General features: G+C 39.5%; 3 protein-coding genes and 1 pseudogene across 13 annotated transcripts; 2 read left to right on the top strand and 2 right to left on the bottom strand.

Moving 5' to 3' along the window:
• Positions 1-39,209: 39,209 nt before the first annotated feature.
• On the top strand, positions 39,210-42,717 carry LOC136793412 (ferritin light chain pseudogene; annotated as a pseudogene).
• Positions 42,718-43,432: 715 nt separating this feature from the next.
• On the bottom strand, positions 43,433-93,533 carry UCHL5 (ubiquitin C-terminal hydrolase L5). 6 transcript variants are annotated; one of them, XR_010839334.1, is made up of 12 exons: positions 93,185-93,518; positions 84,654-84,717; positions 82,855-82,960; positions 69,750-69,875; positions 69,606-69,667; positions 69,403-69,533; positions 67,947-68,010; positions 60,520-60,622; positions 59,556-59,669; positions 51,282-51,454; positions 49,204-49,302; positions 43,433-44,388 (listed from the first exon to the last, which is right to left on the bottom strand). XR_010839334.1 is itself a non-coding variant. In XM_059041577.2 (11 exons), exons 1-11 carry the CDS (start codon positions 93,258-93,260, stop codon positions 44,344-44,346), a joined length of 990 nt encoding a protein of 329 aa, XP_058897560.1. In that variant the 5' UTR covers positions 93,261-93,533; the 3' UTR covers positions 43,433-44,343. The 6 variants fall into 6 exon arrangements, 4 of the variants coding, with proteins under 4 accessions (XP_058897560.1, XP_058897566.1, XP_066883649.1 ...); XR_010839336.1 differs by having other exon boundaries at positions 59,556-59,666; XM_059041577.2 differs by lacking the exon at positions 51,282-51,454 and having other exon boundaries at positions 93,185-93,533.
• RO60 (Ro60, Y RNA binding protein) lies at positions 92,609-122,412 on the top strand. 3 transcript variants are annotated; one of them, XM_059041456.2, is made up of 9 exons: positions 92,609-92,882; positions 102,872-103,471; positions 107,892-108,112; positions 108,945-109,091; positions 109,345-109,482; positions 113,047-113,163; positions 113,859-113,972; positions 114,252-114,398; positions 115,836-122,412. In XM_059041456.2, the coding sequence occupies exons 1-9, from the start codon at positions 92,849-92,851 to the stop codon at positions 115,986-115,988; spliced, it is 1,671 nt and encodes a 556-aa protein (XP_058897439.1). In that variant the 5' UTR covers positions 92,609-92,848; the 3' UTR covers positions 115,989-122,412. The 3 variants fall into 3 exon arrangements, with proteins under 3 accessions (XP_058897439.1, XP_058897449.1, XP_066883645.1); XM_059041466.2 differs by lacking the exon at positions 92,609-92,882 and adding an exon at positions 93,422-93,759; XM_067027544.1 differs by lacking the exons at positions 92,609-92,882; positions 102,872-103,471 and adding an exon at positions 104,158-104,283 and having other exon boundaries at positions 115,836-118,553.
• Positions 114,160-132,356, bottom strand: GLRX2 (glutaredoxin 2). 4 transcript variants are annotated; one of them, XM_059041610.2, is made up of 5 exons: positions 132,102-132,314; positions 130,582-130,645; positions 127,355-127,531; positions 126,170-126,281; positions 114,160-114,380 (listed from the first exon to the last, which is right to left on the bottom strand). In XM_059041610.2, exons 1-5 carry the CDS (start codon positions 132,287-132,289, stop codon positions 114,334-114,336), a joined length of 588 nt encoding a protein of 195 aa, XP_058897593.1. In that variant the 5' UTR covers positions 132,290-132,314; the 3' UTR covers positions 114,160-114,333. The 4 variants fall into 4 exon arrangements, with proteins under 4 accessions (XP_058897593.1, XP_066883664.1, XP_066883661.1 ...); XM_067027563.1 differs by lacking the exon at positions 114,160-114,380 and adding an exon at positions 125,314-125,350 and having other exon boundaries at positions 132,102-132,313; XM_067027560.1 differs by lacking the exon at positions 114,160-114,380 and adding an exon at positions 125,754-125,802.
• Positions 132,357-144,179: the final 11,823 nt, after the last annotated feature.

The following is a 144,179-nucleotide window of genomic DNA, read 5'->3' as shown; positions in this document are numbered from 1 at the left end:
CCCAAGACCCCACTGGGCCAGTCAGCGTCCTCCGCGTGACTGCTATGTTAGTTCAAATAAGGTGCAATTCTTCTATGCCTCTGGAGTCACAGTTTTGGGAAAATTTAAATTTAAGGCTGCTTACTGGCCGTCTCTCTGAGTCACAGGGAGGAAACCCCTCTACATGACAACAGAAAGAGGCCAATGTGCTAACATGAACAGAAACAAACAGAGATAAGAAACCGAGAGAAACCTCTAGTATCACGTAAGCCCTTGTACCCAACTCTACCCAAAGTCAGCTGTATCTCAGATGTCCCAGGTATGCGAGCAGATATTTCTTTTTGATAAAGTTGACTTGAGAAGAGCTTTCTGTTACTTGCAGCCATGTCTCCTGATTCATCCATCTTCCCAACCAGCTAACATGTCTAGTACTTGAAAGCACAAGTCCTTGAAGAGACCCATTTCAAGACCTAAAGATAACTTAAAGGTGACTGGTTTGTCTCAGGCGTACAGTGAGCTTACACACAGTGTATGAAAACAGAAAATCTTACCCTAATCATAAAATCATACCAGGCCAACCAAAGGCGGGGAAAGTGAACTATCCCTGAGGAAGGAAGCAGAAAGGAAGAAACTGACCCTGTCCAGAGCAGCTTCTGTCCCCCTGCCCTGGTGTTACAGGTGAGGCTCCTGGGGAAATACCACCTGTGCTAAAGAGAATTCCACGCGATCAGGCCTGGCTTCCTCACGAGAAGTGTGACGACAGGGGCTGCTCTTTGTTTCAACCTCAGTCTGGGTTTTCACTGTTTTAAACTTTGAGAACAGATAAGCCTAAAATCACCTTGTAACAGTTGAAATTTCACATCTGTTTGTGTGATGGAACTAGCTTGGGAGTTAGACACCAAGGTCTTTATCTTTATTTTTTTCCACAGAGTTCCTCAGTGCCTTAGGAGAAGAGGGCAAAACAATACAGAGAACAAAGGACTTAAATGAGCTTCTAAATAGATTTTTTTTTAACTCATCTCATAAGCAATGGTTTGAAGGCTAAGTGTGGGCTCATCTACAAGTGTGGGCTTTTTGACATAGAATTCTATGTTTTTTAGTATTTTTCATTCCAAGAGCTTGGCCTTCCGAAGAGAAAAGGACTCAGGTCACATTAATTGTTAACATTTGGAGAACACTTACTACAAGGCAGGTGCTGCTTCTGGTTGGACATAATTTTAGCCTTTTAAATGATCGTATTGTCTTCATATGGCTGATGAGAAATTACAGAGTTTAGATTACTTGTGCAAATTCACACAGCCATGTAACCACAGGCTGTCTCTAATACTGCCCACTCCTCTACCTTTTCCAGAACCTCCACACGGCCCACCAGTCCTGGCTCTCTCTAGGCAGCTTTTCCTGCTCCTCTGTACGTCAGCAATTTTAAATCCTTATTACTCGGCATGAAATCTCTACCCTATGCTTAGCCATTTGTTCTACTCTCTGGGAGATTCCTCAACTGTATCTTCCATTTCTTTTATAGCATTTTCTAAAATTTTAATAAACATTTTTCATTTTCAAAAGCTCTCTTTTGTTCTGTGAATTTCCTTTTTCCCATAGCATCCTCAATCCCTCCCGTGAGGATACTTATTAGAAGGTATTTTTGTTTCTCTTTTGTTCCTTGCACTATATGCATTCCTTCGGGGACATTTTATTTTCCACTGGTGTTGGAGTGTTACCTCGGATACGCAGTGATCCCTTACGGCTTATGTTTGAATATAAGTGGAGCTGGAGATGGAAGGGGAAGAGGATTTGAGGGACGGTTGCTGGATGGAAACCTGAGAATGGATATAAAACACCCTCCTTTCTGACCCTAATGTACCAGCACGGGAGGACTTTTAAAAAGATGCAGTTGTACTGAGATATGTACAAAGTAATGTTGTCCCCGACGCTACTTACCAAGGTACCGGTGGTTACCATGAAGCAGTCTGGATGCGGGAACTGATTCTGGGCTCTGAGACCTTCCTTTGTTTGCATCAAGCTGTTCTGTCAAGATTTTGTGCAACTTACTGTCCTCTTTCCTCGAGGCCGTACCCAGGTGGGTCTTCGCTTCTCAACCCTGGTTGTGACCGTGCAACGCCCCGTGTAACTGGAATGATCTTGATCATGACCTGTGCTCTCTTGAGTAACTGCCTTCTTGAGGCACAATTAGCGCTCTTCGGTCTGACCACTGTGTACTCTTGTTTGTTATGACCACGGGAAACGTTTTAAAGCTTCTCTGGCCAAAACAGACTGTTTCTGCCTGGCGTCCGAAATGCAAATATATCTGACCGTCGTGTGGGGCTCTTAAATGTCCTCCGGTCACGGATGCTGTAGAGCGTCACTTCGGTGCTGGGGTCCCGCAGGACCAAGGCACTGTTTCCCATGGCTCCAGGTGGTGAGGTCTGCTCATGCTTCACAGCGGAGAGCCTTGCCAGGACCCGCCCTCGGCTGAGGAAGCTGCCTTGACGAAGTTCTTGCCACCCCCGTCCCCACCGGATCAGCCTGCATCCAATGACTGTCAACATAGGTATGTGCAGGTCTGACCCCCTTGCCTTCGTTTGGGAGACTCCGAAGGCCACCCCGGCTCCAGAACCCCTACAGCACGGGCTGAGATGTCGGTGGCAGTCACGTGACGGACCAGCTTCTCCCTCGGACCTAAAGCTGCCTTCCTTTCTCCCTTTCTTACAAACCTTCTGCGAGTAGCCACGCCTCTGAGTCTGTTCCAGGGAACCCAAACTAATAACTAACATCATTAAGGTTTAATGATCACTTCATTTCCAGTATCTTATGGGTTGCATTAGATCTATTCAAGTGTGGAAACAGACATGAATCATCGATTCTGCCACGAAGAGACAACTGTCTAATTCACAATTATTTAAATCTTCCTCCAAAGTACTGGCCATTTTACATTTAGTAATTTGTATTTACTGATGCATAGCTCTTTTAATAATGAGTTTATAGGGAAACTAGGAGTTAGATGAAAAAAGTACACTACCTGATTCAAGTTTTATTCAGTTGTGATTATTTCCTTTGTTCTAATTTTAGGACAAAGCATTTCTAGATAATTTGAAAAATGCTGTCCGTAACTCATGTTTGCTTTTAGTTTCAAAACTTTAGGTTTGGGCTTCCCTGGTGGCGCAGTGGTTGAGAGTCCGCCTGCCGATGCGGGGGACGCGGGTTCGCGCCCCGGTCCGGGAAGATCCCACGTGCCGCGGAGCGGCTGGGCCCGTGAGCCGTGGCCGCTGAGCCTGCGTGTCCCGGAGCCTGCGCTCCGCAACGGGAGAGGCCACGGCGGTGAGAGGCCCGAGTACCGCAAAAATAATAAATAAATAAAAATTTAAAAAAGAAGGAAGCAAGGCTGGAAAATGATATAAGTTGAGTCCCTGGTTGCAGTCAGGGGGTCCAGCCTGCCCTTTGGACCTCCCACGTATATGAGCCAATAAATTCTAATTTACATGATAGTGTGGGTCGGGTTTCTGTCACTCAAAAAGACACCCAACGCAAAGTTTTACATCACCATCTTACACTCCAAATCATCCCTCTGAGGAGATTAAGAGGTACAAAACTTCCCGATGCAAAAGAAATGCGTCACTGGTATGAAATGTACAGTGTAGGGAATATAGTCAATAACGATGTCATATCTTCGTGACAGATGGTAACTAGACTTATCGTGCTGATCTGTCTGAAATGCATAAAAACATCGAATCACTACGATGTGTACCAGGAACTAACACAGTTAGTTGTGGGTCAATTTTACTTCAAAAACAAACAAAACAAACTCATAAAAAAAAAGAGATCAGATCTGTGGTCACCAGAGGAGGGAGGGGAGGGGAGGGGAGGGGAATTGCATGAAGGTGGTCAAAAGGTACAAACTTCCAGTTACAAGATACGTAAGTACTAGGGAGGTAACATACAGCATGATAAATGTAGTGAACACAGCTGTATGCTATATGTTAAAGTTGCTAGGAAAGTGAAGTCTAAGAGTTCTCATTACGCGGAAAAATTTTTTTCTATTCCTTTAATTTTGCATGTATACGTACGAGATGATGATGGATGTTCGCTAAACTTACGATAATCATTTCATTATGTGTTCATATCAAATCATTATGCTGTGCACCTTAAATTTATCCAGTGCTCTATGTCAATTATATCTCAATAAAGCTGGAAGAGAAGATTTTTTTTTCTAATTAAAAATCAAATCATCCCTCTAGAGACTCAATTTCCAGCATCTTTTTTCAAAGGCTACTGTATTCCACATGCAATTAAACTTTAAATGCAATCATTTTCCCATCCTCCTCTAGCTGTTTTCCTTATGTGGCCAAAGCACCTGATATTTTTAGTCAGCCAGTGGTCATATTTATTCATAAAGCACTACTTTATAATTTTGCAGCAAATATTTCCCACTTTCTGAAATAGAACAGTTTCTATTTAAGGGACCTAAGTCCTGGTGTGCTACATTTTCTTTGACAGTAATTTGTCTGTGTGAAGACGAGTTTGAGGATCGTGAAGCTGCAACCAAAGCACCACGGTTTCCCTGATGGCAATTTTCTCAAACTGCTGACATATTGCTTAGGAGAAAATAGCCCCTGTAGTGCTACATTTGCAAACCTAAATCTGTTGAGGCAGCAAATATCACATGCTTCGTTAAAATAGTGAAGCCAGTCATGGGACAATTAACTGTGGAAACCTGCCACTCAAATGCCTAATAAAGAAGCATCCCAAAGACTCTACAGGGCTGGCTTTTTATGCCACCTTGAATACATTCCAAGAATCACAGTGACAAGATTAGCTCATCAACAAATGATTTTTGCAGCTCTAGAGTAAAACTGTTCTGCACATGAAAAGCCCATGACTTGGGTTATGAGTTTAAGTTGATGTTCAACCCGTTTGTTAATTGCTGACATTTTCACAGGTGCTCAAGTGGCGTGAACATAGAAGCTAAAATAGAACCCCAAGCTGAACACACACAGTCGGTACCTCTTTGGTCACTAGGGAAGCTTTACAGCTTATATAAAGCATGATTTGTACCCTATTTGCATAAGCAATTCTCGGTCTCAGGATCACAGGATGTTAGAATCAGGAAGCACATAACAGATCATCGAGTGTAATTCCTTGAAATTGAGGCTCCCGGGAGATAAAACGATTCACCTAAGATTTCACAGCTAGTGGCTGACACAGCCGAGAGCAGAATCCAATTTCCTTGCAATCAGTCTGGAGTCACCTCCTTACTTCCCTCCTGTAAACTGTTCCCTCCCCATAACCCATAGGTTTGCTCCAACCTCTAGCTGTGGCTTGGTGGCAAAAGCACTAGATTTAGGGTTACAGGCCGCAGACTTAAGTCCTGGCCTCGACACTGTCAAGATTTGTGATCTTGGTCAAATCACGTAACCTCTCTGGACTCCATCTTTTGCATCTTCACCTTTTCGTCTATCTCACGGGGCTGTTATTAGAACTAACTAAGTGACACATGAAGCACTTGGAAAATTATAAATCAGTTTGCAGATGCCAAGTATAATGGTTATAACCACATTGTAATAGTGGTTAAAAGAAAAACACAGATAATAGTGATCATTGGCAACTATTCAGTACCTTTCTCAGCAGAGAACTGGGCTCATTTTTCTCCAGGGTTTCCTCCTAGAGAGAGAATGCGTATCTACAAGTGGCTGACATTCCAAAGAACAACAAGAGAACAAACAGATTTCTGGAGGTTACGTCGTTAAGTCAGAGTATTTTGCCTATTAAACAAAGATGCGGTAAATTTGGGAGACTGTGTTATTTAGGGTGCCTTGAACCTCGAGGGCCAAGAAGGCCTGACTCAGAGCAACAGTGGAAGTCGGGTAACCCGAGCTGTGGTTTGTATGAGTCCCAGCTCAGCTTCTCTGCAGTTCCGTCGGTTCCACCCTTCTCCACACATTGGCTTCTTTAGCTAGTATAGCTACAGCCTTTCTGGCCATCACAGCCCGGCAGCGTAAAGCTCAGAGGTTAAGGACCTCTGCATCTCCAGTGTCTCTTACTTAAAACTGAAGAAATCTTGCCAGAAGATCCCAGCAGCCCTCTCCTCATACATCTTTGGCCTGTAATGGCTACCATGGAACTACTGAGAATGGTTTAAGATAATCAGGATACATTTGCCTGAGTTGGGGACGGAGCCAGACTTTTCTAATGCTTAGGTTTTACGGTGGAGGGGTGAAAGCTTGAGGAAAATTAAGAAGGGGAGACTCAGAGGATCCTGATGCCATAGCTTTCTCACTGTTCTGTGTCTTTGTCACTAGCCTTGCCTCCCAGGAGCAGCGATCAATAGAGGTGATGGCCCTGGGGGAGGTAGAGAGGAAGCTGTTTATCGATACCAGTTCAGTCTCCAGCTTATCAATTCTAGAGCAGCGGGGAGGACCTACAAATGAAAGCTGCTGGAGTTCTGTCAGCATTCTGTTTCTCGGTTACCTTCTGTTGTGCTATTCCAGTGAGAAGCCAAGCTGGGAAACAGAAGGGCAAGTCATACATAGTTTGGACAAACTGAATGGAGAAAACCGATTTCAGGAATCTAGAAAGAAAAGCATCAGTTTGGAAGACTGAGGAGAATAATTACCTGAGAGAGAGAGAGAAACTGGTATCAGATGGACCCCAAAGGACATAGGAAACGGGGCTGAACACAGGGAGAAGGTCAAGCAAAAAATGGGCAAAGAGCAAGGATGGCAGGACAGTCCAACTGGAGAATGAAATACATTCACGTTCAAAACAAGTTTAAACAAGTTTAAAGAAACACCCCTGAGAGCCAGATTTGGCCCTTGGGCTGCAATCTGTGACTATTAACAGAGTAGCTGAGGAGAATCACTGGAGGCTATCTAATTTCTAGTCAAATGGAGTCAAATGGAGAGACATTTGCAGAAGTTTAACCTTCATTGCAGCACTATTTACTGTAGCCAGGGCATGGAAACAATCTAAATGTCCATCGACAGATGAATGGATAAAGAGGGTGTGGTACATATATACAGTGGAATATTACTCAGCCATAAAAAGGAACAACACTGGGTCATTTCTAGAGACGTGGATGGACATAGAGAGCGTCATACAGAGTGAAGTAAGTGAGAAAGAGAAAAACACATATATATTATATATTAACACATATATGGGGAATCTAGAAAAATGGTACAGATGATCTTATCTGCGAAGCAGAACTAGAGACACAGACATAGAGAACAAACGTATGGATACCAAGGTGGAAAGGGGGGTGGGATGAACTGGGAGATGGGGATTGACACACATACACTATTGATACTATGTATAAAATAGGTAACTAATGAGACCCTACTGTACAGCACAGGGAACTCTACTCAGCACTCTGTGGTGACCTAAATGGGAAAGAAATGCAAAAAAGAGGGGACATATGTATACGTATAGCTGATTCACTTTGCTGTACACCTGCAACTAACACAACATTGCAAAGCAACTATGCTCCAATAAAAATTTTTTTAAATATAAAGTTTAATCATTTTTTTCTGAAGATTCTTTACTTTAAAAAAGAAAATATAATAAAATTTTCCATATATTTAAAATGAATTCTACTTGGTTCTATTTCATTTGTATGGATCATTCCACATATCATATCAAACCTAAAAAGCTTCCCTAAACTATTATCCCCCAAAGTTTTATGCTTTCAAGACTGATTCTCAATATAAATAAAACAGCCCATGTTCCTCGATGGTAAGATTCTTACATGCCCAGGAGATTCAATCATACATTGTTTATTTCTACCCGAGTGGCAGGGGAGCTGGCAAAAATTTAATATGCTTTTTTTTCCTATCCAATGTATCAAAAATGGCTGCTTTCTATTGCTCCTTCAAGTGCTCTGAACTCCGTGTGCCAACCATATCCAAACAAAGAGGTGTGAGTGATTTCCTATGCTGCTTTATGGAGCGTTTTGTTTTACAGCCACGGTGCTAATGGTCGTCCTGCAGTTGGGCTTTGCAATCTTGTTTCTTCTAACCCCAACTTGAATTACCGTAAAAGACAAATGAAGTCACTTTCTCAGCCATGTCAGGAGACCAGAGAGATGACTGCGTAAATGTCAACATAATTCAGCGTCCATAAATGCATGGAGACGGGGCAAATGTACCTGAATCTATTTTTGGCTGGTGAACACTCACCATTTTTGGCGGACTGGACAGTCACGTGCATGCAATCTCGGCTCAGTGCAAACACCCGCAATAGCTTTGATTTGTTTCTATGGTTTCAGAATCACTGCAGACGACACCTGTGATGCAGCTTCCAGTTATGCCTCCTGCGAGAACTCTGGTTACAACACCGTACTTATCCAGCTCCCTTCAGGAAATCCTATCTCAAAACCAGCAATTCTGATTTCCTGAGCTTTTACATCACTACTTGAAAAAGAAAACCCCTCAAGTGTTTGATATTTCTTTGATGATGGTCTAAAAGAGTGTGGGTTGGAGTAATGAAGTATCTACATGCCAAAGAGGAGAAATGTGAGTTCTGAGTTTTCAGAATAAAGCACTAGGCCTCCTCCTCCATTATCCAGCTGATTCTCTTGATGCAGTACTTATCAGCACTGATATTTAATGAGATCCCAATAAGCCTGCTCCAATCTTCTGTTTGGATGGTATTTTGCTAGGTAATCATTCACTTTGGTCAGTTGAAAATATTTAAATGGCACACTGGATATGTTAAATAAATTAGGCTGCACCTAAGAAATTTAAGGAGTGATCATCAAAGTTAGATGTATTCATTACCATAAGCATAGCAAGAAAGAAAAGAATTTCTGAGTTCTAGACCCAGCAGTTCCTGACACAGTAAATTCGTGGGACACATTTGCTGAGTGGATACACTGCAAAAATATACGCTGTATTCTATAGGGCTTTGACGAGAAACTCCTTCTGTGGTGGGTTGAATAATGTCCCCATAAAACTCATGTCCCCCCAGAACCTATGGCAGTGTCAATAAAGAGAAGTAGATGGACTGATGTGATGTTAAAAAAGACATATTTTTCAGAAAGACGGGGTCATAAGGGAAATGGAAGAATTGAGTTTCACTCCCTAATTCTGATCTGGGATCCTGGGTAAATGGCAGTACCACTCACTGATATGAGAAAAGGTGAGCAGTAAGGTGAAGGATGAGAGAGATGAGATGACCTAAGTTCAGGATACCCCGAGTGTCACAATTAGGACTGCATTCAACCAAGTACAAGGAGCTCTACTGTAGTGGCTAATTCTTATTTACTCACACAATAAAAACCTGGGGGCAGACAGTACAGGCTGGATTCTGTGTCTAAACAATGCCATCAGGGACCCACTTCCTTCTGCCTTCCTGTTCTCCACCCTTCCCGCATGGTTTTCATTCCCTGTGATCCCAAATGACTTCTGTGCCTTCAGAGTTCTAGGCAGGGGAAAGAAGTGAGGAGGAGAAGTGGAACCAGGAGACTCCCAAATATGCGACACTTGTAGAACTTTTAACGTGGCCACCCTTAACTGTAAAGGAGGCTTGAAAACTGAGTTTTAAATCTCTTACAATCAATATAGAAGAAACAGGAATGAGTGTTAAATGGACAAACTGCAGTCTCTTTTTTTTTTTTTTGCGGTACGCGGGCCTCTCACTGTTGTGGCCTCTCCCGTTGCGGAGCACAGGCTCCGGACGCGCAGGCTCAGTGGCCATGGCTCACGGGCCCAGCCGCTCCGCGGCATGTGGGATCTTCCCGGACCGGGGCACGAACCCGTGTCTCCTGCATCGGCAGGCGTACTCTCAACCACTGCACCACCAGGGAAGCCCAAACTGCAGTCTCTTGACACACTGAGATTGGAATGTCTATGCAACATCCATTTGGAGATCAAGAGTCTGAAGAGCTGAATATATAGATGGCAATCAAACCCTTAGGAGTGAATGAGACAGATCACTCATGAAAAGTGGGTATAGTGAAGACCAGGACAGAACTGTGGAGAAAGGAACATAGACGCACACAAGAAAAAGAAGACGCTGTGAAAGCAACTGAGGAGGAGAAAATAAAGGTAAGAGAAAATAGGAAAGTTGATACCAAGGAAAATAAATAGGCATCAATCAGCATGGCATTATATGGGGAAATAGAAGTGGTTCAGTATTGCTGGAATGTAAATAACAGAGGGTCTTATGGGACTACAGTGCTGTCAAAGGAGACAGGGCAGATCATTATAAGTCTCATAATGTCTGCTACCCCAGAAATACAAAGGATCACAATAGAATACTATGAACAATTATATGCCAACAAACTGGGCAACTGGAAGAAATGGATACATTCCTAGAAACTTTCTGTGAAAACTGAACCATGAAGAAATAAAAAATCTGAACAGACACATTATTAGTAAGGAGATTGAATCAGTAATCAAAAACCTCCCAACAAACAAAAGTCCAGAACCAGAAGACTTCACTGGTGAATTCTGTCAAACATTCAAAGAGGAATTAATATCAATCCTTGTCAAACTCTTACAAAATACAGAAGAGGAGGGAACACTTCCGAACTCATTTTATGAGGCAAACATTACCAAAACAAGACAAGGACGCTACAAAAGAAGAAAATTACAGGCCAATATTCCTGATGAACATAGATGCAAAAATCCTCAATCGTACATTAGCAAACTGAATTCAACAATACATTAAAAGGATCATACACCATGATCAAGTGGAATTTATTCCAGGGATGTAAGGATGGCTCAACATCCACAAATCAATCAATGTGCTACGCCACTATAAAAAAGTGAAGAATAAATATCATATGATCATCTCAATAGATGCAGAAGAAGCATTCGATAAAATCAGCAACCATTTATGATTTTGAAAAAACTCAACAAAGTGGGTATAGAGGGAATGTACCTCAACATAATGGGCCATATATGACAAGCCCAGAGCTAACATCATACTTAACAGTGAAAAGCTTTTCCTCTAAGAGCTTTTCCTCTAAGAACAGGAACCAGAGAAAGATGCCCACTCTCATCATTTTTATTCAACATAGTACTGGGAGTCCTAGCAGAGCATTAAAGCAAGAAAAAGAAAAAAAAGGCATCCAAATTGAAAAGGAAGAAGTAAAACTGTCATTATTTGCAGATGACATGATGTTATATGTAGAAAACCCTAATGACTCCACCAAAAGAAAAAAAAAAAGACAAAACTGTTAAAACTAATGAAAAAATTTAGTAAAGTTGCAGGATTCAAAATCAGTATACAGAAATCTCTTACATTTATATACACTAACAATGAACTATCATAGAGAGAAATTAAGAAAATAATCCCATTTACAATTGCATCTAAAATAATAAAATACCTAGGAGTAAAGTTAACCAAGGAGATGAAAGACCTACGCTGAATACTATGAGACATTCATGAAAGAAACTGAAGAAGACACAAATAAATGGAAAGATATTCCATGCTCATGGATCAGAAGAATTAATATTGTTAAAATGTCCATACTGGGCTTCCCTAGTGGCACAGTGGTTGAGAGTCCGCCTGCCGACGCAGGGGATACGGGTTCGTGCCCCGGTCTGGGAGGATCCCACATGCCGCAGAGCGGCTGGGCCCATGAGCCATGGCCACTGAGCCTGCGCATCCAGAGCCTGTGCTCCACAACGGGAGAGGCCACAGTGGTGAGAGGCCCGCGTACCACAAAAAAAAAAAAAAAAAAAAAAAAAAAAAAAAAATTGTCCATACTATCCAAAGCCATCTACAGATTCAATACAATCCCTATCAAAATTCCAATGGCATTTTCCACAATCCTAAAATTTGTTTGGAAACACAAAAGATCCCAAATAGCCAAAGCAATTTTGAGAAAGAAGAACAAAGCTGGAGGCATCATACTCTCTGATTTCAAACTATATTTACAAAGCTACAGTAATCAAAACAGTATGTTATTAGCATAAAAACAGACACATAGATTAGAGGGACAGATTACAGAGCCCAGAAAAACACCCACATATATATAGTCAATTAATTTATGACAAAGGAACCAAGAATATACAATGGTGCAAGGGCAGTCTCTTCAATAAATGTCATTGGGAAAAACTGGACACCCACATACAAAAGAAGGAAACTAGAGCACTACCTTTGGGTTCATACACAAAAATGAACACAAAATGGATTAAAGACTTGAATGTAAGATCTGAAACCACAAAACTCCTAGAAGAAAAAATAAGCAGTAAGCTCTTTGACCACAGTCTTGGTGATAATTTTTTGGATTTGACCCCAAAAGCAAAGGCAACAAACACAAAAATAAACAAGTGGAACTACCTTATACTAAAAATCTTCTCCACAGAAAAGAAAACCATCAACAAAATGAAAAGGCCACCTACTCAATGGGAGAAAATATTTTCATATGATATGTCTGATAAGGGTTAATATCCAAAATATTCAAGAACTCATAAAACTCAACAGTAAAAAAAAAAAAAAAAAAAAATCTGATTTAAAAATGGGCCGAGGAACTAAAGAGACATTTCTCCAAAGACATAAAGATGACAAACAGGTATGTGAAAAGATACTCAACATCACTAATCATCAAGGGAATGCAAATCAAAACCACAGTGACAATTTATCTCACACCTGTCAGAATGGCTATTATCAAAAAGACAAGAAATAACAAGTCGTGGTGAGAATGTAGAGAAAAGAGAACCCTTGCCACTGTTGGTGGGATTGTAAATTGGTGCTACCACTATGGAAAACAGTATGGAGATCCCTCAAAAAACTAAAAACAGAACTACCATTTGATCCAGCAATTCCACTTCTGGCTATTTATCCAAAGGAAACGAAATCACTATCTTGAAAAGATTCTTACACCTCCATGCTTATTGCAGCATTATTTACCATAGTGAAGACACGGAAGCAACCTAAGTGTCCATAGATGGATGAATGGATAAAGAAAATGTGGGATATGTGCAATGGAATATTATTCAGTTATAAAAAAGAAAGAAATCTGGCCAATTGCCATATTCATGGGCCTAGAGAATTCTATGCTAAGTGAAATAAAGTCAAACACAGAAAGATGAATACCATATGATTTCACTTAGATGAGGGACCTTAGAAAACTGAATTTACAGACACAGAAAATAAATTGGTGATCATCAGAGGCAGGGAGTGGGGGATGAGCAAAATGGGTGATGGTGTTCAAAAGGTACAAACTTCCAATTATAAGATAAATTAATCATGAGGCTGTAATGTACAGCATGGTGACCATAGTTAACAATGCTTAATTTTAGGGACTTCCCTGGTGGTGCAGTGGTTAAGAATCCTCCTGCCAATGCAGAGGACACGGGTTCGAGCCCTGGTCTAGGAAGATCCCACATGCTGTGGAGCAGCTAAGCCCATGCTCCACAACTACCGAGCCTGTGCTCTCGAGCCCACGAGCCAGAGCTACTGAGCCCGCGTGCCACAGCTACTGAAGCCCACGCACCTAGAGCCCATGCTCTGCAACAAGAGAAGCCACCGCAATGAGAAGCCCGCGCACCGCAACGAAGAGTAGCCCCCACTCCCCACAACTAGAGAAAGCCTGCGCACAGCAACGAAGACCCAACGCAGCCAAAAATAAATAAATAAATTTTAAAAACAAACAAAAAAACCCAAATACTCTATTTTATATTTGAAAGGTGCTACAAGAGTAGATCTTAAGAGTTCTCATCACAAGAAAATAAAACTTGTAATTATATGTGGTGATGGATGTTAACTAAATTTACTGTGGTAATCATTTCACAATACATACACATATCAAATAATTAAATAGTATGCTTAAAACCAATACAATGTTATATATCAATGATATCTCAGTTTTTTTTAACTAGGAAAAAAGTAAAAATAAGTGAATTTAGAGATCATTAGTTAACAAATTTTTTTGTACAGGTGGGGGACTCAAGTCCCAGAGTGTTAAGGCAGTGGTCCAATTCCACTCTGCTATTGGTGGCAGAGCCAACAGTAGACATTCAGGTATGTAAGTTTGACCTTATGGCTCTTTCCATCAAACTGCATTGGACAATATAATCCCTGTTCTGAAGGAGCATGTCTGCTAGGCAGACCAGATAAATTCACAGTCCTTAAATAATTAGAGACCAATTCTAAGGATATATATAATTAAATCAAGGGCATGGATCACCCTCAGACTAGTTAATTGGTACTTGAGTAGCTAGTTGAATTATTAAATTCTGATGGTAACAGTTACTGATTCTTCTGAATCTAACTGAATAATTGAATAAAATAATGGTGAGTCTTCTTGTTACAGATTATACTACAAATTATCCCTAATTTGTTTCTAAATCATGTAATCATGAAACTGCATCCCCCTAGGGGTAGCAAAGTTGAACCAAAGGTTAAAGACATGCTCTTGAGTCAGTAGAAATCTGAACCTGGCCTGTGATATTATATTTGCTCTGCTCAATCCCAGTGGCTTAAATATCCTAAGTCTTGTTTATATTACATTAATCAAATAAATGGGAGAAAAAAACCAAGATATATTATTTGGCCTTAGTCCAAAAAAAAAAAAAAGGCTACTTATCAAATTCACAGAAAAGTGAAGTTCTTTTTTCTAAATATTATAAAGAAAATGTCAACTTGAGATAAAACTTTATTTTCAAGACTTCTCTAAATGCAAGTGCCATAATTAATCCTCCATTTCAAAATGTTTTAAGTTATCTCATGTTACTGGAGAAGCAGCAGTAAATTAAGTTTGTGGCTTAAAAACCTCTCAGACAGGGCTTCCCTGGTGGCGCAGCGGTTGAGAGTCCGCCTGCCGATGCAGGGGACGCGGGTTCGTGCCCCGGTCCGGGAGGATCCCACGTGCCGCGCAGCGGCTGGGCAAGTGCGTCCGGGGCCGGCGCTCTGCGACGGGAGAGGCCATGGCAGTGAGAGGCCCGCATACGGACAAACAAACAAAACAACAACTCTCAGATTTGTATACAGGTTTCCAAATGCTTTCTAATTACTTATAGTCAATTGGCTTCATTGCATTTAATTCATTTTTACAAACACTGTGTGAAACCTGACGGGTCACAAATATGAATAAGACAGGGGCTTCACCCTCATGTTTTAATCAGGAAGTCAAACATTATTTAAAAAGAAATAACATTGACTTAGAACCTTCTGAGTACCTTTCAGGCACTACCATATAATTTCATAATATTCTTTCAACATATTTGACAGAGGAAGGAAAATGAAGCCCAGAGAGATGAACACGGCTGTGTAGAGGCACAGAGGTGGCAGCAGTAGGGCTGAGATTTTTTTTTTTCCTGACAAATCTTTTATTATAAATACACACACACATGCATATACCAATATACAGACACACATGGTATATTTAGTGGAAGAAAAGTAACCAGAACACCATTCATTAGTACAGGCAAATTTTTTAAATGTTGGGCTTCTGAGAAGGCTTTCAAGGAAAAATCTAACTTGAGAAGGAGGATGGAAGGCTTTATAAGGTTTACCAAGAGAGGATCAGGTGAAGTTCAGCTAACTTCAGAGGAAAGTTAGTCAAGGATGGTTCTCAGAAAAGGCAAGAATTTTTCTTGAGGAGAAAGACTTAGGGATTAACATTGTGTGTGAAAGGAAGTGGGCAAGGACATCTACAGGGATGAGGGCATACAAACTCCACCATGGAGAAGTCCCTGAGTCCTTCACGGTTTCTCAGTTTCAAAAAAAAGAATAATAAAAATAAAGGAATAGTAGGGCTGAGATTTGGAATCTGTTTTCCTTTTTCCAGGTTCAGTTACTCTTTAAACCACACTTACCTTCAAGGAAGAATGAGAGAGAGAGAGAGAGAGAGAGAGAGAGAGAGAGAGAGAGAGAGAGAGGGAGGGAGGGAGGGAGGGAGGGAGGGAGGGAGGGAGGGAGGGAGGGAGGGAGGGAGGGAGGGAGTCAGCTTTGTAGACTGTGAGAAGGAAGAATATAAATTAGGCCCAGAGAATAAAGTGTTAACTGGAAATTCCACCTGGCAGAGCTCCTGTGGGAAACAAGCAAAAGGCGCAGCATTTGCCATCTCAGGCCAGGTATCCTCGTGGGAAAGGGAGGAGAGTGTGAGATAGAATTCCTGCCAACCTGGAGAATCCAGGGTGTGACTTTAACAGTGGTGCGGCGGGGGGTGGGGGTGGGGGTGCAGGTAGGAAGAAAGGATTCCATGTGAAATGGGATTTACAGAGAACCTGTCTGTGAATGAGACCTGAGGATTAGGATAATTTTGGTTAAGTAAAGAAGGGAAGAAAGGGAATTGGAGATGGATCCCAGGAACATACCTTTTTAAACAAACTTTCCCCAGTAAATCTAGTGTACACTAAAATCTGAGAACTATTCATTTAGATATTTGGCAAATATATCACTGTAATAAATTACAACATCTAATTTGATGGGAAAAGATCATTAAAAAATTTCAGAGGTTTGCAATATATATATATATATATATATATATATATATATATATATATATATTTGCATATATATATATACATACATCTAGAGAGAGGACATTTTAGTTAGGACTGAAGTTTTGATATAAGTACTTCAGTTGCTGGTCCCAACTGAAATTTATTTATAGAATATCTGATCCTAAAAGGACTGTGTTAAAAGACTGACAATGATAAATTAGGTGTTTTCTCTGTTATTAAATATGTCATGATCTATTAAGAGAGAAAGACATGTAAGCAATGGTTGGCTTGCAGGGTGATAAGTGCTATACATGTGATCCATGTACAGTGTGGAACAATGGAACTAGAATCAGCTCTTCTTAGTTCATGGTGGGGAAGGGACAGGATTCAAGAAAGATGTCCTCGGAAGACAGACTTGAGCTGTGCTTTGAATGATGAGAAGGCATTTATCAATACCAAGCAAATAAGGGTGGGAGTTTATAACTTCAAAAACCAACAGAAGGAGAAAATGAATAAATAATAAATGACTAAAAAAATTAAAAACCAACAAATGAAAAGAAGGCAGGAAAAGAAAGACAAAGAAATATATCAAACAGATAGGACAGGTAGAAAACACAAAGTAAAATGGTAGATTTAAGATCCATCATATCAGCAATTATATTAAATGTAAATGTATTAAATGCTCCAAGTAGAAGTCAAATACTGAGACCCTAGATTTAACTTTTGCTATGTGTTGCTAATAAGAGATTTCCAAAACATAAGTGTACAGAGGATTGAAAATTTAAAAGTGGGAAAAATTCAGATAATAACTAAAATAATGTTGTAATAATTATACCAAAAGCAAGATAAATACATTAGTGAAGATAAAGAGGATTTCCTCATTATGATAAAAAGATTTAAAACACTGAAGATTAACAATTCTAAATTTATATGTGCTTAATAACATGCTTCAAGAGAATATATACAGATGAATGGATAAAGAAGATGTGGCACATATATACAATGGAATATTACTCAGCCATAAAAAGAAATGAAACTGAGTTATTTGTAATGAGGTGGATGGACCTGGAGTCTGTCAGTGGACCTGGAGTGAAGTAAGTCAGAAGGAAAAGAACAAATACCACATGCTAACACATATATATGGAATCTAAGAAAAAAAATGTTATGAAGAGATTAGTGGTAGGACGGGAATAAAACACAGACCTACTAGAGCATGGACTTGAGGATATGGGGAGGGGAAAGGGTAAGCGGTGACGAAGTGAGAGAGTGGCATGGACATATATACACTACCAAATGTAAAATAGATAGCTAGTGGGAAGCAGTCACATAGCACAGGGAGATGAGCTCGGTGCTTTGTGACCATCTAGAGGGGTGGGATAGGGAGGGTGGGAGGGAGGGAGACTCAAGAGGGAAGAGATATGGGGACATATGTATATGTATAACTGATTCACTTTGTTGTAAAGCAGAAACTAACACACCATTGTAAAATAGTTATACTCCAATAAAGATGTTAAAAAAAAGAGAGAGAATATATACAGTATTATTCTATTTACATAGAGTTAAAATGGGCAACATTGTACTATATTCTTTAAAGATGCGTACATAGTTTGTAAAACTATGTTGAACAAAGCAAGAAAGAATATCCAAGAATCTTCAGCAGGGCTGGGAAAGTTCTATCTTTTGATGGGGTGTGTTTCCAGAGGTGTCTGCTTTTTAATTGTTCACTATGCTGTACATTTATGATTTGCGCACTTTCCTGGAATATTATATTTAACATACTTTAATTTAAAAACTTTTTTTAAAGACCTGGAATTGTCCCATAGGTATTTAATATACAAATGAGAGCTTCAGAGGGGAAGTTTGGGTTGGAGAAGCCAATACAGGGGTTGTCTTCTGAAGGCAGCAGCAGAGCCGTGAGTGTGAGATTTCACAGAGAACATATGGAGTGGAAGTGAGCTCTCCAGACAGAGGCTTAGGGAACACAAACATTTACAAAACAGAAACAGACTCACAGACTTAGAGAACAAATTTATGGTTACCAGAGGGGAAGGGTGGGGAGAAGGAATAGTTTGGAAGTTTGGGATCGGTATGTACACACTGCTATATTTAAAATGGATAACCAACAAGGACCTACTGTAGAGCACAGGGAACTCTCCTCAAAGTTATGTGGCAGCCCGGATGGGAGGGGAGTTTGGGGGAGAATGGATATATGTATATGTATGGCTGAGTTGCTTTGCCATGCACCTGAAACTAACACAACATTGTGAATTGGCTATACTCCAACATAAAAAGTTAAAGCTCAAAAAAATAAATAAATAAATATTTAAAAAATAAAGAATAGGTAAGTGGCTTTTAAAAGGAGCAATTGCTACAAAGGAGCAATCTCAGGGGTTGCAGAAGAGCAAAGAGAAAGCTAATGATTCAGAAACAAAAGGAGTAGGATGTTTCCTGATGAGGAAATAGCACCGACAAATTCACCAGCAGCATGAAGTAAGAAAAGAAATGGCAAGTAATCATGGACAAGGCATTCAAAAGTCAATTAACTTAGTAAGAATAGTTTTAGTTTCTATCAAAACCATAACATGGAAATCAATTTATTTTCAGGAATTATAGATAAACTTTACATGTCCTAAAAACTCATGGGTTTTATCATGAGTCATGTGTTATCTTGAATCTAAATAGCTGAGAATACTGATTCACTGTTTGAAAAACCCAGCCCTTAATATTTTGAGCTACTAGTAATGAAAGTGTTAGTAATCCAGCAGTTTAATCACAAAATGTGATAGAGATTGCCAATATCTTCTCCCTATTCTTTCTCCCTTCCCTTTATAATGAAAGCACTCCATTCTTTACATATTTTGCCACCCAACCCAAAGACTACATTTCCCAGCCTCTACTACAGGTAGGAGGGGCTGATGACTAAGTTCTGGCCACTGACCTGTGGAGTAGAGATTGCCAACTGTACCCCAGTATCCATTCTCCTTTTTCTTTTCTTTTTTGAATTTATGAATTTTATTTATTTTTTTATAAACCATGATCAAGTGGGGTTTATCTGAGGAATGCAAGGATTCTTCAATATACGCAAATCAATCAATGTGATATATCATATTAACAAATTGAGGGATAAAAACCATATGATAATCTCAATAGATGCAGAAAAAGCTTCTGACAAAATTCAACACCCATTTATGATAAAAACTCTCCAGAAAGTGGGCACAGAGGGAAACTAAATCAACATAATAAAGGCCATATACAACAAACCCACAGCCAACATCATTCTCAATGGTGAAAAACTGAAAGCATTTCCTCTAAGATCAGGAAAAAGAAAAGGATGTCCACTCTCGCCACTATTATTCAACACTGTTTTGGAAGTCCTAGCCACGGCAGTCAGAGAAGAAAAAGAAATAAAAGGAATACAAATTGGAAAAGAAGAAGTAAAATAGTCACTGTTTGCAGATGATTCTCTATACATAAAGAATCCTAGAGATGCCACCAGAAAACTACTAGAGCTAATCAATGCATTTGGTAAAGTTGCAGGATACAAAATCAATGCACGGAAATTTCTTGCACTGCTCTACACTAACAATGAAAGATCAGAAAGAGAAATTAAGGAAAAATCCCATTCACCATTGCAACGAAAATAATAAAATACCTAGGAATAAACCTACCTAAGGAGGTAAAAGACCTGTACTCAGAAAACACTAACAATGAAAGATCAGAAAGAGATATTAAGGAAAAATCCCATTCACCATTGCAACGAAAATAATAAAATACCTAGGAATAAACCTACCTAAGGAGGTAAAAGACCTGTACTCAGAAAACTATAAGACACTGATGAAAGAAATCAAAGATGACACAAACAGATGGAGAGATATACCATGTTCTTGGATTAGAATAATCAATATTGTGAAAATGACTATACTACCCAAAGCAATCTACAGATTCAATGTAATTCCTATCAAATTACCAATGGCATTTTTTACAGAACTAGAACAAAAAATCTTAAAATTTTTATGGAGACACAAAAGACCCCGAATAGTCAAAGCAATCTTGAGGAAAAAAAAACGGAGCTGGAGGAATCAGACTCCCTGACTTCAGACTATACTACAAAGCTACAGTAATCAAGACAATATGGTACTGGCACAAAAACAGAAATATAGATCAATGGAACAGGATAGAAAGCCCAGAGAGAAACCCATGCACCTACAGTCAACTAATCAATGACAAAGGAGGCAAGGATATACAATGGAGAAAAGACAGCCCCTTCAATAAGTGGTGCTGGGAAAACTGAACAGCTCCATGTAAAAGAATGGAATGAGAACACTCCCTAACACTGTATACAAAAATAGACACAAAACGGATTAAAGACCTAAATATAAGACTGGACACTATAAAACTCTTAGAGGAAAACACAGGAAGAACACTCTTTGACATAAATCACAGCAAAATCTTTTTTGACCCACCTCCTAGAGTAACGGAAACAAAAACAAAAATAAACATATGGGACCTAATGAAACTTAAAAGCTTCTGCACAGCAAAGGAAACTATAAACAAGATGAAAAGACAACTCTCAGAATGGGATAAAATATTTGCAAACGAATCAACGGTCAAAGGATTAATCTCCAAAATATATAAACAGCTCATACAGCTCAATATTAAAAAAACAAAGAACCCAGTGAAAAAATGAGCAGAAGACCTAAATAGACATTTCTCCAAAGAAGACATACAGATGGACAAGAGGCACATGAGAAGTTGCTGAACATCACTTATTATTAGAGAATGCAAATCAAAAACTACAATGAGGTATCACCTCACACCGGTCAGAATGGCCATCATCAAAAAATCTACAAACAACAAATGCTGGAGAGGGTGTGGAGAAAAGGGAACCCTCTTGCACTGTTGGTGGGAATGTAAATTGATACAGCCACTATGGAGAACAGTATGGAGGTTCCTTAAAAAACTGAAACTAGAACTGCCATATGACCCAGCAATCCCACTACTGGGCATATACCCAGAGAAAACCATAATTCACAAAGACATATGCACCCCAATGTTCACTGCAGCACTATTTACAATAGCCAGGACATGGAAGCAACCTGAATGTCCATCGATAGATGAATGGATTAAGAAGATGTGGTACATATATACAATGGAATAGTACTCAGCCATAAAAAGGTATGAAACTGGGTCATTTGTAGAGATGTGGATGGACCTAGAGACTGTCATACAGAGTGAAGTAAGTGAGAAAGAGAAAAACAATTATCCTATATTAATGCATATATGTGGAATCTAGAAAACTGGTACAGATGAACTGGTTTGCAAGGCAGAAATAGAGACACAGCTGTAGAGAACAAACATATGGACACCAAGTGGGGAAAGCAGGGGGTAGGGGGGTGGGATGAATTGGGAGATTGGGATTGACATGTATACATTAACATGTATAAAATAGATAACTGATAAGAACCTACTGTATTAAAAACTAAAGTAAAGGGCTTCCCTGGTGGCGCAGTGGTTGAGAGTCCGCCTGCCGATGCGGGGGACACGGGTTCGTGCCCCGGTCCGGGAAGATCCCGCGTGCCGCAGAGCGGCTGGGCCCGTGAGCCATGGCCGCTGGGCCTGCGCGTCCGGAGCCTGTGCTCCGCAACGGGAGGGGCCACAACAGTGAGAGGCCCGCCTAGCACACACACACACACACACACACAAAAAAAAAAACTAAAGTAAAATAAAATTCAAAAAAAATAAAATAAAAATAAAAATAAAAAATGTTCTGACTCACCCTAGATTCAATGGGGCCTTTTTTAAACCTCAGGTTACAATACTTTTAAGAAATAAATAATTTTACAAATTTATTAGAACAGAATTTTGTAGTTCCCAGAAGAGTTTCTTAGTTTGTTTCCCTGAATCAATGTGCAGAAAGATCCTATTACATCTAACATATTGCTTCTTATTTTCATTCTGGAACAAAAGTGCCTGTTCAAACGTTGAGGGTCGGAGGGGAGAACAACCACATGGGCCATTAAATTAGCTCTAATGTCATTGTTTTTGTGATTTCGTATTTCACTTGGAATTTATCATTTTTGAGTGTTCTTGGAAGGCCCTGAATGTTATCTGCTTTTGTTACTTAAAAAAGGAAAAGACTTGGGAGTGGTCTCTGTAAGTTCCATACCTCGTATGAGTATTAAAACAGGGCAAGACATTCCCAGTCTTTGCAGTGAAGTCATGTAAATTAGCACATGATTATTTACTTTTGATCAAAATGAATACCTGTTTTTAGTAATTAGTACCCCTAGGTAAGGTGTATAAGCTTTCTCAACCCTTAGCTTTCTAATCTTAGAAATTATCTAGTTAATTTCAAAAAACTCTTTAATTTTTAAATATACAGAATAACCAAAATATTAACAGTAGTCTTTAGGAGCTGGGACAATGGCAAAACACTTTCTTATATTTTCTACATTTCTAAACTTTTTCTACTAGGCAAATATTACTTTTATAACAGGGGCAATCTGCCTTTATTTACATCCCATAGTAGTGATTCTAAAGTCAGAAATTTTCCCCCACTCCAAGGGTGTACCTTAACATTATTGATTATTTTTCCAAAGTATCAAAGATTCCAAATTTATTTACACTTTTTGAAAAACTGTAAGAAAACCAAAATACTTGGTGCTGGTCTGGATATTTTATTTTTTAGTTTATATACCGGAGGTTTATTTGACCATTAGGATCCTTTGTCAAATTTGAAAGCCTCTTTGCTGGGACAAAAGCCTTCAGTGGACACAGACCGTTAACACCTCACTGCCCTAATACTCATGCATATGGCTGTAGAGTTTCACAAACTCATTGTCTTACATATAAACAATTCATTGATCTTACACAAGTACTAAAAATGCTACAAGTTTTGGAGCTAGATTGGCGTAGGTAAAATTCTAATTTTACCACTTTCTAGGTATATGATCCACTTAACCAGATTCACTTCATGTCCTCAAGTGTAAAATGAAAATTATAATACTGACCTCATATACTGTTGGAAGGAATGAAATCAGACAAATGTGTACAATTTCTACACAGGGCCTGGAACAGGAGTACCCAGTAAACGTAAGTTCCTCCTACATAACTCTTATAATGAAAAGTTAACTTCCTATCAGCAAACAGCTAGAAGAGCTAGCTTGGGTTATACCTATATATGATGCCAAGCATAGACAAAAACGAATCAACTCATTCGATCATTCCAAAGAACAAGTTCATATTTCCAAAGAACAAGTTTCAATTGCCGACATTCACTGAGCACTTTCTACGTGCCATTACCTCTAGTCCTCCCAATGCCTGTACTGGAAGGTTATTTTTATCTGTTCTACAGATGGGGAAACTGAGGCTCACAGGGATTAAGGGACTTGCTCAAGGACACACAACAATTAAAAAGTCATGATTCAGGGCTTCCCTGGTGGCGCAGTGGTTGAGAGTCCGCCTGCCGATGCAGGGGACACAGGTTCGTGCCCCGGTCTGGGAAGATCCCACATGCCGCGGAGCCATGGCCGCTGAGCCAGGGCGTCCGGAGCCTGTGCTCCGCAACGGGAGAGGCCCCAACAGTGAGAGGCCCCAAAAAAAGTCATGATTCAAATCCAGATTTATTTCTCTCCAAAGCCTATGATCTTAGTACTCCACCATTCAGTTTTATTTTCAACAGTGATTAATAGCGATTAAAATTCAGAGAGATGGAAAATCCAGTTACCTTCCCCAACTACCTGTCCAGCAGTGGCTGCTGGAACACCGCTGAGAAGGATGCTTCAGATGAACAAGGAATTTGCAGCCAAGACTTCCCCATCTTCCCGGACTGTGTGCAACAGCAGGTATGCGTGCTACGCGCCACAGGTTTGCCGTGCTCGCTCACTGCCTTGTGGCAGTGACGTAGCTTGTGTTCAGTAAATACTTGTTGACTGACTGACAGAAGTACTACTTTCCAGTTTCCTTTGTCGTTCTCAGGGTCAGACAATTGTAGTATTAACATTTGTAATATGGGAGTAGCTAAAATATACTTTTACTTTTGCTACGATGTTATAATTTGTTTACGCAATTTAAGTTTTTAAAATGACCACGATGGTGTTACACAAAAAGTATTGAAGTCCTCTTTGACTCTGATGAGTTGAGAGGGGAAGTGTCACCTGTTTTATTTTCTGCAGTAGTAAGTGGAAGTTATTGACTCCACTGAAATAACCTAAAATCCAAAAATGTTTAAGAAATAGATAGAATGGACTCTGCTTTACACGTCTTTGCATAACCTTGAGAAAGTGGTGTAAGTGTGCCTTTCTGTTTTCTCCATTCATAAAGTGTGTTGAAAAAACGATTATTCTCCCATCTCACAAGTCAAAGAGAGACTTCAAAAATATTTAAAATGATAAAAATGGGATGATTTTGGAAAACCTACTGAATTCCTCAGAGATAAGCACAGTACATCTATACGTGTACATGCTATAAACAATGTTGCTAATTACCAGGAGACTTTAGTTAACACTTAGCAGCTGGTTTGCTACAGAAACACTCCCACTCTCCCCCAAATCCACTTTCTTCTCTCCAGCAAGGAGAGGGACTCTCATTCTCCCTAAAGAGATGGGCTCTGGAAGTTGTTCCACCACGGACAGGTCCCAGGTTCACAGATTCTCACCCAGCCCTGGGTGGTGGGAGGAGGGGTAGTTCGAGAGTTGGGGCAGCTCTGTAATTGTTGGCAAAGAGATTCGAGTGTTAAACAGAAACAGAGAGGAAAAGAAGAGAAAAATGTATTATAGGACAGATGAAAAACTACTCTCCACTTATCATTTTTGGTTTTAAAAAAAAAAAAGGAATAGAAGGAAAGTGGTAAGGGGAACCCAAGGATCAGTTCTGGGCTGCTTGATAAAATGGAAATGAATTTCACTCACAACCCCTAATCTGCTGGGTGCTGGCAAGCCTCTCCTGAGGAAGGAATTCAATACTTTTATAAATGTAGAAGCAGCGGCCCCGTAATCTGAAATTGGACAGCATGTGGGAAGAGAAGAGTCTGGTTAGCAGAATTTAAAATAGGTGGGAAGAAATGGAAAGCCTAAATCAGAGTTCAAGTTTAGAAAAAGTTAGAACCCAGCTTCATTTGCATTCCAACAAATATCTGGGACACCTCTGGTTTTGAGTCTTGGTAAACTTATAAACTTCCTTTGTTCTTTTGATCACCATCCAACCATCTACCACTTGTTGCTAGCAGGGCATGGAATTTTTTTAATTTTTTTTTTTGCGGTTCGCGGGCCTCTCACTGTTGTGGCCTCTCCCGTTGCGGAGCACAGGCTCCGGACGCGCAGGCTCAGCGGCCACGGCTCACGGGCCCAGCCGCTCCGCGGCATGTGGGATCTTCCCGGACCGGGGCACGAACCCGCGTCCCCTGCATCGGCAGACGGACTCTCAACCACTGCGCCATCAGGGAAGCCCCAAAGACATGGAATTTTTTAAGAGTTTCTTTTGCTTGTTTGATCCAAAGACTACAGTTCTCATCCACCTCGGTTTGTAAGTAGTATGAGGGGCCTGCATCGTACAGAATCTTGGATGGGAGAGCAGACCTCGGACGTGGAAATGTCTTATGCACATATGTGGTTGTCATTCATTAGCACCTGTATGCAGACAAGAGGCCAGCCCAGTAATTCAACATTGGAGTTATAGCATCCTGTAAAGTGGGCACTCCCTTTGTTAATAATCACCATAAAAAATAAAGGGGGGAAAGAAGACATGTCTTGTTTATAATTTTCAAAGACAGAGAGGCAGACATCTGATCAAATATACATTACAAACAGACATACAAAGGAAAAGGCCAGCTTTAGAGAAAATGAGGAACACGAACCTCTCTGATTGGACTGAGGATAAGAAAGCAGGTGTAGACTCATTTGCATCAGTGTATACCGGAGCCCACAGTGGATCACTGGCTTGACAGGGACCAGGCCAGATCTTTAGATCCTGGAACAATGGCAAGTTTACGGTGCCTTCCCCACACCCCAGCAACACCCCATCATAAGACACATGTAAAGAAATCTCACAATGCTCTGATTTTCCACTCAACGTTATTTCTTCATGTTCTTCTCAATTTATGATGCCCTCTTTGGCAAGACTTAGGTTGCCTGATGGATTCTCTAGTATTGGTAAGACTTGGTCGTTGGCCCACAGTCAGGGAGCAGGTCCTTTCGAGCCCGAGGAAAAAGAATACTATCCAGTCCCAGCAAAAGTGGACAGTCTGAGTGGACGTCAAAGATGAATAAAGATCTGGGCTACCGTGTCTGTGCCAGCCACTCACTCCCAAGGCTACTGAACTCGTTCACTTTGGGTTCCCTTTTCAAACTGGGGGAGGAGTGCTCATTGGCGGGTGATCGCCGAGATCTCTTCCAGTTAGTTTTAAATAGTCAAGAATCTACAGGGTTCACGGGAGGAGAACAAGAGGGAAAGGGAAGGAAAAAGAAGGGGCCCTGCATGTGGCTCCACCCTCCTCCTTCCCTTCAAATACCATTCTTTACCATAACCTCTGGGTTCCTCCCACCCTCGGATCCTTTCTGCCCCTTCACTCTGGAGTTTGGCCCCAGGGCAGAGGTATCAACACTAGTTTATTGGAAGAGGGGGTGTCTCCACTTCTCCTGTATCAAGGCTGGGGGATGAGAAAAGTCTCCTATTGGAAATCTGAATTCATTTCCCTACCGAAACATTATTATGCACCCTGGGTTAGCTTTGTATGTCTTTATCATTTTAGGGATCTAATAGGCTTTTGAGAGCACAACTTCTATTTAGAAGATTCCTTCAAAAGGAAGGTGCATTCTGAGTTCCAAATGACTGACCAGAACTAATTAGGAAGACTGCCTATACAGAGGTAATGCTAGGGACTCTCTTTGTATATAAACAGCAATGCATCTAAGAAAATACTATGTGTGCCTATCAGTAGAGCAATAACATGTGTTGAGAATCTGGCCTACGCTTTTGAAGAAAAGTCATGTATAAACTCTGATACGACGTAAAATGTCCCCACTGCCCAAAGAGAGACCTCAAGTATTCTATGGGATCTGAGGAGAGCATGAGCTTCTCTGATTCTGTCTGTTTGCTCGTTCTTGAAGGGAAGGAATTGATGAAGAAGAAAATATCTGACATGCACTCTGAAAAATAACTAGAATTTTAATAAGAAATACAGGGGGGAGAAGGGATATTAGTCAGAGAAGGGATTCCAGTCAGGGGGAATCTGCGTAAGCAAAGCTGAAAGGAAGAATAAAAAGGGGTGCATTTGGGAACTAGTGGGTCCAACTTGACTGGAATATGAGGTACAGGAAGTAGAGGGGGAAATGGTTTAAAAGGTGGACTCTGCCCAAGCTGTTAAGATGCCACACAGCACAGGAACAGTCTGGAGAGTTTATTTCCTTGGTACATGAGAGAGAGAGAGCATTTCAATTTTCCTGAGGCGAAAAGAGTCATCACTGGGGAAGATTAATTTAAAGAAGAGAAGAAGCAAATCAAAGGGAAATATATGCAGTAATAGAATCAAAAAGCAAAATATTCGTATTTGTCTGGGTATGCTGAACTCTTTTCACTAACAATAAACTCAGGACAACAGTAAAGGTGAGGTAGCAAGACAAGAAAAAGTGAACCCTCAGTGAGTACTTACCGAATTTTGCATTTATCCACTCTAGTAAATTACTTTTAAAATTTCAACATGCAAGTTAAGCCTCGTGTGTTAGGGTCTGTCATAGCTTTAAATTTGAGTAAGGTCCAGGGAGGAGGGAATCTTAAAGCTTTAAAGATGGCCCTGCCAGTGTCAGGGTGGTGGCAGGGAAATGCAAAGCGGTGCTGATGAGTCATTACAGAGGTGAGCTAGCTCCACAAGACCACCACGGCAGCGTGTAGGAGGAGACGGTAAAGGGAACTCAAAGATGACTCCTGCATTTCATTTTGGGTGTCTAGTTACCAATAAAGGAACAGGTAAGTCAGGAAGGAAGATGCGAGTGTATTTTCAGCCATGATGGCTTCAGGATTACAGAAGAATGTCTAGATGGAGAAGTTCAGCAGGTGGCTGAACAGGCACCTGGGAGAGAACCTAGACCTTGGGAGTCATGCATACACAGATCTCTGCGCTGACCCTGTGAGAATGGAGGAGTCTGACAAAGAAAATAGAAGAGCGTGAGAGGAGAAGCAATGTTATTTTCCTTAAGAGTCGTAGACTCTTCTTTTCCCATCTCATCCTAACAGAGTGGAAGCCTGGCTACCTGCTTATGATGCGTGTGGGAGGGACCCGGGTGGAGATGCTGATGCAGTGAGGATGTGTGAGTAGGAGGTGGGGAGGCAGAGGAAGGGTACCGGAACACTGCATCCATCGTTTGCCCAATGGCTCATGCAGGAACCTGGACTTTTCCTGGATACCACTAAGGGCTCCTGTGGCTGGTAGGAAGTGTGCTCCCAGACTCCACAGGAAATAGGGTAACCTGTTTCCGAACAGCGCCCACCCTTCTGTGGGGGCAGAATGTGGTAACTGTAGGAAAAACAGGGAATCTGAAAGCCAAGAGTCGGAAGACACCTTGGTCGTAACTCAGCCACGGCGGGGAGGGGTCACCAAAGAGAAACAGACGGAGACATAAGAAGCCAACCTGATGACCACATCGTTCTCCTGCTTAAATCCCTCTAATGGCTTCTATTCACCTGCGTCTGAAGACCAAACTCCTTGGTGTAACTCACAAAGATCCGCACAATTACTACTGCTAGCTCACCAAACTCAACACACGCATTTGCTCTGTGGCTCCAGGCATAGTTCAACATTTCTCAACCTTTCCCAACTCTGTCCTATCTCACAGCCTTCCTACTTCCTTCTGCCTGGGATACCTGCCTCTGCACACAACCCCCAGGTTGGTCTACTTGACGCCCTCTTCTTCAGATTTCAGCTCAAACGCCCCCTCTCCCCCCACCACAGGTCGGGTCTCCTGTGATCTATTATGAGCTCACAGGAATCTTTACTCTCATAGCACTTACACTGGTTCCTAATCATACATCTGTGGCTAGCTGGTTCATGTTCCTCAACCTCACTAGAGAGTAAACTTCCTGAAGACAAAGGTCATGTCGGTTGCTTTCACCATCACATAGCCAGAACCTCATTAAGTACCTCACACTGACTATGGTCAGTAAATATTTGTTAAACTACTTGATCCAGAAGACACTGTCTCCAGCACTATAATGAGACAAATATCATTAGCCTTAAGCCATCCACACCAATATTCCTCCTTTTTATTGATGGAATGGCCTGATGGTGGCGAAGCTCTAGAAATAAGATTTCAGCTTTCTTTAAAACTAACATTTCTTAATATCTAAAAAGCTATTACAAATTAATAACATTAACTTTTTTTTGGTGGGGGGGGCCGTGCCCTGCGGCACGCGGAATGTTAGTTCCCTGACCAGGTGGCAAACCCGTGCCCCCTGCGATGGAAGCACCAAGTCCCAACCACTGGACCGCCAGGGAAGTCCCACAAATTAATAACATTAACTTTAAAACTATTAACACATCAATAGAAAAAAATGGACTAAATACCCGACGGGTGCATACTTCACTGGCTAAGAAATACAAACGGTCATTAAACACACACAACATAAACTCCACTAGTAATCAAAGAACACAGGAAAGATAAGAACTACATATATTCTTATTTATTTATTCAATTTCTTTTAATAATTAAGAACTACTAGTCAGAATCTTAAAAACAAAACAAACAAACAAAACCAAACAGAAAAAGACTCACAGAGACAGAGAACAAACTGTTGTTCACGATTGGGGAGGGTGTCGGGGGTGGACAAAACAGGTGAAGGGGATTAAGGGGCACAAACTTCCAATTATAATTAAGTCACAGGGATGCAATATACAAAACAGGTAATATCGTCAATAATATTAAAGGGTGACAGATAACTAGTCTTAGCACGGTGATCATCTCGTAATGGATGTAAATGTCGAATCACTACCTTGTACACCTGAAACTAATATAATGTTGTATGTCAATTATATTTAAATTTTAAAATAAGAACTCTACAAGTAACCCTTGACAGTTTTTACATGTAGAAATGAACAGAGAAGGAACTCCATTATCTAGTAATGCCGTCCTGGTAGTGACTAAATCTCCCGCTTACAACTTTAAACAAAAAACGACGGATGAAATGATCAAAGTACCAAGAAGGTAGTAAGGAATTACTACACCGAAGAAAAGAGAAAAGAACAACTCAAGAGAGGAAAGAGCCCCTGAAAGATGCTTTTGCTCTTTAAACATCTGTCAGGCTCTGAAAATTTTAACTTTCATTTTTATGGCCTCCCAGGTCAACAGGAATAGAGATCAAAGTCCTGTCTTCCAGAAACTAAGAATTCATTTGGAAATGCTTCCCACAAAAAACATTTGGCCTCCGAAGGATTACACATACTTGAAATCAGCCCTTGCACAGTCTCACAGTGCAGAACTAACTTCAAAAACAATGAGCTAAGGAACACACACGTGTGTGCATGCGAACACACACACACACACATATGCACACACAAAACTTGAGCAAGAACTAACAGAAACCACAAAATGAAAAACAGATCCACTAAGACTTGAGAAATTACAATAATCAGACTCATTATGTGGCAGCAAAACCTTATCATCCAAATCCAAGCAAAGTCGTTTGAGAAACGTAAAATGAAGGCCAATATTACTCAGACACAGAGGCAAAAATCCCAAACAAAATATTTGCAAACAGAATCTAGTAATACATAAAACCACATACTATAGCAGCATCAAATTAGGTTTATCCAAAAAATGTAAGGTGGGTTTAACATTGGAAATATCTGAGCACTGAGATCAGAAATACCCAGGCATTTAATGGGTAAGACTCTTCCTCTGGACGCACTTCAACGGATACTATGACTCTATTACATTTGCAGGTCTACAGCTGGCCATCCCTCTTTTACTAACTCCTTCTGGCTTTAGCTATGTTCATAAAGTATTAATATATTCAATTATGTTATAGCAGAGGTTGTAAAGTGGAGACTTTGGGTCAAATTCAGCCCACAGTTGGTTTTTGTTTGGCCTGTGGTGTTTTAAAGAAAGTGAAGCCAACATTTACAAATCGAGAAATTTCAATAAATCCTGGTTTGGGGACTTCTTTCAAAAAACAGGACTATCTGGCAATAATGGCCCCCGTGTTTACCTGGAAACAATCAGCTACAGCTGAGGAATAGCTGCTCCTGTTGGATAAGGCGTGTATTCTCCTGTTCACTGAGAACGCTGCCAGTACGGCCACGGGTCACTTGTCATTCATCTGTATGTGTTCTTTTTTTCTCCCTCTTAGAGTAAACTCGAGAGAAAAATAAAATATGTGTTGTTCTATCTTGCCGATGAGAGAAAAAAGGAAACTGGACAAAGAGGGCTCTATATGTCAAAGAAAAGTAAAGGAAAGCACATATTTTTGTGAAAGTGAAGACTATCACTTCATGTTTAGTATGTTAAACCTGGTCAGCTTCACTCCTTTATATGACCTGCCTGGATCTGCAGGTATAACTTTGTGACCTTTGGGTTATATAGTCACGTCCAAATGGCACGGAAACAGTCTGCCTCATTCTAGGGACTGTCTACTTTTTTTTTTTTGCGGTACGCGGGCCTCTCACCGCCGTGGCCTCTCCCGTTGCAGAGCACAGGCTCCGGACGCGCAGGCGCAGCAGCCACGGCTCATGAGCCCAGCCGCTCCGCGGCACGTGGGATCTTCCCGGACCGGGGCGCGAACCCGCGTCCCCTGCATCGGCAGGCGGACTCTCAACCACTGCGCCACCAGGGAAGCCCGGGACTGTCTACTTTTATACTCTGTTATGGGTTGACTTTACAATTTGACTTTCAGAATGCAGTCTTATTTCCCTAATTGCCTAGTTCCTGAGATGCACGTCTCTAGCCCCCAAACGCTGCTGGTACTTACAAGTCACCATCGTTACTTATCCTTTATCTTGAACTCAGACTGAAAAGCAGCTAACACCTCCGTTCTCTTTTCTCCCCTTGTTTCCCCCCCACACCCCAAAATAAGTTGTTACTGAATCTGAAAAAGGAAAAATGTCGACAGGAATGTTTACACAGTGACCAGAATATATAAGAGTAAGTTGGTATCTCAAGTGGGAGTTGATTCTCATAAACGTTTGTTCAAAATACATAAATATGATTATGGCATGTGAGGCCGTAACTAGACTTATTTTAGACTGTTTTGTCTAATGGGCGGGTAACGGTTACTTATTGTAATGTTGTCCCTGCTCTTCAGGGAAGTTATCACCAGTGACTATTACGATCTCACAGTATTAAAACCCAGCCCAAGTCTACAAAGCAAGACCATGTCTCTTCATCCATGTTTTTCCAATAAAGCAGTGAACCTCAGATTGAATGAGCCGCTGAATGGACAAAGCAGATGGTAAAGCCTGTTTCCAGTCCTGCTTCTTCTATTATAATACCATCATGTGGTATTTATAACAGGGCTTCTGTCCTGACATTTACTGATGCTGAAATACAGACTTCAAAATTTTTTAAATGGTATTTCTATCCAAGGCCCCAGAATTGTCTGCATTTATTTAAAGACATATCCAGAAAGCAGTTGATTTTCCTTTCAGTGAATACATTTGGAAATAAGCTATAAAGATGGTATATACAAACGACTAGACGTCAAACTGGAGATGCTGTGTCAGAATACATGGTTTATATAGCTTATACTCATGGGCTTGATCTCTTATGTTTAGACTCAACCATGAGAGAGAGAGCAAGAGAGGGCCAGAAGCGTTTGTGTCTAATACAAAGAAGCTTTAATAGAGCAACATTTGTTTTAAGTGTTAGTTGTATAAACAGATGTGAAAGCCATCTGTTTGCCCCGTAAGTGCTACTTAAAATTTATAACAAAGGACAAAGTACATGTCAGCAGACAACAGAATACAGGTCAAGATCACACAATAGTTAGTAGAATAGCAGGACTAGAATCCTAGGTGTCCCAAGTCCAAGTCCAAATCCAGTAGCCTGTAACATTCTGCACCAGGGGGTTAGAATCTGAGAACAAAATTGTATGCGGAAAGGTCAGTGTCTTAACTGTGAAGTTGTGTTTACCAGCTTTAAGAAAGGTAGCAATTATGCACAGTTCTTAGAATGGCAGGAGAGGCTAGAGTGAACCAGTGACTCACAGAAGATATAAAGAGGTTACTAAGTGGACACACCAGTGCTTTTGACTGCAAATACTAATTCAAGCAAATTTTGCCCTAAAGTCTGAAAAAGTAGCTGCATCACCCAAGATGTTCACGGTATTAACAAAACAACTTCTCCAATAACAGTCCTGCGTGCTCTGAGAGAAAAACTTTCCACCTCATAGTAAGTGTGCAGAGCATTCCAAATGTGTAAATTACATATAGACTATTTCACGAACGTGATATTAAGAAAGGTCATGTTGGGGACTTCCCTGGTGGTCCAAGGGTTAAGAATCCGTCTTGCAATGCAGGCCAGGGGAACTAAGATCCCACGTACCGCGGGGCAACTAAGCCTGTGTGCCGCAACTACTGAGTCCGCACGTTACAACTAGAGAGAAGCCTGCATGCTGCAACGAAAGATCCCGCATGCTGCAACTAAGACCCGACACAGCCAAAAAATAAATATTAAAAAAAACTCATTGAGCTGTACACTTAAGATTTGTATACTTTAATTACTTCATTATATGTATGTTCTAATTCAATAAAAAAGACAAAAAAGGGGCGAACAGACACACAAAATGAAAGGTCATGTTGGCAAAATTAGAATAGAAACACTGATTCCTCGCACTTGGAGACAGTTTAAAAAATTAAATTAAGGAGCCCCTCCAGATGTCATTAAGAAGCCAGATTAGAATAAAATTGAAGTGAAATAAACTTAAATTACAACATATTTGAAAACGTGTGATATGAGAACGGAAGTAGGAAAATATCAACCAGTGATAATTATGGAGGTTACAATTTTGTCACTGTGTCCCTAGCGAGGTATAGGAAAAGGATAGAGTAACATTTTGACCAAGGAGGTGTGTAGTAAACCAGGCAGATTTGGTTGATGTCAAGTAAGACAAAACATGTCCCAGGTTATGACAGCCAGTATCTCTAAAAAAACAAATAATTTCCTTTCCGATCACTTCTACAGTCAACCAACCTTCTGGCCTTAATTTGGTTTCCCTGGTAAGTTCATCTACCAGGGAGAAAATGTACTGATAGGCCATTAGGAATATTTGGCCCATTTGGCAGTTATAACTATAAAGTAAATTAATAAATGGTCTTTTAGGCGCACATTAGTCTCCTGCAAGTTTCATTAAATTGTCTCAAATATCCAATGTCCTTATCACCTTCAGTGAGTATACTCGCAACGCCTCAAATCATAAGCTGAAAAGGCAGCTCTTGAACTTTGGTAACCTCCCTAGGAGACACAGCCCAGGGGGGCCCAGCCTGCATAGGCTGTTAGTCTCTAATCAGAATCATTATAACTACCAGGCCCAGAGCTCATGTTTACCACTTGCTGTGTGCATTTCTTAGTAACTCAGCCAAGGCCAACAGTGTCTCCTGCAAAGCTTCTCATCAATCCAGAGAGTTCTCCCATGTGCGTGCTTCCACTGCATGATTTTGTGATAATGCAACTTTTACCTCCAAGAATGGGCTACGGGGAGGAAGGAAGAGGGGAGGAGGGAGAGGAGAAGGGACCGGTGGTTGGGAGGGGAGAGCGAGCAGGAGAGAGAAGGAAAGAAGGAAAGCAAAGGAGTGTGAATTCAGGAGCCTCAGCTCAAGTTGGAATCCTAGGTCTACTCCTTACTAGCTGTGTGAACTTGACCAAGGAACTAGCTTAGCGATTTAGTGTCCTCATCTGAATAATGGAGATAATAGGATTTACTTCGTATCGTGTGGGGATTAGAGTTACTACGTAAAAATACTTAGGATGGCGCCTGACACATTGTGAACGGTGTCGCATTTTATTCCTAATAAATTTTCTAATCGACTGCACTTTTGCATTTTGCTACAGACACTGTAAAAATCCTAAAACCAGTTTCTCAAGGGCAGCAAATAAAGCCCGATGCCCACTGATTAGGAAAACAATACTTATTTCTGTAAATATAAAAATAACAGGGCTTCCCTGGTGGCGCAGTGGTTGAGAGTCCGCCTGCCGATGCGGGGGACGCGGGTTCGCGCCCCGGTCCGGGAGGATCCCACGTGCCACGGAGCGGCTGGGCCCGTGAGCCGTGGCCGCTGAGCCTGCGCGTCCGGAGCCTGTGCTCCGCAGCGGGAGAGGCCACGACAGTGAGAGGCCCGCGTACCGCAAAAAAATAATAATAATAAATAAATAGTAATAATAATAACAGGTGAGACTGTGCTTGTTAAATTTTAACGTGCATAGGAATCAACCGGGCATCTTGTTAAAATGCAGATTCTGAATCCACTGGCCTGAGGCAAGGAGAGTCCGCATTTCTTACAAGTTGCCAGGTGACGTTGGTGCTGCTGGTTTGTGGGCCACACTTTGAGTAGCCAGACGGTAGATAATTTGATTCAAAGGAAAAAAAATAATAGTTAGGAGGAAGGAAGTAAAATAGAATAATATACTTAAAATGCTAGGGGAATGGCCACCAGTGGGGAGTACTCCATTATCAGCTGTATTATTATTGCTCAGAAGGCATTCTAGGCATGCCTTCGATTGCACAATAAATATATTTATTTCAAATATATGTGTGTTGTATATGTATATGTGTGTGTATATGTATATAAACTGCATTTGTTTATGTTTTGTTCATGCTTAGCTGCACTTAGGGAGCATCCTATTGAAAAAAAAAATCCTGCCAATACTTTTGTTATGAGAATAATTAGCTAATTTACTGATAGTTTATTTACATATTATTTAGAATACAAAATTAATATATGCTCATCGGAAAAATTCAATTATCTCAGAAACCTATACATTTAAAATGGAAAATTCCCCACTTCACCCTTAAAGTTCTAAGCTCCTAGACTATTAAGAGTTTGGTGTGATACTTTAAAATATTTTTTATTCTTACATATCCATATAAGATTTTTTTTCAGCTTACACCACTATAATGCAACTTACTTTTTCCTCAAAGATATATCACACATCTTTCCATGTGAATACGTAGAAATTCACCTCCTTCTTTTCAGCGACTACACACTATTCCAACATACTCATTTACCCATTCCCTGTTGCTGTGCTTCTAGGATGTCTCCGATTACTTGCTATGACAAATGATGCTACAAAGAATTTTCTTACACCCGTCTTTGTACAGGCGTCTGAATACATCTGTAATGTGGTTTTTGGAGTGAAATTGTCGTGAAGGATACAGACCATTGAATTTTGAGAATTGCCAAACTGCGTTTCAAAAAGGCTTCTACCACTGTTCCAGGAGCCTGCCCTACTTCCGTGCACATTGTAAAACGGCCCTTTGCAATCACTTTAACTTCCTCATGATCTGACAGGAAAAGGTCATCCCTTTATTATTTTAACTTTCATTTTCTTAATCACTAGTGAGATTTACTATCTTTTATAATGTCACTAGCCATTTCAATTTCTTCTATGAATTGCTTGTTCTTATCTCTTGCCAGTTTTTCTCCTGGGTAACCTTTTCCTTTTTCCTTTTTTTTTTTTTTTTTTTAAATAAGAGCTCTCTGTATATTAGATATTATACTTCTAATATACATATTACATTTTTTATGGTTAAGATTTTGTTGGCTTGCTGTCTTTAATGGCGTATGTTATTGTACAGAAATTTTTATAGAATCAAGCATTTCACTCTGCATTTTTTTTTCCTATGGTTTTTTAATGTTTTATTTCTTGCTTAGAGGCTTTTCCCTTCCCCCCAATAATAAAATATTCTCCCATTTTTTTCTAGTAGATTCATTTGTTTTAGTTTTAATGTTTACATCTTTAATCGTGATGTATAACAAATTGGTTTTGTTTGTTTGTTTTGGTTTTTTTTTTTTTGCTGTACGCGGGCCTCTCACCGCTGTGGCCTCTCCCGCTGCGGAGCACAGGCTCCGGACGCACAGGCGCATTGGCCACGGCTCACGGGCCCAGCCGCTCCGCGGCACGTGGGATCTTCCCGGACCGGGGCACGAACCCGCGTCCCCCGCATCGGCAGGCGGATTCTCAACCACTGCGCCACCAGGGAAGCCCAACAAATTGTTTTTAAAAATACACTTGCATGAGGCTTTTACCACTGGAATTATGGTTTAGTCAATACTATATTATTATTGCTACAAGAAAGGGTTAGAGAAGTTTATCATGTAAAATATCTAGATAGCCTAAAAAGGATAGGCCAGTGGTCCTAGCCTTTTCTAGGACCTACATTTTCTAAATGTAACTTTTATTCAACCTATTTCAATATTGACACCCCAGGTCAACTGTCATCAAACATTACTGCAAATTAATATTCTGAATTATTACATGTTGGTTCTGCCCGTATGTGATTCACTTTCATATTGCTGAGTCAGTGCTTCAGAAAGAAAATTCTCTTCATTCAGGTCTCTGCTTACATATCATCTCCTTAAAGGGACTTTCCATGGCCATTCTATCAAACCTCACTCCTTCCATCCTTTTGTCCCGGTTTCTTTTTACAGTTCTCACTGCTACTTGAAAAATTACGTTAGACAGCCTTGTCTATTACTTGTCTCACCATGAGGGTGGGGCTTTATCTCATTCACCACTATACCTCCAGCATCTAGAACAACTCAGGTATGTTGAATAAATTACCAAAGAATACATTAACCAAAGATATTACCATATCTTGAAAGGTATGTCAAGATGTTAACATATCAAGTGAAAAACAAAAGCACTAGGTATGCTTAAAGTGGTGACGCTTTAGTTGGGTCAGTCACTGGATTGAGTGCCAGTAACTATGTGCTAAGGAAAATAACAAATTAAAGAACATGTATGCTTGCCTGACCTAGGAATTCACTTTACCTTAAAAAATAAAATCCCCCCCTAAAAAGTGAACTATCCAGTTTGCCCGTTTCTACGCTTTATTCCTTACAAGCCCCGATAGGGGGCTTGTTAAATACATTAAAGCATATTTATAGAATGGAATTCTAAGCAGCCATTAAAAAAAATGTGACATAAGCATAATTTTAATATTAAAAGAAGTTTAGGGTGAAATAGTACGCAACATAATCCCATTTTCAGAAAAAGAAAATATCTATTACATGTGTGAGTGTAAACACAGTCTCTGGAGAGATCTACATCAGAATACCAACGCTGATTATCTCTAGGTAATGGGATTAGATTTGATTTTGATATATTTTTTATTCTCTGTATTTTCTCATTTCTCTAAAATAAACACGTATTACTTATGTGAAAAGGAGAAACTGTTTTGGGGTGGAGGAACGTAGTAGTGTGTGATGAAGTGGGTTTGCACACAGCACCCACATGGACCTCGTCCTCCATCCTTGGAGCGCCTTCCTACTCTGCAGACTGAAGAGTTAAAAGCCAATTTCCATACACTACCAAACGTAAAACAGAGAGCTAGTGGGAAGCGGCCGCATAGCACAGGGAGATCAGCTCGGTGCTTTGTGACCACCTAGAGGGGTGGGATAGGGAGGGTGGGAGGGAGGAAGATGCAAGAGGGAAGAGATATGGGGACATATGTGTATGTATAACTGATTCACCATTGTAAAGCAATTATACTCTAATAAAAATGTCAAAAAAGAAAAAAAAAATTTCCCAGACTCCCTTTGCAGAAAACCTAATGAAAGACTTGGAAATGACAAGTAAGGCAGAAGCCATCTCCATGGCACGTGCGGCCAGGGAGAGGTGGCAGTTTTCTGCTTTCCCGTGTATGGTCACCGGCTGCCTGCAGACAGTGTGGCAGGTCCCCACTCCCAGAACACAACCTCTGCAGCCTGTTCTAACGTCAGAAACCCCACTGGCGAACCCCTTGGCCGCTGCAGTAGTAGCAGTGGCCCTGGTGGGCCAGCTAACGTATGTTCTGCTGGAGTCTTTTCTGGGGACCCAAACTTGAGCCCATTTCTCCATACCTTCCAATGATTTTGTAAGGAACTAAGTAGTTTCAAAATTCCCGATATTAATTCCCATTCCTCTTAAACTAGCTAGAGTGGTTTGTTTCCTGCAAGTAAGCCGTCAATGATACAAAAAAGATAAACTGTGTATCAACTTTAAAAATAATGTATACTACACAAATCTATTTCAGGATGTGGAGAGGGCATGTGAGACTAACATACAAAAACATGTAGGGAAAAAGGATCACTAAGTACACTAACATGTTAGTGCAGTCATCTCTGGTGGTAGAACTATGGGTAATTTAAATTCGATTTTGCTTAGCTTTTTCTTTTTTTTAAGGGAAAACCTTAAAAGCCATGTTTTTTTCTGAAACAAAAACAGAATCCTCTTGCAGGAAAAGAGCAATTTCTGAATGTATCCTGAAATGTTTTAGGCAACTAGGATTAGTAACTAAAGGTATTAATCTGCATGTAACACTCTAGCACACAGAGTATGTATCATGGTCTAAGTAGGGGAGCAAGTCCCCATGGTTCATGATCTCAGAACAAATATTTGTCTATTCTACTGACACAGTCAAGCTGACTGCTCTCTGCTAGAAAAAGGGCAGCTATCTTGGGAACTAAACATATGAAACTGAGACTAGCCAGTACCACAGCTGTTGGTGAGCTTTCTTTGTTTAAAACAGCAGAAGTATATCCCTTAGAACTGGCTATTTTAAAAGGCAGAAAACAGAATGGAAGTGCCTTCACCTACCCAATCATTAAATGAGATTTCAGAAAAGGGCACAAGTGAAATGAGCAAATGAGACTTTCTTTTAAACATTTATTTTAAAAAATTTTATTCCCACATAACTAACACTTAATGTATTTCTGAATTGCTCTTTATTCCTCCATTTTCTCTACCCACTAGCTTCATGACTTAGGACGCAGAAAAGGATATCATACTTCTTCATTCCCTGGCAGAAATTATCATGAAGGGTCACAATGCATTCGCAGTCATCAAGGAAGCAGATAAAATACACCATTCTTAAGCTATGGAAATGCCTATCAAGGAACTGTATTAGAATTAGATTAATAAGAAAATATCCTTATATCTATCAACTCAGTGATTTTATAAAGCTAATATTTATTTACTTTTTGGCCTAAAACAACATAAATTTATTCTCGGACAGTTTTGGAGGTCAGAGTCCAAAACGAGTCTCACTGAGCCAAAACTAAGATGTCAGCAGGGCTATGTTCCTTTCCAGAGGCTCTAGGGGAAAACCCCCTTGCCTTGCCTTTTCCAGAATAAAGCTAATTTTTAAATGTCATTTGGTACTAGCTACTTTTATTAAAAGCATCTTTCAATGACAAGTTTTTCATTTTCATGAACACTAATTTTAGATCCTTTATGGTTGTTTTCTGTCACCTAAGATACTCACCTGTTTCCCCTAAAAGGCTTCGTATTTTAGCTATTACATTTAGGTCTGTGACCCATCTCAAACTCATTTTAGTGAGGTACGGGATCATGGTTCATTTTTTTCCATGGGGATATTTAGCTGTTCCGGCTCCACTTGTTGAAAAGATTTCCCTTCTCTGTTGGACTGCTTTGCTACCTCTGTCAAAAATCACGTGACCATATAAATGTAGATTTGTTTTTAGGCTCTCTCTTCTATCCCACTGAGTTATTTGTTGATCCTTATGCCAGTATCACACCGTCCTTGATTACTGGATACTACCTACTACAATACTCCTTGTACTGCTTTACAAAACTTAAGACTCTACAAAAGAGGGTATATAAAGTAAGTTGAAATAAATGTATGGGCTCAAGATGAGCTTAAAATAATCCTTATGAAATCATTGTTAAACTGTACCATGGCTTTGAAAACACTTCATAATCACTATCGTTTCCAAAGTGAAATATATTTACCCACAAATGAAAAACTACAAATTCATGACCTTCAACTGAAATTATGTATGAAAGATATTTCATTAATTTTACTACTCAACTTCCCACCAGGTCTTCCCCACATTGGTTAAAAATACCACAATGGAGCTTCCCTGGTGGCGCAGTGGTTGGGAGTCCGCCTGCCGATGCGGGGGACGCGGGTTCGTGCCCCGGTCCGGGAGGATCCCACGTGCCGCGGAGCGGCTGGGCCCGTGAGCCATGGCCGCTGCGCCTGCGCGTCCAGAGCCTGTGCTCCGCAACGGGAGAGGCCACAACAGTGAGAGGCCCGCGTACCACAAAAAAACCCAACAACAACAACTCACAGGGCTTCCCTGGTGGCGCAGTGGTTGAGAGTCCGGGGACCTGCCGGTGCAGGCGACGCGGGCTCGTGCCCCGGTCCGGGAGGATCCCACGTGCCGCGGAGCGGCTGGGCCCGTGAGCCATGGCCGCTGAGCCTGCGCGTCCGGAGCCTGTGCTCCGCAACGGGAGAGGCCACAACAGAGAGGCCCGCGTACCACACACACACAAAAAACCAAACAAACACCACAATGCAGTAAAAGCCTAAAAACAATCCTTAGGCAGTGTGCTCGGTGGGCCCGAGGATCTGTCTCTTGCTTCAACCATGTTTGGACGGAACAGACCCAGGGACGCCCCTTGTTCCAGCCTCTGACCACCCTCCAACCTTCTTTCCAGTCTTAACTTTCGGAATCAGCCACTCAGCTATCCTCGGCCCCCAGGCCCGGCCAACTCCATTTTTTGAGCTTAACTCCTTATTAACCCATCAACCGGGAGCTCCAGGATTCCTCAGAATGATTCCACCCAGGTGGAGGCTGTCCTCCACCGCCTGCCTGGTCGACATGCATCTGTAGGCCTCCTACACCTACCTCTCTCTGAGCTTCTATTTCCAACGAAGCGTTGTGCCTCTGGGGGGCGTGGGCCACTTTTTCCGCGAATCGGCTGAGCGGCAGCGCCAGCGCGCCGAGCGACCCTTGAAAGTGCAAAACCAGTGCAGCCACCTGGCCCTCTCCCAGGACGTGCAGAAGCCGTGCCAAGAGGAGTGGCATAAAACCCAGGTCGCTCCGGAAGCCACTGTGTTCACGGAGAAGAACCTCAATCAGGCCCTCGTGGACCTGCGTGCCCTGGGTTCTGCGCGCGCACAGCCCCGCCTCTGTGACTTCCTGGAGGGCCACGCCCTAGATGAGCAGGTGAAACTCATTACGAAAACGGGCGACCGCCTGACTAAGCTCCGCAGGCTGGCTCGTCCCCAGGCTGCGCTGGGCCAGTATCTCTTCGAAAGGCTCATCCTCAAGCACGACGAGGAGCCTCCAAAGTCCAGTGGCCTTGGAGGAGCCCCTCTGGTGTCAGGGCTTCTGCCTGAAGCAGCTCTCGGCAGCAAGTAAGCACCTTTTCAACCACGCTGGAGCCCTCTCCCAACCCTTGGACCAAATGGAAACAATAAAGCTTTTTACAGGAAAAAAAAAAAATCCTTAAAAAAATTCACGTGTTTGAAACTAGAGGATGCATACAAGTCTCTCTACATGTTTAAACTTTTCCATAATAAAATATTAAAGTCATGTATCAATTTCAGAAAGGTACCCAGTAAAGAAAAGAGTAGATTATTTCCTTTACAAACATAAGTTTTATAAAAATTTCCTTTAAAGTTTAACTTGGAAAAGAAGATTAAGAGCAAGAATACAATATTATTTTATAAAATAAAAAACAAAGCAACTCCCAATTCCATTGTGGGCAAACGATAAATGGCTCTTGGAAACTACTGGGCTGTACTAATTTTGTTCAAATTGGATCCTCCACCACCACCATCATCCCTTTTATAAAAAAGCAGATAGCCTGAATTGCTAAAGCCCCAATTCTTTATAAAGATACAGCTTAACAGCTTGAAAAAATGTTGCCAAACTGAGAGTAGCACCAAAAATCTTTAAGATTTACAATCTGTTCTTAACCTAAAATTTTGCTTTGATGCATAATACACCTTCCTGAAATAATTCTACAACACAAACATAATCCCAAACACTGAAAAAAGTCTGCTAAAATAAAATTGGGATTTTTTTTTTTACGTTTTCTACTGGTAGCAATGAAAATAACTAGAAACTATGCTTATTTTTTTAAAAACATTTATTTATTTTTGGCTGCGTTGGGTCTTTGTTGCTCTGCGTGGGCTTCCTCTAGTTGTGTTGAGCGGGGGCTACTCTTCGTCGTGGTGTGCGGGCTTCTCATTGCAGTGGCTTCTCTTGTTGCGGAGCACGGGCTCTAGGTGCATGGGCTTCAGTAGTTGTGGCTCGGAGGCTCTAGAGCGCAGGCTCAGTAGTTGTGGCACATGGGCTTAGTTGCTCCGCAGCATGTGGGATCTTCCCAGACCAGGCCTCGAACCCATGTCCCCTGCATTGGCAGGCAGATCCTTAACCACTGGGCCACCAGGGAAGCCCAGAAACTATACTTCTGTTCTTTTCAAATGATGATCTTTAAAATCAAGCTTTTACAAAGAATTGGTATAGAAGATAAAATTCAGTTTTTAAATCTTCAAAATATTTAGATATCAAAGACAAATACTGATTTTTTCATTAATAATGAGAAGAAACAAGAGACTCCATTTAATCAAGATCTGACATTTATAAATTTTAAGCATTTAACCAAGCTGGAAGATTGGAAGTTTAATTATAACAATTACAGGTAGAGAATATCATTTGTCCATTTTCATCACAGTAGTTCATTACAGTTCATTACGGTAGTTATCTATCCAGAGAACCAAGAGGAGTTCTCAGATCCAATGTCATATAACGGGATTTGGGCAAGTGCTCTGAACACCACTTTTATTTAATATGCACCACATGCACATGACGCAGGCAGGGAGAGGTTGTGAATCCATGCATTGAAGACGAGACAGACCGGGGCTACCGCCAAACGCGCGCTGAGTCGATTAGGATGTTGCTCAAAGTTCTTTATACTTAATGCTTTCCTTGAAAATAAGTGCAGAAGCAGAAATGTGTACACATCCCAAAGCATCTTCTTCATTTGGTTTCCTGTGCTTTCTTTGCATTCTGTTTTTCTTTTGCCTAGAAATTATAGATAGTATACTGTAAAATCTTAAAAGTCTGTTCCAGTTCATATTAAAATGAAATGTGTCTAAGAGGGCATTCTTAAGCTAAAAAGCTTGAGATGCATCGTTTGCAAGATTTCTAGAGAATTATCTTTTATAAGACTCACAACAAACTACTTCTAGACAATGATATAGTTATACTTTGCCCTCAATAAAAAAGGATCATATTTGGTTTGCAGTTCTTTCTTACCTGAAGTTGAGATGTATTATTATAATGGTAACAATTTAAAAATACAAAATTACTCATCCTATAGTCATACTCATTCATAACTATTTCAAAACAATATATTTACATGTGTGCCCATTTCTCATACAAACTGAGTATATGAAAAATCCTATATTAATTTCTGCATATTTGAATAAATGAGTTTAACATAATAGTTTAAATGAGTTTAACATAACTAAGGATTATATACCCATAGTGTTGATAAGCCTCACATATCAGTGAGGCTTTTTTCGGTCATATAAGACCAAAAAAATATTTTCACAAGCTGTTTCACTTGAACCTCGTAACAAGTATAGAGCTTGAACACAGTAATTCTATTTCACTTTTTAGCAGATGAGGAAGCCAGAGTTTACAGGTGTTATCAAACGTGACCAAGTCACACAGCTAATAAATAACAAAACCTCAATAGAGGCCAAAAGACACATATTCTATAGCAGTGCTTCTAATGTAGAGACCAATGGCCTGGGGACTGTGTTAAAATGCAGGCTGAATTGGTAAAATGCCTGAGGATCTAAATTTCTAGCAAACTCTCCGATGATGCCAATTCTGCTGGTCCTCAGGTGACACTTTGAGAAGCAAGGTTTTAGAAGACTAGAATATAATGTTCTTTCCACTATGGCACTTGAATCAGAAAGGAACAAATAAACTAGACTTTTGCTATTATACAATTAAGAAAAAAACTTCTTTAATGAGAACAACTATAATCTTTTTTTTATAATGCATTATAATGATAATAGAATTATCATACAACCGTATGATAAAATTTAGTGCAATGTCTTAGAATATATTAAGAGGAAATATGTTATACATACCATATAAAAATTTTAAAATTGCTTGCATAAACATTTTTAATAACAAGCATAATTTGTAATTTGATATGTACAATTTCTCAAAGAAGTCTTCTGTTTCCAAATAATAAAAATACTATTCAATTTTAGATGTAATTTGGAAATAAAAATATGTACCTCTTTTCTTTGTGATCTCTGAATATACAGGAAGTTTACTAGGATTAACAGGAATGAATCTACTGGTTAATGACATAAATTTTAAAACATAATTTAAAAAGCAGACATATAATGCAGAGTATCCATACATGTATTAAACTATATAATTCAGATAAAACTAAGGGTAAGTTAAAATAAGTTAAAAATAATTACCACCATTTATTGAGCACATATTATAAACTTGACCAATATTATCTCATTTAATCCTTAAGAATGTGAAGTGTGATTCCCAATTTATAGATGAGGAAATAGATTCTATAATAAAGTAAATAACTTGCCTAAAAGCAACAGCGAATAACATAACAGCTAAGTAACATATCTGAGATTTAAACTGAAAGCCTGTATTCTGTTTTGCCTTTGTTCAAAAATAAAAAATACTGTATTTCAAAATAGCATGGAAAAAATGTTCACTGTTAAGAAATACTTTCCTTCTATTTAGTGTGCTAGTGAGATACTAAAAATTGCTGACTCAAGTCAGATAATTCTGTAATCATAGGTATTAATGTACATATTATTGCAGGTAACTTTATTCTTCTACCTTATTCCTATTAAGAGATAGAAAAAGTAAGTTCTGCAGATTAGTTATTTATTACCAACTGAATTATAATGTCTTGGTAAAATCTGGACAAAATTCAGTACTGTGCTTTGAACCCCCCATAGCAACAAAATCTGTCATTCTAAATTATGGTAGCTTATTGGTGGTTGTTAAGAACCTGGGATAGACAATGATTCAGAAATACATATAAAGGTTGAGATAAAATTTTAAAAGAATTGTAAATGTATCTGAATAAAAGTTTTACAAATGAAATCTTAATATAGCTGATTTTATTTTATATTTTAAGGAACATATTTGGTATATGGCACAAGAAGTTTTATAACTTTATATTTTTAGGTTACCTCCTGAGCAATCTTTATGTAATGTACACTCAATGAACTGATCAGATAAGAACAGCAGCTTCATAGAACAAGAACACTTACACGGCAATATCTTAACCTAATTCATTAAAGCCACATGCTCTTGGGAGAATCAAAGGCCTCACTCTTTGTTATTTTGTAAAACGAAAAGATTTCCACACGTCAAATACTTCCACACCATCACAGGCAGTCAGGACCTGCCTCCAATTACTCAGAAATCTGATCCTGGACGGCTTTAGCACATAGCAACACTGCCTAGACTAGCCAGACTAGCCACATCTTTTCTACTTTCACTTGGCATTGGGGGGGAAGGGGCGGGGAGTGTGTGTGTGTGTGTGTGTGTGTGTGTGTGTGTGTGTGTGTGTGTGTGTCTCGCAGGCTCAGCGGCCATGGCTCACGGGCCCAGCGTGCGGGGAGTGTGTGTGTGTGTGTGTGTGTGTGTGTGTGTGTGTGTGTGTCGCAGGCTCAGCGGCCATGGCTCACGGGCCCAGCCGCTCCACGGCATGTGGGATCTTCCCGGATCGGGGCACGAACCCACGCCCCCTGGATCGGCAGGCCGACTCTCAACCACTGCGCCACCAGGGAAGCCCGGAAGGGGGGGAATTTTGATATAATAATCCATTTCTGAATTCTACATGTAATTCTTTTCTTAGAAGTATTACTTATTAAGTAATGTTCACTACTAAAGTCTTTATATTGGATATAATTGTAAAATCTAATATTACTCTATTGTTTTTTAATTTTTAACATTTGCATTTACCAGCAGAAAGTGATATTTCAATAAGATATATTATTTTTTCCAAAATAAGATGCACAAAAATATATTTGTGCTAAGGAAGCTGATTATTGGCAGAAACTAAGCATTTAATTCTAACCACAGATTCAAAATTTGTGGATGTGAAATTTTAAGTGGCATAAAGCTATTTAGGAACATCCTGTGATTCCCCCAGAATCTTTAGCATCACTTTTTTCTGGCACTTATCAGAATACTACTATCTAGCACAGTACTATAATCATGCATTCCTTTCCCCAACTAAGTTGCTTAAGAGAGAAAAATGTGTCTTAATTATGTGTATATCCACTGACTTTAAGAGACTGCCTCAAATATAGTTTCAGCTAGATAAATGTTGGATAATCAAAACATTTCAAAAGTTTTAATCAAATAATGAATCTGAATTCCCTTCAGAATCTAGGCACATAAAAGAAACTGCATATACCATATCTTTCTGTATAGTATCTATAAAGAAAGAAATGTATCTCAATATTGCTTGTACAATATTATTAGTCAAAGAACAAGCAAGTCAGTAACTACCCTTTCAATAAAAGACATATAATGTCTTTGTATTATATTCAATAAAACAAATGCAAACGCAAGAAGAGACTGAGTTGGTATTCCACTAACACTAGGCATTCATATACTGCCACCCTGTGTCCAAAATAATGCGAACTAAGGAATTATGGTTCTAAAGTAAAAGCTAAAAAGCTATTGTACTCTAACTATGCTTTTTTAAAAATTATGGAAATATACTGTCATTAAAATCAAATAACAGTGGTCCTTTTCTTAATTTGCCCAAAAAAGTTTACTCACAGGCCAACTTTAAAGCAAAACATATATATTTAAAATTTCTCTAATAACATTTGTCTGGTCCCTAATAATATTTATCTATACTTAATACCTGATAGATACATCATACAATTGAGCATAACAGTCTATATTTCATTTTGTTTAATATTTTCAACAGAGAAATATTTCATAGTGTTTCATACAAAGACTATAATATCGAGGTACTCTGTTAACCAGGCAATTTTGAGGATCACAGGACCTTAATTGTTAATCTAAAACTTTAAAAATCAGTTTCCCATCTTGGATTTTTATGATTTAACACCCTGAGATACATGAATAGAAAAACCTATAAGGAAAAGAGAAGATTTAGCAGTCTTCTTGCAACAATTTTTACACTTAATGCTAAAAGTTGAAGCACATGTTCAGGATCTAGATAATAAGGTATATATAAAAACCTTAACTCACATCTTATATTATTTAGAATTTATGATGATATCAAACAGCTGGGTTGAAACGTATCTTTGCTTCATGAACTTAAAAATTAATAAGAAAAAAAAAAACCTACCATGTATTCTGGTCTTTAAGTTAATGGTCCAAATTTTTCACTAACCTATACTAGTTTTCCCTCAGTGGAAAGAGTTGATAACTTAGGAATAAGAAAACCTATTTCTTAGGCTAGGTTATGTTTTATTCCCCATTCATTCTAGTAGTAAATTCAATGATAATTCAAATTTTTGCTAAATTAAATAAGAAAAATCTATTATTTCAATAATTAAAATTAATAATTTGTTTTCAGCTAAAGAAAGAAAAATGTTTTAAATTTCATTCGAATATAGCACAACCTGAATACCTGACACTAAGGATTCTGGAAAGCTAAAGCAGTAATGCACTTCCTTGTTTTTATTTTGCAATATTAGATTGAACTAATGTTCCTCTAGATGAAAAACAGTAAGTAAGAGCAAAAAATAAAAATAAAAAGCTTCAACAAATTTTATCTCTTCTCAAGCCAAATAACATTTTTTGGAGAATCTAAATCTAAGTATTCACCAGTAAAATACTTACCTTTTCTACTAGTGGTATTAACTGCTGGTGTTCTGCTAAAGTCTTTAACAATTCCATAATGAACGGCAGATAATTATGCTTCCTTCTGATATTTTCAATCTGAAAATAAAACATGTATCAAACCACACTAACTTTGTATTTTCACTGTTTGTGATATTTTAATTTTTGCCTCCAACTCAAAATAGAAATGGAAGAGAATCCTCCATTCTCATTAAAAAAAATATGAGAAATAATGAGATTTCCATTGCCATTGAGAATAAAGACTAATTACAATAAAACATGTGGAGACAGTCCCCTGGGTGTCGCTTCCTACTCTTGGCTTAGCAAATAACAGAGGCTTTTAAAAGTCTAATCTGAGATAATTTATGAAAACTTAACTTATGAAAGCAAACTTAGAGGGACTTCCCTGGTGGCACAGTGGATAAGAATCCACCTGCCAATGCAGGGGACATGGGCTCAACGCTGGTCCGGGAAGATCCCGCAGAGCAACTAAGCCTGTGCGCCACAACTACTGAGCCTGCGTGCCACAACTACTGAAGCCCGTGTGCCTAGAGCCTGTGATCTGCAACAAGAAAAACCACTGCAGTGAGAAGCCGGTGCACTGAAACGAAGAGTAGCCCCCACTCACCACAACTAGAGAAAGCTCACTCGCAGCAAGAGAAGACCTAACACTGCCAAAAATAAATAATATTAAATCTTTAAAAAAACAAAAAAAAAGGAAAGCAAACTTAGAAGGCCCATGTGATAAATTAACACTCTTGCTACTACACCTATGTAAATAATAAGGCCATGCCTAATGAGACCAGCTTTATTGTGTGATTAAGAATAATCTTTCTTTGACATTATTTTTGACCAAAAGCAAACAGACTGTAGGGACTGTCTGTGCTTCAGTGGAAAACTATGCATTGTCTAAAGTATGCTCTCCCAAGTTACATGACTGCAACCTTTCACGGTCTGGCAGAGGTTCAATTTACTTCCCTTCCCATAGGGGAAGAAAAAAGTTTCCATCTTTTGTGAATTCGTTTCAACATTCCTATACTTCATATAAATTTGAGCTTCTTTGACTTCTTTGAAATAGTTGTGACATCTTACAGGTTTGCTCAATTGATGAACTAAATAAAATCTTAACATGTTCATTTTATATCAGTATGAGAATCATTTTATTTTTTTGAACAAAGCATTCTCCAACAATGTAGCAAAGATTCTAAAAACTTAGTTTTATTTTAGGTAAATATTAAAAATTAATTATGTAACAACACTGCACAATAATATATAAATAATACATAGGGGTTTTTTTTATATCACATAAAATAGAAGATAACATTCAAGTTTTCATCCCTTACTTTCCTGTCACCATATATTCAGCCCTCCTTTTTCCTGCCTGGAATACTATGGAGCCGGTCCCTACCACTTCCACCTGAAGAAATCCTATTAGTCCAAGGTCCATGTATTCTAACAATCACATTGCTGGCTGTGAAGTGTGTTGCAAAGCAGTATCCTGACACTGCGGGAAGCAACAGAAAGAAAAAGAACAAGCCCTGCCTTCAACTGACCTTAAAATGAAAAACAGCTTTTTCTACTGTGACAAACATGACAAATTGAATAAGTACCATTTCCAAACTCCTACAAAATTCAAAGAGTTTCCTTCACTTTTTTCTCTCTCTGAAAAAAGCTTATCAGGCGGAGCTTCAACATGGTGGAAGTGTAAGACGTGGAGATCACCTTCCTCCCCACAGATACATCAGAAATACATCTACATGTGGAACAGCTCCTACAGAACACCTACTGAACGCTGGCAGAACACCTCAGACCTCCCCAAAGGCAAGAAACTCCCCACCTGGGTAGGGCAAAAGAAAAAAGAATAAACAGAGACAAAAGAATAGGGACGGGACCTGCACCTCTGGGAGGGAGCCGCGAAGGAGGAAATGTGTCCACACACGAGAAGCCCCTTTGCGGGCGGAGACTGCGGGTGGCGGAGGGGGGAAGCTCCGGAGCCGCAGAGGAGACCGCAGCCACAGGGTGCGGAGGGCAAAGCGGAGGGATTCCCACATAGAGGATCCGTGCCAACCAGCACTCACCAGCCCGAGAGGCTTGTCTGCTCACCGGCCGGGGCGGGCGGGGGCTGGGAGCTGAGGCTCCAGCTTCGGAGGTCGGATCCCAGGGAGAGGACTGGGGTTGGCGGCGTGAACACAGCCTGAAGGGGCTAGTGGGCCACGGCTGGCCGGGAGGGAGTCTGGGGAAAAGTCTGGACCTGCCGAAGAGACAAGAGACTTTTTCTAGCCACTTTGCTTCCTGGTGCTCGAGGAGAGGGGATTCAGAGCGCCGCTTAAAGGAGCTCCAGAGACGGGCGCGAGCCATGGCTGTCAGCGCGGACCCCAGAGACGGGCATGAGACGCTAAGGCCGCTGCTGCCGCCACCAAAAAGCCTGTGTGCGAGCACAGGTCACTCTCCACACCTCCCCTCCCAGGAGCCCGTGCAGCCCGCCACTGCCGGGGTCCCGGGATCCAGGGACAGCTTCCCCGGGAGAAAGCATGGCATGCCTCGGGCTGCTTCAGCGTCACGCCGGCCTCTGACGTCACAGGCTCGCCCCGCATCCGTGCCCCTCCCTCCCCCCAGCCTGAGTGAGCCAGAGCCCCCAAAACAGCTGCTCCTTTAACCCCGAACGGTCTGAGCAAAGAACAAATGCCCTCAGGTGACCTACACGCAGAGGTGGGGCCAAATCCAAAGCTGAACCCTGGGAGCTGTGCGAACAAAGAAGAGAAAGGGAAATCTCTCCCAGCAGCCTCAGAAGCAGTGGATTAAATCTCCACAATCAACTTGATGTACCTGCACCTGTGGAATACCTGAATAGATAACGAATCATCCCAAATTGAGGAGGTAGACTTTCAAAACAACAATATATATATATTTTTCCCTTTTTCTCTTTTTGTGAGTGTGTAGGTGTATGCTTCTGTGTGTTACTTTGTCTGTATAGCTTTGCTTTTACCATTTGTCCTAGGGTTCTCTCTGTACTGTTTTTTTCGTGTTTTTTTTTTACTATACTTTTTAGCACTTCTTATCATTGGTGGATTTGTTTTTTGGTTTGGTTGCTCTCTTTCTTTCTTTTTATTTATTACTTAAACACTTTTTAAAAATAATTATTTTAATTATTTTATTTTATTTTACTTTATCTTCTTTCTTTCTTTCTCCTTTTTTTTCCCTTTTATTCTGAGCCATGTGGATGACAGGCTTTTGGTGCTCCACCCAGGGGTCAGGGCTGTGCCCCTGAGGTAGGAGAGCCAAGTTCAGGACACTGATCCACAAGAGACCTCCCAGCTCCACGTAATATCAAAAGGCAAAAATCTCCCAGATATCTCCATCTCAATACCAAGACCCAGCTCCACTCAAGACCAGCAAGCTACAGAGCTGGACACCCTATGCCCAACAAAGAGCAAGACAGGAACACAGCCCCATCCATTAGCAGAGAGGCTGCCTAAAATCAAAATAAAGCCACAGGGCTTCCCGGGTGGCACAGTGGTTGAGAGTCCGCCTGCCGAAGCAGAGGACGCGGGTTCGTGCCTCGGTCCGGGAGGATCCTGCATGCCATGGAGTGGCTGGGCCCCTGAGCCGTGGCCGGTGAGCCTGCATGTTGGGAGCCTGTGCTCCATAGCGGGAGAGGCCACAACAGTGAGAGGCCTGCATACTGCAAATAAATAAATAAATAAAGCCACAAACACCCCAAAACACACCACCAGATGTGGACCTGCCCACCAGAAAGACAAGATCCAGCCTCATCCACCAGAACACAGGCACTAGTCCCCGCCACCAGGAAGCCTACACAACCCACACAACCAACCTTAGCCACTGGCGACAGACACCACAAAAAATGGGAAGTACGAACTTGCAGCCTGCGAAAAGGAGACCCCAAACACAGTAAGTTAAGCAAACTGAGAAGACAGAAACACACAGCAGATGAAGGAGCAAGGTAAAAACCCACCACACCTAACAAATAAAGAGGAAATAGGCAGACTACCTGAAAAAGAATTCAGAATAATGATAGTAAAGATGATCCAAACTCTTAGAAATAGTATGGAAAAAACACAAGAAACATTTAGCAAGGACGTAGAAGAACTAAAGAGCAAACGAACAGTGATGAACAACACAATAAATGAAATTGTAAATTCTCTAGAAGGAATCAATAGCAGAATAACTGAGGCAGAAGAACGGATAAGTGACCTGGAAGATAAAATAGTGGAAATAACTACTGCAGAGCAGAAGAAAGAAAAAAGAATGAAAAGAACTGAAGACAGTCTCAGAGACCTCTGGGACAACATTAATAGCACCAACATTCGAATTATAGGGGTCCCAGAAGAAGAAGAGAAAAAAAAAGGGACTGAGAAAATATTTGAAGGGATTACAGTTGAAAACTTCCCTAATATGGGAAAGGAAATAGTTAAGCAAGTCCAGGAAGCACAGAGAGTCCCATACAGGATAAATCCAAGGAGAAACATGCCAAGACACACAGTAATCGAACTATCAAAAATTAAATACAAAGAAAAAATATTAAAAACAGCAAGGGAAAAACAACAAATAACACACAAGGGAATCCCCATAAGGTTAACAGCTGATATTTCAGCAGAAACTCTGCAAGCCAGAAGGGAGTAGCAGGACATATTTAAAGTGATGAAGGAGAAAAACTTACAACCAAGATATTCTACCCAGCAAGGATCTCATTCAGATTTGATGGAGAAATTAAAACCTTTACAGACAAGCAAAAGCTAAGAGATCACCAAACCAGCTTTACAACAAATGCTAAAGTAACTTCTCTAGGTAGGAAACACAAGAGAAGGAAAAGACCTACAATAACAAACCCAAAACAATTAAGAAAATGGTAATAGGAACATACATATGGATAATTACCATAAATGTAAATGGATTAAATGCTCCAACCAAAAGACACAGACTGGCTGAATGGATACAAGAACAAGACTCATATATATGCTGTCTACAAGAGACCCTCTTCAAACACATACAGACTGAAAGTGAGGGGATGGAAAAAGATATTCCATGCAAATGGAAATCAAAAGAAAGCTGGAGTAGCAATTCTCATATCAGACAACATAGACTTTAAAACAAAGACTATTACAAGAGACAAAGAAGGACACTACATAAATATCAAGGGATCAATGCAAGAAGATATATAACAAGAATAAATATTTATGCACCCAACATAGGAGAACCTCAATACATAAGGCAAATACTAACAGCCATAAAAGGAGAAACGACAGCAACACAATCATAGTAGGGGACTTTAACACCCCACTTTCACCAATGGACAGATCAACCAAAATGAAAACAAATAAGGAAACACAAGCTTTAAATGATACATTAAACAAGACGAACTTAATTGATATTTATACGACATTCCATCCAAAAACAACAGAACACACTTTCTCCTCAAGTGCTCATGGAACACTCTCCAGGATAGATCATATCTTGGGTCAAATCAAGCTTTGGTAAATTTAAGAAAAGTGAAATCATATCAAGTATCTTTCCTGACGACAATGCTATGAGAATAGATATCAATTACAGGAAAAAATCTGTAAAAAGTACAAAAACATGAGGCTAAACAATACACTACTTAATAACCAAGACAGCACTGAAGAAATCAAAGAGGAAATCAAAAAATACCTAGAAACAAATGACAATGAAAACACGACGACCCAAAACATATGGGATGCAGCAAAAGCAGTCCTAAGAAGGAAGTTTATAGCAATACTATCCTACCTTAAGAAAGAGGAAACATCTCAAATAAGCAACCTAACCCTACACCTAAAGCAATTAGAGAAAGAAGAATAAAAAACCCCCAAAGTTAGCAGAAGGAAAGAAATCATAAACATCAGATCAGAAATAAATGAAAAAGAAATGAGGGAAACGATAGCAAATATCAATAAAACTAGAAGCTGGTTCTTTGAGAAAATTAACAAAATTGAAAAACCATTAGCCAGACTCATCAAGAAAAAAAGGGAGAAGACTCAAATCAACAGAATTAGCAATGAAAAAAGAGAAGTAACAACTGACACTGCAGAACTACAAAGGATCATGAGAGATTACTACAAGCAACTCTATGCCAATAAAATGGACAACCTGGAAGAAATGGACAAATTCTTAGAAATGCACAACCTGCCAAGACTGAACCAGGAAGAAATAGAAAATATGAACAGACCAATCACAAGCACTGAAATTGAAACTGTGATTAAAAATCTTCCAACAAACAAAAGCCCAGGACCAGATGGCTTCACTCGTGAAGTCTATCAAACATTTAGAGAAGAGCTAACACCTATCCTTCTCAAACTCTTCCAAAAGATAGCAGAGGGAGGAACACTCCCAAACTCATTGTACGAGGCCACCATCACCCTGATACCAAAACCAGACAAAGATGTCACAAAGAAAGAAAACGACAGGCCAATATCACTGATGAACATAGATGTGAAAATCCTCAACAAAATACTAGCAAACAGAATCCAACAGCACATTAAACAGATCATACACCATGATCAATGGAGTTTATCCCAGAAATGCAAGGATTCTTCAATATATGCAAATCAATCAATGTGATACACCATATCAACAAACTGAAGGAGGAAAACCATATGATCATCTCAACAGATGCAGAGAAAGCTTTCAACAAAATTCAACACCTATTTATGATAAAAACCCTGCAGAAAGTAGGCATAGAGGGAACTTTCCTCAACACAATAAAGGCCATATACAATAAACCCACAGCCAGCATCATTCTCAATGGTGAAAAACTGAAACCATTTCCACTAAGATCAGGAACAAGACAAGGTTGCCCACTCTCACCACTCTTTTTTTTTTTTTTTTTTTTTTTTTTTTGCGGTACACGGGCCTCTCACCGTTGTGGCCTCTCCCGTTGCGGAGCGCAGGCTCCGGACGCGCAGGCTCAGCGGCCATGGCTCACGGGCCCAGCCGCTCCGCGGCATGTGGGATCTTCCCAGACCGGGGCACGAACCCGTGTCCCCTGCATCGGCAGGCGGACTCTCAACCACTGCGCCACCAGGGAAGCCCCTCACCACTCTTATTCAACATAGTTTTGGAAGTTCTAGCCACAGCAATCAGAGAAGAAAAAGAAATAAAAGGAATCCAAATCAGAAAAGAATAAAGCTGTCACTATTTCTGGATGACATGATACTATACATAGAGAATCCTAAGGATGCCACCAGAAAACTACTAGAGCTAATCAATGAATTTGGTAAAGTAGCAGGATACAAAATTAATGCACAGAAATCTCTGGCATTCTTATACACTAATGATGAAAAATCTGAAAGAGAAATTATGGAAACACTCCCATTTACCACTGCAACAAAAAGAATAAAATACCTAGGAATAAACCTACCTAAGGAGACAAAAGACCTGTATGCAGAAAATTACAAGACACTGATGGAAGAAATTAAGGATGATGCAAATAGATGGAGAGATATGCCATGTTCTTGGATTGGTAGAATCAACACTGTGAAAATGACTAAACTCCCCAAAGCAATCTACAGATTCAATGCAATCCCTATCAAACTACCAATGGCATTTTTTACAGAACTAGAACAAAATATTTCACAATTTTTATGGAAACACAAAAGACCCCGAATAGCCAAAGCAATCTTGAGAAAGAGAAACGGAGCTGGAGGAATCAGGCTCCCTGACTTCAGACAATACTACAATGCTACAGTAATCAAGACAGTATGGTACTGGCACAAAAACAGAAATATGGATCAATGGAACAGGAATAGAAAGCCCAGAGATAAACCCACGCTCATATTGTCACCTTATCTTTGATAAAAGAGGCAAGAATATACAGTGGAGAAAAGACAGCCTCTTCAATAAGGGGTGCTGGGAAAACTGGACAGCTACATGTAAAAGTATGAAATTAGAACACTCCCTAACGCCATACACAAAAATAAACTCAAAATGGGTTAAAGACCTAAATGTAAGGCCAGACACTATCAAACTCTTAGAGGAAAACATAGGCAGAACACTCTATGACATAAATCACAGCAAGATCCTTTTTGACCCACCTCCTAGAAAAATGGAAATAAAAACAAAAATAAACAAATCGGACCTAATGAAACTTAAAAGCTTTTGCAGAGCAAAGGAAACCATAAACAAGACGAAAAGACAACCCTCAGAATGGGAGAAAATATTTGCAAATGAGGCAACCGACAAAGGATTAATCTCCAAAATGTACAAGCAGCTCATGCAGCTCAATATCAAAAAAACAAACAATGCAATCAAAAAATGGGCAAAAGACCTAAAAAGTCATTTCTCCAAAGAAGATATACAGATTGCCAACAAACATATGAAAGAATGCTCAACATCATTAATCATTAGAGAAATGCGAATAAAAACTACAATGAGATATCATCTCACACTGGTCAGAATGGCCATCATCAAAAAATTTACAAACAATAAATGCTGGAGAGAGTGTAGAGAAAAGGGAACCCTCTTGCACTGTTGGTGGGAATGTAAACTGATACAGCCACTATGGAGAACAGTATGGAGGTTCCTTAAAAAACTAAAAATAGAACTACCATACGACCCAGCAATTCCACTACTGGGCATATACCCTTAGAAAACCATAATTCAAAAGGAGTCATGTACCCAAATGTTCATTGCAGCTCTATTTACAATAGCCAGGACATGGAAGCAACCTAAGTGTCCATCAGCAGATGAATGGATAAAGAAGATGTGGCATACATATATACAATGGAATATTACTCAGCCCTAAAAAGAAACGAAATTGAGTTATTTGTAGTGAGGTGGATGGACCTCGAGTCTGTCATACAGAGTGAAGTAAGAAAGAGAAAAACAAATACCGTATGCTAACACATATATAAGGAATCTAAAAAAAAAAAAAAAGAAAGGTCATGAAGAACCTATGGGCAAGATGGGAATAAAGACACAGACCTACTATAAAATGGACTTGAGGATATGGGGAGGGGGAAGGGTAAGCTGAGACAAAGTGAGAGAGTGGCATGGACATATATACACTACCAAACGTAAAACAAATAGCTAGTGGGAAGCAGCCGCATAGCACTGAGAGATCAGCTCAGTGCTTTTTGACCACCTAGAGGGGTGGGGTAGGGAGGGTGGGAGAGAGCGAGATGCAAGAGGGAAGAGATATGGGGATATACGTATATGTATAACTGATTCACTTTGTTATAAAGCAGAAACTAACATACCATTGCAAAGCAATTATACTCCAATAAAGATGTTTTAAAAAAAAAGCTTATCAGACAGACTGCAAGTGAAGGAGAATGACATTATTAAAGACAGCCTTGCTTAATATTTTACTCTGAATTATATAATGTTTGACATAATTAAAATAAATTTTTAAAATGTAAAACCCTAAAAAAAGTGGAAAGCAAAATTTAAAAAACGAATCCAACTTTGTATTAAATTGGTGATAGGATGACACCAAGAGAAAATTTTTTCAGATGAATTTTAAAATATGCTAATTTGATTGCATATCCAAAATGAAATATATCCTAATGAAAAAATTCACTACAGAAAAAACTTCTCAGTTGTTATTAACACTACTGGCACTGTAATTCTGAACTTTTTTATATATACATACAAATACAGATAGACAACATAAATCAAATAGGTAGTTATGTTAATGTTGATAGAAACCAAGACTTTCAGCTGAAAAGATACAAATGCTTAACTTCAAATATAAAGCCCTTTAATCCTAAATTTGAGTATTAATATGAATTCATGTTGTGTTTTCTCTTCAAAAATAAAAGAAGAAACAAATAAAAACGTATTTCTTAGCTCTGAAAAGTCCTAGAAGTAATGAAGAATCAGTATGACTAAGCACCCTGAGCAACCAGATAATGGTTTCTAAACATCATTTCTCACTAAAAGCACTCAGGACTTCTTGAAAAAAATGGCCGATTCCAAGTCTGAAGCAGGAAATGTACAAGATGAGTCTGAAACATCTTGTCATACTAGAAAGCAAGGAAGCTGTCAAAGATGAAGAGAGTCACATCAAAAGGACTTAGGAGACAGCCTGAAGTGGCTTCCAATGGCTAAAGATGGGATAATTTGCGCATTAATAATAACTGCAGTGAACTTTAGCATCAAATATGTTAAATATCTGTTTGTAATAATACTTGAAAAAAAGAAAAAAAAAGGAAAGAAATCCCACTAGTTACCTTTGTAGGATGCCAGGGAATCAACACATTATTCTGAAAAAGTGTAAATGATGGGGAAAAAACAATCAAGCTTTCAACACACCTTCATGTCAAAATATACCACTCTATACTAAAACATTAAAGGAACAAATAAAAAGTACATACCTTATATCTTTTTAATTTCTGTACTTCTTCTTCAATAAGCATCTGATTTTTGGCAACCTCTGACTGAATAGCACTTAACATGTTATTACCCTGATCTGTATCCATGGGTTCCTCCTTAGGGGAAAGAAAAAGAAACAGCACACCCTAATGACTGATGCTTAAGTCTAAACTACTTTTAAATGATAAACATAGTACAATCACTTTCAAATTTTATTCTTAATATTGGTGATGGAATACCAGCTTACTAACTGCAATATTAAAGGATAAAAGCTAAGTAGTATCTTCCAATTTGCTATGTTCTACAACAATACATATGAATTTTTATCGAAAAACAATCTATGCTGTAGCAAACTGAATTGCTATAATCTGCTATTGAGCTATCAAGTAAATCTGCTTAAATATACTCATAAAAATGTGATCAAAGAAATGTAAAAAGAAAGTCTTTGTCTATTACTAATTCTCTTCTCCAATCATATTTACTAGAAAGATAATCATCATAAGGAATAGTAAAGATTACATGTGAATCTATGTGCCCAATTAATTCTGTAAGAAATATATTCTAACTTGCTTAATTATATAATGAAATTACAGTAAATTTTTAACACTTATTTAGCACATTCTATTTGTCAGTCACTTTTTAAATGCTTTATATATACGTTATCTCAGTTATTCTTCACAACCACCTTTTAAGATAAATACTATTATCCCTACTTCACATGAAGAAACTAAGGCACAACAAAATACACTCAAAATCATACTTCCACTAAGTGGCAAAGGCAGGAGCTGGATCTAAGAAGCCTGACTCCAGAGTATATTCTCTTAATCACCACTCAGGATACTTGATTAAATCTATATTTCAGACAAAGAAAGAAGGAAGAAGGAAAAAAAGGAAAGAAGAAAATAAAGAGTTTCCCTGAGAGAATAACTAAGCTAGAAGTTTGCACATAAAAACATGGCCACAAACCTCGGCAAGTTGTCTTTGTAACTCTGCTATCTTCTGTTCATATATCATTTTTCTGTCAGACACAATGGCCATTAAGTTAAATCGAATTTCACCTTCACTGTACCTAAAAAAAAATTAAAGTTATAATGTAGTAAAGAAATGTAACACTATTACAATTAAGATAATCTATTGTGATTACCCCCTTATTCTCTGGAGTAAACACAGATCTACCGATTGGCCAACCATAAAAACTGACATTTAAAAAAATCTTTCATAAAGAGGAGAAGTTACAACGAGTATCACAAAAATACAATCATAAAAGAATACTATGAAAAATGATACACCAACAAATTGAGCAACCTAGAAGAAATGGATAATTTCCTAGAAACAATCTTCCAAGACTGAATCAGGAAGAAACAGAAAAACTGAACAGACTGATTATTAGTAATGTAATTGAATCAGTAAACAAAAAAATCCCAACAACCAAAACTCCAGGACCAGAGGACTGCACAGGGGAATTCTATCAAACATTTAAAGAGGAGTTAATGTGTTTATTTCTCAAACTATTCCAAAAAACTGAAGAGGGGGGAATACTTCCAAACTCATTCCATGAGTCCAGCATTACCCTGATACAAAAACCAAAGACACTACAGAAAAAGAAAATTACAGACCAATATCCCTGATGAATACAGACGCAAAAATCCCCAATAAAATATTAGCAAACAGAATTCAACAATACATTAAAAGGATTGCACATAATGATCAAGTGGGATTTATTCCAGGGATGCAAAGATGGTTCAGTATACACAAATCAACATTATAACTACATCAACAAAACAATGGACAGAAATCACATGATCATCTTAATAGAGGCAGAAAAAGTATTTGACAAAATTCAACATCCATTCACGATAAAGACTTAACAAACTTGGTACAGACAGAACAATCTCAACATAATAAGGGTCATTTAAGCCAAACCCACAGCTAACATCATACTCAACAGTGAAAAGCTAAAAGCTTTTCCTCTAAGATCAGTAACAAGACAAGGATGCTCACTCTCACCACTTTTATTCAACATGGTATTAGAAGTCCTAGTCACAGTAATCATACAAAAAAAATAAAAGAAATAAAAGGCATCCAAATTGGAAGGGAAAAAGTAAAACTCATTTGCAGATGACATAATATTAAATACAAAAAAATCTTAAAAATTCTACCAAAAAACTATTAGAATAAATGAATTCACTAAAGTTATAGCATACAAAATCAAAACACAGAAATCTGTTGCATTTCTGTACACTAATAATGAACTATTAAAATATTAAACAAGGATACGAAAGACCTGTACTCTGAAAACTGTAAGATATTGATGAAAGAAACTGAAGATAACACAAATAGAAAGATATACCATGCTCATGGACTGGAAGAATTAATACTGTTAAAATGTCCATACCACCCAAAGCAACCTACAGATTCAATAATCCCTATTTTCACAGAACTAGAACAAATACTCCTAAAATTTGTATGAAACCACAAATGACCCCAAATAGCTAAAGCAATCTTGGGAAAGAAAAAGGTGAAGGTATCATGCTCCCTGACTTCAAACTATACTATAAAGCCAAAATAATCAAAACAGTATGGTACTGGCACAAAAACACACATATAGATCAGTGGAACAGAATAGAGTCCAGAAATCAACCCACAAAACACACAGTCAATTAATCTACAACAAAGGAGGCAAGAATATATATAATGGGGAAAAAGTCTCTTCAATAAGTGTTGTTGGCAAAACTGGACAGCTACATGTAAAAGGATGAAACTAAACCATTTTCTCACACCATATAGAAAAATAAACTCAAAATGGATTACAGACTAAAATGTTAGACCTGAAACCATAAAACTCCTAGAAGAAACATAGGCAGTAGCTCTTTCACATTGGTTTTAGCAATAATTTTTGGATCTGTTCCCTCGAGCAAGGGAAACAAAATAAAAAATAAAGAAATGGACTACATCAAACTAAAAAGCTTTTGCACAGCAAAGGAAAGCACCAACAAAATGAAAAGGCTGCCTACTGAATGGGAGAAGATATTTGCTAATGATATATCTGATAACGGGTTAATATCCAAAATATATAAAGAGCTCATAATCCAGCAATTTCACTTCCAGGTATTTTTCCAAAGAAAACAAAAACACTAATTTGAAAAGATATACGTACCCCAATGTTCATAGCAGCATTATTTACAATAGCCAAGATATGAAAGCAACCTAAGTGTCCATTGACTGATGAATGGATAAAAAAGATGTTTTATACACACACACAGTGGAATATTACTTAGCCATATAAAAGAAGAAAATCTTGCCATCTGCAACAACATGGATGAACCTAGAGGGTATTATGCTAAGAGAAATAAGTAAGACAGAGAAAAACAAATATTACATGATTTCACTATAAAAAATGAAATAAATATAACAAAACAGAAACAAACTCAAACAAATTCAGATATAGAGAACAAACTAGTAGTTGAGTGGGGAATTGGCAAGGTAGGTGAAATAGGTGAAGGGGATTAGGAGGTATAAACTACCATTTATAAAATAAATAAACAGGGATGTAACATTTAGCACAAGGAATATAGTCAATAATATTGTTATAACTTTGTATGATGCATAATCTATAAATATATGTTGTACACCTGAAATACAGTATTGGAAGTCAACTATACTTCAATATAAATTTATTTATTAATACTTTTGTCTATAGACAAATAAGCTTTCATATATGAAAGGAAAAAATCAGCTAAATTTCATCAATCACAAATATATTATTAAATGTTTTAGTACCTCCTAGACATTTGAAATAATGTGTTTTCATCAGTTCTCATACTTTCACAAAAAATATGGTAACTATCAATTACCTTTTATCTCAATTAGAAAAAAAAATTAAACTAAGACCTCACATTTGTTGGATTAATTTTACTGGCATCTTGATGGTATTAACTATATTCCTTACTATATAATTTTTTCCAAATCATGATTTTGTTTCTATTCTTAACTAATATATGTTTTACATTTCACTTGTACTTTTATCATATATAAATATATAAATATTTATGTAATATGTTATAAATAATCTCTTGTAAAATTTCTGAATACTGTTTTATTTTCACTACTCTGATACCAATGAAACATCTTATAGTATAAGCTTGTTTATGGTAAGGATTGACATTGGAAAGATTATCCATAACATTATGTAAATGGCACTTAACCAGATGAAAACATGTAGAAAATGTAAGCCTGTTTTTGTATTAGTTCACCTGCAAGAGCTTCTCATAAATAGTTCTATTCACTGGAAAGAATATGGCCCAGTATAACTATAGCACTCTGAACTATGTAAAAATGCTGTTTTAAAAACTCTACTTATGGGACTTCGATTTCCCTATCTAGACATTTTTTTTTTTAATGAAAAAAATTTTTTTAATTTAAATTCTGAAGTGAAAAGAAGGCAGACATGCTAGGGAACCAGGACCCAAGAATGACACTGGTGAAGTCTCTGGATTATCATTCTGCTGCATATCATATCATTCTGCTGCATATGTCCTGGGCTAGGACTCTGTTGACAGCAGATCCAATGAACAATTATGAACACACTGGAAACAAAAAATAGAAAGTCTCAGCAAAGAAATAGAAGATATAAAGAAGAAACAAATGGAAATTTTACAACTGAAATATAAAACGATAAAAAAGCTCAGTGGGTGAGTTCAACAGCAGAACAGAGGAGACAGAGGAAAGAATCAGTGAACTGAAAAGTAGAACAACAGAAATTACCCAACTGAACAAAGAAAACAGACTAAGAAAAATAAAGAGAGCCCCAGGGACCTGGGGGACTAAAGCAGGAGACATTTGTGTCATTGGAGTCCTGGAAGAGGTGAGAAAGAGGGTGAGATTGAAAAAGTTCTCCAAGTTATAATGGCTAAAAACTTCCCATATTTGACAAGACATAAATGCACAGATTCAAGAAGCTGAGCAAAATCCAAATAGAATAAATGCACAGAAAACCACACCAAGACACATCATACTCAAATATATGAAAACTAAAAACAAACCCCCCAAAAAAAGAATTTGAGACCAACAACAGGAGAAACACCACCGTATCTATACGGCAAAAACTGTTTGAACAACAGTGGATTTATCAGTAGAAACCATGGAGGCCAGAAGGGAATGACATAACAATTTTCAGGTGCTAAAAGAAAAGACTATCAACCCGGAATTCTATACACAGTGAAAATAACCTTCAGAAATAAAAGGGAAATCAAGACATTCTTAGATGAAGAAAAACTAGGACTCTGTTGACAGCAGAACTACCCTAAAGGAATGGCTAAATGAAGTTTTCTAAACAGACAGGAAATGATAAAAGAATTGAGTTCTGGAACATGAAAAAGAAAGAACAATGGAAAAAGTAAAAATATGGGTAAATACATTTTCCTTCTCTTAAATTTTTAAAATTATGCTTCATGGTTAAAACAAAAATTATAATACTGTCTGATGGAGTCCTAAATGTATGTAGAGGAATTATTTAAGACAATTATAACAATGGACAGTAAAAGTACATAAAGGAAGGTAAGATTTCTACACTTCACTCAAACTGGTAAAATGTTAACACCAGTAGATTGGGATAAGTTAGAGAAACCATTAGAAAAGCCATACAAGGAAATAAACTCAAAACCACTATAGATGTCTGAGTAACTCACAGAAAAGCAGGAAAAGGAAAACAGAAACAAACAAAACAACAGAAGAGAAAAAATTTAAATGGCAGATTTAAACCGTAAGACATTAATAATTACATATTAAGTATACATTTCATTTTATACGTAATTTTATAAATCCATTACATTCGATGTAAATGGTCTCAATCCACCAAGTAAGACAGAAAATGGCAGAGTGGACTAAAAAATATGATTCAATATATGCTGTCTATATGAAATTCACTTCAAATAAAATGACATAGGTAGGTTGAAAGTAAAAGGATGGAAAAAATATATCATGCATATATGAATCAAGACAAAGCAGAAGTGGCTATATTACTGTGAGATAAAGTAAACTTCAGAGCAAAGAAAATTACTAGAGAGAAATATTGCATAATGATAAAAAGGTCAATCCACTAAGAAGAAATAGTGATCATAAATGTTTATTCAACAAACAAGAGACCTGCAGAATATGTAACGGAAAAACTGATAAAACTTAAGTTAGAAATAGCCAAATTCAAAACTGTGCCTATTTGCAAATGACATGATCATCTATCAATATGTAGGAAATGTCAAGGAATTCACAAAACTTTTAAAGCTGGTAGGTGAGTTTAGCAAGGTTGAAGGATATAAGACAAAGAAAGAAAAAAATCAACTTTATTTCTACACACTAACAATGATCACATGGAACAAAAATGAAAATACAGTATCATTTGTAATCACTCAAAAGAATATGAAGTGCTTGGGTATAAATCTGACAAAATACGTATGGAACTAGCATGAGGAAAACTACAAAATGCTGATGAAAGAAATTAAAGAAGATCCAATTAAATGGATAGACATACCATGTTCATGGATTGGAAAAACCAATATAGTAAAAATGCCAATTCTCCTAAAATTGATGTTTGACACAATTCCCATCAAAACCCCAACAAGAATTTTTGTAGATACAAGATTATACTAAAATTTACATGAAGGGCAGAGTGTCTATAACAGCTAAAACAATTCTGAAGAAAAAGAATAAATTTGGGGGCATCAGTCTACCTGATTTCAAAACTTACAATATAGCCACAGTCATCAAGACTCTGTAGTACTTGCAGACAGCAGACAAATAGATCAATGGAACAGAACAGTGAACCAGAAATAGACCCACACAAATATGCCCCACTGGATTTGTTTTACAAGGGTGCAGCAGCAGGTTCAGACGAGGAAGGATAGCCTTTTTAACAAACGGTGCTAGACCAACTGGACAAACAGAGGAAGATAAAATGAACCTTGACTTAAATTCACACCACACAAAAATTAACTCAAAATAGATCATAAACTTATATGTAAAATGTTATATAAACCTTTTAGAAAAAAAAGGAGAAAATCTTTGGGATCTAGGGCTAGGCAAAGAATTCTTAGATTGGACAACAAAAATACAATTCACAGTGGGAAAGACTGACAAATTGGACTTCACTGGAATTAAGAACTTTTGCTCTGTGAAAAACCATGTTCAGAGGAGGAGAGGATGGGCTATAGACTGGGAGAGAATATTTTCAGGCAACGTGGCTGACAAAGGACTAGTGATAGCTAGAGTATGTAAAGAACTTCAAGGCTCAAGAGTCAAAAAACCAATCCAATTACAAAATAAACAAAAGGCATGATTTTCAACATTAGTCACTAGGGAAATGAAGATTAAAACCACAATGAAATATCACTATCCACCTGTCAAAATGGCTAAGATAAAAAAATTTGACAAAATGCTAGCTAGCATGTGGAGAAACTGGATCACTCATACTACACTGCTGGTGGAAATGTAAAATAAAATAGTACAGCTACTCTGGAAGAGTTTGTCAATTTCTTAAAAAATTAAACATGTATTTACCATACAACTAGGTATTTATTCCAGAGAAATGAAAACTTATGTACACACAAAAATATGTACACAAATGTTTACTGCAGCTTTATTCATAACAGCTAAAAACAGGAAACAATCCAGATGTCCTTCAATGGGTGAATGGGCAAGAAAATGGAATATCTCTACCATAGACTACTACTCATCTATAGAAAAGAATGTACTATCGATATACTTAACAACCTGGATGAATCTCCGGAGAATTATGCTGAGTGAAAAAAGCCAATCCAAAAAGGTTACATATTATATGATTCCATTTATATAACATTCTTTAAATAACAAAAATTATAGAACTAGAGATTAAGGATGGGGGAGGGTGGGGTTGGGGGCAGTGGCTGTAGCTATAAAAGGGCAACATGAAGAACCACTGTGGTGATGGAATTATTCTGTAGCTTGACTATATCAACATCAATAGCTGGCTGTGACATTGTACCATAGTTTTACAAGATGCTACTCCTGCAGGGTAAAGGGTACACAGGAGCTCTCTGTATTATTTGTATAACTTAATGTGAATATATAATTATCTTGAAATAAAAAGTTTAATTTAATAAAAAAGACAGATACTCCTAAAAACAAAACTCTACAAAATAACTGTACACAATATCTAACTTAATGGAAATGTGCATGTTTAACTTCTATGAAGACAAGATGACTTACTACGATGTAGAATTTAGAGATTTTCCGAATAGATTTCCTGAACACATTAATCCAATCAAAAGTAGATGTTCAATAAGTATTGCTAAAATAATGATAAAATAAAGGTTTAAAAACGAGAACATTAGTTATGCCACTAAGATTAGCTGAGCATTTACTTTTGTATCCTTTTTTCTATGACTGGTCTCACTGCGCTGATCCAATCATCTTGATTGCATGCACCTAGGAAGAAATGTAAAAGCATTTATGTCAAATAAAATCAACATTAATATTATTTCAAAAGTTTGGTCCAAAATATCTTTTTATTAATATTTTGACAAATTCAGGATAGTAAAAAACCTTTTAACATAACTATGTTAAGTTCCAACTCTTACTTTCTTAGTAATGGTAAGGAGAAAGAGTATTATCATAATTTGTATTTCCACATTGTTGTGTCACTTAGCGGTGCTAAACAAATGTTTGAGAAAATAATGACTAGGGAATTATTTCATTAAAACTCACGACTCTGTGAGATAAGGATAACTACCTTCTTTTTACAGATGAGACAGAGGGCTAAGAAAAACCAGCTCACATACTAGTGACAAAATAAGGATTCAATCCTTTTCTGACTCCCCACCATCATAACTACAGAAAAAAAAAAAAAATGAAATCCATACACAATGCAAAACCAATTTTACCCAGTTTTTTAATCCTCTTTTTAACCTAAATTTTAGTATAGCCACCAGTTGTATAGCAAAACTGGCTGTTCTGTTTTATATTTTACTTCCTTTATATCTCATGGATCTAATGAATAGGGAACGGCTGACCAGAAAGAAGCCAAGAGAAAAAAACGCAGCGATCAGATCAACACCCAAACCAGAGAAAATCAGCTTCTACAGAATTAAAAGAACATTCTATTAATTTTCTTTAAGAAACTTAGAAAAATAAATATTTTTAAACATATAAATCTGCATTAGATGAAGTAGTAGTTCTAGACATGGGCATGGTCAATAAGAACAGCAAGCAAAATGAAAGTGTTAATTTTTTTTTAATCCAAAAGTATAAAGTTTTATGGACAGCAGATAACATTAGATTCCATTAAAACAGGTTACACTGCACTTAAACCTAATTTTAAAAAAAAGAAAAAGAAAACTTAATGAGGTGAAAATAAGGAGTTAAAATTCTTCTGTGGGTCTATTAGTTCATTACTAGATCAGAACCACCTCAACCTCAATAACCATTTATCATTAGCTCAAGGTAGGAGGTGGGGTGGGATCAGGACAAATCCACCCTTTGGCACAAAGGACAGCACATTAATGCACTAGATACATTAAAAAAGTAGTTTTTAAAAGTTAACTGAAAAATTAAAAATAAATTATGTAATCTATGGGTTAAAAAAACTTTTCTTGTAGGAAAAAAACTAAAGGTCCCAATGCAACTACAGTAGTCAACATGTCCTAACTACCTGTTACTTAATTTCATAAAGTACTGAAAAGCTTAAAGCCTGCACGGCATCACACCTCACAGTCACCTCCCCTTTCTAAACTTAAGCAGGACAAGGGCTAAACCAAAGGTGAACACCCAATCTTTTTTTCCTTATCAAAAGTGAAATACCAGTAATAGTAACCACATTACCTAAATCAATCGGTCCTTCTCTTAATCCATCTAATTCATACAGTCTTCCATTAACAGGAACATAACTGACAAAGTGAAAAGCATCTTCTTCTTTTGCTGATGTCTTTGCATCAAATTCAAACATTTGCTGTCTACAGTGAAGAGAAAAACAGTAAGAGACAAAAAAACAGAGACAGTATTTATTTCACATAAAGTATCTTTACCTGGCGAAACTGTTGTGTACTTGTCGAATCACATCCGAGTTACTCAGTGCCAAACCTTTCATCTGAAATAAGTTTTAAGAATAGCCTATTAAAATAAGAACCACCACAAACAGGGCATTTTAGGAATAATACGACTGTACTCACAGCTGCATCAAAGCTTTGTGAAAATTCTTTAAACTCTGATAATGTGTCTCCTAAATGGACATCTTGGTGGGTACAGTTCAATAACACACTTACTATGGCTTGAGTAGCACAAGCATTATTAATTACCTATAAAATATGAAAGCAAAAATATTATCGATTTGTTAAAAAAAAACAGCTTTTAACTGGTGACGATAACCCCCAAAATATGAAAAAAATAGTTTCCAAATTTTATTTCATATAGTCTTAGCATAAACATAATAAACATGATCAATTTCCAATCTAATCTATTTTCAGGAATTTGCTGCCGTTCTGGAGCTGAAGATTTTAGGAAATCGAATAAATTAAATGAAATCATAGTATCAGTGAAAACCAATCCAGTTAGGGTAACAAAACCAATCTTTCCTGGTCTAAAACATATAACTAATTAAACCAAAAGAGCTTGTCCTTCCCTCTTATTCACTTCCTCCTATGCTCATTTCTACCTATAAATATTTAACCCATATTTCAGTATCCAGCCCAAGCTCCAACTCACCGATGTGGCTCTTAGAGAACTTATCCAACAACCCATATTACTTTCTTCCCTCATCTGAATTCCTAAAAACATGTATATACTGTCTACATATTTTTCAATTCAGTCTTTACAGCGCTGTCATCTAGCTATTAACTGTTTATTTAACAAGTTATGTGGACCTTACATCCTAGTGAGAGGAGAGAACATTTACATAGCATTTAGTATGTGTGGGTAATTTTCTAGGCACTTCACATGTATTAATTCTTTTAATCCTGTCAATCAACAGCCTATGAAGAAGGAGTAATATTATTATCCGCATTTTACATTTGTGGAAGCTGAGGCACAAAGAGGTTAAGTAGCTTGCCCAAAGGGCACAGAGCTAAGCAAGAGGCAGGTGATCTGCTTCTAGAATTTTGTGGACTTAGCCACAACATGAGGCTGGCTCTGTACACGTATGTGGTCTCTCCAACAAGATTATAACCTACTTATGGACAAGGGCTTCTGCCACACTCTCTACAGCACCTACACAGGGCTGAGATCACAGAGGTGGAAAGAGCCTCAGATGATCACTTTGAACACCAGCAAGGTTAACTGTAGAGTTAAATTAAACTTGACAAATGATTTTTTATAATACAGTTTAGTCCTATTGCTATATTTCATTACGATATTATAATTAAATACCATTTTCCAAAAATGCTAATTCACTTATGATCTTACAATTTGGTAAATTATTTCTATCTTGCCTGATTTCAAAAGGAAATTTTTCCATTATCTTCCCTCATTAACTCTTATACTCCTGTACTTTTTTTGGTCAGACTTTTGAAGTCTTGTGAGTACCCACCAGTTACATTTTTGACTGCAGTATGTTTGAGGAATTCCTTGATAAGGCTGCTTTCTCCATTAGAGAACACTGTCTTACTCCCAATTCTCAAACAGTGATACCACCACATTCTTGTAATTCCTCTTACAGTATTTTGTACTCAAAACTATCTTATGATTGACGATTAAGGAAAAGTAACAGGAGATCTAGAATCCAATTAACATTGCTGCTGATTTCTTTTAATATGTATTCTGATATGAGTCACAGTTCTTTAGTAAATCTGGATGAAATTTTTTCAAGATTAAAGGAGACATCATAAAGGTCGATAACTAAAACGAGAATAACTAAAACGAGACTTAGTGCTCCCTTATCTTGGGCCAAAATTATCTGGAGATGGGTTGGTAGAAGCAAAGTTAGCAGAAGTTAAAATTTATACTCATTCACACATCCTTTCAAAATGATGACACATTAAAGATATAATATGTACCCAATGCTAGGCTAGATGCTGAGGCTATGGCAGAGAATACTATCAAACATTCCTATGATCTAAGGACTTCAAGTCTGTAACCTATCACTTTAGGAATGTTTTTTTCAAACTCATCAAATTGTACACACTAAACGTGCAGTTTTCTGTGTACCAATTGTATATCAATAAACCTGTTTCTTTTTAAAGGAAAAAAAGAAAAAAATCTCGTGGCTACTGATACTTCTCTTCTGGTGTTCATAAGGATTTACGCTGTCCACGATTTATTACAGCTCATTTTGCATATGTCTGAAGAGCAGTCATTACAGTGTGCATCAGTGTAAACATACCTCTTCAGGTTTTTAAATGAGTTAAGCGCCACCAAGTGGTTATGTTATAAATAGCACAGTGGTCCCCTTATCCTTGGGGGATATCTTCCAAGACCCCCAATGGATGCCTCAAACATGGATAGTACCAACCCCTATATATATCATGTTTTCTCCTATACTAACAGGCTGGTAACACACATGAGGGACAAAGGGATGCATCCCACGTGGGACACTGAAGGACAGAATGAGATTTCATCACACTATTCAGAACGGCACACAATTTAAAACTTATGGTTTATTTCTAGAATTTTCCATTTAATATTTCAGCCAGAGTTGACTGAAACCACGGAAAGTAAAACAGCAGGTAAGGGGGGAATACTGCACAGAATTACCCCCCCAAAAAAATTTAAGACATTAAAAAGTGCACAGCCATTCATTTGTTCAAATATTTATTACAGAGCACTCACTGTGTGCTAGACATTGTGATAAACGCTGAACACACAGTAAACAAGGGACATGCGGTCCTTGTCCTCGTGAAACACTTAAAAACCACCTTATATACATCCAATTGGGAGAATTTTAACTTCTTCACAAAAAATTATTGCAGTATAAATTATATATATAGTCCCCAACGAGAAGGGGACGAACAAGGAACAAATTAAGACGAGATGTTCAAGAGACAATGAGCATATTGGTATGTATTAGTATGCTTGTAATCAGAGCATGGGATCATTGGTTAGCTTGTAAATCAGTGCCTTTAAGCAATTAGGAGTTCACGCTAGGAGTAAGAGATTTTTAATAGGAAATAACAGTAAATACAGTGATTCAGAAAGGTTCAGTTTAAGACAATTTACAGGAGAGATTGAAGGTGGCTAAAAACAAACAAGATCCACTGGGTTGCTACTCTAATGCTAGTATGAAATAATAAAGGGCAATAGATTAATGGAGCAGATAAAAGCAGGAACACCCAAATATGCAAGTCAGAATTCTAGGAGTCAGGAATATAACTAAAAGTAAAATCAGATTAAAAAGAATAAGGGGATAGTAATAACAACCATATAATAAACAATTTTGTAAATTTAAGCTAAAATGCAGAAATTAAAAAAAAAAAAATCTTACCAGAACTAAGTCAAGAAAAAATAAGTGGCCCAAATAAGTCTTTTAAATATTAAATTGAAGTGGTAGTTAAAAATATACTCACAAAGACCAGGCACAGATGGCTTTATAGGCCAATTCTATCAAAATTTGAAGAAACAGACCATCTAAATTTTAGATGGTTTAAATTGTCCAAATTCTTCAGGACAATAAGAAAAAGAGGAAATTCCAACTCAATTCATGAAGCCAGCACAACCCTAATACTAAAACTAGTCAAAGCCATTACAAGACAGGAAAATTAAGGCCATTTCATTCATAAATATAGATATAAAAATTCTAGGGCTTCCCTGGTGGTGCAGTGGTTGAGAATCCGCCTGCCGATGCAGGGGACGCGGGATCGTGCCCCGGTCCGGGAAGATCCCACGTGCCGCGGAGCGGCTGGGCCCGTGAGCCATGGCCTCTGAGCCTGCGCGTCCGGAGCCTGCGCTCCGCAATGGGAGAGGCCACAACAGTGAGAGGCCCCCGTACCACAAAATAAATAAATTTAAAAAAAAAAATTCTAAACAAATATTCCTGAATGGGCTTACCTCAGATATGGAAGAATGACCATCTGGGCTTATATCAGATATGGAAGAATGATTTAATATTAGAAAAATTCATAAATATAACTAACCATATTAACCTATTAAGAGGGAAAATAAACATGATCATCTCAATAGATGCAGAAAAGCATTTGAAAAAATGTAATCCTTCCATAATAACACTTGCTAAATTATTAAAAGAATGTCCTTACCTGAACATTAAGAAAAAAAAAATCTGAAATGGGAAATGGCAAAAGCATTCCCTTTAAAATCACAATGATTTTACTGTAGGTCTTAACCAGTTAGTAAGATAAGAAAAATAAATTAGAGACATAAGGATTCAAAATGAGGAGATAAAACTGCTTTGTTTGACATAGTAATATAGATAGGACCCCCCCAAACCAACAAATAACAGAGATAACAGAGGTTAGCAAGATGGCTAAATATAATATTAAGACATAAGAATGAACTACATTTTTTAATACCAGCAACAAACACCTAGAAAATGTAACTGAAGAAAAGATGATTTATAATTATAACAAAGAGATCAAGGAATTAAGATAAATCTAATAAAAGATGTAAAACCTCTATAGAGAAAATTATGCAACATACTAAAGATAATAAAAGCATATCTAAAAATAAATAAATAAAAGCAGATCTTAACAGAGATACATACTACATTCATGACTTAGTATCATGAAGATATAAATTTTCCCCAAATTGATACATATATTAATGCTATTCCAGTCAAAATTCCAACAGAATATTTCACACAATTTGATAAGATGACATTGAAATTTATATGAAGAACATACGGTCAAGAATAGCAAGGATATTTTTGAAAAAGAGGAGGGAGAAGAGACATGACCTATTAGATATAAGAACTTACAAAGAAGTAAAAGGAATTAAGACAGTGTGGTATTGGCAGAGAGACAGACAAATTGATCAGTAGAGTCCAGAAAGTGCACGCATGCGTGCGCGCGCGCGCGCACACACACACGGAACTATGGTATAAAACAGAGGTGGCATGTCCAATAAATAGGGAAAATAATGTATGTTCAATAAATGAGGTTAGAAAAAAAGGGTGATCCACATGGAAAAAGATAAAATTGAACCCCTGCCTCATATAATATACCAAAATCCAACTCCCAATGAATTATGGACATAGATAGCAAAAATTAAAATTTAAATGCATAGGTAAATATCTTTTACAAATTCAGAGAGATAACAATTTCTTAAACAAGATGCAAAAAAGCATTGGCTCTAAAATACAAAATTCGGGCTTCCCTGGTGGCGCAGTGGTTAAGAATCCACCTGCCAATGCAGGGGACACGGGTTCGAGCCCTGGTCTGGGAAGATCCCACATGCTATGGAGCAACTAAGCCCGTGCGCCACAACTACTGAGTCTGCGCTCTAGAGCCCACGAGCCACAACTACTGAAGCCCGTGCACCTAGAGCCCGTGCTCCGCAACAGGAGAAGCCACTGCAATGAGAAGTCTGCGCACTGCAACAAAGAGCAGCCCCCGCTCACCACAACTAGAGAAAGCCAGCACGCAGCAACGAAGACCCAACGCAGCCAAAAATAATAAATACATAAAATAATTTATAAAAATAAATAAATAAAAAACCCACAAAATTCTATTCATCAAAAGACACCCAGAAAAGGTAAAACAATAAGGTGCCAACTGGGAGAAGCAGTATCATGAAGATATAAACAACCCTACAAATCAAAATGTACAATTAGTCCTACAGAAAAATAATTTAAGAATTTCACAGAAGAAACACATATGGCCACTAAGTACATCAACACCCTTTCAACATGATTAGTGCCCAGGGAGATGTAAACCAAGACCATAATGAAGTACCATTTAGAATGAGCAGGCTGGCAAAAATCAAAAAGGCCTGCCTGCCAATGCAGGGGACATGGGTTTGAGCCCTGGTCTGGGAAGATCCCACATGCCACAGAGCAACTAAGTCCGTGTGCCTCAACTATTGAGCCTGCACTCCAGAGCCCACAAACCACAACTGCTGAGCCTGCGGACCACAACTACTGAAGCCCACGTGCCTAGAGCCCATGCTCCGGAACAAGAGAGGCCACTGCCATAAGGAGCAGCCTTCGCTTGCCACAACTAGAGAAAGCCCGCACACAGCAACAAAGACCCAATAACGAAGACCCAATGCAGTCCAAAATAAATAAATAAATAAATTTATTTTTTTTAAAAAAAAAGGCCTGACCATACCACGGATTGGAGTACATGGCTACACAGTAACTCAGATATTGCTAGTAGGGGTGTAAACTGGTAAACTGGAGTAGCTACTTCCGAAAGCACTTTGATATTTCCTCCTAAAGTTACATTTACCTATCAGAAGAAGCACTGTTGTACTTTTACATATGTACCAGGAGAAATTTGCACAAATACAACAGGAGATGTACAAAAATGTATATAGCCACACAGTTTACAGTAATGCAAATGAAAACTCAAATGCCAATCTACAAAGAGTAAACAATTACTTACTCTTCATGCACATTCGTGCAATTACTATCGTACAGCATGCAAAATAACTATTTTTATAAACAACTAGTGGATAAATCTTAAAATATTAAGTCAAAAAAGTAAGTCTCCCAAAACTACAAAGAGCATGATACTTTTTAATCAAGTTAAAATTTTATATACACACAGCCCTTTCAGGATTAGAAAAAATACAGAAAGTGGAAAGCAAGGCAACGATATACAGAATTCCACATGCAGGTTACCTGGATGAAGTGAGGGAGGATGAGAGCTCTGTGGGACAACGGGTGGGGCAGAAGGAAATGACAGCTCGATGACATTTATCTAGGCAGTGAGTTCTTAGGTGCTTACTACGTTACTCAGTCACCAAATAAGTAAACAAAATAAATAAAAGGAGGACATAAGCGTGTGTCATCAGTCAAGAATTATCATAATTCCATGCTGTGTACCTGAAGATCAACTTTTTAAAAAGGAAAAAAGAAAAACACACTCATCATCACTGATTGATCTGTCCTCTTCCTTCATCACGTCTAATCATTACACATTAAAGGTGCTACTTTACCTCCTGAGTACTAATCAAATCTGTTCACATCTACCACTACTAACAGTCTTTTACCTGCTTTTGCATGGACTTCTACAAAAGCCTCCTAACTGATATGTAGTCTCATATCCTACACCACTCCCTCCTCCTCAAACACATTCCCCACACTGTAGCCAAAGTGATCTCTTCTAAATGAAAATCTGATCATGTCACCCTTCTTAAAACACCTCAATAACCTTCTCCTGCTCTTAGGATACAGACAAAAGGCTCAAGAATGCTCCGCCTCTGTCCACATCTTGGCAGGAAGTGGAGAGTTACTCTCTAATATCCACCTTCTCCCTCTTCCAGATGAACAGAGGACCCAAATTTTATCTGGGTCCATGTCCACCTGGAATGAGGACAGCTTCCCCCTCTGCTGCTAAGTACAGCCGTGTGACTGAGTTCTGGACAAAGAGAAGAACGCATGCAACATGAGCAAGTTCTAGAAAACGTCCGTAAAAAGAGAGTGTGTTGTCCGCTTCTACTGTTTTGAATGTGGAATTGAGATAGAACGGCTGAAACGCCAACAATCATCTCAGACCATGAAGTAACCTTTGGAATGGAAAGCACACACAAAGGAACAAAACAAAAGAGGCTGCCATCTTGACGTGCTCCACGGTGAATGAGAAGAGGAAAACTCGTGTTTCTTATAAACCCTTGTTTCTCTACACCGAATCGTACTGACGCCTGACTAACACACCGATCGCTTAGCTTCGTCATCTCATACCTCCCTGGCCTGTGCGCTCTCCAGTCCAGCTACACTGGCCTTCCTGTAACAGTACATCCTGCCAGCCTTGCTCCCTTTGACTATAAAGCTGTTAGTAATCTGGGATGATCCTCAACCTTTTTGCCCAGTTAATACCTACTTAACCTTTAGATTTCAGCTGAAACGTCACTTACTCAGAGCAGCTTTCTCCCTCAGATCTCCCTGAAGAGGTCAGTCTCATTTTTAAGTGTGCAGTGAAGAATCTAGTCTTGCCCTAAGAGAGGCCTGGCCTTTGCCCTTGGCTCCTGGGAGGTGATCTCTAAGCTCTTGAGAAGCCATGCCTCACAAAAGTGTCTTCCTTTACCTGGGGGCTGTGGGCCACACAGATTGCCTCACGGTGTGACTTAGGTAGGGTGCGTTCTGGGTCAACAGTATCATCTCAACCTCCACGGTGGCTGGAGACTGAGGGCCGATAAAAACTCGGCACCAAGAATCGGCTGAGATGGCCTGAGGGGCAGCAGTCTGTGCACGATGTCACACATCACTGCCAGTCAAGTTACAGCGCTGGGCTGGCTTTGACGGCCCTGGGAGAAGACACGGAGCAGCTTTCCTGGACTCTGCCCTCTGTGTCTCTTCCCGCGGCTGAATTTAATCTGTGTCCTTCCACTGCAATAAACTATGTGACTATAACAGATTTGGGTGAGGTCTATGAGTTTTTCTAACAAATTACAGAACCTGAGGGTGGTCTGGGGGGCTCCCCAAACTTGCGAGTATCAGAAGTGAGGGTGGTTTGTGGTATCCAAAAGTCTGTAGTTGGTGTCCAAAGGGAGGGTAGTCTTAATAGATTATTTTTAAACTCCACAATACGGTTCTCATTTCACTCCATGCAGCACTTATTGCCACTGTAATTTTGTATTTCACTGATTAATACCAATCTCCTCCACTAAGCTCTAGACACCCTTGAGGAGAGGGCTCCTGACCGGTTATCATTCCCCAAGCACCTGGCACAGTGTCTGACACACTGCAGACACGCCATCATTCTCTCCTGGAAGACTGAGCGGGTGGAGTCACACCAACCGAGTACCAGTGACCTAAAGCAATAAGTCAGACAGACCTCAGCTTGCTCATCAGTGAACCAGCAACAAGACAACAGTGTTTTGCAGAGAAGCATTACCAAAAGGGTCGTTCCTGGATCCTTACACACAAATTGTAACTATCAGAAGACACCTTCTTCTCTAGATACTTTGTTAATCAATGATCCACACATATGCACACTTCCAGTTAGAGCATATGATTAGCATAAGACAGGCAGTATTACCTCTCTAAAATGATGCAATTCCATCCATAAATACCACAACTATGTATTTAGTTAATCTGTGTGACATTATCACAAATAAATATAATTTTAATTAAATGTTTTAAATATCTGAAAATATTCCTCAGAGTCCAGAGACCCTGGATTGGAAATCTTTACTATAAGCTCTTGAAGCCTAGAATGAAGGATTATATATTTATGTAATATATACTATAAAATTTCTAGCAGAGGCTCATAGGAGGAATACACTAAAAAGACTGATAGATATTGTTGTTGAATTACTCATCAGTTTAATAGAAACTGTTGGCATAATATAGTATAAAAAAATAAAATATAATTGGGAAATCACTAATCTGGCATATTAATAAACATGGCAGGAATAATGTGATACAAATAAAACATTAAATTATAGTAAGGCAGAAATGTAATACAGAACTAGGAAAGTATCAAGGGACTCTAGAAATTATAAATTCATACTCCAGTATCATTTCTTTTTCTTTGTAGGGTACTTTCTTATACCTTAAAAATACCTACGCCTCTATAAGTCAGTCATTGTTAGTGTCTTAGTGAATCCTAGTGTTCTTTAACTGTAATATTCTTTCTACATTTATCAGATACCTATGTGGCAGGCATTATACATGAAAACTCCTGGGTTTACAATTTAGTATGGAAGAAATATAATTAAATACACACACAAATATATATGAAAAAAATCTTGAAAAATATAAACTGTTTTAAGTGGTTATCTCTGGAGCAGGGATTATAATGGACTTTTATTTTCTACACTGTACTTTATAATGCTTACACTTTATATCATGGTTATAGATTCCTATACACCTTAAAAAAACTGTCTTTAAAAGGAGAAAAATCACCTGAAGGACCAAACTATCTGTCCTCTACTTTTTCTCTACTACCTAGATCTTGAAAATCACAAACAGTGATTATAATTATTATAGTACAATAATAAATATTACAATTTATAAATTGATTATTTGTGCTAGAGAAATAATTAGAATCTCAAAATGTTTATCATTAAGAAATTTAGTTAAATAAATTATAGGACGCTTATACTAAGAATACTTTTAAAAGAGGTGGTGTTGGGATATGGTTAAGAGTATGGACTTCAAGGCAAGAGTGCCTGGGTTTGCACCCAGCTCTCCCACTGACTATCTACATAACTTGGGCAAGTTTCTTAACCTCTCTGGGACTCAGTTTCCACATCTGTGAAATGACGAGGAACCTGTAAAACCACATAGGGTCGTGGTGAGGATCAGTTATTACAAATAAATTAATACTAAAAAATAATACATATAAAAGTACCTGACAAGCCTTCAATATGTTAGCTAATACTGTTATGTGCACTGAAAGTCACTTTAAAAAAAAAAAAAAAAAAAAAAAAGGTGGTTATGTGATGTACTAAATGTTAATTGTTGTTTTATAAATTTTTTTTTTTGGCTCTGTTGGGTCTTCATTTCTGTGCGAGGGCTTTCTCTAGTTGCGGCAAGCGGGGGCCACTCCTCATTGCGGTGCGAGGCCCTCTCACTGTTGCGGAGCACGGGCTCCGGACGCACAGGCTCAGCGGCCATGGCTCACGGGTCCAGCCGCTCCGCGGCATGTGGGTGGGATCCTCCCGGACCGGGGCTCGAACCCGTGTCCCCCGCATCGGCAGGCGGACTCTCAACCACTGCGCCACCAGGGGAGCCCCCAAACTTTTATCATTGAGTGAAGAAAGATGCAAAATATTTTGCACAGCAGTCCAACTTCAGTAAAAAAAAAAAAAAAAAGTAATAAGAATGTGTTAGCAAGTGAATAGAAAACGTGGGAGGCAGTATGGCAGGTGGAACCACCGACCTGGGCTTCAGACCTGGATCCACCAGGTACTTAAACCAGCTGTGTGACCTCAGGCAAGTAAGTTAATTTTTCTAGGCCTCAATTCCTTCATCTGTGAGATGAGGGTAACATCTCATAGGGCTGTTGCAAGGGTTAAATAAATACTGTATCTAAAGCACAATATCTGGCACACAACACACACGGTAAATGTGGGCTGTTGTTGGTACTGCTATGGTGATAGCTGTTACCACTAAGAAGACACATGCCTGCCTTATCCAACATTACATCCCTAGGACCTAAAACAATGCCCGGCACAAAGAAGGTGCTCAACAACTACTCGCTGATTAAATGAACGAGTCAATCTGTTAGAAGGGGTCAGTAGACGTGGCTGTGGGAGCACACGGATATTCACTCATCACTATATATTTCTGTAACTTAAGATACTTTTAAGTACACAATGATAAAATAATGTTTTCCTAACCCTTGAAGTAAAGCAAAAAAACTCTAATTTCTCTAAAAACACTCAATTTTTAAAAGTTGGGGGGAAAATGGAAAAAAGTAAAAAACAAGAGAAAAAGGAAAAACAAGTTACTAAGTGGAGTAGTAAACATTTGATTTAAAGGGCAGTAATGAGCATTAGTAGTTTTATTGTTTCCACCTTTCTAAAGGGTAATGAGATTATCTTAAGCAATTTTTTGAGTCTCAAAACTAAGTGCAATTTTCAAACAAATGCGATCATATTTAGCTTAGATTTTATACATTAATCAAACCTCTTCCATCATTCTCTTTTTCAGCTTTTCCAAACAACGGACTCCAAAATATGGAGGCATCTAATAACGTTGGTTAAACGTTTCACTGTATACTCCAGAACAGCAGTTCTCAAAGTGGGGTCCATGTAACCCTGGGCATTCCTAAGACCCTTTTCAAGGGGTTTGTGAGCTCAAAATTGTTTCCATAATAATTCCAAAACAGTTTTTGCTTTTTCCCCCTGCTTTCTTATTTACACTGTAGCACAACAGCAATCGAGGGTAAAACTACTGGTATTTTAGCATATACCTAGGCCGTGGCATTAAACTGTTTCACTGACACACGTGCGTAATTTAAACAATTAACAAAACAAAAACCAATTTTAGTGAAGAATGTCTTTGATAAAGGAGTAAAATTTTTATTATATTTTGACCTCAGAGTACAAGTGGTTGAGTGAAACAGGTGGTACAAATAAAGCACTTCAGCTGAAAACCAATACATGCCAGTCGATTCCAGGAAAGGCATTGGTGCAATTGTTTGAACTGTCCACTAAGTTGGCTGCTTTTTTCTTGGAACATCATTTTTTACTTGGAAGGACATGCAGCGGACAAATACGGTTGTTCAGACGGTACCTGGCAGATATTTTCTTGAAAATGAGTGAAATGAGTCTGTCACTTCAAGGAAAACATCTGATATATTTTGTTGTCCTTCATAAAATTTGAATTCTCAAGCGAAAATTAGAATTTTGTAAGATTCAGATCCATAGGTCCACCACTGTGAGTTTAAAAGTTTCAGGATACTTATCAATTCTTCTAATGATACAGATGCTGATATTAACAAATGTGACTTGTTGATAACATATATAATCATGTGTCAACATTTAGAAAATCTGCCTAAGTTGGTAAATTTTCAAAATGACCAATGCACAATGTTATAAGATCCTCCAAGAGTAAAAGATCCTTTTGAAGAGCAAAGATAAACCAAAGGATTTTTATATATCAAAGTACAAAGTTCATTAATATGATCTCAGATTTCACACTGCAACCAATCTTTAGAAGAGGAACATTTTTGGAGTTTTCATATATCAAAGACTATCCATAATTTCCTGGAAAAGAAATTAACATACTTCTCCCTCTCCAACTACACATGTGTGAGACTAAATCATGTACTTCAACCAAAAACAAAACAAAACGAAAACATTGCAACTGACTAAATAAAGAAGCTGATAGGAGAATCCAGCTGTGTGCTATTAAGCCAGACATTAAAGATATTTACAAAAATGTAAAATAATGCACTCTTCTCACTACTCTTTTGCTTTGGTAAAGATATTTATGCTTCATTAAAAAAAATACATTATCATTAACATGTAAAATGAATTTACTGTTACTTTTAAAGCAATTAATATTTTAAATGTCTCAGTTTTAATGTCTCAATGATAAATACTAATAAATATAACCCATATAAACAGAAGGTCTTTGGGGACCTCAATAATTTTTAAGAATGTGAAGGAGTCACAGGACCGAGAAGTTTGAGAACTGCTACACTAGAGACACAGGTGGAAGAGTGCTGTCTGTAAAGAGGGCTGCTCTTGAGACTCCACAGTATCCAAGGACCATACCTGCTTGGCAAAAAATATCGTGTCAAGTCTGGAGTCCTGAACCACAGAGCCTGCTGGTTCTTCTCCTGGCTGCCACTTGAAAAGAAAAATCAACCCATGAACTGGCCTACAAAACAAAAAAATACAAATTAGTGACACCAAACCTTGCTTCTTTTAACACACTGTCAATATGTTGAGTTTTAGTCATTTACGTAACAAATACAATGCAAATGAAGTAAATTTGAGAAATTTTTTTAAGATTTCTATTGCTGTTCATAGTTACTAGAATGTTGCCCAAGACACAGCTAACAAAACTTAAAAAAAACAATACATCAATTAAAATGGAATTATAATGAAAGGAATAATCTCAAATCTGTGCATTATTCAACTCTACCTTATATTACCTCACTTAAAAACAGAAAGAACATAGCAAAACTAGAAGAAGCTATTAACCCTAGACTGAATTCTGATATACGCGAATAAAGTCCACATAGGATGTTTACAGGCAAATGGCTGCTAGCATAAATACTAAGAAATATAGGACGTCACCTTCATTTAATTATTGGATGCATGAGCAACCGTCACACTGCATTATGACTGGATGTTGCATCTCACACAAAATGAAATCACCGCCTCCCCAAAGGAAAGGCTGTTGCCCACAAACCGTTAAATCACCGCTTTAGCATTCTCTCCAGTCCGTCTTTCACCACTGCCTTCCATGCAACAAAAATCTTTCCTATCCCTTAAAGACAGGTCAAATGATGCATCTTTAATTAACCTTCCCTGATCATCCAGCCAGAATTTCTCTCTTATTCCATCTAAAATGATTGCTCTCTTTGTGGGGAAGAAGAAGATAGGGGGGAGGGAACTGTCTCCTTACTATAAAAAAACATATCCCTACAGTCCCCATTCCAGGACCTACGAATGCTCCCCGCAGTGAAAACTCCCTAGCCCTCCATCTGCAATCCAGGGTCAATGCTTGGAGGTTGGGGGTTAAGGAGAGGTCCAGAGAAGTCAGAAGGACGGAGTAAGAGGAAGGTACTTCCTGGCATCAACATTTGGAATCTGAACTGTAACCTTCCCAAGAAACAATGTAATAATGTATAAAAAAAAGTTCTGGGACTTCCCTGGTGGCCCAGTGGTTGAGAGTCTGCCTGCCAATGCAGGGGACACGGGTTCGAGCCCTGGTCCGGGAAGATCCCACATGCCGCGGAGCAACTAAGTCCGTGCACCACAACTACTGAGCCTGCGCTCTAGAGCCCATGAGCCACAACTACTGAACCCGCGCGCCTAGAGCCCGAGCTCTGCAACAAGAGAAGCCACCACAATAAGAAGCCCGCGCACCTCAACGAAGGGTGGCCCCTGCTCGCTGCAACTAGAGAAAGCCCGCGTGCAGCATGAAGACCCAACACAGCCAAAAATGAACTAAATTTTTTAAAAAGTTCTGAATTACTATTAATATACATTATCTGTCAAATACAGTTTTTTGTAGACTGACCTATCATTCATGTGTTTTATGTTAAAATGTGTTCCATGTTCTAACACTATTGATCTATAAGTGAAAGTTGTAAAAAAATCAACCTATCAGTACTTTGTTGATATGGAATTACAGAGACTTAGCTTTGAATCCCTTGCAAGTTACTTATCTATGAGCCTCAGGTTCTTGGTTATACAATGGGAATAATACCTACCTCACACAACTGAAAAAAATCTTAAAGGAGATAATGTGTTCAGCCTAAGGTAACCCAAGCAAAATAAACTCATGAAAGTTTGCTTAAGTATAGACGTATTACTTTTAACCTAAGTAAAAACATACTTACTTTAATTTTTCAAAATTCTCAGGCTCTAAGCTCCATATTTCCTCTACTTGGGCTCCTCGGCAACCTGAAATAAGAAATTATTTCTTCAGAAGACAAAATAACTCATTTTTTTTTCCTTTGCCATTAAATAAAATATTACCTGAAAGAAAAGCACATTTGGGGGCGATAAGACATGACAATTTAAAATGGTAAAACTGATAAAGCTCACAGTCAAATCCTGGCCCTACCTTTACTATTTCCCAGTTATTACAGTGGGAGTATATTCCTTTGACAACTTTAAAAAGTTTCAAGATTTATTTTCACTGGAACACCCCCCCATGACTCCTCCTTCTCAGTCTCTCTCAATCTCTGGCTCCTCCTCATCCACTCTCTTCACTCAGCTGTTATGTTTCCACAGCTCTGCCCGCAGTCCCCCTTTTTCCTTACTGTACCCTTTATTTTTAAAGTGGTAAAAGGGGCTTCCCTGGTGGCGCAGTGGCTGAGAATCCGCCTGCCAATGCAGAGGACATGGGTTTAAGCCCTGGTCCGGGAAGATCCCACATGCCATGGAGCAACTAAGCTCGTGTGCCACACCTACTGAGCCTGCGCTCTAGAGCCCATGAGCCACAACTACTGAGCCCACATGCTACAATTACTGAAGCCCACACGCCTAGAGCCTGTGCTCCAGAACAAGAGAAGACACCGCAATGAGAAGCCCGCACACTGCAACTAGAGAAAGCCCGCACGCAGCAACAAAGACCCAACAAAGCCAAAAATAAATAATAAAATAAATAAATAAATAAAGTGGTAATAAATAGCTACCATTTAACAGTGCATTTCAGAACACTATTTAGTTCTGACCCTTTTCCTAAATTCCAATTCTGTACTTTAAAAATTTAATTTACTACAAACTACATCAGAGTCCCCCAAATATGTTCTTCTTCTACAACAGTGGTTCTCAACCAGGATGATTTTTTTTATGCCTCTGCACCCCCCACCCCTGCCAGGGAACATCTCAAAATGTCTGAAGACATTTTTACTGTCACTGCTGTCACTTGGGGGGGGGGACAGGTAGCATCTAGTAGGTAGAGGCCAGAGATACTGAACATCCTACATTGCACAGAATAGCCCCTGACAACAGAGAATTATCTGCCCCAAAGTGTCAAGACAAAATGAATTATCGGGCCGAAAGGGTCTAATCCCTGCAAGGCAAAGCAAGAGTACCGAGGTTGAGAACTGTGCTCTAGTAGGTCATCTGGTGGTGATGGCGTACTGGTTAAGAACCTGGCCTCCAAACTGCCAAGGTTTGAACCGTGGCTCCTCCATTTACCGGCTATATGACCACTGAACCTCTCTGTTCTCCGTACTCATAGAGCTGTTGTGAGAAATAAATGAGACAACTTACTATCTCAAAAGGTAATTTATTATGCACGAGATACATTTAATACAATGCCTCGGCACACTTTAAGGATCCATTAAATGTCAGGTAGCATTATGATCACAACAGGAAAAAACAGCCGTATTTACCAGTAACTTCAATGTGTAAAGTGCTTTGAATGCATTTTCTCTAATCCCTGCAAGGAAAGTATTATATGGAAGAGGCTTAGGGATGTTAGGTGTCTTATCTAAATTCACTACAACTAATATATGCCAAAAAGTTAATTAAAACCCATGTCTGGTTCCAAAGCCTGGGCACTTTCCATTGTTCCAGATTATTTTCAGGTGAGTGCTGGAGAAGCCTTTAGATCACATGCAAAAATCTGTGGTTTAAAAAAAAAAAAATACTGGACCAACCAACTATGTGACTTTGGCCATTCATACCATTCAGTACCTCAATTTGCTCTGCTCAGCAAGTATCTATTAGCTCCCACCCAAGTATTAAAGACACAGGTACAAGCAGAGTTACTTCATTTATTTGTAGTAGAGAAGAACTAGAAACAACCTGAATGTCTAGAACAGGTTGCTAGACGTCTAGATACATTAAGTTGGGGAAAAAAAGCTTGTTTAAGTGTGAACCTATATTTATACGTGTATCAAGGGCACAAAAGAACACTAATGCACTTGTTAACACTGGTTATGCTATTGGAAATCAACTGTAAAAAGGCCAAACGTTAAAGCATTGCACATATCATACAAAAACACAACAAACCACTGAATTAAAAGAGCCCCCAAATCTTTTGCAAAGGTATAATTTCAAGTGGTGACACCGTTTAAATAACCTTATGTTAGACACATACATATCTCTGTGTAAGGAAAACCTAGTACTTAACTGTTAGCATCTATCTCCTTATATACATTCAACTGTAATAATCTCCTTATGTACATTCAATTTCAAATAATGCATGGTATAATGGAAAGAGAAATAAGCAATGATTCAAGAGAGCTGGGTTGTAATTCTAGCACTGCCTTTAAGTTCTTTACCTTGAGTGAAACATGTCTCTGAGCCTCACTCTCCTCATGTTTAAAACAAGAATACTACCTGCTTCATCCAATCCACACAATCATTGTGAGGTATACGTTCTCAAATACCAAACACAATCATTGTGAGGTATGCGTTCTCAAATACCAAACACAAAGACTCACCATGCGGATTCCTCTAATATATATTAAGTAAAAAGTTGAGTGGGGTGGGGGGTAGGCTTTAAAAACTGAACAATTCACTTCTATTTAACAAATACATTCAGCCCTCTGTATCCAGCGGGTTCTGGGTCCGCGGATTCAACGGACCGCAGGTTGAAAGTACGTGCCAAGCATGGTATTAGGCCCTAACAAGGACAGGAAATAATAAACTATTTTAACAATGCTTAAGAACTTCAACCTAGTAGGAAACAAGCTCAAATAACTCAAAGACAGTGCAGTCTGCATATTTTGCACATGGAAGGTGCACGGGATGCGTTCTGGAAGTTAAGAGGTAGCCAACTATCCTTGCTGATCAGAAAAAACTTTGCTGTATAGTTGAACTGGGGGGACTTCCCTGGCGGTCCAGTGGTTAAGACTCCCTGCTTCCAACGCAAGGTGCTCAGGTTTGAACCCGGGTCAGGGAATTAAGAACCCACATGCCGCGCAGCCAAAAAAAATTAAATAAATAAATAAAAATTTTAAAAATAGTTGAACCGGGTCTTAACTAGGATGACTAAATAATCTGTCGTTCAAACCAGAACAGTGCTTTTATTAAATTGATTTTACTTAACAGGACATTAAATACATTTTAAATTAAAATGTTTTAAACTGTTTATATCTTGACTAACACATTTGTATTATAGTACTGGTGGCTCCATAAAACAGTCTATTCAGAAACTAATTCTAAAAATAATTTTCTTAACAATGTACCTGGAGTCTTTCTCCCCAGGAAAAATACTCTGGTGAGGCTCTCCCAGTCTGTTGCCAGCGCCTTAAATTTAATTGACTGGTAGGGATGCTAGCTTGCAACACACAGTTCTGACAACATCGATTACCAGTCCCCTAACCGTATCAACAGGTCTACCAGAAGCAGCAGGCGTGGGCCCAGCTTCTGCACCTCCCGTGAAAAACAGCCCTTGGTATCTTCCCCAACCCCGTTTTCGGTTATTTCATGGCACAGACAAATGTCATTTAGCTGGTGATGGGACCAATCAGGAAAAACCGCATTGTCAGCTCTTGGGCAATCTCTCCAAAAATGAGGACTAGACTCAACTATGTGAAATGAACAGGGAGCCCTAAGCTGGAGACACTGTTAGCCTGTACCCCTAATAAGAAGGTCCCATTTTGGAGGCCCCAACGATTATAATCAACACTTGCTTCCAGGCATACCATGTGCTCATAACTACACTTTTATTTCTTGTGTGAATGCCTATGCTTTCAATTAATGCCAGGCATTAACTTGCCTCTCTCCCCAAAACAAGGTGACATGCACCTTACAAGTGTCTGAAACAGACCTTCACGTAAAGGAAACACCGCATGGGCTCTGAGTCACTCAGACCTGCCTCAGCTCCGGGGCCTGAGTTGTTGTGGGCGATGGAATTTTTCTAGACTTCTTCCCTGCAGACCCAGGCAGAGTCTGCGCAGTCACGAATACACCCTGCTATACCTGAGTTAATGCCTTAAGCTTAAGAGGAAAGGTTGATACAAAGACTTGAAAAAGTCACCTGGCTCCCTAACAAAAACACTCCAACAGATAAGTTGAACAGATGTGGTACCAGCCCTGCAGGTCGGGTCAGATTAATCAGAGTAGCGGAGGGAATGGCACATTTGGTATAGAAAGAAAGGATGGGTTTAGTTGGGAGACAATTCTCAATGGGTTTCTACTGTTACTGCTTGTCTTCTGAGAGGAATTACCAGATTTGTTCAAAACTGTCTTTTCAAGGATGTCAAAGTAGTAAACAGACTTGAAAGGTATAGATATTGTCTCCCTCTGGGGCGGAGGGAAGACCTATTGCTGTCTATAATAACAGTAGCTCCCTGGAGCTGAAGGTGGGGCAAGTTTGCTAGCAGCCTCGTTTAACGTCGGGAGCTCCCTCAGGCTGCGGGTTTCTCAGCTATGACAGAAACTCACGCATGCCGCATCTACCTCCACTTCTATGGACCTAAAGGACAAGGGAACCAATGCAAACATGAACCTCCTGTTGCCTACTGTGCCATGAGTAACACAATCCTTTAGCTGTAAAGCTGAAGCTGTCTGCCAGCATCTATAAAATAGTGGCAGGCCCATTTGTCAGCTGGCTAGCAGGGTAAAATCTCACACTTCATAATTCTTAACAGATGCTGGATTTTCTCAAATGCCTTCTGCAATTACTGAGATAATCTAATTGTATGGTTTTTCTTGTTTAGTTTAATATGGTGTAAATCTCAAATGTTAAACCAACCCTGAATTCCCGGGATAAACCCCTCTCAATCATGATATATTGTCTATTGGATTTGATTTGCTAATATTTTGTTTAGAACTTCTGCATCTATGCTGATGGTGGATATGGGTCTGCAGTTTCCTCTTCTTATAATGTCTTTGTCTGGTTTGGGCGTTAGGATAATGTTGACCTTCAGAAAATGGGTTGGGGAGTATTTCCTCCTCTCCAATGTCTTTGGAAAAGCTTGTGTAGAAATGGTATTCCTTATCCCTTAAATATTTGACAGAATTTATGAGTGAAGCCATTTTGGCTAGAGTTTTCTTTGCGGGAAAATTTTACATTACAATTTCACTTTCTTTAATAAGGCATGATAGAGCATAAGGCTCTACTGTTTGTTTATTACCTCTCGAGTGGACTTTGGTAATTTGCACCTTTAAAGGAATCTGTACATGTCATCCAAGTTGTCAAATTTATTTGCATAAATATTTATTAAAATATTCACTTATCCTTTTAATATCTGTAGAATCTGGGACTTCCCTGGTGGTGCAGTGGTTAAGAATCCTCCTGCCAACGCAGGGGACACGGATTCGAGCCCTGGTCCGGGAAGATCCCACATGCCGCGGAGCAACTAAGCCCGTGAGCCACAACTACTGAGCCTGTGATCTAGAGCCTGCAAGCCACAACTACTGAGCCTGTGATCTAGAGCCCATAAGCCACGATACTGAGCCCACAATCTTGAGCCCGTGAGCCACAACTACTGAGCCCACATGCCACAACTACTGAAGCCCTCACGCCCAGAGCCTGTGCTTCTCAACAAGAGAAGCCACTGCAATGAGAAGCCCGCGCACTGCAACGAAGAGTAGCCCCCACTTGCCGCAACTAGAGAAAGCCCACACGCAGCAACGAAGACCCAATGCAGCCAAAAAACTATTTATTTTTTTTAAAAAATCCGTAGAATCTGTAGTGATGTCATCTCTCTTATTCCTAATATTGGTCATGTGTCTCCTCTCTTTCTTCTGATCAGTCTGACTAGAGGTTTATGCATTTTATTGATCTTTGAGAAACCAGCTTTTGGTTTCATTGACTTTCTCCACTATTTTTCTCTTTTCTGTTTTACTAATTTCAACTCTGATCTCTATTACTTCCTTTTATCTGCTTACTTTAGGTTTAATTTACTCATCTTTTTCTAGTTTCTTGAAGGGAAAGCTGAGGTCACTGATTTGTTGTAGTAAATCCAGTTCCTGTTACTCTATCTTGGCTGGAAGCAGAAATATATAGCCTCTATTTTTCATTAGTAGACTATCCTAGTTTGTTTTGCTGCATTTATGAATTATGTATGCATTGTACCAATTAAAAGTATATAGTTCTGGGCTTCCCTGGTGACGCAGTGGTTGAGAATCCGCCTGCCAATGCAGGGGACACGGGTTCGTGCCCCGGTCCGGGAAGATCCCACATGCCACGGAGCAGCTGGGCCCGTGAGCCATGGCCACTGAGCCTGTGCGTCCGGAGCCTGTGCTCCGCAGCGGGAGAGGCCACAACAGTGAGAGGCCTGCATACCACAAAAAAAAAAAAAAAAAAAAGTATAGTTCTGCTCCATCAGTTTCTTAAATTAATAAGAACTTTGTTTTACCATGATGTTATATTCCACCAAAATTTTGATATATTCACTGAATTCACAAATAATTTCTCCTTCAATGAAGAAACTTAAATCTACAATAGCATTCATAATACAATAAGATGTTTCAATTCTGAAAGAATAAACTTCCAAAGGTTTTTAAAATCCATAAATTGAATGAGGAAAAAAGAAAACGATTGGAAAAAACTCAGCCTCTTTGAAGCATCTGACGGTGATATACAACTACTATCATTTAACTTTTTTTGCAAAGTTCTTCTTCTGTTAATTAAACCAGTCTAATAATTATAGCTTCAGTTTTCATTTCTGCAGGTACAGAAGGTGCAGTTCCATGGCAGTCTCTTATGCATGCTTTTATTTAAATCATTTTCAATTCCAAGTTTTCTGCACATATGAAATTAGAGCAAAAGCTATTAACAGAATGGACTAATTTTAAAATAAACAAATTGGCCTGATACAACGTTTCTTAAGGTTAACTCTAACATGTCAAAACAGTTAAGGTTTTGAAGGTAAAGTTTATGGCTAAAACCTGCAGACATCTCAAACTCAGTGTATGTCCGAAGCTGAACCCACTTTCTTGTCCATCAAGCCTACTCCTCTCTTGTACTTGTACTTCACCAGTCTCCCAAGCTAGAAACTAGAGTCACTGTCACCTCTTTTTCCCTACATCCCAGCAGTTAACAGTCCTGTGGATTTAAATATAGCAAACATTATCGAATCTACCTCCTCCTCTCCAAATCACTACATTATGTGTGGAGCCAATCATCTCAAATTCTGACCATTTTAAGAGGCTTCTAGCTTCTCTTACTTCATTCCAATCTACCCTGCACACTAGAAGTAATAAATCTTTTAAATTATAAAGATATCATTTCAGCCTTGAAATATCTTTGACAGTTAAGTCCCCAGGGACTCCGGGGCAATCCACACTACACAACATGGCACACAATCTGGCCTCAGTTTATCTTTTCAGCTTCGGATTTAAACACTCCCTTAGTCTGTTACCTTATGTTTTAGTCCCTTTCCCAGTTGCTCCCTAAGTCATATACTTTACCACCACTACTGTTTATGCCTTTCTCTCTGCCTGTGCTCTTCCACGACCTGTGCGTACCTACTCTAATGTAGCAGTTGATATGCCGTATTATAATTTGCTTGTCAGTTCTTTAGAACAGCAGTCATGCTTTATTCACATTAAAAATACCCAAAACCTACCAATGTGTCAGATACAACAGGTAAACAATATATGCCCGATACATGATATCCAAACAGTCAGTTACGTACAACAAACAGTTATCTATATCAATGTTGAATTTCCACCTCAAGGACAAGTTTTAACATAATAGCTAAAATTAATACTTGAGAAAATTTAACAGATAAAAATAAACTTACTGCCAAAGAAGAGCTGCAGGGACAGGGAAGGGTACAAAGTCAAATATGTTGGTTACTTGGTACCAGAGATGAGGAACAGAGTCAGGAGGAAATTACGAGGCAAGCATGTGGCCTCTGAAGCACAAGCTGGAGAAAGCACACTTCCCGGAAGCCACAAAACGAGCAGAACGAGCGAGGTGGTCCGTGCGTCCCACGCGGCCAGCCTGTGCGGACGTTCGCAAGGCTGGTCACACACTCGAAGGGTTCTGCTCCGAATAACTCGAATGTCAGGTTCCAGGGTGGCTTGGGCCTTGGACACCCCACCCTCGACAAGGCGCACCCGACTTTTCCTGTAGCACCGATGGCCTGAGACACACACCTGGGCACCCCTGCCCGGAATGGGGGCGCCCCATGGTGGAAAGGGAAGAATCGGTACGTAAAGAGGGAGGGGTGGGAACCGGGGCGGGGGCTCAGGTCAGTGAAGCTAGTACTGGAGCGCCGAGTCCCGGGGACACGCTCCTGCCCTCGCGGTGTGGCTCTCAGATCACCACGGAAACGCGACTGGCCGGGACCAAGGAGGGACCGGAGCCCTGCCTTTCCCCCTCCCCGACTCCAGGATTAGAGAGTCGCCTCCCTTCAGACGCTGGGCGGCGGCGGCCGCAGGGAAGCACTCCATACCCAGCTCAGGCCTCCTCCCGTGACCCCCGGCCCAGGACGGTCCCCTTGGCTCTCACCGAATCCTTTAATGAGCTCGGTGAAGACCCCGGGGTCGCTTTCCATGAGGCACCACTCCCCAGCATTGCCCGTCATGGCCCCGGCCACACGCCGCCCCGCTCCACCTCCGGCTCCAGCACCCCCCACAATCCAGCCGCCTCTGGCCACTGAGCTCTGCAAACCCGCCGCTGGCTCGTCAACGTCACGTCACCCCGCCTACTTCCCGACAGCCTCCGGGCGCCGTCACCTGCAGCGCGACAGAGCGCGGGAGGACGCTCTAGCCACCCAAGAGACGGCGAAACTCTTTCTGGGCCGCGCAGGACCCGGAGCCGATTCCAAGGGGCCAGGGCCGCCGAGTAAGGGCGGGATTTGGGGCGCCGGAGGAGGGAACATCCGGGACTCTCGCCAGTCTGGGGCGGGGGCGGGGCACGCCCGGGGGGGCGGGGCTCGTTCCCGGGAGCCGAACCGGGAGACTCGGGCGGCGGAGTCGGAGCAGTTGCCACCCCTCAGGCTGAGGCGCGTCGTCTTTCGGCGGCGTGGCGCAGCGCTTCTCCCGGTGGCGCGGCGGCTTCGGAGCGTCGGCCGCCGGGCACAGGTGAGGACACCGCGGGCGGCCGGTGGCCGGGGCCCTTTGTGCGGTCTGAGAGGCGCCGGGGACGCGCAAGGTCCGGCCGGTCCTCTGTGGCCCTCACCCCGCATCCCCGCGGCCGAGGCCGAAGCAGACGCTGCGCCGACCCGTCTCCCGCCCCACCTCCGTGCCCTGCCGGCCTGGGTGGCTGGACCGACACCTCTGTTGGGCCGGGCGCTTCCCGAAGCCGGGATCGCTCCCGCTTGTACTCGCGGTGCTTCCCGCAGGCCGGCGTCCCAGGGGCCCGCTTTCCTCCTCCCCTTCCTTCTCCTCCGTTTCCTCCTCCCGCCGCTGCTGCGCCGAGAGGCGTTGCCCGGCATCTGGGCTTCGGGAAGAAGGATCTTTGTGAGAAGACCGAGGACGAATTTGTCCTGGAGGGAATGACGAGGGACAGGAGAAGATCCGTCCTGTCGTCGGTGGGGCTGATAGACAAGTGTAAAGGGGCGCTATGCCTCCAAGGCACATGAGGTTGAAAAATGCAGTGTGTTAATCTGAAAATATTTGTAATTGTCCTAAGACTAAAAGATGCGTTAAACCAAAAATGGCTGTCTTCACTAAATCACGAAACCTCATACCAGGCCCTTGCAGAATAGTAATGTTAAAACTAAAATCTTTCAGAGTAGTAGTGTTTATGGATCACTCTGTAAAGCTCTGACTTCCAAGAAGGGCCCTTGGCTTCCAGAAAAAAAAAAAAAAAAAAAAAAAGCTTTACTTGGTAGAACTCGGATTCTTTGCTTCTCAAGCAGGAGGACCTGTGCCCTGGAATAAGGGAACCTTGTTCTGTAGGACTATGTGAAGCTACGAAATAAACATGATACATTTTACTGAGAGAAACAGTGGCACAGCTTTTATATGAAAACAACCGTGGTTATATTATGGAGTAGAAGCTAAAATTTATGTCAAGGGTTAGATTAAAAAAAATTTTTTTGTTTGGAAACTTTCTTGAAGTTTGTCCCTGGGAGACTGTGTCTTCAGGCTGGTGGGGGGCAGGAGAGGTATCTGTTCTGTTAAATATACTTAAATGGGAAAGCCTGTGAGGCACAGGAGTCTAGCCTTATTTCCTTATAAACCATGCCTAGAATGAGTGTCATCAGAGTCCAAAGCTGTTTGCAGGAATTTGCCGTATTTTCTTAGTCTGCAATATTGCTATGAACTTGAAAATGTTTTTGGTGCTAAGTAACTATTGAATACATCAAAACTAACATTTGATACCCAACTGAACATGGTGCCTATTGTAGAAAGACCAAACTGAAAGTTTAGCCCTTGAAACGACCAGTAAGTAATCAGAATGGGGGTGGGGGACGTGTGTGTCAAATTTCTTTAATTATGTTAACATTTAATCCTAAGAGGTCACCTAAAAATCCAGATTTCTGAGTTTTTGAGAAAAATGAGAAGATCTGGCAATATGAGGCCCAGACTGCATGGCGACCAGCTGGCTAAAAGGTGTATGCCTTCGGGGGGTCATGCTGTCATGTCTGCTCCAGTTCCTCACCACTTTTTATTGCATCACCCTTGACTTGATTCGCTCATGTCCGTTTACCAGTCTGAGTGATACAGCTATCTGAACTTGTGACCGCCGTGTTTGCAGTATTATTTCTTTCAAACTGCCTTGCTCTCATAGATGTAAGTCAGCTTTGACTCCATTTAAAAAGGAATAAGCTGCAAACTTGTTTGACCTCTCGGGATGAAAGGGAGCCTTTTCAAGTGACAAATGATCAAGAGACTTGGGAAAGATATTTAGATGTGTACATTCATTCAAGAAGAATATAGGAGGGTTTCCCTGGTGGCGCAGTGGTTGAGAGTCCGCCTGCCGATGCAGGGGACACGGGTTCGTGCCCCGGTCCGGGAGGATCCCACGTGCCGCGGAGCGGCTGGGCCCGTGAGCCGTGGCCGCTGAGCCTGAGCGTCTGGAGCCTGTGCCCCACAACGGGAGAGGCCACAACAGTGAGAGGCTCGCGTACCGCAAAAAAAAAAGAAGAATATAGGAGTCCTTAGAAGTAATATATTATTAGCACTGTTAAAAGTTACTATAGATGTTCTAGTTCCAGCGAATAAGAAGCAGAACTAGTGCTATTGCATGCTGCGTATTACTGCCATTCACTGATTTTGCATTCAAAATTAGGAAAAAGCGAAGTGGGCAATGTATAAAATATCCACAACCAATTTCAGAGTGTGGCCGTGCTTTTAATCATATTGTGATCTGTTTGATTTCTTCTCAAAATTTTGATTTATAGACGTTTAATACAACTTTAGCTGTATTACATTTCCTTGGAGGGGTGTTGCTTTAAGAGCACCGAATAGGTCAGGCCAGCTGAAAGAAGAATTAACTATCTTTTGTTTGTTTGTTTGTTAATCTGGATTTACAACACTTGATTATTCAGGAGTGGATTAAGTGATGACCAGGCTTTGACCTCACCCACTGCCCAACTGCCTTCTAAACCACTGACACTGGAGCTTAAGCTTTGAGAAGGGGGCTGATGACATTTGGGGAAGGAAGAAATTAAGGTCCTGTATATGTATGTCTGTGTGTATCTCAAATTTCTTTCTAAAGACAAATATAAAAAATGTGGGGTTAAATATCACTTAAATGCTTATCTATTTAAATAACTTTCCATATATATTTCACCTAGCCAATTTTAAATTTTTTTTTAATAACAGATTTTTGAGTTAGAATTCACACATCACACTCAGTGGGTTTTAGTATATTCACAGAGTTGTGTAACCATCACCACTATCTAATTTCAGAACATTTTCATCACCCCTAAAGAAACCCCTTACCACTTTAGAGAACAATGTAGCAGGTCCTCAAAAGGTTAAATATAGAGATATTATATGATGCAACATTTTACATTTCACTAGCAGTATATGAAGGTTCTAATTTCTCCAAATCCTCGCCAACACTTATTATTGTCATTTTGATTCTTGCCATTCTAGTAGGTGTGAAGTGGTATCTCACTGCAGTTTTGATTTGCATTTCCCTGATGACCAGTGATATTCAGCATCCATTTTTGTGTTTGTTGGCCATTTGTATACCTTCTTTGAAGACATACCTATATAGATTCTTTGCCTATTTTTTAATTGGGTTATTTATCATTTTATTATTTAGTTATGAGTTCTTTGTATATTAGACACATTTCTTATCATATGTATGATTTGCAACTATTTTCTCCCATTCCATGGGATGTCTTTTTTGCTTGCTTTGTGGTGTCTTTTGAAACAGTTTTAAATTCTGATGAAGTCCAGTCTATTGTTTTTTTTCTTTTGTCACTTACACCTTTGGTGTCTGTATTTTGAGATCAACTCAGTTCAGTTCCAGAGTTAGCATCAGATTCCCCCCAAGTGAAAGGGCAGGATCCCAAACAGATTGTCTTTAACTTCAGACAACAGCTTCAAATAAGGTCCCAGTCCACTCAACTAGGCTTCCCACAATGCGCTCAGGGTCAGACTCAACTCCCTAAAAGCACCATCCTTATGATTACAGTTTTATTATAAAGGATGCAACTCAGGAACAGCCAAATGGAAGACACACGCAGGCCAACATCTGGAGGCAATGGAGGGATTCCTTCTGTTTGTAGAATCCTGGCACATCACTGTCCCAGCACATCAGTGTTCACCAACTGGGAGTCTCTGCTGAACTTTTTTTTTTTTTAAGATTTATTTATTATTTATTTATTTTATTTTAGTTATTTTTGGCTGTGTCGGGTCTTAGTTGCGGCATGTGGGATCCTCATTGAGGCATGTAGGATCTTTCGTTGGGGCGTGTAGGCTCTTCATTGTGGCTCTCAGACCTCTCTAGTTGTGGCATGTGGGTTCCAGAGCGAGTGGGCTCTGTAGTTTGCGGCACTCGGGCTCAGTAGTGTGGCGCGCAGGTTTAGTTGCCCCGCAGCATGAGGGATCTTAGTTTCCTGACCAGGGATCAAACCCGTGTCCCTTACATTGCAAGGTGGATTCTTTACCACTGGACCACCAGGAAAGTCCCTCCGCTGTACTTTGATGTCCAGAGTTTGTATATGGGGGTTCATGACTAGGCATGATTGATTAATTCATTGACCCTGTGGTTGACGTCAGTCACCTGCCTTCCTTCCCTCCTGGGAGGTTGATCTGGCCTAAAGTTCCAACCTTCTAATCAGATGATTGGTCTTTATGGTGACCCCCAACTGGAAGCAATCCAAAGACCCAAAATGAGTCACCTCATTAGCATAAAAAAGACACTCCCATCAGGATATTGCAAGAGTTTTTTTTTATTCTTAACTCTTTTTTTTTTTTTTTTTGCCGTACGCGGGCCTCTCACTGCTGTGGCCTCTCCCGTTGCGGAGCACAGGCTCCGGATGCTCAGGCTAAGCGGCCATGGCTCAGGGGCCCAGTCGCTCCGCATGTGGGATCTTCCCGGACCGGGGCACAAACCTGTGTCCCCTGCATCGGCAGGCGGACTCTCAACCACTGCGCCACCAGGGAAGCCCTATTACTCTTTAAATTGAATAAAAGATTCTTTAAATTCTATAGTGCTTTACAGTTTTCAGAAGTTTCACACATATGATTTCATATAATCCCAAAATAACCCTTTTTTTTAATCCTCTACCCCTTCCCTCTTCCTTCTCCCCACTGTAACCACTAGTTTGTTCTCTGTATCTGTGAGTCTGCTTCTTTTTTGTTTTATTCACCAGTTTGTTGTATTTTTTAGATTCTGCATGTAAGTGATACCATAGAGTATTTGTCTTTCTCTGTCTGACTTATTTCACTGAGTATAATGCCCTCCAAGTCCATCCATGTTGTGGCAAATGGCAAAATTTCATTCTTTTTTATAGCTGAGTAGTATTCCATTGTATATGCATATACCACATCTTATTTATTCATTCATCTGTTGATGGACACTGAGGTTGCTTCCATACCTTGGCAATTGTAAGTAACGCTGCTGTGAACATTGGGTGCATGTATCTTTTCGAGCTAGGGTTTTTGTTTTTTTTGGATATAAACCCAAAGTGGTATGTGAAGCCCTGTGAGAACCATGGACAAAAATCAGATATTCTTCTTTTTTCTTTTTTTTTTTTATACAATTTTTCAAGGTTACACTCCATTTATAGTTATTACAAAATTTGGCTATATTCCCCATGTTGTACTCTACATCCTTGTAGCCTGTTTTACACGGAGTAGTCTGTATCTCCCACAAAAACCAGATATGCTTTATTATACCACTATGTCTTATCACCTAGCCAGTTTTAAAGTTAATTTGTATTTCAGCGCTCAGTGACAAAGAGAGCAGCTTGGAACATGCTGCCATTCTGTTTTTTATATTTCACTCTAAAAATTTGACTCAGGTAAATCTACATAAGCAAGTAGAGAGGTGCCGTAACTGTTAATGATGTGATCTGATCCACAGTTTTATGTTGCACTCTGGAAAGCATGTTCACAGAAGCATATGAAAAGGTGAAAATTTCTCCTGCAGAAGTATCGAAAGGGTGTGTGGTCAGGGTTGTCATTAATAAAATGTAACATGCAAGGAAAGATTCCATTGGTACAGCTATGAATAAATAATTTATTTCTTATAATAGGGATTACAAGGATTACATTTAGGGATTTCTTTTTTAGGCATCCTCTCTAGATTAAAAGTTCATTTTTCTGCTTGCTTTACAAAAGATACTTGAATACCTAATATTAAACATATTAGAAGAACTTACAGAGAAATACTGTTCTCAGGTGACATTTTTACTCAGTACTCATTACTTTCTCTTTGTAACTTTTTCATGTTTTATTTTTCTTAATTGTATTTCTATTACCTGCATGTAGTGCATTAATTATTTTATCCTGATTACAGAATTTATGTTAAAGGCTTAAATTATGTTTTTAATTGCATGCATTGAGACTTATTTTTAAAGTAAATGTGTTACAGGAAAGAAAAGCCAGTCATGCATGATACTTAGAAAAATGGTTCAGAAAATCAACTTTAATACTGCTTAGTTATCCTTAAATATATATTAGGAATTACTTAAAAATGGTGTTCTAGAGGAGGGATACACAAATAAGGCCTGGTCCCTTTTCTCAAGGGAACCATTGATGTTAGCTGGACATGCTCACAAAGAATAATATAAGGGAAAGAACTTGGAGAGCAGGGGGTTTTGATGTTTATATTGGAACCTTGAAATCTCACCACTTGGGCGTTGGTGCAGGAAAACTGGTGTAGTATATAATCTGATAATTGAATGTCTTCTCAAAATTATTCATTTAACAAATACGACTAATAAGCAGGAATAGCCAGGTTGAAGTAACACCAGAGAGAGTGTGTTTTGTTAAATCTAAAGGAGAGGCCAGCAATGTCAAAAAATTTCTACTGGAATTAGCAATTAATGTTATCAATCTTTGAGAAGGCTCTTAGCCTTTTTGGATGGAAAGGCAGAGGTTAATGCCATATTGAAAAGGAGGTACGAATACATAGAAAAAGCAACATCCACTGCACCAGGAGTTTCAGCCTGTGCTGTACTCAGTCACTATAAATCAGTCCATAATGACTAATATAATATGATCATTTTGTCTCTGACACCACCTGAAGACTAGGCCTGCACTGACATAAACTACTTTATGTCAGAGCTTTATTTGGAATATCGACACTGCTGTTTCCAGCACAATTCAAATCACTGTCCCCCTCAGTCACATTCAAAATGTGAGGCTTTCTTCCCAGCACTTATCTCTGCACCATTGTGTGTTCCCCCTCTGAGACCCAATCTTTCATTGCTCCCTTACTCACCCAATTTCCCCGCATTGAGAACTCCCTCAATGTCTTTACTCCTCTTTCTCCCTCACACGGATCGTTACCCACACCCTTAGTGAAGGAGATGCCTCTTTTGCTGTCAATGGCTAGTCTCAGCCTGGGTGCTCTGAAGCTTCTTTCAGGGATCTCATTCCCTCACTTACGCCCTTTCTCTGCTGTCTTCACCTCTCCAAATTGAACTTTGAACCTCAACCTCAGTGTCCTCTCATCTGAAAAGGTAAAAAGATTTTTCCTGTAGCTCCTGCCTTCTCTCTTACCCTCCCTTTAGAACTTTGCTTCTGTGCAAGAGTAGTCTACCTGTGAAGTCTCTTCATCGCCGCATGCCCTCCTGACCTCGCTAGAATCGAGCTATTTCTCGCAGCACCCGGCTGTCGTTGCCTTTCCTCGGCATTCCTGTTGCCAACTTCAGCCTTACCTGATTGCTGAGCATTTGACATTACCAAGCTTTCACTCCGTGAAATTCTCTTCCTTGTGGTCTACAATACCACTCTCTCCTGATTTTAAGTCTGTGTGCCTCTCCTTCTCTTTCTTTTTTAAGGGGCCCTTTTCTCCTTAGCTATTTTTTAATTGTTAATATTCACCAGGATTCTGTCTTTAGCCTTCCCCACAGTATATAAACATGCTCAAGCTTGTATCATCTTCAAAACAAAATATCTTTTACCTGTGTTCCTCTTTAAGCTACTACCTTACCTGTCAACATTTCTTTGCAGTATATTTAGTTCCTTTTCTAAAATTTAAAGACACAGAGCAAGATTTCATATACCCCTTCCTGTCCGCAAACTTTATATGCCAGTTTTTCAGTCTTCCTGGATTATTGAGAAGACAGCATTATTTTATCTTCTTCTGCTCATTCACTTTTCTGTTAAAACACTTGATTACAGTTTGCTTTGTATTATGTGTAAATTTCTACTTCATCAAATAGACTGTGATTTTCCTGAGGGCAGGAAAAAAAGTTTTAAAAATCTTCTTAATGGAACAGAAATATCTTTCATGCCTTACACACAGTATGCAGTAAATGCTGGTTGAGGATTTTTTGTTGGTTGTTTGCCATGGAGAGAGGCCCAGTGCACTGTAGTGGCCCAGGCAGGAAACCTGAAGATAAACAGCTGTCCTATAGTGAGAATAGCGGTGGACTGATAAAGTAGTGGATGATTGTGATTACTCCCTTTGGAGGAGAAAAAGGGATATTGCTGCCAGACAGCTAGTTCTAGTAGCTTCAGAGATAATGGAGGGAGGAAAATGTGGGTAGTCACAGATGAAATAACTATAAATGAGCACTGTTGATACAGGATGTTAATCAGTTAGCATGCTCGCAGCTACAGGTAACAGAAAACTTATCAATGGCTTAAACAATAAGTATATACTTATGATACATTAGGACATTTCTAAGTAGAGCGGTAACTTGATGGTATCAATGACACAGATTCCTTCTTTTTTTTTTTCTTTCTGGTGCTTCCATCCTTATAAATTAGTTTGTCTTCTTAAACTGGCACCCCTATGGCTCAAGATAGTTGACAGCACTTCAGGCATCATGTGCAGATGAGTATGTCAAGGCAGAAAGGGGACCATTCCTTTTTAAGAGCCCAGGCCCCTTTTTAAGAAGGAAGAAAACCTCATAGGTATTACCAGCAGACTTGTCATGTCTCACTGGTGGGAGTTGTGATACTTGCCCAATCCCTGTACCAGTCACATGGCAAGAGGAATGAGAGCATCACCTGGGAACTTGTGATAAGTATGAATGCTTAGGCCTCAACCAGACATACTGAATTATGAAAGAAACTTTGGGGTGGGGAGGGGTGGAACCCATCATCTTGTGTTTTAACTAGCACTTCAAGTAATTTTGATTCACACAGAGTTTGAGAACCACTGGCTTAGAGCAATCAGGATTCATCCCTTGGGGCTGGGGAATGTCCCCTGAAGGGCATTACTACCAGAAAGAGGATAAGAGAAGGGGGAAGGGAGGAACAGATGTTGGATACACAATCAAAAATGTCTACATGGTTATTCAGGAAGTAAAGGGAGTGCCATCCCCCTGTCTGTGTCAGTGACTATCGCTGCCCCTTTTATTCTCCTCCGTCTGGTCCTCTCGACTCCACGCTGAACTGCCTGCTCAGTCTCTGAAGCAACAAGCTATACCTCCAAAATGCGACTTCTTAGCTGTTGCTTCTGGTCGTTATACCACCAGTTACTGGGCTTAAGAAATATTTTTAAATTAAAAGATTTCATGGCAGATTTCAATAAGCATAGATTAATAAATAATTTTCCTTTTTAGAATTTTCTTGTTTCTAGCTAAAATAACATTTTGCTTTTCGACAGGTTTCCTAAAAGACAGAAAAATGGAGGAATTGGTAAACCAAATGCAGCCACTGAATGAGAAGCAGATAGCCAATTCTGAAGATGGATATGTGTGGCAAGTCACTGATATGAATCGGCTGCAGCGGTTCTTGTGTTTTGGTTCTGAAGGTGGGACTTACTCTATCAAAGAACAGAAGTTGGGCCTTGAGAATGCTGAAGCTTTAATTAGATTGATTGAAGATGGCAGAGGATGTGAAGTGATACAGGAAATAAAGTCATTTAGTCAAGAAGGCAGAACTGCGAAGCAGGAGCCTATGCTCTTTGCCCTTGCCATTTGTTCCCAGTGTTCCGACATAAGCACAAAACAAGCCGCTTTCAAAGCTATTTCTGAAGTTTGTCGCATTCCTACACATCTCTTTACTTTTATACAATTTAAGAAAGATCTAAAGGAAAGCATGAAATGTGGCATGTGGGGTCGCGCCCTCCGGAAGGCCGTAGCAGACTGGTACAATGGAAAAGGTGGCATGGCCCTTGCCCTGGCCGTCACAAAATATAAACAAAGAAATGGCTGGTCTCACAAAGATCTGTTAAGATTGTCGCATCTTAAACCTTCCAGTGAAGGTAAGCGTAAGATCTTCACAGGGGGGCGGGGGGGGGGGGGGGGCGGTGAGGTGCTGATATCCAACAAATAGCAAATTTTTATTTGACATAAGACAGTTGTGTAATATTTTCTAGAAATAGCCTTTAATTCTCAGAACACATTGATTAATTCATATATGTTTAATGCCAACCTGGAATTAAACACCTAGATATTAATGATCAAGAATCAAATGACGGATTTGCAGCTTGATATTCTAAATCTTAAAATGTCACCATGCTAACTAGAATGCTCACCCCCTTGACTATGGACTGTGAAAGCGGCATGGATATGATTAAAGTTGTGGGAATCAAAACGGCTCCTAGCCAATAGATGGCAGATAGCCAGGCTGTACTGCTTTAGCCCCTTTTCTCCCTCCCTGTCTTCCGAGGACATACGTTCCGTGGAACCTAAAGGCCACCCAAAGTAGTGCTGAACTTAACAATTCAGGACGTTAGTTGTCTCCACGCAGTCAGCCAGGGGTCATGGTAACTTGGGGCAGGTTTTCTATGTCTATAGGAAGAGACTTTTGAAAAGTTAGTTGGGTCTATAATGACTCTTCAGTCCTTCCTAGAAGGGAAATAAGAAAAACTTTTGCACGGGAATAATTTTAAGTGTGAACTTTCACAAAATGAACATGTCCAAATTTGACATTTTTTTTTTTTTACAGCAGAAGTGAAACTTGAAAAGACAGCCCGTCAGATGGGTTCAAATTTCAGTTCTACTTATTACTTTGTGTCCTTACACCAAGTAACTTAACCTTTCTGAGTTTCTGTATCTTCATCTATTACAAAAGGTAGAAAAGGAATAACTCTTAAAATTATTGTGACTAAATGTGTTAAGTGTGTATTACAATACTTCCACAGTTCCTGGCAGGGAGTAAAGGGCAGTGTTGGTTCCCTCCCCTCCCTCCCACATAGCTTGTGTAATGATACCTTCATACATAATATCTCCTCAGTAATTCTTAATTTATCCCTTTTTTAAATTATAAATGGACTTTTTCAAATGAAGTTTAAGCAGTAAATTACTGCAAACATTTATGTATATAAACACGTTTATATTTTTATTTTTTATTAGAAATTACATGCTTGTTTTGCTTACTTATTCCTTCCTTCATTCATTCACTCATTCCACACACAGCTTGTGGCATCTTAGTTCCCTGACCTGGGGTTGAACCTGCGCCCTCGGCAGTGAAAGCACGAGTCCTGCCGTGGGACTGCCAGGGAATTCCCTACATGCTTGTGTTCTTTTTTTTTTTGGTACGCGGGCCTCTCACTGTTGTGGCCTCTCCCGTTGCGGAGCACAGGCTCCGGACGCGCAGGCTCAGCGGCCACGGCTCACCGGCCCAGCCGCTCCGCGGCACGTGGGATCCTCCCGGACCGGGGCACGAACCCGTGTCCCCTGCATCGGCAGGCGGACTCCCAACCACTGCGCCACCAGGGAAGCCCTACATGCTTGTTTTGAAGTAGCTGGATAATCCCAAAAACACAGTGCCGAAAGTAGTCCTGCCCTTCAAAAGAAATCTCTCTACATAGGGTGTATATTACTCCCGATTTTTCCTAAATGTATATACTATGTTTTATTTTTAAAAATTTTATATATCTTCTTTGTTTCGGTTAAAAGTATATTGATTTTTTTTCAGGTCAGTAGAAATAATTGCATGTCTACCATTATATGAATATAATTTATGTAGCTAGTCTCTTACTGATGACAGTTAAGTAGCTTCTGTTTTTTTATACTATTACAAAAATACTACAGTGAAAAAACTTGGTTAATATAAACGTTTCTATAATTTCTGTAATGCCTAAATCCACAGAGGATATGAAAGTGGCCCCTTTCACCACGTTAGAACACTGACTAATTTACCAGTGTTTTTTAATCTTTGCCAATGATAGATGAAAAATTTTATCTTGTTATTTGAATTTATGTATTTGGGCGAAAGCTCAGCTTTTCATGTGCTTATTTTTTGTGTGTGTGTGTGGTACGCGGGCCTCTCACTGTTGTGACCTCTCCCATTGCGGAGCGCAGGCTCAGCGGCCATGGCTCACGGGCACAGCCGTTCCGCGGCATGTGGGATCTTCCCGGACCGGGGCACGAACCCGTGTCCCCTGCATCCGCAGGAGGACTCACAACCACTGCGCCACCAGGGAAGCCCCTGTACCTGTGCTTTTTTTTCCTAACATATTCATGGCCTAATTTTTTTAACTTTAAAAGCTTCTTCAAATCTTTGCTCCCGTTTGAGGAGGCTGTAGGGATCCAGCTTTATTTGTCGATTGAGACACTATGTGGTGGTGTGGTCCTAAGTGCTAGTTCAAATTGGAAAAGTTAGTTTCTGAATTTGTGCGAATAGTTATTCTGGGTTTTGAATTCTTGGTCTATAAATTGAGAAATTAGTAGATATACCCTAAACTTAGTCCCACACATAGGATTCTTTAATTCTAGATTTTTGAGGGCTAGGATTCTTCAATTCTAGATTTTTGAGGGCAGAACTCATACTTGAAACCTTGTAATAATAGCAATATGTTTAGGTGTAGAAGATCCTTATCCTTCTCAGAGCCTAGTGTTTGGAAACAAACTCTTAAGTTACCAAAAAAGTAACTGAAATGTGTATTTAAACAGATAAAACAATTCAAAGTGTGATTCAACTAATCAGGTGTTTATTGTGTACCTACTGTGTGGCCAACACAATTCTAGGACTTGAGGAAGATAAAAATAATAATAAGACAAACTTTCTGAAAGTTTTTGTTTTTTTACATAAATTAATTTATTTTGGGCTGCGTTGGGTCTTCGTTGCTGTGCACGGGCTTTCTCTAGTTGTGGTGAGCGGGGGCTTCTCCATTGCAGTGTACAGGCTTCTCGTTGTGGTGGCTTCTCTTGTTGTGGAGCACGGGCTCTAGGCGCTCGGGCTTTAGAAAGGACAGGTTCGGTAGTTGTGGCACAGGGGCTTAGTTGCTCCGCGGCATGTGGGATCTTCCCAGACCAGGGCTCAAACCTGTGTCCCCTGCGTTGGCAGGCAGATTTGTAACCACTGCGCCATGAGGGAAGCCCCGAAAGTTTTATTTATTTATTTATTTATTTATTTTTGCTTTACGCGGGCCTCTCACTGTTGTGGCCTCTCCCATTGTGGAGCACAGGCTCCGGACGCGCAGGGTCAGTGTCCATGGCTCACGGGCCCAGCCGCTCCGCGGCATGTGGGATCCTCCCGGACCGGGGCACGAACCCGTGTCCCCTGCATCGGCAGGCGGACTCTCAACCGCTGCACCACCAGGGAAGCCCCTGAAACTTTTATTTTAGTTGGAAAGAATAGAAAACATGCTCACATGAAACATTAACTCATTTAAGGCAATGTAAGATTTTGTACTAAGATCTGTAAGATAGCAAGAGTCACGATACTTAGAAGTTCCTGCATGTTAGTAACTTTTGATCAAGTTATTTAAATCAGAGTTCAGAAATAGCACATAGGCTTAATCTGCCCTAGAGATGTATTTTATTTGGCCTGCACCATATTTTAGAAAAAAATGAACTCTTGCAACATCACATAAAAATCCATATTGTACCTTCTTTTGAAAATACGTTTTTTTTGGCAGCAGTGAGCCAATATTTCACTAAAACATTTGTCAGGGCATTCTCTCTTTAGTTCACCACAGTGCTAACCACTCTCTCTTCTATCAGTGGCCTCGTTCATTTATTTACTTTACCTACCATTCCCCCAAAGACACTGGAATTTAATAATTCAGTCTGTCCCCTCCCCCCCTTTTACAGAAGTGGAAACTAAGGCTAGAAAGATCACACAGCCATTTATTGGCAATATGTAAGCTAGAACCCAGGTTTCCTCACCGCCCCCCAACTGAAAGCTCTTTCAACTATTGAAAGGAATTGTAGAAGAAATGAACACATTATTTTCCCTTTTTAAAAAGTTTGGCCTGTAATACTTTCTCAGCTATTAAAAAAAACCACAAATTACCTACCTACCTGTCTACTTCCACTTATCTCTACAGTTTATAAATGCATATTTATTTAGCAGCTAAAGGGGCAAGTGAATATGAGATTAATTGAAGTAGATCTGTACTTCTGTGAGTTCTGAGATTGTGGACCTTAGATAGGTACTGTGTACCAAAGGTTCTAATGCTAGTGCTTCAAAAAAATAAATAAAAGCTCAGTAATGAAATGACTTAGGATATTGGAGCTTTTCCTCCAAAGTCTCTGTTGAAGCAGTTCTGATGGAATAGGCAAAATGAGCAGACTCCACTGGCTTAAATGTGTTTGTCATATCATAGAAAGTAGCATGTCGGTTTAAACTCCCGTGTATCTAGGTGTGCCTTTCACATAATGCGTTCTCCATAACATGTCCTGTTCTTTACCTTATAATCCTACATGCCTTTTTAATTCTTTATTTTGTTAAAGGACTTGCTATTGTTACCAAATATATTACAAAGGGCTGGAAAGAGGTCCATGAAATGTATAAAGAAAAAGCACTTTCTGTGGAGACTGAGAAATTATTAAAGTATCTGGAGGCTGTAGAGAAAGTGAAGCGCACAAAAGATGAACTGGAAGTCATTCATCTGATAGAAGAACACAGACTGGTTAGGGAGCATCTCCTAACAAATCACTTGAAGTCTAAAGAGGTAAGCAAATTATAATATGTTAAAGCAAGTGATTAAACATGAGGAACTTACGCTGTGTATTAAAAGGATAAATTGTGGGTAATGCTTTTAAAAAATAATACTTAGGGCTTCCCTGGTGGCGCAGTGGTTGAGAGTCCGCCTGCTGATGCAGGGGACGCGGGTTCGCGCCGCGGTCCGGGAAGATCCCACATGCCGCGGAGCGGCTGGGCCCGTGAGCCATGGCCGCCGAGCCTGCGCGTCCGGAGCCTATGCTCCGCAACGGGAGAGGCCACAACAGTGAGAGGCCCGCATACCACAAAAATAATAATAATAATAATAATACTTAAAAAAAATTTTTTTTTTGGTCCCACCACACAGTTTGCAGGGTCTTATTAGCTCCCCAACCAGGAATTGAACCTGGGCCCCAGCAGTGAAAGTACTGAGTCCTAACCACTGGACTGCCAGGGGATTTCCTTTAAAAAGTAATTTAAATATATCTTAAAATTAACGTTTATTTAAAACACCTAACACAATGCCCAGATGTAGTTGGCATTTTATAAATATTAGTTTCACTCCAGAAAATGTGCTGGTTAATTTGCCTCACTAATTAAAATAAATAAATAAAATTCTTATATGCAATTCCTTTACAAAATATACGTCACTTTCTTACCCTAGTAAAGAGCAAGTTATTTTATTTGATGAGCCTTTGACCAGTTCACACAAATTTTTATTTAGAACGTGCTCTGAACCCCAAAAGAAATCCTTAAAGTCTATGTTATTAATTAATACAGCTATGTTATACATATTCATTTACCCTTAATTCCTTATATTTCTACCTGTGTTACCGCAATAGGTATGGAAGGCTTTGTTACAAGAAATGCCTCTTACAGCATTACTAAGGAATCTTGGAAAGATGACTGCTAATTCAGTGCTTGAACCAGGAAACTCAGAAGTGTCTTTAGTATGTGAAAAGCTGTGTAATGAAAAACTGTTAAAAAAGGTAAGCATTACCTTTGTAAACTACTACTAATTGAAAAAGTTGGCTCCTAAATTTTGGAAATGCGGTCGCCACGTTTTTTAGGTATTCAGAGACCAAGTTGCACTGACTATTAAATCTAAGATTAATATGTCCTCATTTTTCTCTTTTCTTTATGAAATAGATTTATTAGCCATAACAACAAAAATCTAAAAGAAATAGTTACTGTTTTTCAGTTGAATTTGACATTTGCTTTCTGTTTTTATTGTGTTTCTAGGCTCGTATACATCCATTTCATGTTTTAATTGCATTGGAAACTTACAAAACAGGTCATGGGCTCAGAGGAAAACTGAAGTGGTGCCCTGATGAAGAAATTTTGCAAGCTTTGGATGCTGCTTTTTACAAAACATTTAAGGTAATGGTTTGATTTTTATTTTAAAACAAAAGACCCAGTTAGGATTTAATATCTTTTGTAAAAACACATTTTAAAGATAATATTAGTAGTTTAACCTTTTTGATTAGATATTCATTTTTTTCTTAGTTCATGTGAAAATGAATATATAATTAACATTGTAAGCTAATGAATAAAGTATTTCTCTCTACCTTTGGACAACAGCCAGTTATCCTAAGATCATTTTGATAAGTTTTAAGTTACCAAATTAAAAAGTTTGCATTCCTCTGGAATCCTGTGACTTGGTCCTCTGTCCTCTATTTATCCATTAATCAGTAGCAGATCTCTTCTGTCTTGATAGGAAGTAATTTTTTTAGGAATGGAAATTCTATATCAGAACCTTAAGTTAAAAGTTTTGGTTTTAAAAATGTCTTGCTATTCAGTAGAATACTAGCAACCAAATTCAGCAGCAGATTAAAGAGATTATACAAGTGAGACTTATCCTCAAGATACAAGGATCATTCAATATAAGAAAAATCAATCAATGTAATACATCACATTAAAAGACAACATGGGGCTTCCCTGGTGGCGCAGTGGTTGAGAATCCGCCTGCCGATGCAGGAGACACGGGTTCGTGCCCTGGTCCGGGAAGATCCCACATGCCGCGGAGCAACTAAGCCCGTGAGCCATGGCCGCTGGGCCTGCGCGTCCGGAGCCTGTGCTCCGCAACGGGAGAGGCCACAGCAGTGAGAGGCCCGCGTACCATAAAAAAAAAAAAAGACAACATGATATCTCAATTGATGCAGAAAAAGCATTTGACAAAATTCAATACCCTTCCTGATTTAAAGAAAAAAAAAAAAACACTCAGTAAACTAGAAATACAAGTGAACTTCCTCAGTGTGGTAAAGTTCATATGTAAAAAACCCACAGCTATCATACTCAGTGGTAAAAGATTGAAATCATTTCCCTTAAGAATGAGACAAGGATGCCCACTTTTTCCACTTTGATTCCATATATACTGGAAGTTCTAGCAGTTAGGAAAGGAAAAGAAATAAAAGGCATCCAGATTGAAAATTATCTCTGTTCTCAGATGCCATGATCTTATATGCAGAAAACCGTAAAGAATCCACAAAACAATACTAGAGCTAACAAATGGATTCAGCAGAGTTGCAGGATATAAATTCAACAGGCAAAGATCAGCAGTATTTCTATATAGTAGCAGTGACCAGTTCAAAAGCAAAGTTAAGAAAACATTTCCATTTACAGTAGCATCAAAAATAATGAAAGGGGCTTCCCTGGTGGCGCAGTAGTTGAAAGTCTGCCTGCCGATGCAGGGGACACAGGTTCATGCCCCGGTCCGGGAAGATCCCACGTGCCACGGAGCGGCTGGGCCTGTGAGCCATGGCTGCTGAGCCTGCGTGTCCAGAGCCTGTGCTCTGCAACAGGAGAGGCCACGACTGAGAGGCCCGCGTACCACAAAATAATAATAATAATAATAATGAAAGACTTTGGAATAAGTTTAACTAAGGAATGTAAGACTTATATACTGAAAGTGCAAAACAGTACTGAAAGAAATTTAAGAAGAAATAAATAAATGGGAAGACATCCTGTGTTCATAGTTTGGAAAATTTAATAATGTTAAGATGCCAATACTACCCAAAGCAGTCTACAGATTAAGTGCAATCCCTATGGCAAGTTTAGCAGAAATAGAAAAACCCATCCTAAAATTTATATGGACTCTTAGAGGACCCCAATCTTGAAAAGAAAGTTGGAAGACCCACACTTCCAAACTTAGGATTTCAAAAATTACTACAAAACTACAGTAATCAAAACAGTGTAGTATAAATAGAGACATATAGACCAATGGAATAGAATAGAGAGCCTAGAATTAAACTCTCAGATATATGGTCAATTGATTTTGATTAGAGTGTCAACACAGTTCAATGGGGAAAAGATAGTCTTTAACAAATGGTGCTGGGAAAACTGGATATCCACATGCAAAAGTATGAAGTTGGACCATTACTTTACACCACATACAAAATTTAACTCAAAGCGGATCAGTGACCTACATATAAGTGCTAAAACTATAAAACTCTTAAAACAAGACATATTGTAAAAGCTTCATTACATTGGGTTTGGCAATAGATTCTTAGATATGATACCAAAAGCACAGACAACAAAAGAAAAAGTAGATAAGTTGGACTTCATCAAAATTTAAATCTTTTGTGCATCAAAGGACACTATCAAGTGAGTGAAAAGTTAACCTGCAGAAAAGAAAATATTTGCAGATCCTCTATCTTGTCGGGGTTTAATGTCCAGAATATATATGTAGATAACTCCTACAACTCAACAGTAAAAGTACAAACAACCCATTTCAAAAATGGGCAAAGTACTTGAACAGACATTTCTCTAAGGAGGATAAACAAATGGCCAGTTAAGCACATGGAAAGATGCTCAGTATCATTAGTCATCAGGCAAATGCAAATGAAAACCACAATGAGATGCCACTTCACACTTAGTTGTGTGGCTCTGGCCATCCAGCAATTCCACCACCTGTATATATGCCCAAAAGAATTGAAAACAGGACCTCATACAGATACTTGTACATAGATGTTGATACAAGCATTATTCACAGCAGCAAAAAGATGGAAACGACCCAAGTAGTCATCAAGAGATGAATGGATAAACGAAATATGCTGTATACATATAGTGGAGTATTCAGCCTTACAAAGTAGTAGAATTTGAAAGATGCTACAACATGAATGAACCTTGAAAACACTGTGCTAGGTGAAATAAGCCAGACACAAAAGGACAAGAATGCTATGATTCCACTCATGAGGTTTCTAGAATATGCAGATTCATGGATAAAGAAAGTAAAATAGAAGTTGTCTAGGGCTAGAGGGAGGTGGGAATGGGGAGTACTGTTAATGGGTACAGAGCTTCTGTTTGGGATGATGAGAAAGTTCTGGAAATAGATAGTAATAGTGGTCACATAACATTCTGAATGTACTTAATGCCACTGAATTATACACTTAAAAATGATTAAAAGTAAATTTTATGTTATTTGTATTTTACCACAAAAAACTTTCTTGCTAGAAATTCCCACTTTACTTCATGTGGAAAGAGTAAAAAGAAAGGAAGATGATAACTTCTTTAAATTACTAAATAGGCCGTCTTATTTCCTTTGTTTTACCTCTAGAAAAAGCTAAGCATTTGTAATTGTCAATTGGTAAATCAAAAATCAGGCCTTTGGGGCTTTCCTGGTGGCGCAGTGGTTGAGAGTCCGCCTGCCGATACAGGGGACGCGGGTTCGTGCCCCGGTCCGGGAAGATCCCACATGCCGCGCGGAGCGGCTGGGCCCGTGAGCCATGGCCACTGAGCCTGCACGTCTGGAGCCTGTGCTCCGCAACGGGAGAGGCCCCAACAGTAAGAGGCCCGTGCACAGCAAATAAAAAAAAAAAAAAAAATCAGGCCCTTTATCTTAGTCTTTTGAATGAAATTTAAGTAAATGTGATTCGTTTGAAATTTAATCTACTTATAATTTCTTTGATTGCTTTTAATGATTGTTTGGTTCTGTTTTCTCTTTAGACAGTTGAGCCAGCTGGAAAGCGTTTCTTACTGGCAATTGATGTCAGTGCTTCTATGAGCCAAAGAGTTTTGGGTAGTGTACTCAACGCTAGCACAGTAGCTGCAGCAATGTGCATGGTGAGAACACCTAAGACAATTTAGGATTTTGCCACCCTAAAAATGTTTACCCTGGGACAAAACTATAAAGTTGGATATGATCAAGAATTATGTTTTCACTTGTTTTAAGCAAAGCTTTAAGTATTATATATATACTTGAGTATACTTGTATATACTTTTATACTTAGGTATATACAATATTGTAGGTACACTGAAAAAGCATGTCTAAAGAAAAGTCAGAGTAGAAATTTTAATTTTACAACAACAGATTAAATATTACCAGTATTTTTAAGGAAATAGATAATGCTTAGAGAAATTATTAATGAATATAGACGTTAAAAGAGCAGGAACTAATAATAACAGTCAGGAGACTTGTTTTAGCCTGAATCTGTCGCTGAATAACAAGTAAATGAACCATAGGCGAGCTTCTTAGCTTCTGTTCTGTGGGTTTATTCCTTATTTAATAAAATGAGAAGAATAATATATACTCTATTTGCTTTAAAAGGATGATTGTTGTGAAAACCAGTTTCTTTATAAGAGTTTGTGAAAGTACTTTGAAAGTTATACCACTGTTACTGTGTAGTTTCCAAACACAGTATTATAAGTTTAGAAATAAAAGTAAGCATCATAGGGTATTTTCTTTTAAAGATGAACTTCAAGATACTGTATTTGTTTCCCCCAAATCTACTGAAAATTACTACCATTGAATTTTTCAGGTTGTCACACGAACAGAAAAAGATTCTCATATAGTTGCTTTTTCAGATGAAATGGTACCATGTCCAGTGACTACAGATATGACCTTACAACAGGTTTTAATGGCTATGAGCCAGGTAAGAAACTTTTTTACGTTTACTTAACGTGTATTATATAAAAATTTATTGATGTCATTCCTGATATTAATAAATTTGTGAGAACAAATTGTTTCATCTCAACTTTCTCATGAACACAAAATCAGAAATATATTTACAAGCTTTGGGAAAGCCTATATATTGGGTCTAAACAAAATAACCTATAAAATAGCATTTTTAAGTATTTAATTATTTCAGACATGTCAGTACAGAAATGAGGGCATTTTCTGTATTCTTATCCATGTTTTTTTTCCGAGTTAGATCCCAGCAGGTGGAACTGATTGCTCTCTTCCAATGATCTGGGCTCAAAACACAAATACAGCCGCCGATGTCTTCATAGTATTCACTGATAACGAGACCTTTGCTGGACATGTCCATCCTGCCGTTGCTCTGAGGGAATATCGAAAGGTAAGATAAATTCTAATATTCTTTCTCACCCCAAATAAGATTCAATTCTCAAACATCCACTATATTTTTCAAAAAATGATACTGAAGGTAGTTCTGTACCTTTGTATAGGAATATAACACCAGTTCTGGAAATAAGGAAGTACTGCCTACACATATATAATTTATTTCAACCAGTTCCATACATTTTAATATCCTTTGCAAACAGTATTTTTGATAATAATCAAAATTTTTGTTACCTTAACTGTAAATTTTTAATGATTCAGTGTGCTCCTTGAAAAATTAAAGTATCATTTCTGAGTTTTGCTAAGGATTACATAACCTAAAGCAAAGCTGTAATCCGGGTTTTAAGCTTTATGGGTATTTCCGTGTTCTAATCAGTGCTCTCTAGTTGAGCTTTCTGAAATGAGGGAATTGTTCTATATATGCACTATCCAGTATGAAATCTACCAGTCACGTGGCCCGTGGAGCACTTGAATTGTGGCGAGTGTGGCCAGAAGTGGAAATAGAGCTTGAAGAAGAGCAGTGGTTCTCAAAGTGTGATTTCCCTACGAGCAGCCTTAGCACCACCTGGCACCTTGTTCGAAATGAACATTCCTGGGCCCCATGGGAGACCTGCTAAATCAGGAACTCTGGCGTGGGACTGTGTTTTAACAAGCCCTTCCGGGGATTCTAATGTATGCTTAAGTTTGAGAACAAGTGAGAGAACGGAATTCGGAGTCAAGACAGCCTGGGTTCTGAGTCCTGGGCCTTTCTCGTTGTACTAACTGTGGATCCAAGTGAATTATCAATATTTAACTGATACATGTCATAGTAGTATATCACTACTGTGATATGTGCCATAGTAGTTAAAAGTACTACTTAGCTTTTAGGGTTGTTATAACAATTACATTAGATAAATTGCCTAAAGAGCTCATCGTGTCTGACATAGTGCACACTCAGTGATTGTTGGTTTTTCTCAAAAACTCAATTATTTTAGCCTGAAATCATAGCTGTAGAGAACAGGTTATTACATGCGATGTATATGTTATACATAGCAAAGTCATAAACCAAAAATCGACAACCCCGGGGAACTGTTTCCTTACATATATCCTTACATATTGCGCCCGGGTTGGGCTGGTAAAAATGTCACGCCCCTGAACATCCCGTAGTCTCGTAAGTGCGCAGTCCCGGTGCCGCTCAGGAACGTGTTCTGTGCCCGTAAAATGACTAATAACGATCGAACAAAGAAGCAGGAATTTCAGGCAGGTTCTCGACACGTTTATTAACCTTCTGTTCTTCTGAAGATCACAGAGTCTGGCCCCAGAAGATTGAGATTTTATGGAGGAAAAACAAATTGGCTTTGTAATGAAAAGCTGTGGTAGAATTTAAAGTGTTTTAATTTCAGGTTAAATTTTGCTTACATACTATTTTTAAAATATTTTTGATCTTTTCCTACAGAATATGGATATTCCAGCTAAGTTGATTGTTTGTGGAATGACATCAAATGGTTTTACCATTGCAGACCCAGATGATAGAGGCATGTTGGATATGTGTGGCTTTGATACTGGAGCTCTGGACGTGATTCGAAGTTTCACATTAGATATGATTTAATCATAAGCACCAGCACCGTCTAAGAGGTCCATTGCCATCAGTGATCTCGCTAATACACCGCTACTTCCCAGCTAATCTTAATCCAATGAAAGACAGTAGGATGATGGTATAGTATGTGCATAATGGAAAGTTTACCTTACAAAAAAAAAAAAGGAAGGAACAATAAGATGAGCCCAGAGTTCTTTCTGTCTACTAAACTAGCTCTTGGGAAATAGCTTCAGAATACACTGTAGCCCCCTCTATCTAATAGAGAACTTCTTGTTGAGAGACTGTAAAATAGTCAAACAGTTTTGCTTTGGTGAATAATCACATTTGTACTTAAGAGAGAGCCAAAAGTGTAAGTAGTTCCACATCATGTCACTTATTTGAGAAATGCCTAAAGTTTTCTTAAATGTTTTCATTGGTAAAGGACAACTTTGATAATGTCCAAATATTCTGAAATGCACTGGACCATGTAACTGTGATGGAATATGAAACTCATTTGTAAACTTTTATACCAAGGAGGTTAAAAAAACAAACAAACAAAAAAACAAAGACATTTGATTATGAATGAGTTTTAAAAATTCCTCTAACAGTTTTCTACAGTCACATAAATAGCAGCTTTCTCAGTCAGTGAAAAAGATATTTTGTTTCTGTGGTTTAATTTACACTTGTAGAATTGTTACCATTAACCAGAAACATAAGGGAAACCCCTGAGAATAGATCTGAAGTTTATGTCAGCTGAGGAAGTCTATTTTGGTTTGCTTTTGTTTGTTTATTGCTGTGAGTGAGGGACATGACTTGACAGTTTCCTCTGGCTTATAACAACATAGCCACATGTAGGCACACTTTTTTTTTCATTCTCTTAAAACAGATATTTCAAGCATTTAACTCCCCCCATTCATAATCTGAAAGTATGACAATTAAAATCTCAAACATAGCCAGATTAGCTTTTTCCTTACTTTAAAAATATTGCTTTAATTACTTTTATCTATTTTTTTAGCCAGTTATAAATGGGTTTTAGATATTTCTAATTGTAAACATGTTAGTGGCCTCCTCTCTCTTTGTCCATTATTCATCTGTGGCTTTGTCCATTATTCATTTGTGACAAAACATTCTTTTTTGATAGTATAAAAATATAATAAAGCAAGGTAATAAAGGCAATTTTTGTGTGGCATATTATCACTAACCAGTCTGTAAGAAATTAATTTTTTCTATTTTATTTGTATATATTAAACTTCCTGTTCATTATAAAGTGCATTATTTTCTTGAGCAAGTATCCCTTCTTTGTGGGGAGGTTGAACTGCCAGTATATTTGCTCATAATTATATCATGGCTGTCTTAAGATAATGTGCACATAAAACTTCAGTTTTTATGTATTGTTCTTTAAATGTATTTAAAGATTTACTGGGGATTTATAAAGCCCTTCTCAATATTATATGAAAGTCAAACTAGTAAATGTAAATTATACTTTCACGTGCTTGGGGGTTAGAGGTTTTATGTTTTGCGGGGCAGGGGACTTAAGTAATGTTAAAGTTTGTATATTGTCTTCTGTTTCATGAGAAATTTGGGCTCTGGGCGTAACAAGACAACGTTCCTTTCAAACTTATTTGACATATTAATGCTGGCCTTGTCTGATATGTAGCTCTTCCTTCAAGGCCACTGGTAGCAATTTGTAAATATTATGATTTACCTGATTTTTTTGTCAGCAAAGCTAGTAGCACTACTACCCCACCCCCCAAAAAAAAATACATGGCTTCTGATATCTTTGTTTTTTTATCCTCTGTCAGGCATTGGATTTGACATGTTAGCTACTTTGATACATTAAAATTTATGTTCAGATTGAATTTAAAGTTTAAAGAACCTAACAGAATTTTGTAATAGTACTTGAATTCTTTAAGTAAACCCAAAATCTTCTTAAATTAAAAATTGTAACATGATCTAACTTTTTATTCCTAATAGAAATGTTAAGTGGAATATAGTATAAACGTTTATTTCCTTCAGTTAAACACTTTCTATATTGTTTTTAGACAGCTATGTTCAGGAACTAATATTAAATCCACCAGAGAAGTAAGATTAGATGTGACTTTTTTGAAGTCACATAGATAAGTCTATTAAATGGTAAGATTTGAGAAAGAAAAAACTAAAAGCCAGCACTGAAGGTAGCTTTATTTTCAAATCATGGAGCTTTCGAGCTGGAAGAAACCTTAGAAATTTAAAAGGTAATTGTTTGAGTTAGGTTAGGGATCCATGGTCTGAGAGAGTGTGACTTTGGAGCCCTAGATCTAGTGGATCTAGAAACCTTGGTCTCTTCATTCCCATTCCAGTGTTCATTTCCCCACAAAATGGGAAGACATTGACTTACAAGAGTAGGTGATTAAACAGAATTATTCAAGACTTTTATCTTTTTAGGTATTAGGAAATAATGTATATACGTGATTGCTTTAGGAGTAGAAAAACAGAACTTGTGAACATGTATACTTCTGTAGTTCATAGTAACCCTCAAGCACAATTAATGTCTTAATTACCTGTATTGCTATATAACATAGTCATATAGAAAGAATAAAAAGACTTTACCTCATTATGAATAAAATGTACTCAAGTGATAAAGAAGTTTTATTTTCTGAATTACTTCTAGCATTACTGCTGATTAGGAAAATGTTGCTTCTAAAAAACAATCTTGAGAAAAGTAAACTTTATTTCCTAGAAAATATGTAAATATTTTCAGGATATAGTTGTAATTAGTAAAACAAAACTGAATCTTATGATCCTACCCTATCCCTGTTAGTTGAAATTTCTCGGAAATTCCACTTATTAACACTTAGGTATTATTTAGTTTAGTAACCATTTTAGGAAATATTGGTGAGGAGGACACTAGTGCGTGGGATTTGTGCCCCTCTGGAGCCTCTTTTGCTTTATCTAACTTAATGTGTGACTGTAGACAACCACCTTAACCTGTGTGCTTCAATTTTGCTATCCTTAAAAAGTAACATATCTGATGCTTGGATCATAGAAGAATCAATGATTTTTTATCTGTATAAAACTTGAAATTGGGAAGAAGGCTTGCAAAGAAATTAGAACTTTTTAAAAAAATTAAAAACACTTTTAATAAGATATATGTTTTGAAAGATAAAATGTTTTAGAAAAACAGCTCAGTAGGCTCAATAATTTTTTTAAACACTCCTGTTCTGAATGGGAAAATGTGGAAGAAAAATTTTAACAGTAAAGGTAATGACTAAAGAAGTCACTATTCTCTGATAAGAGAAAGAAGGAATATATTCCATTAGATAGATCAAGAAAAACTAACTCATACTCTAAATGAGAAGATGGTCTTACAAACATTTGCTTAATCTTTTAAAATAATAGGTAAATCTACAAACAATAGAATATCAGTTAATCAGGATTTTTTTCTGCAAAACAATTTAAAATTATTTTGGAAATTTAAGATAGAATTTCTGAATAAATTTGAGGATCTGACAAGTAAGAAACATCTTTAGAAGCACAGTAAAGCTACATCTAAACAATAATTAAAGGGAAATGATTGTGATCACTTATTGGACTTATTTCAATTTGACCTAAAGATGATATACCCACAGATCTCTTGATGAGTCTCTTACAGTTAGTAATCACAAATGAAAAATTCTAGTCTTGTAATACCACAGACTTGGGTGATTCATTAAGGCTATATCCCCTCTAGGGAAATGTCAGATAGCTTCAATGTAAACATGCACAAGGGAGAATTACAAAAAAGATAAGTTAAACTATTTCATTAGTTGTATGCGTTTAATTTAGTATATATCCCAGTTACTTGCTCCCTAGTCCCTTATTTGTTGGAAGATTCCTTCTATACCTTTTTTTTTTTCTCTTTTAAAATTCCTTTCTTCTGACATTTTTGTCTTCTGTTTTTCTAGTCCTGCTGTACCTGAGTAATAAAAGAAATGACAGGAAAGTCACCCGTATTTAGGTTTGGGATACATCTTGCAGATTGCTTTTTGTTCCATATAGATTTAAGTTCATATTGTTTTCAAATTAATAATGGGCAGGTCTCCTGGAACAATAATTAAATTGATAAATTCTTTCCCCAAATCAAGTTATATTGTATACCTTTTATATTAGATGTTTGCAGAAATTCTGTGGCCTTTGAATAGGATCAGTTATTCAGCCTTTGTTTGCAATTATAGATGTACCTAGCTCTTAGAAAAAGCACTCTTTGAAAAATAAGTGAATACTCTTTCAGAAAATAGCATGTCTCAGTGCTCATATTTTCATAATTTATGACTACCCACAAAATCTTTGTCTACCAGATACTTCTCAGAGCTTATATATACATGGCTTGTAGCATAAAAGGCCTTGTAAATGACATGTATCCACATTCAACATTTTTTTAATTGGTGTGTTTTATTTGCTTTTGAAAAATTATGAAGTTAATTTAAAAATTAATCCTATGGTAATATTTTTCATGTAGAAAACTAATAATGCAGTTAAACTACTATCTGAATAGAATTATAATAAATGACACATTTTCCTAAACCCTGAAAATACCAAATTATATAGGAAATTGGTAGAAAGAAACATAAACTTAGGAGTTAATTCCAAAATTCAGTTACTAAAATTAAGGTGATTATTTTCAATGAGAATTAATTTTGTAAATACAATGAAAAGATGTTTCTGAGCCTAAGGAGATTTTTCCCTTTGCTTCTATTTAATTTAGCACCACCATGTGTCATATTAATTTTATGAACACAAGTGATAATATACTTCATTTTAAAATATATTTAAATTTCTCTGCTTTTAGAAGTTATCAGAATCTGTTCGTGAACAAAAGAAATAGTAAGTTAGCTACACTTCGCTGGCTTCACTTAATGAATACTTGGATTGTTAAGTGTAGTAAATGAGGTTAAAGTCTTGCTATATATCATTACCACATAATTGATGGAGTATTATATCAATACAATCATTGTATTGGAACTTCTGTTTAAATTACTTATTAGGCTTTATTTGCAATGTAAACTGTTTAGAATCCGTAGATAGCCAAATTAAACATATTATACAATTAATGAATAGTAACCAAGAAAAAGTGTTTTTGTTCACTATTATTCTAAAGATGGACTGCTTGCAATTCGGTATGGTATGACTAGACGTAACTTGTAATGCATTCGAGATATATTTTCTTCCTTTTATTGCCAGCTTCTGATAATGAAGAAATTCTCCAAGAGATGAGATATATGAAATCATCTTTTTTAAAAAAATTGAATGGGGAAGAGGTATTATAATCTAGTTCTAAACTGTCTATTTGCTTTATATAAAGGCTTTGATTTCCATATTTGACCACTCAATAAATATTTAAATTATACATACTAATGGCTGCATAGAATAAAATTTAAGTATGCAAGAGCCTTAAAGTGAAAAAAATGAGCCTTCTGACTGCCTTAAAATATGACTAGCTCTCCAACACAGGCATACGTACTTTGCATAGGGTCTGTTCTTTAAGTAATGCCTTAATAGTGTCAGTGTTTCTGAAGTATAGAACTCGAAAGGTATTTTACAGCTTTCTCTTTTACCTAAAGAATGGAAATTTAATTATTAAGTTTTAAAACCTGATTGTACATTAGTTGTTTAAGCACCCGTTAACAGGATAATCTAGGGACACTGATGTGTTATACATACATGACTGTTAACATCAGTAATATTTTGTGGTAGTTTAAGGTTTTTTATTGTTTTATATAACATATTATCCAGGAAGCTGGACTCTGTAACTGATCTCCAAGGACCAAGTTGCATATTTAAACACTCTGAATGAAAAATATAGTTGTACAGTTCCAAAAATGATTAATTTTTTAAGGGAATTTTTCAAGACAAAAGGCAGATATTTTGTTTCAAGCCTACCAGCAAATTCATTCAAAGAAGTGAATATAGTTGTAAGACATTGCGACTATTGCAATAAAAAGTATCCAGGCCAGTGATGTTTAATTACATTCACATTTTTACATTCACTTTGCCTTTCAAAGCAGGAATATTTTATAAAAATGAGAGAAAACTTTAAATTGTCAAGCTGGTGCTTAAAAGTATATAAAGTTCAATTTACGACAAGTCCCATTGCAAGGGAAAAGGGCGCTGAAAGGAGGGGCAGGGCGTTTCCTGGGTCTGTGTTGATCACTTCGTTGAGTCCTCCACGTCTTCACTGTAAATAACACGCCTAGCAGTGTAATGCTGCTGGTCTCTGATAGAAAATGGATGGAATACTCATGTATGAAATCTATTTCATGACAAGACAGTTTTCACCAACACTGTGAGATCTGGACTCTCCTTTCTAGCCCTGCAAAGCCCCACACTGGATAAATCGTTTTAGACATGGAGTGCGGGTGGGCACAATGTGAACTGTTTCTGGTCACTTGTATTATTGTAAAAATTGATAGATGTACCAAATAAACTCTATGCACATCAAGTAATTTGTCTTTCCAATTCTTTAAAGAAGAATTTTAAGGTTATTATGTGCCTTATAAAATGTCTGTCTCTTAGCAATCTTATAATATTTGAAGAAGATGAAATTAAGGTTTGACCGTTAATATTGGTCTTAAAATGCCTCTACTTGTATATAACTATTATTGAATTATTTAAAATATGTGGTTTGGGATTCTTTTCCAATGGATATTAACTATAGGATCAAAACGACTGGATTTAATAAAAGTGCATATTCTTAAAGAGTTCAAAACAGGATTCTTTTGTGAAAAAAAATTCAAAGTTGCCTTTGGGAGTGGGGGAGGGATAAATTAGAAGTTTGGGATGAACATACACACACTACTATATACAAAATAGATCACCAACAAGGACCTACTGTAGAGCACAGGGAACTCTACTTAATACTGTGTAATAACCTATAAGGGAAAAGGATCTGAAAAAGAATGGATATATAGATCTGTAGCCGAATCACTTTGCTGCATACCTGAAACTAATCCAACATTGTAAATCAACTATACTTCAATAAAAATTTTAAAAATAAGAAAATCAAAGTTGCCTTTGGGAAAAGTTAACACCAAAAGCAACTATGCAAATAAAAATATTTAAGTGCCAATTTGCAGAAATTTCTTTTCTCTGAATTCCCATAAAACTTTCATATTAAAAGTTCTAAGATCTGAGCTGTAGGTTATGAAGAAGAGTGAGAACAAGTTACATATGAATATACCCACCAAGACTTTGAACATTTGCTCGATTTTATAGTTCTCCATTTAAAGATGACAGTGAACAGCTGTATGGAGAAAGGAAGGTCACAAACTACAGTGGTTGGACCCTTGAACGGCGGTCGGTTGAATCCGGGCACATGCAGAACCTTGGCTGCAGAGGGCTGACTATAAATTATACCTGGATTTTCAAGGTGGGGGTTGGGGCCCCTAACCCCTGCCGTGTTCCAGGGGTCACCTGTATACATTTCCTCATAGATGAAGAAAACTAAACTTAAAAAAACTTTATTTTAAACCTTATCAAAAAACCTTGCCTTTAAAAAATATGTTCAAATGGTTTTTTTAAAAATATTAGTAAATAATAAAATCCAAATATATTTTAACAAATGACCCCTTCTTTTCTCAGCAGCTTTTCAGCTTCCCAATTAAATATTTTGGCAATTTATGTGTAAGTTGATTAGTGATAAAGTAAGGAAACAAGTGGCCCATTTTTAAAATATTAAACAGTATGTCTTTCAGATCTTACCATTAAAAATAGAGGACCAAAAAAAAAAACCCGATATCATTACTTTTCCTTAAACTAGTCATGATTTTCTTTCTAACCTGTGGTTTTGGAAAGAAAACAGAGCTGCTGAAGCCCCTCGTACCTAGCTTTGCCTTAGATTTATATTATACTATATATATATGCATATATACTTTTATCTAGCTGTGATTTATGCTGTCATGGACTGAATGTGTCTCCCCAGAATTTATGCTGAAACCCTCATCCCCAGCACCAATTATATGAGTTTTTCCACTGAGAATCTGTTACAGTCCCCTATCAAAATCTCTTCCTGTTAACCCTCGGCTTTGTAACGAGCCCCTGCAGAGCGAGTTAAATCCTCGGTCAGCCAGGATCGGCCTGTCATCGCGGCAGCTGCTCAGACGCACAGACTGTCCCCTCCGGACCTCACTTCAGATGCCAATCTCAGGTCCAGGTGGTCGCCTGTGCTTCTCCCAACCAGATATAGACGGGATTCCACCAACCCTCTCCCTCCCTCCTTGGGTTTGATCCGTTTGCTAGAGCAGCTCACAGAGCTCAAGAGATAACATTTTACTTTCTGGATTTCCAGTTTACGATAAAAGCCTCTCAGGAAGAGCCAGTGGTAAGAGAAGTATAGAGCAAAGTATGGGGAAAGGGGAGAGATTCCGTGTTCCCTCTGGACACTTTGTTCTCCCCCAGTCTCCACGTTTTCACCAACCAGGGAGCTTCACAAATCCCGTCCTTTGGGGTTTTGACCGAGGCTTCATTACACAGGCAGGATTGATTAGCCATTGATGATTGAACGCAATCTCCAGCCCTTCTCCCCTCCCCAGAGGTCGGAGGTAGGGCTGATATTTCCAACCTTCTCATCACAAGCTTCCCCAGGCGACCAGCCTCCATCTTCAGGGGCTCTTTCCACAACACACCTCATTAACATAACCAAAGACAATTTAATCTTCTCACAGGAAATTCCAGGGGTTTCAGCTGTGTGCTAGGAATGGCACGAAGACCAAATATATATTCAACATAAATCGCAATATCACACGAGGTAACAGATTTCCTCTACTCCTAACAAAGAGTTTACAACATAGCAAGCATGCATGAATGTTGCATCATGACATAATGCGAAATAAAGGGCTAAAGGAACGCCTCCACTGTTCCATTCCAGTTGTAACTTATCACGCGAGAATGAAACAGTCCAAATTCTTGCTTTATCAAAGGTCTAACGACAGCTTAATAGACCATGTAGGAAGCATCATTGAGGGCAAATGGCAAAAAAAGCCCCCAGCTGTCTTCTGCAGGACTATCCCAGATTCTCTGATCCATCTTGACCAGAAAGCAGACGCTCACCGCTTTTCTCTTTTTTTTTTTTTTTTTTTTTTTGCGGTACGCGGGCCTCTCACTGTTGTGGCCTCTCCCATTGCGGAGCACAGGCTCCGGACGCGCAGGCGCAGCAGCCACGGCTCACGGGCCCAGCCGCTCCGCGGCACGTGGGATCTTCCCGGACCGGGGCACGAACCCGCGTCCCCCGCATCGGCAGGCGAACTCTCAACCACTGCGCCACCAGGGAAGCCCTCACCTTTTCTCTTAAAGTCCATCTTCCTCCCACTTCTGAGGAAGAGTTTTCTCTTCCCAGCATCTGGTAATCTGCCCCGTGTGACTCTGTGGGATCAGCTAGAATTCTGAGTCACAGAAACGAAGAATATCTACATCAGAAATTACTTTAGGGACATTCAGTTTAACCTCCCATCCAATACCTGGATCCCCTATGGAACATTTGCAACAGCTTCCAACACCTTCTGGAAAGCAGAACTCTCCACCCCACACTATAACTCAAGTGTATTTCTGAACTGTTTCAGCAGTTCATCCTCATACAACGCTGAAATCTTCCTCCTCTTAAATTCTGCCCAGAAGTGCCGTTTTATTCTCTAGAACTACTAAATCATCAGAGGAATAATGTGGTTTTTCTAAAATGAATTTCATTCCATCCTACAAATTTAATATACTTCTTTTACTCTAGAAGCACAAAGTGTGAAGGCTTGTCACAATACAGTACAAGGATATCCCTGCCGAGTTCACAACTGCAGCCTTACATTTTGCAGAGAAGGCACCCATCAGCACTCAACACTGAAAGCTAGAAAAGAAAAGGCATTAACTCCTTCTGAATACAATACAGAATAAAGAGTCCCAAATGCTTACCTTCTAGCTCTTGGTTGTAAAATTCATCTATAAATTCCGAATAAAACACATTATTTCCTTACCTTTGGATACAACTCTACTCCTTCAGTTTTAAATATCACCCATTTTACTCAAGAATTGGCAAATAAGAAGAGGTTTCCAGCGTGATTTATTGTTCACAATTTTTTACAACTTTTTCATGAAGATAATTCATATATTTAAAATACACTCAAATATTTAAAAGGCATTATCACTTTAAATACACAGTGACATTTCACTCGCAGAGTAACGAGCACGACATCACTAAAATTCTCTCCTCTTACTTTTTTTTAGGTAACACTGCTGAACCAGTGGAAGCAACCTCCCTTCTTTGTGAAGCCTGTGAATGTCAGTTGCACCGCCAATAAAAGTTCCATTGACAAATATTCTTGGCACCTGTTGGGTAAACAAAAGATCAGATAGCACCTGGGTGTCAGAAGTATAAGGCCATTCACATGACGCTGATACATATTCCACTGTGAGTGCTTTTATGGGCCAGACATACACGAAGCTCTTTGACTAATTACCTATTTAAACGTTACAACCCTTCAGGTAGGTATTATTTTGGAGGAACAGGAGGCACAGGAACTTGCCCAAGATCACAGTGACAGTAAATGACACAGCTGGGATTTAAATCCAGGCCCATCTAACTCTCTACCCCCTCCTCCTCATCGCTATGGCACATAAAAGGCAAAGTAAAGCAAGCTCTAATTATTAATAATGTTTAAGTGGTTCTTTCTTACCATTGTTTACTAAAGAGGAAGAGTACACTATCAACTCCTTCCAGGCACATATAAACAAGAAGGAAAATGGCAATATTATCTATTTTTCTTTTGTTTGTTTGCTTTGGGTTGCTGGGGCGTTTTGGGTTTTTTTCTGGCCGTGTCACGCACCATGCAGGATCTTAGTTCCCTGACCAGGGGTCAAACCTGTGCCCCCTGCGGTGGAAGCATGGACTCCTAAACACTGGACCGCCAGGGTGTTTTTCTGATAATGCATATTATGGGAAAATCCACAGATCGCAAGGATCTAAAAACATGGAGCCCGAAAACACTCTTATTAGCACAGAACATGAAGACCAACCCTTGGTCTTCACTGTTCAAGGGAGGAAGGAAGGAGGCTTTCATCTTGAAAAAGCCCCAGGAGGACCTCAAAGATGCGTAGACCAGCACTCACGGCAACACCATCACCCCTCCCATCTCTCTCTCTCTCTCTCACACACACACACACACACACACACACACACACACACTCACACACTCACACACACGCGCGGCAAAAATAAAAATAAAACAAATGAACTCTGTTGTTTCCTAGTCTATGAGTCTGGTGTCCAGATCTGCCATTTCTGTATCAATTAAGATTCTCAGAGTACGTCTGGCTCACTTTTCCCATGGTGAGGGCACAGGCCTGAGGGGACCCAGCTCAGTCCCCACTTCGGGGCAAAGCACCACAGTGGCTGCACTCACAGTTCTTTCACCGGTCATTTTGTGAAGAGCGTCTTGAAGCTGGCTTCCGTGTTCAAGCGTGTCCAATTCCACCACTTTATAGTTTACATTCATGTCGTGGAAAAGTTTTTTTGCCATCGTACAGTAAGAACAAGAAGTTTTGGAGAAAATCACCACGCAATTATTAGAAATGGTTTCCTGAAGGAAAACAAACCAGAACAAAAAAAATCATGTGAATTCTAGACATTATCTTTCAGAAAGGAATCATGATACAGTAGAAAGGGTATGGATTTTGGAGTCTCACAATTCAGGGCTCAAACTCAGTCGCCATCAATCTGTTTTCTCATCCGTAGATTGAGGACAAAGAAACATTATTAGGAAAAAAAAGGATGTGACAGGTGCAAAGTGTTGGCAAAGAGTAATAACACCAATAAGCACAGCCAGGGCTTCCCTGGTGGCGCAGTGGTTGAGGATCCGCCTGCCGATGCAGGGCACACGTTCGTGCCCCGGTCCGGGAAGATCCCACGTGCCGCGGAGCGGCTGGGCCCGTGAGCCATGGCCGCTGCGCCTGCGCATCCGGAGCCTGTGCTCCGCAACGGGAGAGGCCACAGCGGTGAGAGGCCCGCGTACAGGAAAAAAAAAAAAAAAAAAAAAAAAGCACAGCCAATTCATATACAGCAGACACTTCTGTGTGCTGACACAATTCTCAACACTTTACTAGCTCACTTAAACCTCACTACAAATCTTGAGACAGGTGCTATCATCACCTCCACTTTACAGATGAGGAGAATGAGGGAGAGAGGAGGGGAAAGAACTTACCCCTGGTCCTCAGCTGAGAAGTGGGAGAGCTGGGATTTGAACGCAGGCAAGTCTGATGCCACAGCCCAGGTAGTTAATCTCTGCTATACTGCTTCTCAACTATTCAGAAGGTATTCAGGAGTTAACTCCTTACCTTCCTTAACTTTTTTTTCTTAATTTATTATTATTATTTTACCATCTTAACCATTCTTTGCCTTTTTTTTTTTTTTTTTTTTTTTTGGCTGCACCGTGCAGCTTGCAGGATTATATCCCCCACCAGGGATCAAACCCGTGCCCTCTGCAGTGGAAGCGTGGAGTCCTAACCTAACCCCTGGACCGCCAGGGAATTCCCTTCTTTGCTATTTTTAAAACTGGAATATAACTGATTTACACTATTATATTAGTCTCAGGTGTAGAGCATGGTGATTCGATATTTTTACACTTTACAAAATGATCACCATTTCCTAAACGTTCAGTGGTGAGAAATGATGTATGATTTCTCTTTAAAATGTAAGGCTTTCACTGATACAGATGTAAACAACAGCTTCTCCTACCCCTCAACTTCCACTCCTTCTTGTGTATCTTTATAGTAAAAAAAAAACAAAACAAAAAAAGTCATTACTGTTTTGATAAGGTCTTCCCACAGCGTTGTTCCTGGAAATGCTACTTCCAGAAAGACTGATTCAATGGGTTTGAGGCAGAGGTCAGAAGCTATTTTTGAAAAACCTTTCCAGATGATTCTAACGATATCAACCTGGTTTGGAAGCTACTCTCCAGGCTTTTATCACAAAGACCCTGAGACTCTGCTATGCATCTGTGTCACCAGTGAAATTTGTTGAGCTTTGTGTTCCTAGACATATCAATGCCCAGGTACTTCAAGAGTCTCTGAATGGACACGTCTGGCACCTAGGCATCTGCCTAGGCTGTCCTAATGTGGGTTATAAGCAGCACCTTCAAGAAGACCAAAAATCAGAAAGTAGAGCACCCAGGCGAAGTGTTTCAGAAGTTATATCTGCTCTTGGGTGTCAGAAGGGTTCTAGGTCAGTGTCTAGGTGTCTGCAGATTGGTCTATTTTTATGCTTTCTCTCCTGTTCACTCATAATATTTACTACAGAAGTCTATCTCAGGGAGAGCCAGACACACCAGAGATGTACTACTGAACCCATTTTATAGATGAGAAAACTGAGGTTGAAAAGTTCACAATACTGGGTGGGATTCCACCCAACCTGTCCCAACACCAAAGCCAGTGCTCCCTCCTCACTGTGCTTGCTGCCTCGGGTTAGAGACACATGGACCATAATTCAGAGAGAGAGGAACCCCTGGCGGCTGAGCCGTAGTACAAACACTGATGGAGAGATTCCAAAGTGAGCCGAAACTCAAGGTGACAGTGTCCAAGTTTCCTGAACCTTCCTTCTCACCTTTTCTCAACCTCGTCCTTGCTAAATAGTTCATGGTTTTGTATTCTTTTTTTTTTTTTTTTTGGACCGAGTCACGCAGTATGCAGGATCTTAGTTCCCTGATCAGGGATGGAACCCGTGCCCCCTGCAGTGGAAGTACAGAGTCTTAACCACTGGACCGCCAGGGAAGCCCCCCACCCCACCATGGTTTTGTATTTGTATTTTAAAAGAGGCAATCCCTCACTATAGGTCTCCAACATTACTGTTATATTCAATGGCTGTGGGTGGATACTTCTGTAGCCAAATAAATTAAAGGCAAAAATGTTTGTGTGAAGTGGTGTTTGGTGGTGAGGAGCAGACAAATGAGTGTGTCCTGTGGGCTACAAGGGAACAAAAACATACACACAAGAGGAATTTTCTGAGGCCGACTTAACTGGGCTTCACACTGCAAGCAAGAGAAAGACAAGAGAACACAGCAGTGCACAGTATCCTTGAAAGGATCGGTCATAGAGTAACTACTGCAAACGGGTTCTGTATTAGGAAAAAAGCTTCCCAGACCAGAAGCAAACACTATCCCTGGGTAAGGGCAGCCTGACTGGTGTCAACAGTAGACCTGCGTTGGGTGAGATGGTAAGAGCAGCCAACGTCATAGACCCAGCTTAGGCAAGAGAAGGCTCCATTGAGAATAAATCTCATAGGGACTTCCCTGGCGGTCAGTTGGTTAGGACTCTGCACTTGCACTGCTGGGGGCACAGGTTCGACCCCTTGTTGGGGAGCTAAGATCCCACAAGCAATGCAGCATGGTCAAAAAAAAAAAAAAAAAGAAAAAAAAAGAAAAAGAAAAATTAATCTCATAAATTCTGACTAACAAAATGATCTAGAACTTCTTTGTCACATGCATGACTTTGATAGCAGATTTAAAAGTACATAATAACTTAGTAATTCATTTGCTGTACTATGACAGGTTTGGATACAGAATAAGCATATTGAATGTGTAAGACAATTCTTTTTCCACCAAGGAAACTGTTTTCCTACATGTCCCACATCACTCACTTGGATCTGATTCATGGGAGTAGTTGCTGTGTTCCCCAAAGATGACGATGTGCTGTTCCCCATCCTAAAAGGAATTTTAAAAGGCAGTGCAGTTTATTAAACATTAAAGACAATATATCAGATGAGATCCGTTTGAAGAAAACCCGATATGCTAATATATATCCAAACTTATGAAAGAGAAAAAAGTTTTACTTATTATCAGTATAAAACATCAGTTTACAAAGCATTTGTTTACTAATATCAAAAGGGCCTGTGTGCTTCTCTAACTAGCCTCCAGAACAGAAAAAGGAGGTTAAGGGGTGCAGGGGTGGAATAACACAGAAATCTATTTGTCTTATCAACTAAGAAAACACGTCCTTTTCATCTCAATTCCAGCATTTAATTATCATCCCTAAACCATCTACTATTTGCATCTACTCTGGAAGCAGGAATTCCAGTAGAACTCTCATAAGACAATGCTTTCTTGGGTACTAAGAGAGGACGTGGGAGGTACATTCTGAAACATCATCCTCTTCTCTACCAAAGAAAAGAGAAAGCTTCTGGAAGGCACTTTTCTCCAATTCTAGTCGAGAAAGCAGCAAGTGTTCAATAAACGTTTCATTGATGAAGTAGCCACTAGCCATGCCACATTTATGGAGCACCTACTATGTGCTAAACAGGCGAAATGCCCCTGGGATACGTATCACTGGAAGAACACAAAGAGCCCCAAGGGCCTGTCAAATAGTTACACTATGTGATCTGCACCTTCCGGGAGGGGTTCTCTAGTTTAGCATAGAAGGTTAACCAAGAGTTCCTGGAGTCTTGCGAAACTGGTAGGAGTTACCAGATCAAGGAATTAGGAAGAAACTCCCAGACAGAGGGATGGATGCACGGATAGGCGAGCAGATAGGACAGCCCCGGCCAGCCGCGCGGGAGTGAGGCGGGCAGAGCATCCGTCTGGGCAGTGGGTCTCGCGCCGCAGGCCTGGGAGCCGCGGGTATTCACCGTCCTCGCTCGAGCCAAGGACGACTTCAGCATGAATAGGCAACCGTCCCATCTTCAAAGACTTGGCGATTTGGTAGAAAGCGCCACTTTCACTTCCTGCCGCAGGGTTGCCAGATTTAGCAAATGAGAATGAAGATCGCTCGGTTAAATTAGAATTTCAGGTAAACAACGAATAACTGTTTAGCCTACGTATGTCCCGTGCAATATTTGGTGTACACTTGAACCAAACCATTAGTCGCTGTTTATTTGAAATACCAATTTATTAGAGCATCTTGTATTTTAGCTAGCAACCGAGGGGGAGGAGAGGTACAAGCGAACAAGACTCAGGTATTTGCAACCTGAGAGTCACGTGATCCTTAAGTCGATCTGAGCGCTTAGGGAACATTCCCTCCCCGCCTTTCCCGGGCCCCCCGCCCTCCGAGGGGTCTCGGCACCTGCATCGACTCAGGGCCCACCCGGCACCCGGGAAGAGCCGCCCCGCCCACCGCTAGGCCTCTGCGCCACGCCCTGACGGTGGTGGTCGCGGCGCCCCTTACCCAGACGCCGAAACTCCCGCTGCCCCCTCGAGCCGGCCCGCCGACCTGCTCCCGCTCCGGACAAACCGCGTCCCCACCAGTGCTGCGCGGCGCCAGTACATGGCCGTGGCGCTGGGCCACCGCGAGTAGACGCGCCGGCGACCGCGACCCGGGAGACCCCGCCCCCGCCGGGCTGCCGGCGCCGCCATCCGCCGGCCCTACCCCTCTAACCGGCACCCCATCCTCCCGCCGGTTCCACCCCCGTTCGACGGCCCCGCCCCCTTCCCGCCCCCGCAGAACCCGCCTCCGCCCACCGGACCGGCCCCCGCTAGCCAGCCCCGCCCCCGCCGGCCGGCCACGCCCCTCCGGGCTGCCCGCGCGGGCGCCGGTCTCTCTGTGCGGCCGGCGGGTCCTCCCTGTCCGGGCGCCCGAAGAGCTGGGTCCCGCGAGTCCCCGCCCACTTGGGAACAGCTGTCGGAGTCCTCGCCGAGGCCTCACCTGCACGTCTTGAGGGATCATCCAAGCCCCGCACCTGTTCCTTTTAGTCCAAGCCCCGCACCTGTTCCTTTTAGGGTTAGGGACGCTCAAGAAGGATCACAGGCACGTGGAGGCCGTTCCTGGGGATTGTGGCCAACATTCTGACAGAACGGAGAAGAAGAATGAGTGCCCGACGCGGAACCCAAGTGCCTGGGCTGTTTACATAGGAAGGCAGCGTCAGCGCAACTTCCTCTCGGACAGGTTTTTGTGTTGGTGAAATCAGAGCCTAAAGATGTCATCTCAAAATTAGGCCGTTGATCGAGAACTCATATAAATCATGGGAATATTGGATTTTAGAAAAAAAGCCATCCAATTTAGAACGTTCATTCCAAAGAAAACAAAGATTGTGTTTTCAAAATAAAATTAGAAAATAAAACTTAGAATAGCCCAGGAGTGTTCCCTATGGCTTTGAGTGCTGCTAATGACAGGATTGTGTCAGTACCGGTAATAGTAGCCCTTTGTGCGTGGCTGTATAAGAAGAGGTGGGTCGGCCTTTATTTACTAAGGACGTTGAAATCTATTTGTTAAGGTCAAAGGTCAAATAAATGGTAAGTCTAAAATTCTAAACAATTATTAGAAAAATTCAGACCTTTTTTGATCCTTCATGCTCAATTAGCTATATTTAATATTTAGTTCTGAGAGTTCTTTCCCTGCTTTCAAGTGGGCCATGTTCCATTACTTCATAAAAGGATGAAAATTGGTTGCCAAAACAAATACCCCAAAAGGTGTGCAGTCATTCTTCATAAATCCAAAATTAAATTTAAAAATGAAGATATGTTGTTATCTACAATGTTGTGAGGTTTTGTGGTTTTGGTATTTTTTTAATCAAAAGACAGCTATTTAGGAAATTTACTGTATTTTTTTTGTTTTGTTGTAGAATTTTACCGTATTGTCTCCAATTGTGTATTGTTAGGTGAAACAATCATGTCACAATTTAATTTTAAAATAGTACAGATGGCCTATGTTAAGCACAGAATTCACGGGACAGATTTTTTAAAAGGGGTTCCCAAATGAGAGTATTTCAGACAAAAGTGTTATGCCTGAATTAAGCATGATATATTCATCATCTTCAACTGCTTTGTACTTCTTTGGGTAGCTACAGAAGTGATGATTTTTGGTCATAATTGTGATGTCTGCAATGACACATGAAGATGTGGGCTGTTCATTTATGTGTGAACATAATGGGGGATGGCCAGTATAGGTAGATCAAGAACATATTGGTAAAGACAGCCTTAGGCGTTCTACAGTATTTTTTCAAGATTCAACATGGTATCAATGAAAAGAATTGACATATCTTTGAATGTTCTTTCAAACTCGTTTTTAATTCTTTAAATTGTCAGTTAAAGCTCACACATTGTGTTTGACATCAAGAGCAGGATTTTCCACTTCCTAGCGTTGAAAGTCTCTCAGATCAGTAAATGATGAGATCTTCTACTTGAAAGGGCCTTCGGGGAGGTCCTCTAGAGTGGGTCCAACCTGTGGATCTTAGACATCTAGGAACCTTGGAAAATGCTTCCTCCAAAGAAACTTTAAAAAGAGCGTGATTGTGAGCCCTCAAGGATCAGCTGTTGTATTAGTTGTTTTAGGGCTGTTGTAGCAAATTCCTACAGACTTAAAGGACAGAAATCTATTCTCTCACAGTTCTGGAGGCTACAAGTCCGAAATCCGGCAGCACTGTGTTCCTTCTAGAGGCAGCTAGAAAGGGGAATCCATGTCCTTCCTCTTCCGCCTTCTGGTGCTACAGCTGCTCCTTGGCTGTGGCCACATCACTTCAGTCTCTGCCTCCTTCTTCACGTCTCCTTCTCTGATAAGGACCCTTGTTATTCGATTTAAGGCCCAGCTGAAAAATCCAGGATGATTTCATCTCTAGGTCCTTCACTAAATTACATCTGCAGATTCAGTTTTCCAAATAAGGTAACATTCACAGGTTGCAGGGATTTGACCTCCACATTTTGGGGGGGAGGACCATTTTTCAACCTACCACATCTAACACAGCCTAGAGAAAGCCTGATATTTCCCTGAAGTCTTGTGTATTTTGTTAAAATCCTGTGAATTTTGCATTGTGGTCATTTTCTGGAGTTGTTTTCCTGCATTACTTCATCCTTTATTCACTCAGCCTCTGTTCTGGACACACGATACAGACAAGGTTCCTGCCCCATAGGAGATAACACTCCATCTTTTCAACAAATTGTTGAACGCTGTAAAGTTGTAAACGGTGTATATAGTTCATGGTTCCCAAAGATGTGTCATATTTTTACTTTGACATCACTGTTAAGTACTCCCATTTGAAAAGGTAAAAACAAACTTATGTGTGCCCATGCATTGTCTTAGCCTGAACAGTGTCTCCCTCTTGTGTTTTTCTCCCCAATAGACTGCAACTCTAAATTAAAACCACATTCGTTTAAAACCATGACTGAGATTCATTGTAATCTTTAGGGCATTATAGAGTTTCTCATTCAACAAGTACAAAAAGTACAACACATTATTCTTTCACAGGAAAGCTTGATAAGCACTCTCTGCTTTTTCAGACAACACCCAGTTTTCCAATGCTCTGACATCAACTGGGTGTTGTACATTTCCATTTACTTCTGGCGCTAACTATGTGGAGGGGGCACAGACCTCAAACGTCAAGGGCTCAGTCCTACAAGACTGCTTCCACTTCAGACACCAGCCACAAAGGGGTGTCCAGGCTGCCCACTTCTTCCTGGCCAGCTACAAATTTGGGTGTTACTACGACCTCACCTCAAGTGACTAAACAAACAAACAAAATGCAGGAAAGCACTGTACTTACAAAAAACAGTTTTATTATGAAGGATACAAACCAGGAACAGGTCAATAGAAGCGTTGGGAGCGGCTGGGGGAAGGTTGGGTGCAGAAGTCCAACATTCTCGCCAGGAACACAACCCTCCCAGCAAATCCACCTGTTTACCAGCCCGGAAGCTCCCCGAAAGAAATCTTGTCATTCCAGAGTTGGTATCAAAGTTCCATTGCATGGGCGTGGCTGATTGGATCACTGACTTGGTGGGACTCAGGCTTGCCCCCTCCATTGCGATGTGTGTCTGGGGGGAGGGGCAGGGGGCATTGAAAATCCAACTTTTAAGCCCAGCGAGCCCCTCCCTTGAAACTAAATATGGGACGTCAAGAATAACTTCATTAACATAAACTCAGTTATGAGGGGAAGGGACTTGTTATGAATAACAAAAACCCTTCAATCACTCAGGAAATTCCAAGAGTTTTAGGAGTTTCCTCTGTGCCAGGAACCAAACCGGGGACAAAAGCCAAATATATATATATATATATATATATATATATATATATATATGTATGTATATATATATATATATATATATATATATTTTTGATACCACAAGGACCTATGTGATCTTTTTGGAAGAACCCAGGGATAAGCCATAATGAATAGGGATGTCAAATGTTATTTAAGTTCTTATACTCAGAAGGCATATAGTTCAGGTTCCTAATTCAAGAATGAAATGAATAAGAAAATACCTTGGATAGGTAGATTAGAATATCCACCAGCATAGTAAGATGAGAAAGAATTATGTCAAGATTTATTCAGAATTTTTAAGTGTCAAACTGAAAGATATTTACATGCTCTGAGCCCAGAGAACAGGGGAAAGAAAACCAGATAGGGAGTATCTTATAGCTATATGGAAGACTTGGAATTCCTTAACCAAGTATGCCCTGGACATACTTATGAAGGAAATGAAAGTTATATCATGGATTAGGGAAACTTTTGTTAAAGAATGTGGTACCTCTACCTCTTCAATTTGCTGAAGAATTAGCATCCAGCGGACTCTAATGAAAATATTTATTTAGCTTTTATTTTTTGTCAAGCACTTCTTAACTTCTGTATCATTTCTAAATCCCTAATATGTGTGTTCTTAAGTCTCTGGGTCAATAGACTGGGAATGATAAGAACAAAAATATTTCCTTTTGAAGTGTGAGCAAATTGTTTTTTAAAATCCTGGGTGGCCTCACAGATATAGGGGACCAAAGTTGTGGTTACCGGTGGGGAGAGGGAATCGGGGAGGGGCAAGATAGGGGTTGAGGATAAGAAGTGCAAACTACTATGTATAAATAGATAAGCTATAAGGATATGTTGTACAGCACAGGGAATATAGCCAATATTTTATAGTAACTATAAATGGAGTATAACATTAAAAATTGTGAATCACTACATTGTACACCTGAAACTTTCATAATATTTGTAAATCAGCCATACCTCAACTGAAAAAAAAAAAGATCTCGGGTAGTCTATAAGCCTTGCACTAGACAAATTAATACCTCTGATTGCCATCTGGTGTTGAACAAACAGCTTTTGTGATAGATGTTTCCTAACCTTTGCATTCCGAAATTTTGTCTTTTCTCTCTGTCTCCATAGAGGTCACTATTGCTTTGCCCTGTCCTATTTCTTTGCTGAAGAGGAGGCTGAACTTGTATTGTTACTGAACTCAGATTCAGCTGCTCGCTGCTCCAAAGTCAATAATCCGAGAGGCAAGTGTCAGTAAAAAGGAAAGTTGCTTTCATTAGAAAAGCCAGCAATCTGGGGAGAAGGTGGACTCGTGTCCAGAAACCAACTCTGAAGATTCCGCTCAGTCATGACCGTTTTTAAAGGGAAAAATGGGGGAAAGAATCTCAGTGAATCATCAAGGCAGGAGGCTGGGTACCGCATCATTCTCCTCTGCATGCAGACTGGCTGACTCTCTTTTCAGACGTTATCTTGCCCACATGATCTGCCTGCAGGATTCCTTAGGAGGCCTTTGTGGGGAGAGAGCTAATCATTCTTTAATTATTTAATTCTTCATTCTTACTTCTTTTTATCCAGGAAAAGAATTGACAGGTTAGGCAAGGCATGGTGTGCATTCAGGAGAGCGTAAGTCAGGAGTTAGGTTAAATTGCCTAGTGATCGCATTCCTATAATTAGGTTCTTTGAAGGTTAGAGGGGAACAGAAGTGGGCAAACAGGAAAGGGGCAGAAGAGCCGCTTTCAATTCCCCACTGTCTAACATCCTTCCATTTCTATAGGGTTAGGGGTTAAGATCCATCTTCTGTAACTTCTTCAGGCTGACATTCTCAGAGTGGACGATGTCAGCATGGGTCTGTAGCATCTCTTTGCTGACAGTTTCAGTTGCCCACTTACGTATCTGGGCAGAGCAAGCTACAATTATTTTGATACCCACAAAGATATAGATTATTATGAGCAATAATGTTAATCCCATTCTTTTGAATCAGTTCTTGGAATTGTGCTAGCCGTAGATACAGTACTGCTCAAGTTGGAGCAGCTTATGTCATGTCCTCTGGTGCTAGTTATAGTACTTGTAAAACAACTCAGAATGTGCATCAGACACTGAATCTATGACTCTGTTGTCCTAGTCACTAGGACATTAACTGCTCGAGCCTGCTCCTTTGTGACCCTGGGAAGCCTGGGAGACTTCAGCTTTTCTGCAAACAAGAGGCAAAGAACATAGAGAGGCTTTTGTAACCCTTTTCTTTTCCCTTGAATTGTATGTTTTACCCTTTCTGGGAATCCACACAAGACAATGTAGGCAGGATTATGGAGGGAAAAAGTTTTCTGAAGAGAGGGCAGAGTCAATAGTAGCAAAAAAGGACATAGTGAAGGAGTGAGAACTTAACACAGATTCTTTGATTTGCAAGAGGAAAGATACTGTTACCTTTCAAGGGACAAATTCTCATGAATGGTCTTGGTAGTAGCACATATCAGATCAGAAGTGACTGACAAAGAGACTGACTATGAAGTTGTGGATGGAGCAGGTGATCCGGACAACTGAGGAGAAAGGAAGGGGAAGAAAGAAGGTAAAGGGGAAGGCGAACAGAGAATTGCCCAGCAGTGCTGCAGGTCTGAGCTAGAAGGAAGGGACCTGGAGCCTGTAGAAGGCTACCGTGGTCTTCTCTCCAACCCTCCACTGGGTAACAGAGATCAATATGCCTGACACTCTCCAGGGTGCTAAGGAGGTTAGCAAACAGCACTTTGAAGAGCGAAAAATAACTCACATTTACTGATGTGTCAGATACTGCATTTGAGTGATTCACATATAGAAACTCATTCGGCAAACAACAGCTTACTTGGGAACTCCGGTTGACCCTTGAACAATGCTGGGGTTAGGGGCGCTTCACAATCAGAAATCCCCGCATGTAATTCATAGTTGCCTCTCCGTAAACTTGGTTCCTCTGTATCCAAGGTTCTGCATCCGGGAACCCAACCAATCTCAGATCGTGTACTACTGTAGTATTTACTATTTAAAAAATAAATTTATTTATTTATTATTATTTATTTATCTTGTCTGCGTTGGGTCTTCATCGCTGCACGCGGGCTTTCTCTAGTTGCGGCGAGCGGGGACTGCTCTTCGTTGCGGTGCGCGGGCTTCTCATTGCAGTGGCTTCTCTTGCTGCGAAGCACGGGCTCTAGGCACACGGGCTTCAGTAGTTGTGGCGCACGGGCTTAGTTGCTCCGCAGCACGTGGGATCTTCCCGGACCAGGGCTCGAACCCGTGTCCCCTGCATTGGCAGGCGGATTCTTAACCACTGCGCCACCAGGGAAGTCCTGCTGTATTAACTATTGAAAAAAAAAATCCATACGTAAGTGGACGCGTGCAGTTCAAACCTGTGTTGTTCAAGGATCATCTGTACTTTACATATTTTTTTCATTTACTGTTCTTAGCCACCTTATGAAGCAGGTATGTTCTTACCTTTCATTTTACATATAAAGAACCCAAAGCACCAAAAGTTTATGTAACTTGTCTAGAGTTATACAGTTGATAGATTGGGCTTTTAATCCAAGTAGTCTGAAACCAGAGCCCACAATGGAATACTTTTATCTCTAACTAGTAATGAAGAAAGGAAGGGCAAGTAACATGACCAAGGCTGGTGACATTTTGGTGACAGAATTGCAGTTTGATCCCAAGTCTCTCCAATTCCAATATCACCAACTCTCCACTATGATATGAGGGCCAAGCATAGAACAAAGACCTGTTCACCTGTTTGTTCGAGTTGTGTAAATCTAAGAGGGCACCTGAGGTGGGCACTGTCAAGGCAATGGTAGTGAAAGAAGTCAGTCTAGCCCTCTGTCCACTCACAGACAAAGAGAAAAGCTGTCTTTGACATCCAGGATCTGCATCCATACCAACAGCGAGGCCATGATATTCTCCTGTTAAATATAAATAACTTCACAGGGCACCGACTTCAGATAAGATCACTCTGTGACCATGATGGATCAAGACAAAACAAGACCACTCAGGAATCATATCTGAACACACATCCTAAAATGACCGCTACTGGGGTCATGACAGTTTGCTAGTTACAGTTTCAGCCTCACTTCGTTCCTCTCACCTTCGAGATAAGGTTTCATCTGGACCTTGACTGTTCTCATACAGCCTTTGAGCAAAGAATGGTTTTTAGCATTTTTAAAAAGTAAAAAAATAAAAGAAAATAAAAACAAAGAACAATATGTGAGAGAGACCATAGTTCACCTGCATAGCCTAAAATATTTTCCATCTAGCCATTTACAGAAAAAGTTTGTCAATCCCTGTTTTGGGGAAAATTAAGATACACAGTCATAAGTTTACCTTTGCTTCCTGATGGGATCCAAAGAAGAGCAAAGCTCCACATCCTTAAGTGTTTCCCCAAATTACCTAACACTAGTCCCAAAGCCTGTAATAATCCTAACACCCTGTTACAGAGATACTGCACAGATACACATAATGTATGGTCTTCCTTATAGCAAACAGTCAATAAGCCCAACTTTGTTTGACCAATAAATGTATCAAGAACAACAGCCAGCAAACTCAGACCAAATCCCATCTGTGGCCTGAAAGCTACAAGTGATTTTTGTAAATTGAAGGATCGTTTCAAATCAAACAAACGAAGAATATGTAACAGAGACCATGCATGTCCCGCAAGCGCTAAAATATTTATTATTCGACCCTTCACAGAAAATTTTGCCAACTCCTGGTCAAGAACTGGGAAGGGTCTGAGATTTTATTGTACTTGCAAGCTGACAAGTTAATTTGTATCAGTTTCATAGATGATGACAAAAGACATGAGATTCCTGGATCAGAGATGAAGGACTTTAGTACTGAAAACAGTGGCTAGAGTGTCAGCGTATTTGCACTGGTTTCTTAAGCCCCAATTTTAGCAGGGAGATGTGGAGGGCCAGACGACACCAGTATATTCAGTGGGTTCCTTTACGGTAAAAGAACCTGGGGCTAAGGGTCCCGCATTTTTTGAGCAATAGCAGAGGTTACAGCAAGATGCCATTAAGCCATTGCCCCTTGCCTGGGGGTTGAGCGGGAGTCTGAGGTTACCGTGACATTTAGTTGCCTCTACAACTTCATAGGGCAACTGTTTATAATCAGGAGATGGATAAGCCTTGCAGTCTGGCACCCTCAGTAAGAACAGGCAGGGACACCCAGGGCCCTTGGCGGACTGCCTCTCCCCACTGTGTGCTCCTGGTGGTTGCTGTTTGAAGGTCATTGACAGAAGTGAAGTTTCCACCAAGATTGAGTTCAGATCCTCACAGCTGCAGATGGGACCTGCAACTTCCTAGTCTGGACAGCTGAAATCTCTTGCATCTTCTCCTGCTTAAGGCCATCGTGCCTGGAGTGGGGAGGTAAAATGATGTTTAACTGAGTTTCAACATTTTGTTGCAATCCTTCACGTTGGGTTTTACTTTCTTTTCCTCGGAATAAAGTCTCAAGGGAGCCTTCTGTTATCGGATCAGATTTGAACTGCTCCTTAGGGAAATCTTTTTCTAGCCTCCTAACATTTTTGTTTCCCCCTGAGGTCCGTCTGTTTGTTTAGTTGTCTATTAGAGGAAAATCTATGGGAATAGGACTGGCAGAGACTTCATAAGTCTATGCTGAGCTGGTCCTGGGGCTGATGAGCACAGAAGGTCTCCTCGGACCAGTGCCCCTGAAGCAACTTTGCCTCGAGTCTCCATTTAAAAATTATACAAAGACTTCCTCCTTAGTCTTGTCTTTATGTCCCTGATTCCTTTAATTCCATCTGCTTGGAAGCAAGAGGTTTGTCCAACCTGTGTTTGGTGATACTGAGCCTTTGACCAACTTCCGGAGATGTGGGGCCGCACAGCACATCTTGGGGGGATACTGCAGTTCTCATATGTTCCTCGAAATTGAAAAGTGCCACTTCCTTGCCCCAGACCTGCTTCCCTCGTGTTTTCACACCATAATGTTAACTTATATGCTTAACTTTCTAACTAGCACAATCGTGCCAGAGACAATTTGGAATTATACCAGCCACTTAGGCTGCTTTTGACAAGAACAAGATTACTCATTACAGAGTTGCTTTAGAACAACAAAGGAAGAAACCCTCATACGGAAATTTTCTTGTTTGTGTTTTTGTTCATGAAAAGTCTGAACTACTATTAGTCAGGTGTCCTGACTCTTCAGAGGTTTATTACTTATTTCAGCCTTTCATTAGACCCAGCAGCCAAAGGGCATCCATCTTGTATACGAGCTGTAACAAATAATAGTAAAACATGTGAAAACTTCAGTTGATTGTTCCAGGGTATCCACTAAACCTGATTATTCCCCAAGCCATGCAGACTCTTTTATTGACAAAAAAATACTCCACACTTCTCAGCTAGCTGCCTAACCTCCTATAAAATACTGTTTTCCTTACACACCACTATCCATTACTATAATACCAAGCCCAGGCACCCTCCATTCTTTACCAAAAGGAATCCCAATAGAAATTACCTCTGTTAGAAAACTATCCATAATACACACACACCTCTAAGAACTCTTGGATGTCTCTGATTTAATTTTGTTTGTTGATGATTCATGCATAAAAAGAAAAATTAAAAATTGCTCAAATGTATCCTTAAAATATAAGGTGCTTCCAGAATCAAATCAGTTTGAATGCCATATTTCTCTTACCTAACCTATTGACAGAAGGTAAGGGTATGTATATATGCATATGTATAGATAAACATACGTATTTATACATAGACATGCACACATATATATGTGTGTATATGTGTAAACATTACATATGTATGTACATATATATTGGATAAGTCCATGACCTTGCAGTGCTTTGAAAACAAAGAGAATCCCCGACCTCTACAGTAACCTTTATAAAATGGACAACAAATTAAAAATCTTTAGATGCTTTGCTATCATCTAAGGGCAAAGCGATAATAAAAGTGAACTTTAACCAGAATACTTCATGATATTAAACGCAGTAGCAGAGATAAATTGACAGCATGGAATCAACACTCTTGGGGTAATTGTAAGGGCATCGCTGAGGATGTTTCCAATGTGCATCCTTTCAGCCAAGGACATAATCTGGGCATGACTGTAAAGGTAGGAAACGGACAGAAGCCAAAGCCTCGAGGCCCCTTTAAACACTGCCAAACAGATTTCACACAGATTCTTCTAGCAGTAAGTTAAGAACATGTTCAGGTTGTTGTTTGTTTATTTTTAGGATGGGCAGAGGTTTTTCCTCGCTGGGGAGCTATAATTCCATTTCCTATCTTCTACAAACTTTAGGAAAACTAAAGAAAATTCATCGAATCCTAAAACTAAAATCAGCAAAGCTCTCAGAAAGCTGAACTTTCATTGCCTTTAGTATTGCCATTGGCCTTGATGGCGATAAGATCACTCCCTCTGGAACCCAGAGCGTCTCCTCGAGATTTCACAACTACGCCCCAACCCCATTCCCCGTCTCCCGCCATCCCTTGCATTTGAAAAGTTTACTTCCAATCCTAGATTCTATCCATTACAAAGTAACGTGAATAAGTACTACAAGAAATGTATAATGCCTCCAGAATTATCACTAGCAATTTCAAGCTGCATTTCCAAAATACCTACCTAAACAGACCTTTCTTGATCTAACACCTGGAGATTGGTCATCTGGAAAAGGCATCAGAATAACACTGCCCTTGGGCATTGATGGACAGATCCTTATCAGGCGCTGTTAGCCACGGACAGAGTGGTAAAACTCCAAGGTGACGATCTTGGATCCACAGTTTGCAGCTGAAAGCCTGTTCCACTTTCTCCTGCCTGCTGAGCATTTATTCTATCAGGAGACTTCCAACTGAGGATTGTTAGGAATTCTTTAGAATTCCTAACAGGCAGCTTTTACCTGAGACCAAGAAACAAGACTAATTTTCCATTTTTTTCTAATTAATATTCGAATTTTTCAGCTCTACTACTTGCCTTTATTGTATTTTGACACCAGCATTATTGAATTAACATTGGGGTAACTGTAAGAGATTTTAAAACAAAATGATCTACAACTTTCAGTCCTTTAACTGTTACAAGTTACAGATAACTAATGACATATCTCACTACATTGAATTTAAGAATCATTGCTCTCAAGGTGTGGAGGAAAGGGAACCTTCCTACACTGCTGGTGGGAATGTAAATTGGAGCAGCCACTATGGAGAACCGTTGGGAGGTTCCTTAAAAAACTAAAAATAGAGCTACCGTGTGATCCTGTAATCCCACTCCTGGGCGTATGTTGGGAGAAAACTCTAATTTGAAAAGATACATGCAACTCA

This window comes from Kogia breviceps, chromosome 1 (genome assembly GCF_026419965.1).
Source record: "Kogia breviceps isolate mKogBre1 chromosome 1, mKogBre1 haplotype 1, whole genome shotgun sequence".
NCBI lineage: Eukaryota > Metazoa > Chordata > Mammalia > Artiodactyla > Physeteridae > Kogia > Kogia breviceps.
The sequence above is the reverse complement of the archived record's forward strand: the minus strand, read 5'-3'. Positions and strand labels throughout refer to the sequence as shown.

What these genes read in the sequence shown, in the direction of transcription:
- GLRX2 (XM_059041610.2), bottom strand. Translation starts at nt 132,289, where the DNA reads ATGGCGGCGCCGGCAGCCCGGCGGGGGCGGGGTCTCCCGGGTCGCGGT. An exon ending in CTCCCATGAATCAGATCCAA is followed by an intron (nt 127,532 to 130,581) that starts GTGAGTGATGTG and finishes GTTTTCCTTCAG; the next exon opens with GAAACCATTTCTAATAATTG. An exon ending in GCAGTGTTACCTAAAAAAAA is followed by an intron (nt 114,381 to 126,169) that starts GTAAGAGGAGAG and finishes ATATTCCCTCAG; the next exon opens with AGCAACGGCAGGATGGACAT.
- UCHL5 (XM_059041577.2), bottom strand. Translation starts at nt 93,260, where the DNA reads ATGACGGGCAATGCTGGGGAGTGGTGCCTCATGGAAAGCGACCCCGGG. An exon ending in GAGAATTTTGAAAAATTAAA is followed by an intron (nt 82,961 to 84,653) that starts GTAAGTATGTTT and finishes TTTGTTTTGTAG; the next exon opens with GCCAGTTCATGGGTTGATTT. An exon ending in GTACACAACAGTTTCGCCAG is followed by an intron (nt 69,534 to 69,605) that starts GTAAAGATACTT and finishes TCTTCACTGTAG; the next exon opens with ACAGCAAATGTTTGAATTTG.
- RO60 (XM_059041456.2), top strand. Translation starts at nt 92,849, where the DNA reads ATGGGGGCGCCCCATGGTGGAAAGGGAAGAATCG. An exon ending in ATCACTTGAAGTCTAAAGAG is followed by an intron (nt 108,113 to 108,944) that starts GTAAGCAAATTA and finishes TTACCGCAATAG; the next exon opens with GTATGGAAGGCTTTGTTACA. An exon ending in TAGCTGCAGCAATGTGCATG is followed by an intron (nt 113,164 to 113,858) that starts GTGAGAACACCT and finishes TGAATTTTTCAG; the next exon opens with GTTGTCACACGAACAGAAAA.